This window comes from Cuculus canorus, chromosome 7 (genome assembly GCF_017976375.1).
Source record: "Cuculus canorus isolate bCucCan1 chromosome 7, bCucCan1.pri, whole genome shotgun sequence".
NCBI classification, from domain to species: domain Eukaryota; kingdom Metazoa; phylum Chordata; class Aves; order Cuculiformes; family Cuculidae; genus Cuculus; species Cuculus canorus.
This window is the reverse complement of record NC_071407.1, coordinates 3,529,223-3,673,401: the sequence shown is the minus strand read 5'-3', so window position 1 is coordinate 3,673,401 and position 144,179 is coordinate 3,529,223. Positions and strand designations below refer to the sequence as shown.

General features: G+C 43.1%; 2 protein-coding genes across 6 annotated transcripts; one reads left to right on the top strand and one right to left on the bottom strand.

Annotated features, from left to right (window-relative positions):
- Nucleotides 1-34,350: 34,350 nt before the first annotated feature.
- Nucleotides 34,351-55,047, top strand: ENO4 (enolase 4). The gene is given in 15 exon segments (XM_054071529.1): nucleotides 34,351-34,476; nucleotides 36,128-36,256; nucleotides 37,484-37,674; nucleotides 39,164-39,294; nucleotides 41,324-41,493; nucleotides 41,693-41,824; nucleotides 43,190-43,255; nucleotides 43,989-44,051; nucleotides 45,774-45,941; nucleotides 47,679-47,804; nucleotides 50,083-50,278; nucleotides 51,252-51,319; nucleotides 51,866-51,983; nucleotides 54,475-54,577; nucleotides 54,579-55,047. Coding segments are annotated over 15 exon segments (1,836 nt in total). The 3' UTR covers nucleotides 54,628-55,047.
- A 242-nt stretch (nucleotides 55,048-55,289) lies between these two features.
- SHTN1 (shootin 1) lies at nucleotides 55,290-124,091 on the bottom strand. 5 transcript variants are annotated; one of them, XM_054071672.1, is made up of 17 exons: nucleotides 123,944-124,091; nucleotides 114,941-114,993; nucleotides 106,693-106,753; nucleotides 101,957-102,051; nucleotides 99,258-99,426; nucleotides 96,226-96,323; nucleotides 95,173-95,254; nucleotides 92,146-92,240; nucleotides 80,170-80,316; nucleotides 78,392-78,545; nucleotides 77,613-77,718; nucleotides 75,806-75,888; nucleotides 71,824-71,933; nucleotides 71,132-71,185; nucleotides 67,250-67,370; nucleotides 66,167-66,299; nucleotides 55,290-56,977 (listed from the first exon to the last, which is right to left on the bottom strand). In XM_054071672.1, the coding sequence occupies exons 1-17, from the start codon at nucleotides 124,002-124,004 to the stop codon at nucleotides 56,767-56,769; spliced, it is 1,833 nt and encodes a 610-aa protein (XP_053927647.1). In that variant the 5' UTR covers nucleotides 124,005-124,091; the 3' UTR covers nucleotides 55,290-56,766. The 5 variants fall into 5 exon arrangements, with proteins under 5 accessions (XP_053927647.1, XP_053927646.1, XP_053927648.1 ...); XM_054071671.1 differs by having other exon boundaries at nucleotides 55,298-56,977; nucleotides 66,167-66,350; XM_054071673.1 differs by lacking the exon at nucleotides 123,944-124,091 and adding an exon at nucleotides 117,256-117,368 and having other exon boundaries at nucleotides 55,298-56,977; nucleotides 66,167-66,350.
- Nucleotides 124,092-144,179: the final 20,088 nt, after the last annotated feature.

Here is a 144,179-nt window from a genome sequence, read left to right as displayed (position 1 = left end):
CTCACCTCTCTACAACCTCCTTTGTTGTAGACTGTGATAAGTTTCCCCCCTCAGCCTCCTTTTCTCCAGGATAAACCAACTCGGTTTAGTTTGTTGAAAACTCTTAATGCCATTCTTTTTGCTATGAAACACATTAGCTCTCATGTTTTCTCTGGACGGCTCCTTTAATGGTTTCTCAGCTGCCCTTCTGGTTCATTTTGTTTAAAGTTTACAGCTTATTCAGACTCACGCTGCTTCTTAATCTCTTGCTGGACCTGCTGTTCTCTTCGTGTTCCTATGTTATGTCTCGAGCGACATTAAGATGACTTGGAAATTGAGAAACAGGATTAAATCCTTGTTATTAATCTTTATGACTGTAACAAAGCCTAATGGGAATTTGGAGGGAATTCAGAGAAGAGTGAAAATTATTAAGGTGCTTGAGCAGAACATATTTAATTACTTTCAGAAGGCAGTGCCTAACTAGCCAACCAGTGTTACCCAACCTAAGAGACACGGGGTCCATCTCACAGTAGTGGGAGATAGCTTTTTACCATTGAAAAAAGTGTAATGGGGTGAAAGGATGAAAAAGAACATTATAGTAAATACCAGAAAGGATTTAAAAATTGTAAATCTTAAATTCTGAACAGATCAGATGGGAAAATTTAAGACAGGACAAACCTGTAGAAAATATTCAGTAAAGGTTGCATGATATGGCAGAATGAAGGAAATTTTGTGTGGTTTTCTTAGAATTTTATTAGATTATTCTTTTTTTTCTCTCTGTGTGTGTGTACAGAATTTTCTGTGAAACCACAAAGCTGAGATTTTTCTATGGCTCCTAAAGAAAGCTGATCTCCAAAACCTAACAGGGTATAAATCATAGAATCATAGAATGGTTTGATTTGGAAGGGATGATAAAGTTCCACTCCCCTGGCCATGGGCAGGGACACATCCCACTGGATCAGGAATTTGTTTCTCCCCTAATCTACGAGAACCCAACTGACTATCAAACGGCACTGTGACACTCCTTCCTTACACAGTGGAAGAAAGTTAAATTTCAACAAATGTGAGCTGGGAGGGATGGACTGTTACATTTTTCGCTTACTTTGTCTTGCAGTTATTTTACAACTATGTTGTGGATTATGGACAGGAATAGTTTAGGACAAATAATAGAAGGAACAAAGGAATTTTGCGGTATCATTCTCCCCACTTTCTTGCGCTCTACGGGAAGAGCCAGGACCAATGCAGAAGGTGCCTGACTTAGCAGTTAATGGCCAAGGCAAAAGGTCATGCACAAAACTTAGCTTCCAAGAAACACTCATTTTAGCAGTTATCACCCATTGACACTGAGGAAAGATCAGAATCCGAGCACTCAGACACTCCATTTCTCCTTCTTATCTGTCAGTGAGTTAATTGCTGCTTCTTTCTCCTCCTCAGCAGAGGCACGGGCCACTGATGGAACCAGAGCACCCAACTTCTGAGAGTCACACACACTGACCCAAACTCGTCCAAGTGACCCTTCAAAGGCCATTCTGTGGTGCTTCTTACGAAACACCACAATTGTGATCTTCCTTTGCTGTCCTAGTTATAAAGCTAATCCAATTCTCCCTAAATACAACAACAGTTTTAATGCTGACTTCAGCAAAAGGGGAAACATGGAGTTGTATTTGGCATCCAAAGATGATCTACTGTTCACAAGGTCATGGAGTCTGGAATCAAAAAGAAGCTGTAGCTTGAATCCAAAATACCCTCATGCTCTGGGGTTTATGGGAAAGCATCATAGAATTATAGAACCATAGAATCATAGAATGGTTTGGGTTGGACGGTACCTTAAAGATCACCCAGTTCCAACTCCCCTTCCGTGGCAGAGGCTGCTGCTGTTTTACAAAGAGCTTCTGTGTGGATATATTTAACCAGCTGCTTGGGAAAGTCCTTCCTGTGCTAAAATTAGTATCCGATGACCCTAAAAGACAAAAGTTTCTGGGTAAAAGTATAATCTGGGAATTAGTTTTCAGACTGGTTCAGCAGACTCCTCGTCTTTATCCAGCAGAACACTGCCATCGTGTGGGTCAGTACCTCAACGACAATATTGATTAAGAGACACTTGATGCAAAGACCTTCTATAGCTTTAATTGCTGTCATGCTAATAATGTACCAACTTCATGCTTCCAGGGTATTTATTAAAAGTTTCCTCAAAAAAAGGGAAACAAATAGTGTGATTCCTTCTTCATATTATTAGAGTTAAAAATTGTTTGAAATGAACTGATTTTTTTTGTTTGCTTTGCTTTGACAGAGGACTGTTTCTACTGCAGACCAAAAGGGTTGGGGTCTTGGAATAACTACATTATTCTATATAGAATCATACAATAGAATCATAGAATGGTTTGGGTTGGAAGGGACCTTAAAGATCATCCAGTTCCAACCCCTTCCATGGGCAGGGACACCTTCCACTGGCTCAGGCTGCCCAAGGCCCATCCAACCTGGCCTTGAACACCCGCAGGGACGGGGCAGCCACAGCCTCCCTGGGCAACCTGGGCCAGTGTACGTGTTTATGCACATAATTTTATCAATCTCATGCTCGGTTGTTCCTCTTGACTGGAAAAAGAGCAAACAATTTTCTAGCCATTCTTCCAATCCTTTATCTTCTCACAATAAGTTGCTGTCTTAACCCCAAGTATTCAGCTGTGGATCCTCATGGGCCAACGCACTGAAAGCCTCTCAGGAACGTCTGTTGCTTTGCTCAGGGCTCTGGTCTTAAACAGAGAGACGCTGGGAAAGGTAAGCTCTTCAGAATCTTAAATTTAGGGGAAAGTAGCGCAAAGGTAACACGTTTTAGTGCATCTACTGATTGACCTTCCAACATACAGAACAGAGAGACTATGCCTCATCTTCTCTACTGCAGAAAAAAAGAAAGAATTATGATTACTGTGAGTAGAACATTCACGTGGGGCCAGTCATTTCCTCTGTGAAACACCCATGCAAGGTACTGGCTAATCCAATGATAAGCAGTTGGCAGAAGAAGCTCACTATTTCATTTTCTTCCCTGGAATCTTGTTTTCAGTAGCTAATCCTGCTTTTTAAAAAAATCCACCTGGCTTCATAGTGCTACGATGTCAATGCCATCCAGAAAAGTCAAGAGTTGAAGGTAACTTTATCTAGGATGGCTACAACAGAACAGAACAGATTATTTCACTGGGAAGGAACCTACAATTATCTAGTCCAACTGCCTGACCACTTCAGAGCTGACCAACAGTTAAAGCATGTTGTTAAGGGCATTGTCCAAATGCCTCTTGGACACTGACAGGCACGGGGCATCAATCACCTCTCCAGGAAAGCTGTTCCAGCATTTGACCACCCTCTCCATGAAGAAATGCTTCCTAATAATCAGTGTAAACCCTTCCCCGGCACAGCTTTGAACCTTTCCCACATGTCCCACCACTGAAACCCAGGGAGAAGAGATCAGCACCTCCCTCTCCACTCCCCTGGCTCAGGAGGATGCAGAGAGCAATGAGGTCACCCCTCAGCATCTCCAAATTACATAAGTCCAAGTCTTTAGCTGCTCCACACAGGACATTCCTCCCAGCTTCCCACCAACTTTGTTGCCCTCCTCTGGATGCATTCAAGGACCTTCACATCCTTCTTAAATGGTGGGGCCAGTACTGCACACAGTGTTCAAGGTGAGGCAGCTACAACACCGAATATAGTGGGATAATCCCCTCTTTTGACCAGCTGGATGTACTGTTTGATGCACCCCAGGACTTGGTTTTCCCTCTTGGCTGCTGGGCCACTGCTGACCACCACCCCGAGATTCCATCTGCAGGGCTGCTCTGCACCCACTTTCCTTCCAATTTATGCTAGTGCCTGGTGTTACTCCATCCTAGGTGCAGAATCCAGCATTTGGACTCGTTCAGTTTCATCCCATTAATCATTGCCCAACGCTCCAATCTATCCAGAACCTTCTGCAAGGCCTCCTGTCCCTCAAGAGAGTCAACAGCACTTCCCAGTTTGGTATCAGCAGCAAACTCACTACCGACGTATTCTGCTCCTGCATCCTGACCGCTGAACAGAACCGGCCCAGGGGCTGAGCCCTGAGGAACACCACTGGTGAGCTGTATCACGCTGGTGTGGTACCTTCTAAGGATTTGGCTGTGACACGGGAGGCTGTCCCAGGTACAGACTCATAGTCGTTACTGCAACAGCTTGCTTCGAGAAGCTGCCTCTGCTTTTCTTCACAGCAGCATCTGCAAGGGACGCTCAGTTGCTACTTTCAGACTTGCTCAGAGAAGTTCAAAGCTCCTACCACGCATTTCTTATCACACGTCCAAGGAAAAAGGTCTTCCTGACCCAATCATTAGTGCAGTTACATTATGTCTTGGAACATAATAATAAATACGTTAATAACAAATCAAATCTGCTTTCCTTCTGGCACTTTATATATACATCTCATAGAGTCATAGACTCATAGAATGGTTTGGGTTGGAAGGGACATTAAAGCCCATCCAGTCCCACCCCCTGCCATGGGCAGGAACACCTCCCACTGGATCAGGTTGCTCAAACTCTCATCCAACCTGGCCTGGAACACCTCCAGGGATGGGGCAGCCACGACTTCCCTGGGCAACCGGTGCCAGGGCCTCCCTGCCCTCATTGTGAAGAATTTCTTCCTCATGTCTAGTCTAAATCTTCCCCCTTCCAATTTAAACCCATTCCCCTCCCCCTGTCACTCCATGCCTCTGTAAGAAGTCCCTCCCCAGTTTCCTTGAAGCCCCTTCAGGTACTGGAAGGCTGCTCAAAAGTCTCCATCTACACATAAACTTGCAAAACTGATTTACATGCATAAAGGTACAGATACACAAACATAAATTTAAAGTGCCTTTCTACATTTTTTCTCCTTTTTGTAACGTGTATCCCTTAGCTGTCACACCAGGAGGACAGATACACTGGAATATCCCACAGACTGTTCAAGCCATTATGCCATATAAACTGTATCGCATCACTTTCTATTATGTTCCATAAAATACAGTTTATAAAGAAGCCTTTCAAAGCCCCTCATCCTTCCCTAAAATACAGTTTATAAAGAAGCCTTTCAAAGCCCTTCCCATCTCCCTCAATGTGATGTTTCTGGATTGCTTTTGGCCTGAAGCTCTCCAGTCGGATCCAGCAATCCAGAGGAGGGCGTCCTGTTGCTTTGTGTAGTGACCTCCTGGAGCAGAGACCAGAGAGATGTAGGCAAGGGTTGGGAAAGAACCAGGGCAGGAGAGAGGTGAGCTCTGCAGTGAGTGCCACCTGCACGAGCCAGGTGACAGGGGAGCACACTGAGCTGGGACAGCCTGCAGCCACCACCTCCTGGGGAAGCTGGGAGCTCACTGCACACCTTCCCTCTGGGAGATGGCTGTGCCCCTGAGCTCCTTGGCATCTGGGGGCCCTCTGGCTCTGTCTGCATCCTGCACCTGCACCTTGACTCCCAGCACACTCTGCTCCTGCCTCTCCTTCCCAGCAATCACATCCTGACTCCTACCCCTGAATCCCACCACATCACACCCTGCTCCTACCTCTGAATCCCAGCACATCACACCCTGCTCCTAGCCCTGAATCCCAGCACATCACATCCTGACTCCTACCCCTGAATCCAAGCACATCACATCCTGCCCCTGAATCCCAGCACATCACATCCTGACTCCTACCCCTGAATCCCAGCACATCACATTCTACCTCTGAATCCCAGCACATCACACCCTGCTCCTACCCCTGAATCCCAGTACATCACATCCTGACTCCTACCCCTGAATCCAAGCACATCACATCCTCCCTGAATCGCAACACATCACTTCCTGCTCCTACCCCTGAATCCCAGCACATCATATCCTGCTCCTACTCCTGATTCCCAGGACATGACACCCTGCTCCTAATCCTGAGTTAAACAGTTATGAGTGCAGAGTTAAACAGTTATGAGGTTTTATTCTTGTGATATTTCATTCCAGAAGACCTGCGTTTCCACAGCCAGAGATACTGGTGCTGGATCTTCAACACAGCATAATGCTTTGAGTTCCTTCCAAATGAAATATAGCTTAGATTTAAGATGATCAAGTTGACTGTCGTAACACCCGATAGCACCGGCATCATCAGCGACATTTGACCAATGGAAAATCCTCCTTCTTTCCACAATATTCAGAAGGTTCTGCATTTTTTCTCTCAGCAGGAGACAAAATGTTAGGTTACAGAACTCTTAAAATTCCCTGCTGGATCTCACAGAATCTGCAAGTCCCACCCCGCAGGGAATGCCACTTTCCGGCAGTCTCTACACATTCCCTGAAAGAGTTCAAATTCTTTACACCAATTGAACGCATTTCTCGTCTCGTTTGAATGGCAGATTGAATGGAGACACTTGAGAGTTCTTGGTCACAGACATTCTAATTGATCTCTTGGCTGCAGTATACTGTAATTTGTATGGAAATATGCATTTCTCTGTGTAGGCTGTCCTGCAGTGGACTAAGCATAGTCATGTCACCTAACAAGAGCACTTTATGAACCATAATTTTCTCTGTTCAAATTATATCTCTCAACTTAGGAGGTACATGAAGAACCTTTCCATATACACACACACAGGAGAGAACCTGTCAAAACATGTGACTTTGATAACATTGACTCAAAACCTGAACACTTAACAAGAGCTCTCTATGAAATAAATGGAGAAGAGGCTAAAAATCATGTTTTCTTCGGCTGAAGTGCTTGCCACGCTATCTGTAAGACAAGCTTAGCTGTGGCGTTTGCGGTGCAAATCGCATTAGGTAGGCTGGTAAGTTATGCGGGCAGAAACAGGCTTCTAAGGGTTGTTCTGCAAAGAGGGGGAATTGGCAGCACACAGAGCGCTTCCCTTCCCACTCCCCGTGCTGTGGGATCTGGTGAATCCCCAGCTGTGCTCTAAAGCAGACCTGTCAAGTCTCATGCACCGACTCACTCTTTTGTATCACACCCTGTCACCGCCGACATCGCACGATTTCATATGGCAGCGCCGCGGCTCCTCTCCCACTTTCGGATCCCACACATCAGATGCAGGTGGTCGGTCTGATCCGTGATTATCTGACCAGCTGCATCTGATGTGTGGGTCAAGGAGCAAAAGAAAGGTCACGGCAGCAGCACTGCAGCTGGAGAATGTGCTGTTTCGCAGGACCCAGCGCTGAGAGGAGCCCCGTTAGAAGGCACATCCCCTCTTGAGGCTGTGCTGCAGGATTCAGCTCTTTAATGACTGGACGTAGGCTTATTGCCTAACCTTGCTCAGAAATGCGTGCCCCAGCACATGGAATCTCACGTGTCTGAAGACCAGAGATTTAAGAGCTCTGTATTTATAGGCTTAGTTTTCTCATTCAATTTCTGCAAGAGATGCGATGAGAAGTCAGCAATCTGACCGATATTTCCTCACGAAACCTTTTGTTGACCCTGCCTATTCCCTTAAGCTATTATTGGCCGGCTCTGGAAGACATAGAAACAACACCACAAATTCCGACCTTTTTTTTGTTTCTCCTTGATTTACAGAATATAAAGGCAATAAGGAATTACTTACAGCGAAGATAACACTTGTGAACTGATTTATTCCTATTTACGAGTCTCTCTTTGTGGCAATCAAAAATTACATTTCGTAAATACAGCTTTGTATGCAGTTACTTAAAATGAAAAAGGCAAGTATTTCATTGCTGAGGTTTTAAATGTCATCCACCCCAAAAAAAAAGCACTGTAAACAGTTTAGCCGCTCTCAGTGGAGAAGCCAGTGACTGACATATTAAAAGCCTCAAGGCTGCAGTTATTTACAAACTCTGATTTTCTAGATTCTTCCACACGTTTAATTCCCTTCCTCCTCATCAACCTTCCCACTGCATTTCACTGACAGGCACATTAACAACAATTCTGGTTATTCTTAACATTTGGTCTGTTTTTTCATCACTTTCAGAACTACGCCAAGGAAGACGAAGAATTGAGGAATACCTCTATGTAGAGAGCTTCCACATGGTCTCGTATACCATTTACTCCACACTGATGCACACAATCCTCCGTGGGATTCCCATAAAACCAAAAATAGCATTGCATGAACAGAGGCATAATAAATTAGCAATTTTAGCAATTTTCTTCACAAATAAGGCCTAAACAAATCCTGTAAACACGGCTGAGGGGAAAAAATAGATAGGCAGTGCCTTTACAATAATTAGGATCTTCTGATTTATTTGACAGAAATCCTTTTGGTAGAATCTTCAACAACCACAGTTTGTTTAGAGCATCATGTGTGTTGGAACACAGACATCTGTTCTTTAAGGAGTTAAATCTTCCACTACACATGGAAACCACAGTCCTTACATGTTCGGAGGACGTCTGATCTCAAAGATCCGTCACTCCTATTACATTGCTTGGCTTTCTATTCATGATGTGCAATTGCATTTATTCTTTAGGTACTGAACCCTAAACACCTGCTAGGTTGGAAAATCTTCTTTGTGCGTTTTTTTCTTTTATTTCATTGCATCTAGAGGTGCAAATAAAAATTGTACGAATCAATAACAGTCTACCCTATCCCTATCTTCATGATGAGGGTGGGGAGGCCCTGGAAAAGGTTGTCCAGAGCAGTGGTGGCTGCCCCATCCCTGGAGGGGTCCAGGGCCAGGTTGGATGGGGCTTGGAGCCCCTGATCCGGTGGGAGGTGTCCCTGCCCATGGCAGGGAGGTTGGAACTGGATGGGCTTTGAGGTCCCTTCCAACCCAAACCATTCTATGATTTTATGTTTCTATGATTCTAATCAAATACAATTAAAATAATAGCGTTATTTTGTATGTCACAGTGGATAAATCTCACAAGCAGGCATTCTGTTTAAAACTTGAACTACTAATTCACGCTAAAAAACTTTCAAAATGGAATGTGGAAGCCTTGCTATCCATCATAGAACTGAGTAAGAAGTGGCAACGTGTTGTAGAAAAGACATGAAAATGAAGAGTCAAATACTTTGAAACACATCTTGAATTCTTAAAAGACAAATAGGTGTCAATACCACCCCCCACAGTGTGTGAGAAAACTGTGTGAGCATCCAAACAAACTATGAATTAAGCCCATGCTTCAGCTTCTGTAGCAGCCTATCGGCAATGCCATTCTGCAGAACAGAACACGGATCTGCTTTCTCCAAGTATCTTCCTCTCTAGTTACAGCATTTTCAACTGCTGCTGTTGACTGCTATTTCTGATCAAAGTGAAATAAAAATTATCCCCTGCGGATGCTGTTAACCCTTTCTTTTTTCCTATGTTCTAATGAACCAAGATGTTCATGAGTAATAACAGCTGCCAAAATTCCACACGGGGACTGAATCTCTCGTTATCAGTTTTCACCCAAGAACTTGAGCTTTCCTGCTCCCACAACTCTTTGATTTGTTGCATTCATCCATAATATTCCACTCACTGCCTTCCATTTGGAACAAGGCAAATACTTTCACGCGTGCTACTCAAAGGCGCTTTGGCCCCAGTTATTTCACTAACTCTTAAGGAACGGAACTAGGTCTTCAAGACAATGGAGTCTAAGTCTGGACCTGCCTCCCACAATGTGGCTTCAGCTAAATGGAACAGATGGGAACTAGCCTGGCATTTTAGCTGCCTGGAAATTTGTAGCCTGCTTTCAAGAGGGGCTCAGACAACCTTAGCAAGTTCTCCAGAACAAAATTCTCCTTCTAAAAATATTCCTACCAGTTCACTTCTCCTTTCTTAGGTTTTGCTCACAGCTCTACCAAGAGTTGTACATCTACTTTAACATCAGTGGAAGAAGGAATAGGATCTACATTACCAGTCCACCTTTGAGAAATGCATCTGCATTCTTCCAGTAAGAAGGGAAAACGTTATTGGAAATGTTTGGCAGAGAAGCCCTCTTGTGCAAAAGTCAATGTTTTATGTATCAGGTTGCCTTGGTGTCTCCTGCTCTGCACGCACTCAAACCACATTATGGTCTCAAGTTGCACCAGGGAATATTGGATATTAGGAAAAATTTCTTTACTGAAAGAGTGGTGAAGCCCTGGCAGAGGCTGCCCAGGGAAGTGGTGGAGTCTCCATCCCTGGAGGGGTTCAAAAAATGTATAGTCGTGGCACTTTGGGACTTGATTTAGTAGGCACAGTGGTGTTGGGCTGAGAGTTGGACTGGATGGTCTTAGAGGTCTTTTCCAACCTTAATAAGTCTATGATTCTATAAAAAAAAAAAAAAGAAGCACTCTTACTTCCCAATACTCCAAAATCTTCCCTCCCCTCCCACACCAGTTCAGAAAGCAGCCACAGGAAACTCTCATTACCACACTGGGTGGTACATTATCACAATGGTAATAATAAACTGATAAAATTGTTAATAAGTGTTAAAAGGGGTAACTCTATTTAGCCTTACCTGACTTCTACATCTGCAGTCAGAAAACTGCTTCATTTTAAGGAGCAGATTATAATTCTTATTATCTTCCCATCGTAACAAAGGATTCAGATATTATATTTCTGTCTTTTCTAACTGATAATTTCTGTTATTTTGGATGTCTAGTACTTTCTTTACTTAGTTCCTCCAAGAAAGAATGGAAACAGTCATTCTGAAAGTTTTCTGATCTTTTCCGCTCCCCCAAATCTCTTTGGTTTCATTCTGCTACTGGATGTAAAACAGTTGGAAAAGGGGGGGGGGGGGGGGGGGGGGAGTGGGAAGAGAATGCTCTAATGGCCAGGATTAATTAATCAAAGAAAGAGGATATCCGTGCCTCCTACTGGCAGGTTTGCATCTCTGTGTTTTGCTTCGGTGGATCCTTAGCAAAATCTAGATATGGACACAAGAGAGGAAACTGAAAAACAGGAATGTGGAGGCTGCGCTTTGTTTGGGTTCGATTCTAGCTTCCTCCTATTCTTTTCCCCCACTCTTTCAAAATAAGGGGAAAAAAAAAGATACACACCCAAATTTATACTTATTCCCATTTTAAAAGAAGATTCACTCTGTTATTTTTGTAATACCGTAAAGGCTGAACATTCAACTAACCCACGGCGTCTAGGTTTCCCCGAGTGCTTCGCAGAGATTTGTTAAAGATATAAAATAGCACCCCAAACAATGGGAGAGCTTGTTTCCCCCACCATTTCTGTTGAAAGCTACTTTGTATATGTTCCTATGCAACGAAAATTAAGTTTATGTGTAGGCGTTCCATGTTTTTACAAACTCTACAGTCCTTAGTTGTTATAAGATTAAAACAATTTTCTCCCTCAGTAAATGCTTCCCTTGAAAACCACTGGAAGCACATAATTCATCTGTCCATTTATAGCTTCTATTTTCTTCCAGGCACTGAGAAACTGCTGATTGTGATTGTTGTTTTCCCTTTTAAGAAGCCAATGTTGAACAAGTGACAGATAAGACAATTTAATGTTTCAGTGACCATACAGATCAATTTTTCATTTATTCTGAAGTTTAAAAGAAAAAAAAAAAAAAAAGGAAAGATAGGCAACCAGGGCACGATCACAGGGATTTTGTTTAGCAAATTATTCTTCTATACCCAGAAAATTTAACAGGCACTCTCATTAAACCTGCAGGGAGTTTTAAGGGAGCTTTAGTAGTAATATTTTTCAAAAAAATGCATTCAAAGATTTTTCCCCTGAATCATTTTCTGCTCTATGGAATCTATCAAAAAGGTTTGGAGATACAGCGCAAGTCTTTAACTGCGAATAATAGAAAAAGAAGAAAGAAAAGAAATGTATTACCACAAGCTGCCGAAGATCTCAATAAAAAGAGAGATGAATGAAAAGGGAACGTTGTGCGGTTTCTGTGTTGGAAAGAGAAATGGAAAAAGCACACAGATTTGGGGAATTCTTTGTATGGAAAAGGTACAGGATTGGTATCACCCATTAGCACTTACCCATTCCATACAAGTCATTGTGGGGCGACACGCACCTGATTTCCTCTTTCCACCCATTTCATTTCTTCCTGGTTTTTCTCCCTGTAGACCTCTGCCTTCAGGGACCCTGCAGGACCCAAGTGTGACATCTGATGTGCAACCCTATTAAGCAAGTTAGCGTTATAGCCTCCTACGTGGGCTGGCAAAGCGTGTGCTCAGCCCACTGGCGACCGGGTCCTGGCAACACGATGGTCGCACACTTCAAACAGGGTCAAACATGAAGACACTAAACCCCGGTGTAACCTTGTTCTACAGCAAGAGACCCTCCTAGAGAGAGGAGGGAGCCTTGCGTATCTGACCCAGCTGTCCTCAGGAAGACTAAGGATGGAGCATACCTAAGTCAGAATCTCCCTTTTTCCATTTATTTATAAGGAGACTGAACTTGGATGCCACGACAACACACCTGTACCCAATCCTGCTGTCAATAAGATAGCATTCACGGGAATCATAGAATGGTTTGGGTTGGAAGGGACCTTAAAGATCACCTAGTTCCAATCCCCTTGCGATAAGCAGTGACACCTCCCACTGGATCAGGCTGCCCAAGGTCCATCCAAGCTGGCCTTGAACACCTCCAGGGATGGGGCGGCCACAGCGTCCCTGGGCAACCTGGGCCAGTGTCTCACCACTCTCATGGTGAAGAAATTCTCCCTTATGTCCACTCTAAATCTGCCCCTCTCCAGTTTATACCCATTGCCCCTCGTCCTATCACTACAAGCCCCTGTGAACAGCCCCTCTCCAGCTTTCTTGTGCAGTCTCCAAGCTATCATCCCACAAAAATCCAAACTGAAAGACAGCTGATCAACAGTGGATAAACTCAGTGACGTCTGAATTGTTGTCAGTAATACTCGGCGCTTTCAGCAAGAAATCTAAAACTTGTTTCAAGGATTTTACAGTGATATCCCACGCAATCTTACAAAAGTCCTGGAGATACCACATTGCTTTATATTCACAAGGTTTTTCTTGCCTTTATAACTTAAAACATGAGCGACTCACTTAAAAAAACCCAGAATTTTAGATTCGGAAATGTAAGACGCAATCCTAGAGATAAACCCGTTCACTTCTTTTTATTCTTCTATATAACATGAAAGCTACTAAAAGCAGCAGAAAATCCCCATCTTTGCTCTTCATGAGGCAAATTTTTTGGGAGCCAAATTCTGCTCATTTTGATGAGTAATTTTGATGGGAAGTAGAATTTTAAATCTATTTGTGAGAGTAATCCAGAATGCCGGGCTATAGATAGGAAATTTGCCCAAGTATTCACTACAAGAGTTTTCCACGAGCTTAACTGTTATTCTCACATTTAAAAACATTATAAATCTTAAACCTTATTAATGAATATGTTTCTATGCAAGTTTTGCAGTGTAATGGAATAACATCACTCTCAGTACCCTGTAAATAACCTTTGGCTCTGCTATATGCTATAAGCAGACTATATTGCCTCATATACTACTCTTGACCACTTAATTAACTGCCACAAAAGCTAATTAATTAGACATCACAGTCTCTAATCATTCTGGAATTTGCTCTATTATGTTCAGCTGGAATATCCTCTTTCCTCAACATACCCCCTAAAGTTTAGAATGACACAATAAAGCACTCCGGGGGTTTTCATTCTCATCTTTCCAGATATTCAAGGTTGAGGGAGGGAATCTTTTGACTGATTTCATGACAGATTCTCCCTTTTTCACTCTACAGTGGATGATTTTGTGAGCTTGGAAGTCTTCAGCCCGTTTCAGCATTACAGTTCTAACATTTTAACTTAATGTTGCCAAAAAAATCATTCTGAAGAAGTCAAGAATTCCAGCAGCTTAACTCAATGACTGCTGATGTATCACAACGTATGGTGTCGCATGCATAGGGATTTCATGGAGCAACTTCTCCTCCGAAGATGTACCTCCAAAACTCTGAACTGTTTTGTCAACAAGATGCAGCCAGTCTGTGAAGCCGGCCCGTGTGTTGTGATAGAATGAAAGTACCAATGAGAAACAAGCTGATAAATTGGTTTGACTAATCATTAAAACCCATCTAGTATAATCGTTTTAGCTGATCTCGTTTAAGTCATTCCGCGAAGCTGCCAAGAGAGTTCAGGGACAGGTCGATCTTCTATTCGCATCATGCAAGGATCAGGCAGATAAAATCCGATCAGTTACCTGAGCATTCTTGCATTTATATGTAATTATTCTCTGTTGTTTTAAAGCTTCCATCTGGAGGAAAGAAATCTGTTCTGCTCCTGACCTTTCCAGACCTCATGCCACTGTATTTAGCTTTAACAGATGGATTCTACTGATCTGATACGAAGATAGAAATAAAAGAGTGGAAACATGAAAAGAGTGGAAACACATAGAATCATGAAAGCACTGAATCATTGCTAACTCTGTGTCAGTGGGTGAATCTTCACTGGATTCATGGGTCATTGATCAGGCCTCACAGTTTGTTCCTGCCCTAAACCGCAAAAGAATTAAAAAGACTCTATTAAGAAGGTGACTGGCACTGCCCTCCTCTAACGCCCAAGCCGGTGAGAGCAGGAAGGACCGAGAACACGCACTGTATCTCCAAGGTCATGACTGCTCCTAACAGACAGCAATAGTCTAAAGTACCAATTCTGAGCCACACCGAGATCTGCCTTGTGGAAGATCACTCTGAGCAGCGAGGATTTTGCAGAAGAGCAGAATTCTTCCTATTTATGCATGGTTTTTCTTCCTGTCGTTGGTCAGACTGAGTTTATCAACCATAACTTTCTTATAGATTCGTATACAAAACACTTCAATAAAAGGGTTTCCTTTCCCTCCGTGAAAAATAACCCAAAAACCTGAAAAATACCCAACAAAACACACACTTATTACCACAATCAATAAGAAATAATGAAAAACCTTCTCAGAACAATGCACATATCAAATAGCCAGTCACAGAGAAAGGAACGCAACTTTCGCAGCAGGAATACTGAGGCTGGGCATGCATTTTGAGTAGGGAGCAAAATGCTAAAGAAACATTTCCGAATTGGATAAACGGAGAGAGGAAATTCAGAGCAAAACCTGACTCTCTGCCCTTAGTTCAATTCACTTTGCTTTATGAGGATAAACTACAAGGCAGGATGCTTGGATTGATGTGCACTGCGGGTTAATACAACCCTCCGTACCCAAGAGGAGGCTGAGCCGGAGTTTCTGAGCATATTCCCAGAAGAGAACAGAGCAGAGGAAATGTACTTGTAGAGCAGCCTTGTCCTCCCCACATACCTATCTTAAGATTCATGAATTATACATTTTAGGCTATTTGATGTGCTGCAATATGTGGATACAATAAAACATGGAGACAAAACTGGCTTTCAGTAACTGTCTTTAAAAAAAACAGCATTACAGTCACATCATTCTGCGTTTTATTGCTGTTTTCAGCATTTGAATAAGTTGGCATCACAGCTTCACCCTCCCAGGAACTGCACCTTAAGATGTTAAAAATATGTGTATTTGAGACATGTATTTCTTCAGCAACTGATTTTTATGTTATAACATGAAAAGCAAATAACATTTTTCAGCGTGTGACAGAAACAAATTATCCAGTCTGTCGGACGAGCGTGTGCTTCTGAAACCTGCTGAGGGTCTGCACAGATTAGGACAGCAGACACCAAGTCAAACTACACATAGAGACAGAGGACAAAAATGCAGGAAATTATCATTTGCTATTATCAAATTGGTAATTGGTATTTTTGGTATTACAGCCCACGTGATCATACTGCTCCCATTGGGACTCTGTGTACTGTCAGTGTCACCAACTTCCCAAAACAGTCAACACTGCTAAAAGGCAGCTAAAATTCTTTTAGACTGCAGGAAACTGGTAATACAGGAAGAGCAAGAATTCTGCTTCATGCTCTTCGACTACAAGTATCAATGAAATAGCTACACATTCATAATACAAGGAAAAATACTTTTTTTTTAAGAAGAAATCATAGCAAAAATAATAATTAAAAAAAAACCCTCTGGAAATTACCCTGTGTGCTTCCCACCCAGCCAGCAACCGTCCTGCATGCCAAGTTGGTTTTATAATGACTTAAGGAAAATCAGACGTACACCACAGAGCCAGAAAGAAGATCAGGCTTGATTCCGACTAATGTGATTCATTATAATTTCTGGTTACATTTTCTCCTGAAAGAAATACATGTCCCAACATTACTTTCCTATTTCAATACAAATTTCATTCGAAAGATAGGAATATTGCCTTAATATAAAAAATAAACTATATAACACAACTTCTTAGCCTCCTTATTTGGAATGTCTTGCTGCTGTAATGGTTGTCCTCGCTGAAAATTAGTTTTTACTAAAATATCAGAATGGCATTACACTTCTGTTGTTCTTGCTCTCATAAAGTACAACTGCTTCTCAGCTGTCAGGTCCAATTTTCTGCTCTTTGATAGCTACAATTTTGCTGAATACAACAGAAGAGTATTTGTTTTCTCCAGAGCTGAATTTATTTTGAGTTGTCTTTTGGAGCAGAGAGAAGAAATAAAGAAGTGTTTAAGATTAATAAGAAAGGACACAACTGTTTCCTGTTGTAGTCATCCTGCTTGAAAAAAAAACCAACCCACACCCTATCATTACATTATGATACAGCTATTAAGTGATATAATTTCCTTTATTGTTTCCTGTCCTTAATATTATGGAGCGCTATTAACCAGTTGTCTGTTAGTACCCAACTGCTGCCTTTTACTTCAGCAGTGGTTTCATTCCACAGAGCAACCCCTGCACAGCGACTTTTATGTGAACAGGGAAGAGTTAAATTCATCAGCTTGAACTGAGAAGTCTGAAATCTAGTTTTAAGACCTGAAAACCAGAACTTCTTCTGAAAATTAGATTCATCTCAGATTAAAGAATTTTAATTCACGAGTTCAGTCGTGTCCAGTCTAATGCTTTGTTCCATTTCTTGGTAAAGCATGTTGAAATCCAGAGTCAGTTACACAACGGTCACGAATGTGTTTATGTTTTAAGGGCTATTTTCTCACTTCACTGTAGCATAACTCAGCTGAAGTCAAGGTGCCATTGATTAACCAAGTAAAGAAATCCATTTAAAAAAAGCCAATTCCCCAATATGTTTATGATCCCATTTTGCAGTCATCAGCTGTCGAGGCACCTAAAACTGGCCAACTATCACAAGCATGAACGTCACCAGTGTGCTACTACAAAACGGGTGAGGTCAAAGAAGAACTTAATTTATTCTGGTTATCCTGTTGTTTTTAAGTAAATACTTCTGCTATAGTAATGATTAAATAAAATTTTAAATACGTTTTAGGCTTTATTTGTGATTGTAGGAGTGTTTTTTTGTTTTGAGGGTCACTCAGAGTGTTTTGATGGAGATATTTAACATACATTAATAATAAGGAACAGATTCGCAACATAGAAGTAGCAAAGATTTTATTGATGGAAGGATTTGTATTTATTCCCTCTCCTTTTCATATCTGGACTGCCCAGTGCCTGGTTTCTGGAACCAGTGCTGTTTCTGCACCAGTGCCTAAGGTTTATTTGGGGAGGGGAGGGAGAAGGACTGCTAATGATCTCCCAGAGATAAATGAAATTGCTGATTTAGTCAAGCTCATTCTTGACCTTGACACAAGACGGGACAGGCAAAGCGAAGAGCTCAAAATAGAGCAAGTGAAAGAAAGGAAGATCAAACGAATGCTCAGGTCTGGCCAAGACCCCCCTTACATTCAGCTAACACCTGGCTGAGTTAGAAAACATGACCAGCCCCAACCTTCCTGTTGGAGCCGATTGAAGCTGTCAGCTCCGGGCTTGTCACCCACTGCATCAGGAGGCCCCTGGGCTGCCACAAGAGCCCTAATTAGGCAGAAATGGCACTTCGGCAACTGACCCGCCAGGACCTTTGGCAAAGCATTTAACATCATTAGTTAACATTTTTATTAAAAAAAGTGTGAATGTAAATGAACAGCCAATGCATTTCAATAGGGTTTGTCGGTGGCATCGCACGCCCCCCACCCTCCCAACCACACACACACTTTTCTTTTTTGCATGAATAGTTCACTTGTTTTCTCTAAAGGGGGATGGGGATGTAGAGAATGTTTTTCCAAGGGAACTAGGCATGTTCAAAGCACAAGCAAGATCTTAAACAATCAGACACAAACTCTGGCCTTTTGGGGAGTGCGTCGGTGAGGGAACAAACAAGTAAGTGCAACCGTACCTGCAACACGCCTAAGGGGATGTCTGAAGGGGGAAGGATGCATAACCCACACTGCAACAGCGATACACAACCACAGATCCATCTGATTGTTCTAAGCAGATTCATTAGGTTTTGTGCTTTTCTGTTACATCCCAGAATAGGTATCTATCCCAGACAGCTTGCAACCCTTTGCCAGAGCTCTCAAACACTACAGTGGTGTAGAAGGATGAACGTCTAGGAAAATGCTGTCTTCCTCTTCCTTTATGATTTTTTTTAATCATTGTACATTACCTTTGACAGAAGATAATCAAAAAGTACCACTCAGGCATATTAACAACCTTTTAATTAAGTCTGCACTGGCAGCAATTGATCTGTGAAAAGTTATTTATTGCTACAGAAGAGCATGCAGCCTTGAGACAGTATATTAGTACTCAGTTTTATTCTGCAGGTTCTGTAATCGAAGAGTTTCCATGATTTATCAATACCTGACCAAAATCCTGACACGGGTTTCTGAAGATAAGAGACAAAATAAAATGAATTTTTTTAACAGAAAACTCTGCAGGACTTGGAAGGGTGTCCAGTCCTCAGATATTTTATGTTTACGTCCCATGAATGTGCTCCAGTCCATGCCCCTTTTATTTCTTTTGGACCCATTATCTCTTTTCTCCAACAGAAGCTGCAAAATATAGCACTGAGGCCAGATAAAGACTGTATTAGGTTAGGTTTTGGAGTATCCCTCAATCTCTAACAGCCATTTGTTACCAGCAACACCTATGCTCCACCAAAGAAAAGATGTTTTCATTTGTTAGGAAATCATTCCATCACATTGTAGCTGCACGGACTATCATCGCTGCCTTCTGAACTACAGTGCACAAGTAATATGAGATTAAAATAGATCTTCCCCATAAGGCACTTGGGATGAAGATGTGAAGATGTTGGTTCAAATCCCAACTCATCCGACTTGCTCTGCAGCCAATGGAAGGTCATCCTTTTTCTCAGATCAAGCCACGTATTTGAAGCAGAAATAACAGTATTGTCATTGTCTCACACATTGGGACACCCAGAGGCTCTGGTCCCCGACTGTCTGCAAGCCATGTAAATGCCATAGCAGAGAAAAAATATACTTGGCTATACCTCATCCCTATTTGTTATAGAAGCCAGCCTTCCCCCTCAACCCTGACCTCATTACAAAGGGAGAAGCACCGCACTTCTGGTTTTCCCTATCAGGTGACGTATAGAAGACCATACCTTCAGATGCCTCGCAACTCTCCTGCTCTGGGACTGAGACGCAGCAAAGTTAGTACCCAAAAACCCAGAATAGGGCCAAACCATGACATACCTCTACGCCGCTGTGCAGACGCAGCCACTGTTAACCTGTTTAGTTTCTTTCCAGGGAGCTTCTGCTTTGTGTTCGTGCTATGTCTCGTACAGAAAGGCATGACTGAGACTCCGAGCACTCTGCACTAATAACAACATGCACACATGGGAATAAGGTTTGTACCCACAGAGAAAACAAAAAGGATGTCACACGCACGCATGATACATATAAATATGCTCACGCACACAAGGACTGTCTGTTCACGGGATGAGGAAAACCCTCTCCTTTGTAAATGCTTTGGGATCTATACACTACATCACGTAGGTTCTTTCTTTCTCTTTGTGTCTGTGAGTGCACACAAACAAGTGCTTTCATTCCCTTTTTAAACAAGTATGGGTGGCCTTCAAGGACATTCTGGAAACATTAAAACAATGTGAACTTTCAAATATGAATTTTTAAAGCACAATACCAAGTCTACAAATCCAGGTAGGAAGCTTGGCTTGACCTTTTGACTCCCCTGTGAGAGCAAGTGAGCAGCTGATTTTAGCGGTATTCAAAACAATGTTTACCAGTAAATTAACGAGACCAAAATCCATATTTCTCTTTCTAGAGAAGAAATAGAAAGAGATAAATATTAAAAAACATATTTGCTGATAATAATGATATGGTGACTTGCCTATCCTGAAGAAGCAGGTTTATTGAAGTCATTAGCTTAAAAGCAGCATTAGCCAAAAGAATAAATGCTCCTCAGGAATCGTGCAGAAAGCCGAATCACACAAGGCTCAGAAAGTTGCTAACAGTACAGTGCCTATGTCTGACCCCTTTCCCATTCCATGACTGTTTTCCAGTCTAGTTCTTCAGTATGGCTTCTCGTCTCCCGCTGGGAACCAGAAGGGTGGGTGAAGGGACAGAGAGGTGACAGCTTATTGAAAAGCTCCTGCTCCCTGCCTAGTTCTGGCACATTTTCCGCAGGTGCCTTGCACTCCAGCCACAATAGGCTCTGGAAGCGAGGATACAGACCTGTCAACAGCTACAGGAGGCAAGTCCACAGCTTTGTCTTACAGGCTAACTTCATTGTCTGCCGTTCTGAACCCCGCAGCACAGGCTCCCGTTAATGAGACGAGCCCCTTCTTCCTCTGTTTGCTCCTGCCTCTGTTTCTCTTGCCTTCCTTGTAATGATTTAACTTGATCATATTGGTTTCTTTCTAGTGGGGATTTCTCCAACGATCAGATAAGATAATTGCCTGCGGAATACTGCTCAGCAACAACTATTACCTCCCTGGCTGAAAATGTCAGAGCAATTGAAAGCTCTTAGGGAAGTTCAAGAACAAGGAGGCAAAAAAGAAGCAGCTCCTCTATATGGATGCATCTGTGTATGTATAGCAAGTTTGCAGTGCCCAGCTCTCCTGAATAATCTTGCTTTTAAAGCACCACTTTCAGCATCTTTTATATTCTCATTACTTTTTAAAGCAGCTAAACATCATAAACACACACACACCAATTCACATTCTCTCATTTGCTGTGGATTTGGGTGTCATTTATCTCAGCTTTGGAAGACAGTGTAATATAATCATCTCTTCTGCATTTCCCCTGCTTCCTATTCCACTTCTTAGAAACCAAACTAACACAATTCCTTTTTAATCTTAAAATATGGTCTTGAAGCCTTAAAATAATGGCATGAAGAAGTGGGTGGAGTTACAGCTGGCAAATAAATGCTGTACCAGGAAAAGGGCAGGTAAATACCACATTCAAAATCTAAGTGATATTAAAATAACAGGGAGAGTTCGATACAGCATTTAATTCATTTCTTCACTTGAAACGTGTGCTGTCACTTCTCACAAACATTTGAGGTCACACACTGGTGAACAATTTAAGAGCACACCCAAAGACATCACGCTTTTTGTCTCTGAGGTATGTAGGCTGTAGAGACTTTGTATGGAATTAAGATCCCCATTTATCTGACTGAAAATCCATGCTTGCAAAAATTTACTCAAGAAAAAATAAGAACAACTGCACAAAACCTCATCCTTTGTCATTTTCCAGATCACATTTTTTCTGTACTACATACGCACTGTCACCAATAATAAACCATCACAATGTCTTAACCATCACATCTTTCTCCCATAGTTTCCATAAAGAATAAATAGCTTTTGGAAGCTTCTTAGGGTTTTGTGAAAAGGAGGGAAAGCTGGATCAGCAGATGGATTGCTACAAGCTATTCACGTGCTGAGACACTGCAGAAACACTACAGGGAAATGCCGTATTTTTCAGTAAGGAACTCCATGCTGGCAGCAACATGCTGGCTCTTTTATGTATTATCACAAGATTACTCTGCCTGGAGTCCTGTGTCCAGTTCTGGAATCCCCAACATAAAGAAGGATATGGAAATGCTGGAACAGATCCAGAGGAGGCCACAAAGATGATCCAAGGGCTGGAGCCTCACTGCTATGAGAACAGGCTGAGACAGGAGAGAGTTGGGGTTGTTCAGCCTGGGGAAGAGAAGGCTCTGGGGAGACCTTATAGCACCTTCCAGTACAGAAATGGGCTACAGGAAAGCTGGGGAAGGGCTTTTCACACGGGCCTGGAGTGATAGGATGAGGGGGAATGGGTTTAAATTGGAAGGGAAAAGATTTAGACTAGATATTAGGAAGAAATTCTTCACAATGAGGGCGGTGAAACACTGGCCCAGGTTGCCCAGAAAAGTTGTAGATGCTGCATTCCTGGAGGTGTTCAAGGCCAGGTTGGATGGGGCTTGGAGCAACCTCATCCGGTGAGAGGTGTCCCTGCCCATGGCAAGGGGCTGGAACTGAATGGGCTTTTAGGTCCCTTCCAACCCAAACCATTCTATGGTTACAAGCACCCAAATCAGTGTGGCTAATAAAGACAACTCAGGAGATGCAGGCTCCAATCTTGCATTATAATTGAACCAGACTTACACGAGTTTAACTGCGCAAAGTAGAGAACCAGTGCACAACTTGTTCATACGTTGAATATCTCGGAAACTGCAGTACTATTTTAGAAGTAATTTCACGGTTGTGTTTCGTTATGTAGAGCCACATGCTGTAGGGCTCGCTCCCCAGCAAGCTGAATGAATTACAGTATAGGTGTCCAATTAAACCAAGCAGTGGTTTAGGAAGTCCATTATATAACTTATTCAGAATTACTTTAAAGCTTTTGCTGGGTTATATATTGTTTTACAGCAGTGAAGTAAAAGGACTCGGCAGACATGAAATACCATTTCCTCTTACTCTTTCCACAAGTACAGTTTGCAATAGGCTCTATTTTTTCAAACAGACAGACCCACAACTTGTTCATCAAAAACAGAGTGGAAATTCTATCTAAAACTTCACCAGCAAGAACTGTGACGCAGGAAATTGAGAATAACTGATCTCCCTTTGTGCCTGAAGCTCAGGCTAGCAGCCTGACTCTGGAGCCACTGACAAAAACCTCACACTTCTAGAGAAAAGCTGGAAGTGGTAATTGCTACTGATGCTTGTCCTGAAACAACGTGGCCTTTGAATGAACTCCCATCACAGGGCAGGCTGGTGCAGTAGCTTCACAAACACTTCATGGCAGCCCTGAAAAAATGACCATTTATAAATAGGAAACACAAAAGAAAAGCTCTGCTATCTTCTGAAAGGTAGCCAGGGAATTTAAGATGTTCCTGTGCTCTTTTTCTTGCTCATTGTAGCGGATGCTCACAGAATCTGGGAAGAATTAAACCACAAAATTGCTAATTAAGAGCTACACTGTTTATTAATATATTTTGCTGCAAGCAGGGCAGCAATTAATCGCAAATTAAAACCTAAAAACCTTTCAACTCGTAGATCATGTGCAAAAAAACAATGCAGTGCACGGCATACACAGGAGGTCAAGAGTACATGATCCAATAGTCCTTTGTGGATTTAAGCTTGTAAGTGCTTGGATACCATTTAACTTTAAAAGAGAGCAATAGCAAGCACTTCTCAAAACAATTTTATTGTGTTATTTACTTATCCACAGCTTGCAGTGCCAGAATATTCTAGGTTGTGTGTGGACTGCTTCCCTCCCTGTCAGCGGGGCCGGTAACTGAGTATCAATAAACTGCAGAGTCAAAAAATGTACAGGTTTTACATGATGACAAACCCAGTTCTGTACAGTTGCTACTCCCGGCTTGATTACTAGACATCAGCCGTTGACAAGAAATATATCCTCTCTCTTTGCCGAGGAAAGCGGTGATTTTCATGATGGATGTTTGGACACATTAGGTGTACTGATTGCTTTCTGTCTGAAGCCTGATGAGTTTTACATATCGTCCTCGTTGCCCTAGGTACGCTTCACAGAACATACAACTGGAGATGGTTTTCTGTCAGTTCTTCCTCTCAGTTCCTCCCCTCGTGTTGCTCTCAGCAGCCGTTCGTAAGAAATGAAAGCATCAGTCCTGTATCTCAGTTAAAGGTACATTCCTGCCGGTGCAATATACAGCACTTGGGCAATATTTTCACTGGATTAACATGGACGGTTTTTAATGACTATACAAATCATGACAGAAACACAGACTCTGAAACTGAATTCTGTTCTTAACCACACTTCCAGTTATGCTCCATCAAACCATAATCTTTGTTACGTATAATCAAACACGCCATATAAACGCATTATAACTAAACGTGGTTGTGTGATCTCCACTGTGCAATTCCGGCAAGAAAGAGATGGACTTACTGGAGTGAGGCCCGCGCAGGGCACGAAGATGATGAAGGGACTAGAGCATTTTTTGTAACCATAGAAAGTGAAGCAATGTGCGCTCGCAGCCCCGGCGGCCAACCGTGTCCTGGGCTGCACCCAAAGCACCATGGCCAGCAGGGCGAGAGAAGTGATTCTGCCCCTCTGTTTCTCTCTTGTGAGACCTCATCTGGAGTATTGTGTCCAGTTCTGGAATCCTCAACATAAGAAGGATATGGAGCTGTTGGAAAGGGTCCAGAGGAGGCTACAAAGATGATCGGAGGGCTGGAGCACCTTCCCTATGAGGACAGGCTGAGAGAGTTGGGCTTGTTCAGCCTGGAGAAGAGAAGGCTTTGAGGAGACCTTATAGCGACCTTCCAGTACCTGAAGGGTCTACAGGAAAGCTGGAGAGGGGCTATTCGTGGGGATAGGACCAGGGGCAACGAGTATAAACTGGAGAGGGGCAGATTTAGACTAGATATTAGGAAGAATTTCTTCACCATGAGAGCGGTGAGGCCCTGGCCCAGATTGCCCAGAGAAGTTGTGGCTGCCCCATCCCTGGAGGCATTAAAGGCCAGGTTGGATGGGCCTTGGGCAGCCTGATGGGAGGTCCCTGTCCACGGCCGGGGGTTGGAACTGGATGATCTTTAAGGTCCCTTCCAACCCAAACTGTTCTAAGGTGGGACAGGCGGAAGTCTTGAGCCTGAAGAAGAGAAGGCTCGAGGAGCTCTTATCAATATATACATAAACCTGATGGGAGGGAAAGAAGAGGAGGAAGCCAGAATCCTCTCAGTAGGGCCCACTGGTAAAAGAAGAGGCAACGGGCACAAATTAAAAGGTATCACATTTGGTGTAAGACAAGAATATGCTTTCTGTGAGTGTGGTCAAACCCTCAGGTGGACGGCCCAGAGAGGTTATGGAGACCCCCTCTGGAGAGATATTCCAAACCTTGACTGGACACGGTCCTGGACAACCTGCTCAAGCTGACCCTGCTCGAACAGGGGAGATCAAGAAAGTGATTTCAGGAGGTTCCTTCTAACCTGAATGACAGCGACTCTAATATTTCCATAGCTTCAAGAAAGATCAAGCTTTGTGAAAATTCATTTGAAAGCCATACCCCTGTGCTCTAGGAATCTGAAACGCTGGGTTAATATTAAACAGCTTTTTCTTCTCAACACCATCATGTTCATATCCTTACTTATTCAGTACAGTTCCCAATCATTGCGGAGAACCAAAAATATTTTCCAAAACCAAGTCACACTCAGAAGTCAAATATTCTACACTTGCCCACGTGTATTTGATTCTTGAAACCTGTTTATCAACGTTTAAAGAAGAAAACAAAGGGAGGTTTGCACTAGAAACAGTCACTATATATCTATGTCTGTATCAGTCACTGCTTAAGTTCAGAAAAAAGGGGAATTTGAAATCTGAACGAATCCCCTCTTTGTGACTATTTCTCCAATGGTCACATCTTTTCCAAAACACTGCAAACCCACCAGGCTGACCTCATGTTCACAGATCTCTTTCATTTTAAGCCGTTTCGTTAGACATGCTATGGATTCACAAGCCTCATCAGCTCTCACTGGAAATCAAAGGTGTTTGAGCTCACTCAAAATCTGGTGCTTTCGAGACAAGCCACACAACCAGCTTGGTAGAAAATTCAGTCACAAGTTACAAAAAGATTATTTTGTGGACAAATGAATACACCCCCATGCAGTAATGGCAGTCAGTAGAGGCTTTTTTCCTTCAAAATAAGGTATATTCCCTTGCACCAGTGGATGTTATTCAAACACATGGCTGAGTATCTTAGATGGAACTGTGAGTATTATGTATTCCTCAGAAGTCATACTCTGAAAAGCTGTTTACTCTGAAAAGTTTACGCTCACATCCAGATTAAAAAGTGTGCATTTTTTAAAGAATATATAGGAGCAACAATTCATTTTCCTTTTTTTTTTTTTTTTTTTTTTAACTGAATCTGGAACTGAAGAAAACTATGGAAGGAAACGAGAGAATTTTATCTCCACAATTCATGCAACATTGCCCTCAGTGGAACTGTTTATTTTTTTTTTTTTTTTTTTTTAACAGCAAAAAGTAAGATTAGAATGGTTATAAATGTAATACAACTTTTATACAACATCTGAAAATTTCAGGGCAAAAAATGCCTGCAACAGAAGGCAAGGTGTTTTTTTAACAAAAAATAATATTTTTTAATTAAAGAAATCTGAATTAGTACAAGGGAAAAACCGAAGTCAGTTATAAATTCATATGATCTTATAGGCTTATCCTGAAATGATAGTGAAGCTTTTGCTCCAGATGGTGCAATAGTGTTTGTGACATCCACTTTGAACTGCAATCTAGTTATGTGTCAGGCAAGAGAGTCCATTATTCACAGCATCAGCGCTGGGGAAAGAAGGTTAAAAGTTCAAGGCATGCCCCAAGTGATTAAGGTTGTAAAAATCAGGAGATATACCAGGGGGAAAAAAATGCCATTCTTCCTTTTCTTCTATACTCAGTTCGTCCCCAAAAAACGTGTTTAAGAAAAAAAAAAATAAATCACAGGATGCAGGAAAGCACTAATTCTCAATAGTAATGCAAAAATTACCCTTTTAACTCCTTAAATCCCTCTTTTGCCAGCTTCACATATCCTGGACAACATCAGAAAGCCTTCTCTCAAAATCTTGAGAACTCAGTTAGCATCATTTCCCACTCCCTGCGATATTTACTCCACCTGTTACATACTTGTAAGTAACTTGGATTTCAGACTTTATTTTTCTTGTGTCCACAGATGCCCAGTTCATCTGCACTCGTCAGGTTTCAGTTCCCAGCCATGTAAGCCTTTGATCTACTAACCAGTAACAGATAACCTGCAGATTGTGTCCAACCAGTCCAAAAGTTTCTCTATTTGGAACTGCAAGTGCTGCTTCACAAATAGTTGAGCAAATTCAGGGGGTTCCTAATCCATTATAAAAGGAAAAAGGAAGATGCAAAGCCTGAAGAGTGAAGCTAAAAAAATTTAGATTAAAAAAAAATCTGCACATCTTTTTTAATAGTGAGAGTAATGAATGGAAATATTTACCAAAAAAAAAGTGCTTTGATGATCAGAACCTTTAAAAAAGTATCAAATCATTCTTTTCAGAAAGGCATCTCATTTCTACAAACACATCAGAAAAGAGTAATTCTAATACATTTCTTTTTATGTTTGCTACTTGAACTGCAGGTTCAAACCAGAACATTCTGACTGTACAAAGAGATGGCAAGTAAGTATAAATTCCACTGACTTATGTAAAAGTATGTTCTTCCTTCAGCAGCAACTACCCAGCCTCAGAACTAGAAAACTTAAGTCCGCACTCCTGCTTTTCTAACTCTGTTCCCCTCCAAGTTTGATTGCTGGTTGGTATAAACTGCAATTGTATTATGGCAGCATTGCTACATCATCATTGAAGTTCTATCAATACCTCATCTACAGCAACTGATGTACAAGCATGTATTTTTCTTTTCATGCCACCGAAAAGATTTAATCTGAATTTCACAAAGATTGGTAACATTCCACCTCTGTATATATTTCTAAGCATACTAACATTTCAGAACATGATACCAGCAACAAACTGACAAAAATCCTTATAACCCTTCGTGTCAAGGTGCCTGAACTAGGCAGACTCCAATAATGTCTTAAAGCTCACAACAATTACTTCAAAACGCACGCACAAAGAATCCTGCAGTAAATTTCTGGTGTCCCAGACCAAACCTAGCACTGACCAGTAACCTGTGGATTACGTGAAAAAAATCTACAGGCTAGAAAAAACAGACATGCCACTGAAATTTGAGGGCAATCTTCTGTAAACTCAAAAATCAGCTCAAAACCTTGGCTTCAAATCCCGCGTGTTCCAAATCACCTTTACAGTTAGACTGATAAAGCAAAGCCTATCAGCTCTCACGTTGTGGTTCAGCCTTTGGAGAAGGCTGGGCTCACCCTCACCCTCGCACAGCAGGAGCTGAAGGGACCCACAGGAAGAATCCTCAAACTTTAGAAAGAAATTAGTACTCAAACCCACTCAACTTGAAGTACCCATTGGAGCGAAGAATGATTACTCAAGGCAAATGAACTCTTATATGAGTACTATGGAAATTAAAATAATAACTCTAGAGGGGAAAAGAAAAGCCCTAAATCATTATTAGAAATTTGCGAGTATCCAGTATATATAATAAATATTCTTTCTACGTATATGTATTAAACTTACATACTCAAATCCTTGAATTTTTTTTTTTAATCTAGACTCAAACCCAATCTAAATACTATGATCAGCTATGTCCTAGGACCAAAGCTTATGTTTACTCTTGTACATAAAGTCATATTGAGCTTTGCTACTGAAGTTTATCCTTTATAGAACACAGAATATTAAGAATTAAAAGAAACAACACAGAAGCCTTTTAGGAGTAAAATTAAAAATACTTAAAAAGGCTTTTTTTATTTAAGAAATTAAAATGCCTCAAAAAGAATAATGCACTTGTGCAAGAGCATTTGTAATGCCAAGCTACTAAGGCAATCCTGATTTTATTGGAAACGTCATGCAATTTTTATGTACTCAGACTTGACTTCAAAGAAGCCCCTGTCAGTGGAATGAGCACACGTTACTCTTCTGTGAAATCCTACAAGAGCACAGATGGCAGTGAGACCATGATCTTAATTGATTTAAGGGGCAAGTTTATACCTTTAAAGCAACATTTTAGTACAGCAAAAAGCAAATTCTTTATGTGATACTTAAAAATGCCCTACAATATGTGGTTTAGAGTGCCCCACGTATAAACACTCAAGTGACATACAAACCATCTCGCAAAAAAAGGAATGTATGGAATACGATACCATAAATGAGGAAGAGTTGATCATAATTTACTCCCTGGCACAAGAGTTATAGCAAAGGCAAGATATGGTAAAAAAAACGTATGTACAGCTGCTCTTGAAAGAAACACAAGACCCATGTCTCTGTCTACCCAGAACACTAAGCAACCTAAAGGATTTAGGGAGAAAATATGGTGAGAAGACATCAAAATACAGTGTTGCTGGACACCCCATGGAAAGTGATGATTGCAAGCTTAGACAGCCCGTTCTGTACATTTTAAATGTACACATAGACATAAGTGGAACATGTTCAAAACAAAAAAGAACTTCTACTTCTTTGTACCTGGTCATTTCTCAGAGGCCAGAGTCGCATCAGGTTTTCTTCCTTGGGGCTTGCTACCTCTACTTTGATCAGAGAGTTTTTAATTACACTTTAGCCTGTTAGCACCATGGGGGCAATAAAATTAAGAGAAATAGAACTAAATTCTCTTCATTCAACACGACTGTTAACTAAACACCAATTAATTACACCCACACAAGCCTAATGAAGATAATGGGGTTGCAGAGAGTTCACTGATGGTATGAAGTGGCTTGCAGTATCCTAACCTTAATCAGTTAACTACTTCATAATGGGTGGGATCATAGGATAAGCCATCATCTTTCTACCTGCTTACAATTACTATTACTGTTAATGGAAATTACATGGCCATACAGATAATTCATGCAACGTTCACTTGATGTGAACCAAAATGAGAAATACTTGAGAATCCTTACTGGTATTTCAAATGATTTATTAAAAAAAGAGTGCAAGGTTATTAAACAGTTATCACTCTGCTTCAGCTCACTGCTTTCCTTAAGGGGAAATGGGACAAATTTTCTTTCTGAGATGGCTGATCAATACCCACAGAGCAATAAATGAGCGTGTTTCTCCATGATGCCATTTATTTAGAGCCCTTTAAAACACAGAAGGTGGGAAAGTGATCTTCAAATGCATCAGAAGACTAAGCTCTTGCACTGCATTGTATTATCTTGCTTATTATGATGCTCTCAGAACATCACACCAGCCCCATCACCTCCAGAAACCCATTCTTCCAGGAATATTTAGTTACACCAGAACTTTCTGGGATAAACACGTACATACGACACAGATCTCAGACTACCCTGCTGTTGCCACCTGACCCACTGAGCATGCAAGCCTCTCCTGAGGAGTAGTGGTCCCAAAGCAGCAGCCACCCACCATGCCAACCATTTCGAGGACAACTTCATGAGGTGAAGTCACTTGGTCTGTTCAACCTGGAGAACAGGAGACTGAGGGGGGACCTCATTGAGCTCTACAGCTTCCCCACAAGGAGAGGAGGAGGAGCAGGCACCAATCTCTTTCCTCTGGTGACGAATGATGGGACCCGAGGGAATGGCAGGAAGATGTGCCAGGGGAGGGTTAGGTTGGATATTAGGAAAAGGTTCTTCTCTCAGAGTGGTGGAGCACTGGAACAGCTCCTCAGAGAAGCAGTCACAGCGCCAAGCCTGACAATATTACAGAAGCACTTGGACAACACCCTCAGACACATGGTGTGAATGTCTAGGTTGTCCTATGCAGAGACAGGAATTGGACTCAATGATCCTTGTGGGTCCCTTCCAATGGAGGTGATTCTGTGTGATTCTGTATTCACCTCTCACTCTCCTCAAGGAAGGGGTAGTGTCAGTTTAGACACTTCTTCCAAGGAAACAGCTTAAAAAAAGAGGGTTTAACTCTCTGGAGAGGTGCCATACTATTTCTGAAGGATATGAAAGGGAAAGAAAATAATTCAGTTGGGATTTTCTTCATTATCACCCAACCCAGAGAAGCGAACACACAGTGAGCAAAGGTCCGCATGTATTGATTTTAGAGCTGAGGAAGCGTGGAGCTAACAGCTTCTTAAGTATCTCCATTTTCAGTTACTTCAACAAAATTACCAATGAACAGCGTAAAAAAGTGAAAAGTTGGGTTTTTTTTTTGTAGGAAATTGCAGACTAAAAATGATCATTTAGGTTGTGAAACGTTTCTTTTCATCGAAAGTGAAGGGCTTTTAAACGCAGAAGTGGAGTTACCGGGGCTGCGTTATCCTCGCCAGACGTTTCACACACCATAATCTTCCTCTCTTTCAGGATGATAATCTTCAACACAATTTTGTCCTTCGGGGACTTTCAGAACTAAAGAGCACCTGCTTGAGGCGTTCCAAGCCAGAGACCATAACAAGCCTCTGAGGGAAGCACAAAGAGTACCCAACCTCACACCCAAGGCTCTCCCCTCAAGCCCGGTGGGGCGCGAGCATCACACCCTGCACCGATGGTGTGTGCCCTGAGAGGACGCCTCTCCCGCCCAGCACAGAGACTGAGAAAACCTCTACTGAACCATTTTTTTTTCCCTTTCACATCCTTCAGAAATAGTATCATCCCTCTCCAGAGAGTCAAATCCTCTTTTTTTTTTTTTTTTATTTTATTTTAAATTTGGTGGAAGTGAACCAGAGACAAACTGTGCAAGTGTCTCCTAAGGCAGCCGACATTCATTTCCATTCATTGTGACCAAGGAACTGTGACACCGCCAAGCATACCCTGGGCATCTCTTTGCTGTGAAACACAGCGATTTCTGCCAATGGGCACCCAATGCCTTGCAAGCAACAGTTCAGCCACACGGAAGGTAGTGGATGGCAACACTACAGTCGCACAAAACACTGTTTGGCTACAAAGCATCCTCAAAGGTGTTTGGGTACCTGTGCTGTGCAAAGCACCACCAACACAATGAAACCTTTAGATGTGAAAGTGCTTAAGCAAAAACTGGTGTTGGGGTGCGCAGAAGAAACTGGGCCCCACAGACAAAGCAAAGCATCAAGTGCAGCTTCCAGAGATGCTGACAATGCAGGCTAGAACAGAAGCGGAGGAGAGAGATTCCGGAGCTGAGCGGATGCCTCTCCCGCCCAGTGGTGCTGGCACATGGATCTTATAAGAGCTCCGGTGGGCACCGCCGTCTTGTCTCTCTGGTGCTAACCTTTCTTGTATGTTAACCTTCTCCTCCTGCTACTGAGATACCAGTTCAGCCTTTTGGATTTGACAGCTGAAAACATGTTCTCTCTCCGGATTCACCCATGCCTGCCCAGATAGGATTAGTGTCTGAGACCTTTCCAGAAACCTCAGCAAGGTTGTGTCAAGCCTTGAGGTTTGGATTAATGTCAAGTCTTACAAACTGAGGAAAAGCACATAGGACGTGGGTGAAGCTCCCCTAGCTCAGAGCCTGGAGCGTGCTCGCAGCTGCTGCCTCCCTGACACCCAAGCCACACATGTCCGGCAGGGCGGGATGGTCACTGGTGCTGGGATGCTGCCCACCAACTTTGCCGTGTCCACTGTCACCCAAGCTACAAAACAGCTGCTTGGTTTTCATCTGCTCACACTTGCAGCTCTGACTGATGGGGGCTGTGGTCCAGAGCTAGTCAGGCTATGTGATACTCTTGACTTTTCTTGTGGTGCCTTTGACTTTCTTCTCTCTTGGTGGATGATGGCTAGCATGAGGCTGCTCACTGCCTTCACCGTGGGCGCGTGGTCCTGAAGAGCCGCTTAGGGGATGCCTCTCCTACCCAACACACGGCCCCTGAGATCCCAGCTCTCCCGCCCTGCACCAAGGGTGCAAGGTCCCTTAGGACGTGGCTCTCCCACCCAGCACCAAGGGCACGGGGCTCCCTGAGGTCACAGCTCTGCTGCCCAGCGGGGCTGGAGCGCAGTCCCTAAGGAGCCACCTCTCCTGTCTTGCACCGAGGGTGCAGCTCTCCTGCTCAGCGCCAAGGGCACTTGGCTCTCTAAGGCCGAGGCTCTCCCACCCAGCTCTGCCTGAGCGGTTGCCTCTCCCACCGTGCACTGAGAACACGAGGTCCCTGAGGGGACGCCTTGCGGCGATGAAGGAGGCACAGACCTCGCAGATTTCTCTGACTATATTCTTTTAATCAGCACGGCATACAGAAGTCACATTAAGAAGGTACTACTACTGCTTCTGCTGGCTTCTCTCATTCAGACTGATCTTTATTATACACTTCCTCAGTTTTCTGACTTTCTGACAAACAGAATCTTTTTGGTTTTGTCTATTGCACACTCTTGTGACTGTTTTCAGCCACAGAATCATAGAATAGTTTGGGTTGGAAGGGACCTTAAAGATCATCCAGTTCCATCCCCTGCCATAGGCAGGGACATCTCACTAAATCAAGGCTGCTCAAAGCCCCATCCAAGCTGAACTTGAACACCTCCAGGGTGGGGCAGCCACAGCTTCCCTGGGCAACCTGTTCCAGTGTCTCACCACTCTCATTGTGGAGAAATTCTTCCTAATGTCTAGTCTAAATCTGCCCCTCTCCAGTTTATACTTGTGTGTCTCCAATTCACTTATTCCTAGGCGTTTTTTTCCAGCCTGGCCTTCACACACATTCAAGATATATCATCCTCTGTGTCAAAACACCTGGTCTTTTTAATAATGTTTATTCTAATACGCTTGGTACCAGCTTCATGTTTTATCTTAGTCCCAACTAACCTTCCATATACTTGGCATTGCTCCCACATCGCCTCTCCCGCCCAGCACTGAGGACACATGGGTCCCTCAGGGCATGGCACTCCCACCCTTCACCAAAGGCATTTGGTCCTTTAGGAAGGGTCTCTCTCCCGCCCAGTGCTGAGGGCACAGGGCTCCCTGAAGGGACGCCTCTCCCACCCTGCACCAAGCAACGAAGCTGGGGAAGGGACTGGAGAACAAGTCCTATGAGGAGTGGCTGAGGGAACAGGGGTTGTTTAGCCTTGAAGAAGCTGAGAGGAGACCTTATTGCTCTCTACAACTACCAGAAAGGAGATTGTAGAGAGGTGGGTGCTGGTCTCTTCTCCCAGGTGATAGGACAAGGGGGGATGGCCTGGGGAGAGTCAGGCAGGTCATCAGGAAAAAAAGTTTTCATAGAAAGGGTCGTTGGGCACTGGCAAGAGGCTGCCCAAGAGGTGGTTGAGTCATCATCCCTGGAAGTATTTAAAAGACAGGTAGACGAGGTGCTCAGGGACATGGTTTAGTGACAGATAGGAATGGTTGGACTCGATGATCCAAGAGGTCTTTTCCAACCTCAGGATTCCATGATTCTGTGAGAGCTCGACGCCCCCACCCAGCACTGAGGACACGTGGCTCCTTAGGGGCGGGGAGAGCCAAGAGCACAGCGCTTTCGAGCAGACGCCTCTCCCCGCTGCCTTTCACCGAGAGCGCAGCTCTCCCGTGAGGCCGAAGGTCTCCCTACACCCACCCCGCCCCTGTCTGCTGGACCGCCATTTCCGCCCCGCGCCTCCGGAAGTCCCGCCCCGCGGCTCCCCGGAAGTCCCGCCCCTCTGCGCGGCTCCTCTCGCGAGACCTGCGCCGCGCCGCTGTTGTTGCTCGGCAACGGCGGCGTCCGGGCCGCCATGGCGGGGCGGCAGCGTGGGTGGGAGGCGGCCGAGTTCTACCGGAGGCACCGGGTGCCGCAGCGCCTGGAGGAAGCCCTCAACGCCCTCTTCCCGCGCTGCCCCGACGACCTCTACGGGGAGCTGGTAGCGCGGGGAGGGGAGGCGGAACGGGCCCCCCTCAAGGGCGAGCAGGGGCTACTCTGGCCAAACAGGGTTCCTTCTGGGCGAGCAGCCCCCCCTTTCCTCCTGGGCGAGCAGCCCCCCTTTCCCCCTGGGCGAGCAGGCGCCCCCTCCAGGGCAAGCAGAGGCCACTCTGGCCAAACAAGGCTCCTCCAGGGTCAGCAGGGCCCACCCTGGGCGAGCAGAGGCTGCCCTGGGCGAGCTAGGGCACTCCTGGCCCCATCAAGGGTGAGGGGCAGGTGGTTCCCCAGGCAGCCCTTGGCGCCGCAGCCCCAGCGCTTCCCACAACCTCTTCCTAATACCCGGGCTCCCTGCTTGCTCTCAGGGCAGAGGGTGCTGCCCGCCCGCCCCCAGGTCTTGATAAAGCAGGAGGGTAGGGGGAGGAGTTCAGCATCTTGGTGCCTGAAGTTAAGAAATAATTTCCTACTAACTCGGGTGACATCAGTCATGAGTTTGTGATGCTTTGACAGAATCACAGAATCATAGAAGGTCCTGAGTTGGAAGGGACCCACAAGGAGTCCAACTCCTGTCCCTGCACAGGACATCCCAACATTTACACCGTGTGTCTGAGGGTGTTGGCTAAATGCTTCTGGGATATTGTCAGGCTTAACTGCTTAACAGCAGTGCTGTTAACTGCTTCCCTGGGGAGCTGTTCCAGTGCTCCACCACCCTCTGGGGGAAGAACCTTGTCCTGATATCCAACCTAATCCTCCTGTGGCACATCTTCCTACCATTCCCTCAGGTCCTATGATTGGTCATCAGAAAGAAGAGATCAGCTGCTCCTTCTTCCCTTGTGATGCTTTGCTGAGTTCATTTCCTCATCGGCAGGGCGTTCTTCTGCTGGTCACTTGTTTCGACACAAACCCAAAGTGTGTTGTCTTGGGAGGGCACACATGGAGACCCGTAATAACACTGCTGCTCAGCTTGGTGATGTCTCGGGCGAGCGGCAACAAGAAACTGGGTGCTATTCACGCTGGAACTGTCTGAAAAGCAAATGGGTCTTAGTGGAATTGTCCAGAATCAGACCAGTTTTACTTGTCCCCAGCCAGCAAAATGGTATAGACAGTAGTCCTCGTGAAATATGTTTGTGGGGATATTGGAAATGCCAACACTACAGTAGTGAGCATCTCCTGAAAAAATAATTCCCAATATATTCTTTGTTGTGGAAGTGAAAGATTTCATGGCATATTATGCTCATTGCACAGGGGAGCTGGAAGCTTTGTGAATTCTGGTACAAATTAGTTTCATGAACACCACATATAGAACAAGGACTGGTTTTGGTGTAAGCCAAGTAATCTTTGGACAAATGCCTATTTTTTAAGAGGGTTATGAGCGTCTTGATACTCGTCACTAGCTTTGCAAAATAAAACACATGTTCATCTAACCTGAATGTGGTGGTGGACTTCTGTGCTTGGGTATGAGCTGGATCTGTTCCCTGAAATCCCATTCTTCAGCAGATAATATAGAAGTAGATGTGCAGTGTAGCAGAAGTCTCTTGACTACTGGAATGTATAAATGGATTTGCTTAATGGTGAATTTGTTTTAAATTTAATGGAATAAAGCCCTCTTTGCATAGAAATTGACGCTTAATGAAGTTCTTTCTCTTTCATTTAAGGCTAACTACTTTACGAAATTTTCAAAACCTCCAGTGATATGCAAATTAGTTGGAAGAAAAGTTCTTGATGGAGTTGGTCAGCCAACATTAGAAGTGGAAATATACTGTACAGTTAAAAACTATGAGAAGGTTTGAGCTGCTTGTTGCTGTTTTGTTTCTTTTAGTAAGACAATATAAGGGTATTACTCTACTCTAAGGAGCATTTTATTTTCCATCTTTAATGAAGGGATATTGATCCCTTTGAGTCAATAGTTGGGTAAATAGTGTTGTAACTTAGAAAAAAAACCCTGTCATGTACAGGTAGGCAGCAGTAGCAACTATAAAAACTTCATTTCCTATTAATTAGGCAATATTTAGTTTATTTTTTTCAGTGGGATGTGACAATGCATCTTCGTATATTAATTTTTCGTCTGTCTTAATGCATCGTGAAGTTTTTCCTTACACCATGTATCTGGCCCCACGAGTTCATTTTCCTTTTACATTTTATTTTTTTTATGATATTTTCAAATCCTTCTGTTTTTATGACAATGTTTCAGAAAAATACAGTACAGTTGAAAGACTGTGTAGGCGAAGGCACTTTTTACACTGAGCTATTGGGCTGATGTGGGTGATGGCAAAGTCAAACATCCATCTAGCACCTACAATGCAAAATTGATAGTGCATTACCATCTCTCCCCAACTTGAAATATTCAAGATGCAGTCTTTGCAACCCTAGCTGTTGTGGAGTAATTATTTATGCTTTCCTTCAGTTAAGCTGTGCTTCACTTCATTCTTGAATTAAATAGAATTTCATAGATATTCACAGTATGTAAAGTTTATACTATCGACGCAGGCAGCTCTGTGATATTTATAAACGATATCTTCATTAAGTGAATTTTAAGAGTCATTTACCCTTCGGCAGTGCAGAAAGTCATCTTCAAATCACCTCAGTAAGACAAATGATCATGTGGGATGGCATTAGGCATAGATGTTGATGAATCCTGGTCCAAAAGGCTACCAGCAGCTACAATAAAAGATATTGTGATGACTATACGGTCTTTAAAAGAACTCCATGCTATCCTGATAGCAGAATATATGTGTAAAACATATATGTGTAACAGGTGAAGAAATCTGAATAACATCTGTGATTACCAAAGTATAAGAGACTAGGAAGAAGATGTTGGATGAGGAAGGATACATAAGTGGAGCAAACAGTAGGTTTGGAGATAGGTACTTGTAGAGTTAGTAAGGACGTATACTTGTTAGTCTTTCAAAAGACATTTCCAACTTAGAATTGTTTAATGTATTTAATTAAACACTATTTTAATTAAAGACTATTTCATATAGTGTTTTAAGCCTTTTTACGTTGTTTTGCAGAAGGTTTGTTCCACTGTAATGTCTTCTCATTCTCAAATACCTGAAAATGCTTTACCTGACGCAGCTGAAGCTGCTGAGAAAGAAAGAAATGACTCTGTTAACACTGCTGTGGAATGGGTTAACGAATCACTGAACTTAATGTTAAGAGGCTTGGAGCCTACTGACCAGTGTAAAGTCGATGAGATGCTTGGGTAGGTCCTGCACATTATGCTAATTATTGCATTTTAAATGGACAAATTTAACTTACATTGCAAATGAAAACCATATAGATATTCAATGTTTTCTAGCATTATTTTTTGGTATATTTTTAGGTTGTGATGCCTATCTCAGATACATTGTACTATATTATTTCCTGCTTTTTTCATAATTATGATATGAAAATTGTCCTGGTTTTTACAAGGTTTCATACCTGGGATACAAAACCAAGGGTTTCTAAGAAAAGTATGACTGAACATGTTCATGAATTAACGGTTCTGTTTAAGAAACTCATTTAGTGCCAGTTTCATTCAGTGAGGATGGTTTTTCAGATCGAGGCTCCACTCCTGTTCATTGCACTGCAGAACAAAAGTGGTACAAAAGGCCCCTGTGTGTGTCTTCTGCATTAAACTGATCCACAGGACAAGTGTATACATATGGTTTTCAGGTCCTGGTGGAGTTGTCGTTCTGAGCAAGCTACTCCAAAAGGTTTCTTAATTGGGGCAATTAGTTTCTTTGGAAACAGTTTCTTTACTAAACATCCATGGTTTTTTTTTTCATACAAATATTTCTTCTTGGGACCATCCCAAAGTGAAAAAGAATGGCCATATTTTCCCTTTTTTTCTGACTTCTTTAAGAAAAAAAAGAAAAAATATAAAAGTACTACAGATGTATCTGAATGTATTTTTATGATAACATTAGAGGAGGTCTCTGGGCTTTCTTCACCCTGGGAGCAGGAATATGGCCTGTCATCCTCTTCTGTAGTTGGAAGTGTTTCTTTCAGTTGTATCACTGAGGAGAATGACACTTAGCAGTAGGGGTAGCGGTTGGGCTGCCACACTTAACCGACACTGTAGCAAACGGACCTATTTGCTTTCCACATGGATTAGCTTTGGGGGAACCTTCACGGAGGGAATAAGGACTCAACTGGAAAGCAATTCTTCCAAATGAAGTGTGTCTAAGTAAGATTTTAATGCACTGTTTACACAATATCTGTTACATACACAGTTTTCCTGAACTGGGTGACTGTGACCCATATATGCAGTTTCCACTTCATGCCTGTAACAGTAATTCAGCCACTTAGATAACCAGAGTACAGCTGACCTATTGGATTAGCAACCTAGGCCAAGCTGTTGTATGTCATGAAGTTATGGCAGGATCCGTTATTGCCCGCTCGAAGCAAATGCATCCTTCACGCTAGGATTGTCTGCATACAGCTTACTTTCAAACCAGAGCCATTTGAAAAGCATGTGTTGACACTGATATTACTTGTTTATGGTTCTTTTTCTTTACTCAATGCTGCAGACGACTACCAAAATAATGTCATTTATTGACTTCTCCAGCTTCCCATGGTGAGTCCATAGCAGAAGCTCAAATAGATGCCCTTAATCCATCTCTTAGCATGTTCTTTAGCCTGCATCCTGTGTCTGCTTATCATATGCCTAACAATATTTTGAGCTGCTAATTTTTATGCTTTTTCCTCAGGGAATACTTTACAAAAAAGCTACAAGAAAAAAAAGAAATCCAAAAGCCAGAAGAAGAAGCCACTCCTGCCTTTACTTCATGCTCTCCATCGGCAACAGCACTGCCTAGGAAAAAAAAAGCTGCAAACCCAGGTTTTAGTTGTTTTGGTTTAAATATTTTCTGCAGTATTGATATTTATAAAGGTGCTAAAGCACTTTCTAAAGTATTCTGTGGACACTGAAAAGCAATGTCTCATGTTCAGAGGGTTTGGTTACTCTGTCCTAAATCCTCTTTCTGATCACAGCACTTTCTACTGCAGAAATGAGGGGGAAATACAGAGTCTTCTCATCATTCACATGCATTGTTTCTGCCTTTGTTTTACAGTTGACTTAGACAGGAGGTTATTACTCTTCAGAGTGAGGAATAAGAATGGAGGAGGATGCAAATGAAGAGTAAAAATAAAAATTATAAGGAAAGGAAGGGGAATCACAGAACTGAACAGGAAAATGGAAATAGAATTAAGATAGAAGTTGAAAAGGATGGAAAGAGGGAGGAAGGGAGGTTTCTTGCTAATACTGAGAAAAGAAGGAAGGTGAAAAGGTGAAAAGTAAAAGAGAAAGAAGGGAGGGAGTGGGGAAGATGGGCAGTATAGAGTAAAAAAAGAGTAAACAAAAAATGCCGCTAGATTTAAAAATGACACGAGAGTAGAGAAACAGGATGAGTATACATGTCCAATAAAAAAGGCACTGTATGTTACCTCCACATGTGCATTACCCTCAGGAAAACATGTTTCTTATCATTTTTTTGGAAAGGCAGAAAATTTTGGCAAATTTTTATTTCCTTACAGTTTAGTTTCAACTGTCACATACGATCAGTGGAACCTTCCAATTAATGTTAGATGTATGAACAGTAAATTCACCTTTGGCCTGAAATGTAACATCTGCAGTTGTCAGGTCCACCCAGATCTCATCGTGGTGTATCTTATACTTGTAGTCAAGCTTCTACTGATACATACACTACTTGTTTTCACCAATTGTGTTTTCTTTTTATTTGATTGTGATATTGACTGCGATATTATTGTTAGAATCTATACTTGACTATTAGGAGCCAATGCTTATAGATATTTGTTGTTATGAGAGTCCAGTAACATGTTGACTTCCAGTAGCAGGGACTTTCAGAGGTAGCATCTGTGTTGTAATTTATGCAGGTCACAAAGTAGGAATCTCTGCAAAACACTGCAGTTTATCAGAGTTGCTCAGCAGTGTCTGTGTGTGTATCTCTCCATCCTCAATGTAAGAGGTATAGAGTCTGTGCATAGTATACAAATTATGTATAATTTAATCTGCATATCCAATTAAGGTCCTATTAAGCATATCCATTGTATCCTGTAGTATTTACATTTTATTGAAATGAAAATTTTTAAGGCACTCTTATTACGAACTAAAGTAGCTGCACAGATATATAAAGGAGTCCCCCAGGCACGTGGGTTTTGAAGTCAGAGAGCTTAGTTTGGTTTCATGTAGGTGCTTACTGTAGGTGTTCATGTAAGCACCGTAGGCGATAAATGTCATAGTGAGAACTGCTGGGTTTCAAGCATTTTGACAAAAGTTATTCTACTGTATCTGAAAGGGTAATAAGTTCCTTTGAAAATTTAACAAGACTATGCGTGCAGAATATTTAAAAGACCCGTTTTCTCATTGGAAAATCCAACCATAATAGGCCTACAATTTTTTCACACTCATTATTAAAAGAAATCAAGTGTGTGTACTCCCAATCAGCTTATAATTAATCTTGCAAGTTGTTTATGCAGAAGCTGAGCATATGAAGAGGTCAATAAAGCATATTGAAATCATGCTTATGAAAGGAAGCTGAAAAATGATATGACATTGGTGGATATAAACATAGATAAATGAAAATACAGATTTTAATGGCTGAAAGATCTCTAAGAGAAATGGATTTGAAACACATTTGGCACCAGACGGAGGGTAAATACTTTGCTTACTTTAAACTCATTTCATAAAGAACAAATGAGAAGATTAATTTTAAAAAAAGAAACAATTTTTTTGGTAAGGCATAGAGTACATACTGAAATGACAGTGTTGTGTCTACTTATGTAACTGAGGTATATAAGCAAGTATTTTAAACCAAGAAAATATTTGGCTACTACTTTCTCTCTTGTAGGGAAGAAGGTGGCAGTTGCAGAGAGAGTGATACCACCTGCAGAACCCATTGAATCAGTGCTGTGCGGCAGCTTAGCTATCGGGGGAACATCGCTTGCTGTAGCTAAGGCTGGTGCTGCCATTAGCCATGCCCCGTTGTACTCACATATTGCACTGCTGAAACGTAATCAGGTACCTACATGTGACTTTTGTTGATTTTATCCTAGTTATCACAACTATTCCAGAATTATGAAGCCAGTAATCTATCGTAGAATACACATTTAAGGCTATTGCCTGTAGCAGTCTTTGAATCCTCTGTCGTAATCAACATATATAAGAAATTTTTCTGATTTTTAACATTTTTGGGTTTGAATGGTACTCCCAATTACAGGATTCACCTAAGGAAATGACTCTACCACTCCCAATGGTTACTCTGTTGAACTGTGAAAAAAGTTCACCTGCAAAGCTGAAATTAGTGAAAGAAGTCATGCTTATACCGCCAGTTCAGTTATCACTCAAACAGGTACTGTTCATTTTCATTGTTGTAAATATATTCTACAGACTTCATATAAACTATATATGCACATAAGTACACAGATCTTTACAACAGAATCCTTACAAACTGTATTTTTCTTTTTTTGTTTACTTGCAAGGCCAGTTTTAGCAAATGTTAGTGTGAAATTCTATGAACGTTAAAAAAGGTAAATAAATGAAAATTTAAAAGAAGGCACATGAAGATTTCAAGTTAAAAATGTATGTGTTAGTATAGAGGAAACAATCAGTGCATAGAAGGTGATGTAGGGGAATTGTGTTACAGAACAATAAGAGACTTCAGTTTTGGTTAGAATGTGATTTGATTTATAGAGAATACAAAACAACAACACTCGTAACAAATCCATAGGAAAGCATAAACTCTTTGGGAATAAATTGCTTTAAAAATTAAACTGTGAAGATAGAAGGAAATACAAAGCAGCACAACATCTATTCAAGGGGCAAGAAGAAGGTCCTCTCTTTTTGTTTAGCCATGTGTTGCATTAAAGAATGTTTCTGCACAAGATGCCTACACTAAGGCTGTGATTTCTACTTTGTATGCTGGTGACCTGAACAAATAGCTGAGCTCGATTCTCTTTCTTTTTCCCTTTAACTTTTTAGAGTTGGCACCAAGAGCTTTTAATAAGGTTGCTAATTCTGTACCTTTCAAAGACAAAGTGCCTCCTAGTGCTTAGGGGAGAGCAGCAAGCTGTTTGCTGCAGTGCGATAAACGTAGCCTTTCATCCTGTGTTGATGTGTTGTCAGCTGTGACTGACTTCTGCCCCCTTCAGTATTCCTTTATTGGCACAGTTTAAGAAAATCTGAAATGTAATTTACAAAGTTAACATTAAACTTTTACTAACTCAGCTGAAAAGGAAAAAGTCTTGCTTTAAAAGTGATTGATTAACTTAAGTGGACTGTTCCTCCATTCCCCGATGCTTAAAATGAACACAGCAATTTTTCCTCCACTTCCTGGAAGTGTTCTAAAGGTAAATACATTCAATTTTGTTAGAGTTTCCAGTTAGGAAGCCTTAGATAGAGTCACAATTGTGAACAGTGATTATCGTCTTCCCAGTTCTCAGATACTACACAGCCCCAGATTTTGCTTTCTTGTTGGATTTGGGAAGGGTTCCTTTTGGGAAGAAGAGACCACTCTGCTTGCCATCCCATTCAGCAGCATAATCAAATATTCCGGTGGACACTGGACTGCATTTTGTGGGTGGAGGGATTGTGTTAAGGATGTCAATAATAGTTCTTAAGATCTACATTTCAAATTAAGTGTTCTCTATCTTCTGACTTAAGCTGCTGAGATGAAATAAAGCTCTTTCTTTTGAAGATTACTGTTATTTAATTTCAGGGCATAGAAAGAGTTCTGGATATTCAGAAAGAAGTAATGAGACTGTTGGAGCCTCCAGGCAAAGCGGTACGATAAAACTGTGTAATGATAGTGCGATGGACTTAATTTGGTCTTTCCACTGCTGTTGTCTTCTTAAGCTTGAACCTGGAACATTTAGCCTGTTAACAGGTTTAGTCTTAGGGCACAGAATAAAAGATGCATTTATCTGACAGATGATTAAAACATTGGCCATCAGGTGATACAAAATTAATGAAGATAGAATAAAACTGTTCTAAGTGTAGTAAGACCTTGTATTTACTGAATAAAGGAATAGTATCACAGGGAATACACAATATATGGTTCTGATCTTTCTAAGTCACACACACGCAACATATGTAATTCAAGGTACTATTACTGTAGTACTGTATCAGTCTCAGTATATACCTATGGTTTTTGCAAAGCAAGGTTCTTTCGTTTGTCCAAGTATAGTGTCTCGATTCTCATTCCCGTGGTGCCCTATATTTCTGATAGGCTAGTTAGTTGATGGTTGAGGTGATGCCCACATAGAAATAAGCATTTGGAGAAGAGTTACCACCACAAAATAAAACTGGACAGTAGCTAGTAGTATTCGAGACAAAACAGAAGCTATTTTCTACTTTAAGTATTTACAATCTCTTTAGAACAAAATTTGGTCAACTATTATCATCATCATCAACATTATTATTAGTATGGTTATTATTGTTGTTGTTGTTGTTATGTCTCTCTGTCGTTTTTGGACTTCTCTGTGGCATTGATTTCTTTCTTCCTTCACTCCCGACAGCCCGGTGTTCAACTAGCAGACGGTAAGAAAAGCAAAGCACATAGTACAGAGAAGAAAGCTCCGGTAAGAAAAGCGATTTTCATTTTAAGCCTGCAGCAAGGTATTAACAACAGCAGGGAACCAAAAAGTTCTTAAGAAATGAAACATTAATCTATGTTACCATTTTGGAAAGGTCAAGGAATGTCTCTTAAATACTCCAAATGCTCATGTTTTACATAATAATTTGGATTTTTCTGACTCTACCTTCCCTTCCTGTGGAACAATACGAGAAAGGGAGAATTATTCTGAAATCTAGTCATCTCTTTCGTATAGAAATCCTGGTAAATTATCCAAATGAGCATTTTTCAGGCCTGTAGCACTAGCAGAGAGGATGCCCCTTTTGATCATGTAGGCCATAAAACTATTACCTTAAGACTTGAAGATTGTGCTGTTTCCGCACTCTGGGAGCATAACTCCCCTCTTCATCGCGCTGCATTAAATTCCCATTTGAGGTTATAGATAATGGCAGATACAAATCAATAGCTAAAGGGCAGCACTCACAATAGCTTGCAGGACATTATTTTATACGACTCAAATGATCTTTTTTTATCGCTTCAAAACCTGTAGTTTATGAATGAATTTTCCAGTCATGGGATGGAAATGCCATCCCAGTTTCACTCTCCATTCTGAGAGGATTTAAATGTTTTTAGTTGAGAATTGTTGCTGCTGTGAAGTATATAGAAGTTAGGATGAGTGGAAATTTTCCTAGTTTTGTGTTGCTTAAACAACACAAATTAATCATCATTAATCAACTGGCCAGTCTTTTTCTGGTGGGTAATTTCCATGTTCTTATCACAACATGTACTGCAGTTGCAAGATAAAATAATTCCTTAATATATGCAATATTTCATGCTGTCTGTAGCTCCAAAATCAACAAGTCAGATAATCTTTCCTTGCAGACTGCTACAAAATAATCTCATAACCATTTAGCTTGCTTTTTCTTCCTAATTTTTATGTGAAGGAACGTTCATGCATCCTCCATAGCTGGGTCTCTCTGGTTGCTGTAGTTAGTTCTCTTGACTCTTGTCAAAACCAATGCCTTCCAGCTGCTTTCTCCAGTCTAACCCAGGATTATATCCTGCTGCTTTCTGGGCAACTTAGTATTATTCTTTATAACCCAAAGTTCACAGACTTTAACTTTAAAAATCAGCATCTGAAAAACCTACAAAAAACCTGTCAACAGGTCACATGGAATATTAGCTCCATAGAACTCTGCTTGTGGCTCATGTCCAGTAACGCTCCATGTAGCTGTGCCAGAAGTATTGTCAATCTGTGAAATTTGTTCCTTCCAGAAGTCTTGGAAGATTCTAGTGTTTCTTGAACACTCCATTGGAGCGATTATCAAAGTTGTAGTTGAGGACAAGTAAGCAAAATCTGTTTGAAAGTGGAGACTCTCTTTTGTGGCAAAGGGATGCTCCACAGTACCAGGAACTTTTACATAGCAACTATTAAAGCTCTGTGGTTTCAAGGGTGCCTTTAAAATCCTTTTGTAAACCAATACTGGCCGTGCAAGGGTGCAAACTGCACGACTAAACATATTACCAAGGACTATTAGCTTTCTACTCATTAGCACCTGATTACGTCTCATTCATAGACAATTGGCCTTAAAGTTGCCAATGCAATTTCTGAGAACAGATTTATATTTTGATAACTTGAAAGCAAAATGAAATAACAGTGAAAAAAAAGGGTAAGTATTATATATTGATGAGTGTGTAAATAAAGTGATTATTTTTGTTTTACTTTCAGCCACAAGCCTTAAAAGGAATATCACACTTAGGTTGCCCAATAATGGAATGGGATAATCTAGAACAACTGCTACTCCTTATCCGAACAGCTTGCAACAATGTAGGTCTGAATCTAGGAGGAGACGTGTACTTAGCAATCAATTGTGCTGCTCATGAATTAATGGATTATGTAAGTTATTTTCAGTATCTATTTTGTTGGGGTTTTTAAAGGAATGTAGGCATTTGTTAACATTGTTCATTATTATGCTGCAAACTCACCTCAAAGCTTCTAACTCCATTTTTTAAGGTAGCAATCAAGCAAACTGAAAGCATTGTCTCTGTATTTATAAATGCTTGCTGAATCAGTCCTGTGAGAGTAGCAAATATATTATTGGATTGTGAGTGCCAGGGGATGAGACGTGCAGACATCTTTTGGTAGCTCGGTGCAGCGGGAGCAGGAAAAATGCCCGTGTCCTCTTTCCCCTGCTGTGCTAGCACCTTTCCTGGAATAACGCTCCTGGGACCATGGCAGACCCCCATAACAGCTTGGGTTCTCCCTACAGGAATCTCCATTACTGTCATGATTTAACTTTAACAATTCAAATGGTATAAACCACGTTTATTCCTTGTCTCAGTTTAGTTCTTTAATAAGATTTTTCAGATCAGTCTGTGCCAGATACAGCAAACTGTTTTAACGGGCAAACACCTGCTAAATGCTCTGTTTAACAAACGCATCTTCGTTTCACATTACATCTCGGATGATTCTGAATTAAAGTATTAAACAGCAAATCCTGGGAGTTATTAATTTTAATTTTATTATTTCACCACAAAGTATAAATGAAATAATTATCTTGCATCCACCTTGCTTTCAAGGATGAAGAACAAGAAATTATTTACACAAGAGTGCTTCGGTAATTCCTTCACACTACTAGATGATTATTTCTTTATTTTATACACATCTGTTGTTTTCTTCAAACTGCCTTGGCCTTTCTGTGTATTTTTACTCTGGTATATTTGTATTAATTTCTTAATTGTTATTTCACAATATTTTTATTTGACGAAGTTTATTTATCTCCAGCTGAAATCTTAAAGTTCTTGCTCCTCGTCCCAAGACTGATCAAGTTTCTTTCAAAGCAGGAAAAGAAACTTCCTATTCCGTTTAATATGCCCTGAAATTCTGTGGATTTGAGTGTACTAAAGTGACAAACCTTCCATTATTAATATCTTTTGTGAAAGCAGTTGCTTTCCTGCCAATTTGTGACATCTGTATCCTACACCAGAATGAGCAAAATCTTAACCAATGAATGATCTGTGATTCTGTAAATTTCTGTTATTGAACTGTTAAAGTCACTAAAGCAGTGGTTATTCTGGCACAGTTTGACAGTGTGCCTTTAATAACCCTCGTGCGCTGCACTTTGTGCTTCCTATAATGATAATAGTTTTAAACCAGTCTTCTTTTTGAAAGGGGAAAGACACAAGGAGAAGCAGTATCTTGGTTTTGAGCACTGAGGGTGCATTCCTTCCCCATGGCAGTGTTTTCTTGATGAAAATGAGGCGAAAAAAAATAATTTTTGGAAGTGAAAAGTGAGATTTTTCATGCAAGATTTAATAAAAATGTCAAATATTGCTAGTTTTATGATAAAGTCATGTAAAACTGGCCTAGAAAATGCTGCAAGAGCTCTGCCTCATTTTTGGAGTGGCATCTTTCAGAGACTTTGGCATGAACACAGGGGAACGTGAGGCAAAGTTCCCTGTAACAACGTACATAAACATAGAGCAGGCAAGTGAATGTGCGCTCATCGACGAACGCACAATGCGGTGCCTTAGTAGAGATCCTCGTGCCACAGATCTGTGTGCTTGCATCAGTACTCTGGGGTTGAAAGTATTACCTTCCTTATCTTTTTTTGCTTTCTACTTTATTTTCTAGGCTAAAGGAAAATATGAAATACTCACTGGAACGTTCAAAAGTCCTGATGAAATGGTTGACATGTATGTGGAACTGATTAATAAATTTCCTTTCATTATTGCATTAATAGATCCCTTAAGAAAAGAGGTAAGATACCACAATGCCTTCCATGAAAAACTGACAGTACTGTTAAATTTCATTTAATTATCTGTAATTGATAATGACTCTTAACATTTTTCTATACTTTTGACATAATTCCTGAAAGAAAATAATGAACAGGGTATGGTCAGAACAAATAGTTTAAAGAATTATAATAAAATGCTTTTTTTTCTGATTCTGCTTGCTAAACTGTCATTTTTATCATATTTCCTTCTTATAGAAACAAATAATTAAAATTCTAAAACTATAAAATCACACCATAAAATTCAAATGAATATTATATTATATTATATTATATTATATTATATTATATTATATTATATTATATCATATATCATATCATCTAAAATTGAGACATAGTTGTATATTTCTCAAATTATTTACTAACTGCTTACTAATTCATTACTAGTAAGTAATTAATTACTAAAAAAATTATTGCTGTTATGCTTTATGAGTAAGATTTATAGCTAAAGCCAGAACAAACCTGGCACTGGCAGCATTGCTTGGCAGATTTAAAGTGGTAGGACGACACCATGTATTTACCACTGTGATCAAAGTTAGAGGAGTTAATTTAGTGTGGGTGATAGAAAACAACAATAAAGGAGAATACTCTTAAACGTGTTATCAAGTTATAGATAGATGAAAGAAACAGATTGCATAAGCTTAAGTATTAGCATTTATACATAAAATAATGTTTCCGTATATCACAAAGAAAGCTAAAAACTGAATTGCAGCAGAACCTACAATTGTAAACGTAGATTCTGCAGGTGCACAACTTATTATAAATTTGCTCTTGCTGTCGAATCGCACACTTTATCTTCTTTAAAATAAAGGGATGGGGTTTGTTTTCATGAACAAAACACGAAGACTGTGATGGAAGGGGGAAAGCGAAGTGATGTTGTCTCTGTGAATTGCCCCAGTGCCTGAATCAATCATTCTAAAACAGATGAACTGCAAAATCCGTCTGATTTGTTCTTAACCACAACTTTAAAAGTTCCTTTTTGGAGTGTCTGTGTTTCCTGTTCCCTCGCTCTAGTCAGCCATGCCTCCCTGCACTGTTTCACTCTGACTCTCGGAATTGCCTATAATAATAATCAGAAACACCAGATTATTCCCCACTCCTGCTAGGGCTGAAAACTTCCTTGAGAATCCTCGTGAAGAAACATATTTGCAATATGAAAATCTGCAGGAGAATTAGGACAGGTCGTAAAGTACAGTTAGAAATAAAATAGCCTTGTAGGAAATGCCTCTTCTCCTCCTCCCCCCCCTCACAAATGTACAAAGTTTACCCATGCCACGTCTTTGCCACAGATAATTTGCTCCTTGAAGATTAGCTCCGGTACCAATTCAACAATTCATTGCCAGACAGCAGACCAAATTAGTGCTCAAGTTTAAACATTTCTTCATGTGTCAAAAACTTCATTTTCACCTACAGGTGGGCTTGAAATCCTTATAAGAATGGACCCTTATCCAGATTGCAGCTATATAAGTACAAAACACTATCTAATCCACCAAGCAAGAACTATTACTGAACTAGAAATGTAGTGTTTTTAATGTAAGAACTCTGTATTCTTTGGACACAAGAAAGCAAACTAACTCATAAATTTCTTCTTTCAAATTATTAAAATATATCCTTGTCCTTTTCTTTATCCTTCAATCTCAACACTGTGTTGACAGTGCATTAAAATCAAAAAACAAACCCCCTAAAAACCAGAGCTTTGCTGGAAAGAGCGCATTGGTTTCTGCTGTTCCCTACTGGTCGATATTACAGCTCTGACCGTCCTGTCTTGATGTGTGTCATTGAGCCTATGGCTGCCTCCTGTTTCATTATTTTATGTTCAAACAAATATTTTGACACTTAAAATATTGACACAAGAATGACTCCTCTGAACAAAACCATGGGAAAATATTTCATATTCCATTAAAATGAAATAAATGTCAGGAAGGAAATCGAAGTAGCAAACTCCTACAGTTAATTTAATTTGAAGTATTTGAATCTGTATTTGCATGCAGCTGGCTTTGATTAGCTCCGGATTAGAATGTATGTTTTGTAGCAAAATCTTAAAATCCGAGTAAAATTCCAGCGGTATGTTTTTCTTAGGTAGACAGATATAGAATAGAGTATAAAATATAATATGTTTGTATGGAGGGGATCTTTAGGATGAAATCCACGTTTATTTATTTATTTTTAACTTCTTCCTCCTCAATTAGGGTTTTCATTCAGTTTAGTATTTTAAACAAGTTATTTACTTGATTGTTTATGCAGGACAGACAACAATGGAATAAAATATGTTGTGCTCTTGGTTCCAAATGTTACCTGATTGCTGAAGATGCTGCCACGTATATTTCCAAACTTAAAATCAACCAAAACGTAAACTTACCAATGTGCAGTGGTGTTGTCCTAAAATATATTAACCAAACCAAGGTATCAGACCTCATAGAACTTACTCAACTTGTAGACGGTGAGTAGAAAGGGGGCAAAGGCTGAATTTCAAACCCCGCAAGCCAATAAATAGTGTTGCTACACCTGTGAATATTACATGTTTTTATTTAATTATTGCCATTTCCAATTTAGAAAGTGCTTGTCAGAAGAAACTAAAATTCATCTTTTGAATCACAAATCTGTTCAGAAGCTTAAAACAGCATTCGAGGCTTCAACTGCTGTAAATTAATACACTGTGGATGCTGTGAATGTGGGTGCCATTTGACACCGCTGCTCAGCACCATGCAGTTAGATATCAGAGTTAAACACAATAAAAGAAGACGTGGTTGAGTAATCTGAATTTTGACTCATGCTAGTATTAACAGTTAAGAAATCCAAACAAGTCCGAAATGTTTAAAATTGCTATTTGCATAGATTATTAACTACATCTTATTGAGCTTTTGTGGTGATAGTACTAAGAACTTGTGCAGTTTCGTGTGCAAGATTTCTCTTTGTATCAATTTTTCTTTAGTCATTTTTATACCCAAAGGGTAGATGGATGAATGTAATATCTCTAAGGTCCTTCCTTATTGCTTCAAAAAGCCCAGAAGCACTATATTAAAGCAAGTAAATAGCAGCTAAAGATTTCATTTGGTCACGACGGTAAACTCTTTTATAGTAAAGAAAAATCATTACTGTAGTAAGGAGCACATTTAAAATAAACAGAACAGTTTCACAGCCTGTGAAATACATTACAAGGCAGATCGGCAAGAGACAGAAATGAGGATAGGGTGTTAGATAGTCACTTAACTATGCTGAAAATAAAACGTCACGTTAAGGTAGCAAATTAATGTAGTATACATCTTTTTGAGATGGGTTTTATTGGGTTTGCTCCTGTTTATATTTAAGCTTAGATAGCCCGAAGGAAAAGAAGAATGAGAAGTCTGAACAGTTCCTGTGTCAAATATGTAAAATCTGCACTAACGAAGGTTTTACACTCCCGTTATGTATAGGTCAAAGACGTATTACCATATTAGGAAGCCCAGATGGAGAATCTTCTGATGATAGCCTTGTGGATCTGGTAAGTATTGAAAGCTGTTCAATTGCAGAATTGCCACAGCACTGCTTTTAACATGAACTATTTTTTAAGGAGAAAGCCTGTTTCTGCTGGAGAAAGAAACGGCGTTTTACAAAATGGGCTTTTTTCTAGAGGGTTGCTTTTTTTTTTTTCCCCACAAAGCATTAATCTTTGAGTTTAAAGAGAACACAGAGGAAATTTGCCAAAGCAGGGAGTATACTCAAAATACCATTAGTTTATAAAAAGATACGTTACTGAAAACATTTCTAAGTAGTAATAATATTTTAGGGAAAAAGTTCTTCTCGCTGATATATTTAGCCTTTTTGTATTAAAGCTACATTTGCAAATAAAATTTCATACACCGGTGAAAATTACTGTTTGCATCTAACAACTCTTTCACCGAGAGATTTTATTTCTGTTTAAAGGAGAGGGTTTTATCTGTAGAAAGAGAAAATTGTTAAATTAGAAGTAGGATACCATGTTTAATTATTAAGAATGACTTCACTTCCCGAACCATGTAGTTTTAAAATATGCATTTTCTCGTTTAAGGCTGTTGGACTGGGTGCCAGGTTTATCAAGTTGGGAGGTCTTTGCCGCGGAGAAAGGGTGACCAAATACAACCACCTTCTTGCTATAGAGGAAGAACTGGCCAAGAATAGAACACTACGTATGAGCTTCTTTCTTACTTTGTTTTCAGCTCGCAATGAATACGAGAACAAAGATTGGAGGGAGAATGATTGAAACTGCACCACAGGAGGGAAGCGAAATCAAAAGACTATAAATAAGGGCTGACAAAAAAAAACCTAGGATAGCACTTGCCACAATGTATATTGTTGTCCTAATGGATTATCTGTTTACTGAATGTTAAAATAGACCCCTTCTTGAGGAGTAGCCTACATTAAGCTTTTTTTCCAGATTTAATTGGCTGGAGTCTTGAAGCCGACAGTGCAAAAGGAACAAAACAAAACCTACGCCTGTATCACACCGAAAAGCTGCCAAAATGGAATTTTAGGCCAAGCAGCCCATCGCCCTCAAGCCCCTAAACATATATTGCGAACAAAACTTCGTTTCAGAACCCCCTTGTATGTGTTATGTTTCCAGCAAAATGTGTTTAGAAAGCAGCAATTTCATAGCTAAGCGCTAAATAAAACCTCAAAACCCCACGAAGTTGAAGATGCACATTCAGCCTCAGCCACTTGTCTGCATCTGCCTGCATTTCAGGGGCTGCATCTTCTTTTTATACTGTACTCTGCACCGTTAAATGCTTAACAGTTCATTAGAGCCACTTCTCACTTGCTCAGGTATCAATCAAGGCAGAATAAAGGCATAACATTCTGAAGGAGAGGCAGAGAGAAAAGGAGAGGAAGAAAGGAAGGAAGGGGTTTGCAAGAATTTATTATACCTAAGAAAAATTAAAATGAAGAATTAAGTCATTTTACCCTCTTGTTACTAATCATTTTCAGTCTTCCATACATAGGGAAGCAGCACTTGACATGTGCTATAGAACAGAGCTTTTAGTTTAATAAAGAAAATTATTGAAAATATTCAGAGTTTTCGAAATCTCCCCCTTGCTCATACATAATCATTGTAAAAAATAGGAACAGGCACTTTTTTTTTTTGCTCAGACAGCAGTTTCACAGAATACATTTTTCAAAAGCAAGACAGATAATTACAAAGAGCTCCGAACTTTAACTGCCTCAGCGATATTAATGTTCCCTATTCAGATGGTATGGTCTGAACAAAGACCTCCAGCGTGACAAATATTTAAACCTCTATCTCATAAAATGAAATAGCAACAATTCCCGAAGCCGTTAATCATTTGGCAGAAATAAAATCCAATAACTCAATCAACAGCAGGGAAATATTGAGATAGCACGTCTGAGCTGCATACCAAACTCCTCATTTGGCCCAGCTGCCAGCTATGGAATACACTGGAGAGCTGGGAAGTAGAGGATGTGTGGCTCGTGGGTGGGAGGTGACAGCGACCCATCAGGAGTGCCCCCAGGATCAACCGAGCGGGGCACGCAGCTGGCCCTGGAGCACCTTAAACACCCTCTCCCTTCCAGTAGTCTGGGTTGCCCAGAAGGTTTTGCCTTCCTGCAGCCCCGATGCTGTGTTTCAGCCACCTGGAAAGCGCGTGTGAACTGTGCGCAAGCTCGGTCAGACTGGCCATCTCTTTACCGAACAGTAATATTCCGTGATGGGGTGGGCATTGTGCATGTGGAAAGAAGAGAACTGGACGGTGAGATTAGGGAAAGTGTGTCAGAGTTAGGAAAAGCATCAGTGAGGAGAGAGGTGGAGCGTTAATTAGAGGAGCAACATGGAATCATAGAATCATAGAATAGTTTGGGTTGGAAGGGACCTTAAAGCCCATCCAGTTCCAACCCCCTGCCATGGGCAGGGACACCTCCCACTGGATCAGGGGCTCCAAGCCTCATCCAAACTGGCCTGGAACACCTCCAGGGATGGGGCAGCCACGACTTCTCTGGGAAACTTGTGCCAGTGTCTCACCACCCTAATGGTGAAGAAATTCTTCCTAATGTCCAGTCTAAATCTGCCCCTCTCCAGTTTAGCCCCATTCCCCCTGGTCCTATCACCGCAAGCCTTTGTGAACAGCCGCACTCCAGCTTTCCTGTAGCCCTTTCAGGTACTGGAAGGTCACTATAAGGTCTCCTCTAAGCCTTTTCTTCTCCAGACTGAACAACCCCAACTCTCAGCCTGTCTTTGTATGGAAGGTGCTTCAGCCCTCTGGTCATCTTTGTAACCTCCTCTGGACCTGTTCCAGCTCCATCTCCTTCTTCTATTGAGGATTCCAGAACATGTGAACAGGGCTGTTATGGGCATGGGTGGAGGAGAGGCAGGTCAGCAGATGGCAACTCCTGCAAGAGCACAGTGCAGGGGAGGATGGGTGGTCAAAAAAAGGGCAGCGAGGCAAGATGATTAGTGAGGAAGGGAGTGCAGTAAATATCTCAGCACAGGCTGCTGTGCCCATGCCCTGATCCTGTTAACCAACGTGCAGTGCTGTCACTTCTTTGTTTCAAAGGTGTTTAGGGACTCGCATAAGCATCACATGGCATTTAAAAAAAAAAACTGAGCTCACCAGAGAACATGACAAGAGAGCGGATTAATGAGTTTCTTTTTTTTCTCTTCTATTTCAGGGGAAGCAAATATTGAATTTATTGCTTTTGCTGAAGAACCACAGCCAGAAAAACAACTTTCTGGTGTACTTCCTCCCCTAAAGCAGGACTCGTTGCCTCCACAGTGCTCCCAGCCCGCCTGCTGAGCTCCCAGAGAACATCATGCTGACCTAGGTCGTCAACATTAACTTTTGGATAGATAAAAAAGAATATTCTAGTACGAAACCCATGTATTATATATTCCTTAATCCATTTCTTTTCAAACACTTCAGCTAAATGTTTTTAAAAGCATTCAAACAGTAGCTTCTCTTTTCCCAGGAGACCATTGCCTTCAGCTGAAACCAAGTTAACTTAGCAGTAGCTACGGTTTGAAAACACCACAAAATTCTTCGCCGTATTTCCATACTGACAAAACAAATACCTCTGTGTTAAGTCCAAAACTAAGTGTTTGTTTTGGGCGGGCTGAAATCTCTCTCCGTACAAAGAAGAAGCTATTGACAAACAGTAAAAAAAAACCAAACCATTTTACAAAACACAAAGGCCTTGACTGTTACGCTGCTCCATCCCCCCACCCCCCCTCAATGCTGCTCTTAGATCTGCCCTACAAGGGAAGTGTTGCTCCAGTTCTAGCTCGCTATCAATACAGCGCAGCCCCCAAATGTAGGGCACAAAGCTGTAATTGGCATCACTAGGAAGCTTGCTTCACTCCGAGGCAGGGAATAACAAGTCAATCTCACAAGGTCTGGGAAACTTGTCAGGAGTCTTTTTAATAAGCAACAGTGAAAAGATAAATAAATAGTTTATGTCCTAGGTAACAAACAGTTTAAGTAAAAGAAATACTTCTTAAAAAAACCAAACTTCTGGGCCTTGTGTCATTTGAAAATTTGAACATGTAAGACAGCAGCAATAATTGGAGGAAAAAATACACATATAAAATGTTGCATTTTAAACTCAGTGTAACAGATACCTAAGTGAAAAATTAACTACCAGAACCAACCACCCCCGAGAAGCGAAGAGATCAACTGGAGACAAATTTCCCCGAGCTTAGGAATTATACGTAGTTCAGGATTGAGATTGAGTTCAAGACTTTCTTAGCAAACATGCAAAAAACACCAAAAAAGATGTGAAATTACCACACTCATTACTATCATTTTATTTGTAGGAAAAGCACCAGACAGTTGCATGCAGAGCCAAACCGAGAAACTCAGAACATTCATCCTTCAAAACGATCACTGTTTCTGATCATTAAATAAAACCGAACCCGGTGCATTCAAGTACTTGACCACCCCAATTTCAGCTACAGCCACCTTTACGTAAATCCCTGATTATATTTGTTCGTTCATTATAAGGTAACGAGATACTGTGCTGAATTTAAAAAGGAACTACAATGGAATGTGAGTTGGCAGTGAAGAAAATCAGTTCTGTACTTATCTCACTGTCTTCACTGGAAAGAAGGGCTGAGGGAAACTGGGATTTGTCTCATCGGATATACACACACATAAAGTGTTACCTAATACAGAAATCAACGTCACCAGTGTACCAGGTTGAAAGCAAAGGCATATTTGTTAGTTCTGCGAGGCTTCAGCTGGGAGTGCTCCTGCCTTGAGGAGCTTATATCCAAATGAGAGCACCAGCCGCACTCCACAGCCTTCTGACTTTGGCTGCTGTTACCAAAAGTCTCTGTACCCAAACGCCACGCTGCACTGCCTCTGCTTTTCTGTCTCTGGGCTCGCTGTCCACTGGGGAATCCAAACCAGAAGTGTTGTGCTTGTGCTTTTCATTTCCTCAAAAGAGCGTGTGCGGAGACAGCGGTAAGGAAACCTACTAGGTCTTGGTTTAAGTAGATAGCAAAATATTTTTAAAGCAATGTGTCTAAACCCTGATTTTTTAAGTATTAGTAATACCCCTGATACTAAAGCCGTAATCGCCTCCATAGGCTCCAACCCAAACCTGTGCAAATCAAGAGGGATGCAAGGGGCTTCTGACAAGCTTTAGAGTGGACCTTTAACAAGGTATCTTTCCAACAAAAGAATAATTTAAAAAGCCCTTTCAATTACAATTTTAAAGAAAAGGTAACTGACGATATTTAAGAAAATATTAACCGTGTTTGCCAGATTAAAATGGGAAAGGGATTCTGAGTAATCCATAGTCATTTAACACTTTAATGCATGTAACAAAACCGCATACAAAAGACCATTTCCATCTGTTATTGAAAAGGGTTTGAAGTACAGACCATGGCCCCTAGTAACACACCTAAGCAATTTACATGTCCAGATAACGACTCCCAAAAGTTCCAGCATTTCAGAACAACAATTAACAGTTAGAACTGTCTGTTTCTTTTATTTTCTCAGAATTAGTTTCTTTATGCAGCAGCTTGCTGTTTTCTTCTTTCATCCTGTTCTGATTCAGGGTGTTTGCAGACGTCTGATCCCCACCGGTGGAAACAGGATCTAAAACTACAACGGATTCTGTCTCTTTTTCACTTCTAGAAGCTTTCCTTGTAAGTTCTCTATGACTAGATGATCTAAAGGAAAAAGAATAAATATATGAATACAGATAACAGTTTGCATTTAGGAGAAGGAATATAAATGCAGCATTTCTATTATGAGCAGCGTGTACAGCCAGGAGAGATCTATCAAACTAGCAAATAGATTTATAGATTTAACTGCTGTTACTGTGCACAAAATGCAACGGCCCCGTTCCCCCTCCTGAGTCAGTTGTTCAGCTGGCCATGGAAGATAGCTAAAGGGAAAAACAAACGTGAAAAGCGCTGACGAAAAACTTAACACTATGAAAGAAGCAGTTTAAAGTCTTAAGAATTTCTCTCTGCTGGATTTAAGTTCCCCCATATCCAATGGGGAGCGGTTGCACCCATAGAAAACACAACCGGTTGCCGTGTGCTGAGCGCCCTTCAGCCTGGAAGGGGAGCGTGGCCGCTCCTCCACAGACATCTCTACCCCAGAGCCACCATGGAGGATAGTTAAGGGGAAAAACAAACGTGAAAAGCGCCGACGAAAAACTTAACACTATGAAAGAAGCACTTTAAAGTCTTAAGAATTTCTCTCTGCTGGATTTAAGTTCCCCCCTATCTCATGGAGCGGTTGCACCCAGAGAAAACACAACCGGTTGCCGTGTGCTGAGCGCCCTTCAGCCTGGAAGGGGAGCGTGGCCGCTCCTCCGCACACACCTCCACCCCAGGCCGCGGGGGCAGAGGCAGCGCAAGCGGATTTTCTGCAGCTGCTGGGCACCAACGGGCTGCTCACGGCCTCCCTGGGAGCAAGCGCAAATGATTCCTGAAAATTCACCTCCTGCATTTGCTGCAAGTGCAGAGGTGTTGGCCCTGTTGGGTTACGTCGTGATTGCTGGCAGCGAAGGACTCTGGCAGAGCCCTCGGAGCAGCGAGAGAGGAAGGAAAGGCCAGAGACACCAGCGTTATTTATTGAGGCTGGCATCATGCTACAAGCACTCAAAGCACTTGTCTACATCCGAAAGCTTTGTACTAGCCCTGAAAATGTGTCCCCAAGTCCTTCGATTAGCTGGAATGCCCCAGCAGTGAAGAAGGCAAGCACTGGGAAAGCACGGCTGGAACAAGTCACGGATCAGGACCTACACCACCTCAACGCTGCTCCATGGGCAGACGGGTTTCTTAGAAGCATTGGCTTGTACATCATCCAACCGTGCTTTCCAGAGCCTGAGGCGATGTGCCCAGGCACACCTGGCGAGCGGAGCCACCAGTGCCCGCGGGGGCTTACGCAACGCTGTGAGCACAGCGTAGGCGTTTGCATCCACACAGCTCCAACCCCCAAAGCGGGGCAGGAACCCCGAGTCAGGAAGGCTCCACAGGCACCAGCAGGCGTGTGGTTCTGCTCGCCCGGGAAGCCTGACTGCACGGCTCCTCAATAGAACCACATCGGCTGAACCCAGTGCCGCCTTCCTTCTCCTTTTTTCTTTCTTTTGTTTTTTTTTCTTTTCAATTTCCCCGCTTCCTCCCTTCCATACTGCTAAGGTAACACCCTCGAAAGGAAAAAGGAGAATCAACTGGAGGCTAGAGAAAGAAATTCAGCTACTGGATCCATCTGCTATGAGCTGCCCTTTATTGTGACAGTCTTTGTCCCGGGGAAAATGACAAAGAAAAAAGAGGTCACCCCACTCCACAATTAGAGCGAGGGGCGGGGAGTGCGCCGGCTCCCACCTGACGGGGAGAGAGCAAATGGACAGGTTAAAAACAAATAAATAACCCCAGCCACAACAATCATCGCACTTTCCATTTCAGAAAGAATTGACTCAGCTCGCTGCTGAAGCCCTGGATATAGCAAACAAAATTTTCCCGATCAAGCTTTAATTGTCTCCAACATTAGAACTTTGGTATAAGTTAATTAACGCAGAAATTGGCGCTAAATAGATACGGTTTCAGATTCATTTGCTTATCATCAGAAGCTAGTGATTTCATAAGGCAAATAATGCTTATTTTACGCAAAAGTTGCCAATCATTCCAGAAAATACAAGGTGGAGTATTTTGAACGTTACAGCAAATTAAACTTTTTAAAGCAGTGTAACCAGAAGAGGGTTGTTTTTAAAAGTGCTACCTCTGAAAAGCTGATTGCCCAACACTATCAAAATGGTCAGAGCCATAAATGCCAAGTTCATTTTTATTTCACTTTGGAGGTAACTATCTTTCAAATCCCAACAGCTGGACTATTTAATACAATCTGGTGAATCAAAGTATAATTCTTCACTGGGCTCACAGTGGGGAGTCTGCATTAGTGTATGGCAGCATTCCAACAACTGATGCACAGCCAAACGCTCTGAAGTCTCTTTCATTTATAACAGAAATGGATAAAACGGCAATCATATTTACCACCTTCAACGGACGGAAAAATGAAAGATGCCGATATAAAGTAGTTTAATGGAGAAAACCAGTGATTAAATCAGCGTTTCGAGCATAAAAATAAGAATTACTATTCAGACTTGGTTGTACGAACACTCCCTTCTCCAAACCTTTCGCTGTGCCGCAGCCCCAGCCCAGCAGCGCTGCCGTTAGAGCTGAGGTACTGTGAAAAAAATATTAACCCCATTTAGCAGGTATTCAGAGCTCCTTTTCAAGAGTTTGCCAGGAGCAGAAGGCAGGCGCAATAAAGTTGCAGTGCAAGAATGAACACAATTTTGTCGTTCCCTTTCAAAAAGCACGTTTTGCTACTACAAATAAAGCTGGGAAAGCAATCAGCGCAGCCACAGTTTCGAACGATTACAAACGTGCCCAGCCAAGGTATTTGCATTTAGCTCTGTGTAAAGCTCTCTTCCCTCATTAAGATTGTTAATGTCGTTATCAGTATTCTTGTTATTTGTCTGATGATATATTTAAGCCAGAAATTGAAACCTTGTTCTACGATGCTGATTCACACATAATTGTTTGTAAGTCTGCATATATTTTTATGAATAAACGCATACAAATCCGTGCTGTAAAATCCAGATTTAGATTATAAATGCATTTTAGATTAATTGTATGGGATAAGCAAAGTTCCATGCAGTCCTGAGAAGGACTGCTTGTGATTTAAGAGTCTCAGAAGCGATGTATTCCATTTATATTGTTACAGAAGGTGAAAAAATAAAGGGTTACACCTTACTCGTACCGCCGTGCCCTTTGTAAATAACTTACAGTAGGGGTACAAAAGGGCAAACTAAGGATTGGAATGTCAACTGAGACTTGGATTTTCTTTGTTTCGTCTGGTTAATATTATAACCTGGCTCTTATTTAACCCTGCTCAGTCCTCTATTCCATGCAATCATTGTAATATGTTTCCTTTAGAAATCAGAATTTCATGTAAATATCACAAAAAGAGATTTTTGGATGAAGTCTCACCCAACATTCTAAAAACGTGTAAAAGCAAGAGGCTAAAGAAAACCATTAGAGGAAAACATCGCGGGAAAATCCATGCTTTTTACACCTGACTTAGAGAATATTGGCAAAAAAATATTCCAGCAAAGCCTGGTTTTGCAAGTACATATTATAAGCACAGGCGATTGCATGTGGATACTCTTGACTGGAATTTGAGCTGCTATGAATGAAGTTATTTCTGCTACAAAAGCCAATGTTTACACGGCATCAGACGAGCAGACTTTGTCTTCAGTGAGCTCCCTAGTCTGGGATGCTGGAACAGCTGTCATCTCTCTTCAAAGCAAAACGGCTTTCAAAACCGATATAAAACTGAACCAGTGCTATTCCTCACTCCTCAAAAGATGAAATTTGAAGCATTAAGCTTACTTGACAGTTGCTCACCACCAGTTGCTTCTTTGCAATGCTTAAAACCCACACCTGCGTATCTGTTACAGCTCACTCTTTGCCAGACAACCACCCACCCTGACCCCAGCCTTCTCGTTGTCCTACAAGATCCCTGAAGCTGAGGACCAATATCACTTGTGCAACAACACCTGTACTCCAGCCATGACGTCCTTTCCAAACTACCACGCTAGGAGGGTTTGCCAAGTCACGGCGTCTCATCTGTCCTGCCTTGGACCTGGACTAACCGGCACGAGGTGTCAGCCTGTACGGGAGCGCGGCTCCCAGCTCAGCAGCATCACCGCAGTCCGTGTTGCGTGACAGACCACAAGAGGAAAGTGCATTTTATTTAAACCTTTACTGAGAATAAAAGCAACAGATGGGTTTATTAGCTATTTCAGGTTTTATAACAAGGCAGCAGAACACAACAAACAGGACCAAAAGCTGAACAATAGTAAAAACCATACCCGTTCCAAGCCTTGAAAGTCTTCAATGAACAAAAAATTCCAAAACACTCCAAAGGAAATGACAGGGAATACAAAAGCAACGAAGCTGGTGAGGGGCTGGAGAACAAGTCTTACGAGGAACGGCTGAGAGAGCTGGGGTTGTTTAGCCTGGAGAAGAGGAGGCTGAGGGGAGACCTCACTGCTCTCTACAACTACCTGAAAGGAGAGTGTGGAGAGGAGGGAGCTGGGCTCTTCTCCCAAGTGACATGGGACAGGACTAGAGGGAATGGCCTGAAGCTCCATCAGGGGAGGTTCAGGTTGGATATCAGAAAAAAATTCTTCACAGAAAGAGTCATCGGGCACTGGCAGAGGCTGCCCAGGGAGGGGGTCGAGTCACCTTCCCTGGAGGTGTTTAAGGAACGCGTGGATGAAGTGCTGAGGGACATGGTTTAGGGAGTGTTAGGAATGGTTGGACTCGATGATCCAGTGGGTCCTTTCCAACCTGGTGATTCTATGATTCTATGAAAAAGTGACACTAGCGAACTAGCCTGTTGGTTCCTTCCTCTGACAGTATGGGGACTATCTGTAACACCAGATATCCGCAAAGAAAGTGCAAGACACCTCCATTTCAGGAATACTTCTGCTCAGTCTGGCTGAGTAGCAAGGTGGCCAACACAGGAGCAAGCAGGATGGAACTGCAGACAATCCTTAGTATGGAAATCCTTCCCAATTTTAAGTGGCTTATTTTGAAAATGCTCAAGATGGGCAAATTCATTTAAATTAAGAGTCTTGGAGAGCTCCTACCTGCACTGAGAGAACACACAAAATGTGCGTCCAGACAAGAATGTAAAAAAACCAAGAAAAATGTGTGGCAGTAGCTTTTAAAACAGCTAAAACTGAGGAAACCTCAACCTTCCAGAACATCCCATTGTTTTCTTCAATTGTTGTTCAAACAAAATTGCCCACGTTCAGGCTGCACTGGAAAAACCTTTGCAGTTCTGCCTCGCTGAGGCTGAGCTGCTTCCCGCAGAGCTGGTGGATGATTCAGGGTTACCAAGATTACAGCCAGGAGAAGGAGGACAAATCCTTTAATTGTACAAAATCATCAGATTAAGACTAACCCACTCAGCGGTTTGCTCTGTTAGCAGAGAACGCGGCTGCCCAGAAACACAATGTTTACAATGTGCTGGGGGAAAAAAAATGCCCCAAACGCAGGGGCAGAGCCAGACACACCTTTCCCTTCTGTGTCTGCACACCCCAGGGAGTCACGGGAACTCTCTCTGCTCCCAAGGGAACCAAATTGTCACCTATTCTCTTCTAATCAATTGTCACAGAATTGCACTCATGCTGGGCTTAATATTTGGGAACAGAATTGCAGAGGGAATTACCTGAAGGCTGAGGTGAGGCCTCAGTTTGCCTGCAGGACACATTATTGACGTCTTCTCCCTCAGCACAACTTCACACATCCCAAACCATCTGCTTCATGGCTTCAGATCCTTCTTCTAACAACCTCCTGCACTGAAACAACACCTTGCCTGGCAGTTCCGCAGCTCCCTAAAAGGAGGCTGTAGTGAGGTGGGTGCTGGTCTCTTCTCCATGGTAGCCGGTGACAGGACAAGGGGAAATGGCCTCAAGATGCACCAGGGGAGATTTAGCTTGGATATTAGGAGGAATTTCTTTACTGAAAGGGTTGTCAAGCATTCAAAGAGGCTGTCCAGGAGGTGGTTGAGTCCCCATCTTTGGAGGGGTTTAAAAGACGAGTAGATGTCAACCTGAGGACATGGTCTGGTGCTAGACTTAACAGGGCTGGATTGATGGTTGGACTCGATGATCTTAAAGGTCTTTTCCAACCAAAAGCATTCTGTGATTCTGTTCAAAACCCAAATTTTCCTTCCTAATTAATTCCTATGAGCTATCATCACTTAGTTTGACTACAGGAAAATATCAGAAGCAGCCTGCACTCGTCGATGTCACAGCCCTTCCCCACAACCCCTGCTTTGGCAACTCACGCGAGCGGCCCAGCTGATTTGGCTGGAGGCCAGCGCTTTGGTAGCACTTCACCACAGGATTAACAATATTACGAGTCCTCCTTCAATCAAAGGCTGGAATTCCTTACCCCATGGGTATTGAAGTCAGATTGTCACCGACTCCAGGATCCAGGATTTTACTGAACGAGCTGACTTCTGTCTATGTATTCTCCACAGGTACATTTTCAAGACTGGGTCTTTTCCAAAGGCTCTTTCTCCATGAAAACAGGTGTGCTCAGCTGTTAGTCAATGTGAGTAAAGAATGGCAAATAAGGCTGTTCGTGTTTAGATGTCTGCAACCACCATCTCCTCCTTCAGACTGCAAACCTTAGTAAATGGATGGTGCAGCAGAAAGAAATACTTCAGGCACAACAATCCCTAAGGTTTTCCATAGGAAGCTGTATGTTAAAATCTAGGTGAAGAATAAAAGAATAAACACCACGCTGCAAGAGACACCTGGTAATGATGAGACACGCAATCCTCCCCGTGCTATAAAAGGTTTGCTTGGCTGCTGCAAAGAGCTGAAGCAAGTCTCACCTTTGTCAGATCTCAAGGAATTGCCCGTGATGAGACGGCTGCATCCTTTTCCCCCAGGTATGAATAAGGAGAAGAGGAGCCACAATGAAGCTTTTGTGTGCCTTTGTCATTTCAGGTACCTGGTCAAAGCGGCGCGCTGCTTGTTTAGTTAACACGATCTGCTTTATGGAATACTGTGGAGCAACGGGAGCAGACGTGGCGAGGGAAACAGCCTGTGCTTCAGATCGATGTGCTCACAATGCATGTTTTTGGGGGGTTACGGACCGCGCTAGCTCTCCTGTGGACCCCCAGCCAGCCATTAAAGGCTGGATCACGTCTTCTGGTTTAGTTCCACTCATCCAGTGAATGCAGGGACCCTGTTCATGCACTAAGACCGCTTCAGGATCAAAATCAAAGGACAGCAAATGGGGACAATAGGGAGATTTGTTTAATAAGTGTCCCGCGGATCCAAACTAAACTGCTCGCATAGATGTACTCGGGGAAGCCCAGGAAACTGCTTAACTATAGAGCTAAGTTGTCAGATACATTAGACAAACAAATTTCCTTCTGATGTCTGTCTCAAAGCAGCCCCGTTTCAAAACCGAGCTCGTACACCTTGGAGTCTGGAGGCTGCTTCTCCCAACCTCTGCTGCTAACAGCACCCAGGAGGAAAAAGAAAAGCAACTGCACTTCAACCTGGTAGGAAGCATGCAGGTTATTTCTGCTCTCCCAGGAGAGCATGAGAGCTCCAGTACCTTCTCTCTCACAGGAAACCCAGCCCCAACACTGAGCCTTTTCGATGGAGCAGGCTTACACCAGGGACTCAGTGCAAAGAAGCCCTGCAGCACTAAGGAATCCGGCCCACCGCATTTGTTTTAATGCTTTAAACAGATAAATTAAAGTGAAATGTGTCTTTTAGGATGCCATTCAATAGGCATCTCAATAAGCTGAGAAATACATTGAGCTTCACATACGTTTTTATAACACATAACAACTGTGACTGTCAACACGCGATCCTTTTCGCTGTCGATTCGCCACGCATTCTGCGAGACCTTGGGGCCTGCAATTGTTTCATTTCCTTTCTCGTAAATACAATTTCTACTTAGTTTGGTGGAATAAAAGGTAGACAAAAGGTGGTCGGAGTTGCTGTATTTTCTGATTAAGGTTATCTGTTCAAAATAGTAGAAATCCACAAACTACGAACACAGTATTTTTAAGGAATACCCCACCCTTCTGACAGGGTAGCAGTTCAAGAAAATGCAATGGCACTATTCCTGTCAAATTAACTGTTGAACAAACCTTCATCTTTCTAATTAAATTAAAATGAAGATCATCTTTCTTCTAAGGATGCTTAAATTAAATAAAAGGGGAAAATACGTGTGACTGGAATAGGTGAAATAAATAAAACTGTAAGGCACAAAAGGAAATCGGGCTCTTGATCCATTCAAAAACAAATTCATGCACCCGCAGGAGAGTGAAGTACATCTCAGTTCATAAAAATAGATGCAAACTGAATATGCAGCTCATTTGTCGTGACTTACTCCTCTGAACCGAGCAATGGGAGTTTGCTACGATTGGTACTGGCAGCGTTTTTTAACCAACAGAACGGGAAATCAGAGGTTTAATTAGCCATGATTACAATATTCTGCCAATCTCATTTGTCTCATCTATTTCCTTTCCTTGAAGTGACACACTAACAAACAACCTGGCAAGGGAACAGAAGCAAGCGTGCAGCCTAATTTCAAGAGGAGCTTGATATTGTTGTAAAACAAACCAATCCTCCATGGGATCGGTCTGAAAGAAATAATTTGGTAGGAGGTTTAACTCTTTGATGCTAAACTGGCACCTTGGGTCTTCCATCTGTTGAGACCAAAGACTCCTCAGCTCATCTGTGCAAACTCAGCACTAACTGGGGTTTCAAGGTGGGTTCTTTGATGAATCTTAATATTGAGTTTTCAAGGTAATTCATAGTTTTTACCGACAAACACTTCAGAGTAATGGTTAGCAGCTGGTTTGGCCCAAGAGCAACTGCCCTGCGTACAAACTACGACAACTTTTTTGACACTAATTTTTTAGAATATTGCTAGAAGTACCATTTTTAAAAATCAAGAGTTCAGTACATAACTATCTCCCCTCTTCTCTTCAGACACAGAAAAGTTTCACCCTCACTATTCCTCGAAACCTCTTTGACTTCTTTGGTTTTTTAGCAGTGAAGATGAACTTTTTTTTGAAGAACGTTCAGAGATTCTACAGGAAAGGGGCTTTAATCCACAGAATTCTACTTCTACATCCACACGAGACTGCAAATTATTTGAGGAGTCACTGGTAAACAGTTGCAGACTGTACAGTTATCCTGTTAACCAAAACTGATGTTGAATCACTTCTGAAATGCAGCAGCTAAACACTTCTGGTACTCAAACATATCTAGAAATTCACATTCTACTTACTGTAGCGTAGCCTTGGAGCCCTCAACACCTGTATGCTCGTTAGAGACAGGGCGTGAGTCGGGTACTTTGGAACTGAATTCTGTCTCCAGGTCTTTCTTGTTCAGCGCTGTTTGTGCGGCACTGGCTCCCGAACCTAGCACAGGCAGAGATTTTGATTCTGATGTAGCCAAGACTCCAGTGGGACCTAAAACCCAAAGAAAGATTAATGCTTCTGGTATCCACATCGAGAAACAACATGTAAGCACAGCAGAATTCAAGCTAACTGCAGAAATGAAAATGGAATTTTAAAGAACAGTGCCCGATGCAGAGGATCAAAATACTACACGTGCAGCTTTTGCTCTCTCTCCAAGATTAACCCCTCTTGTACTGCAAGCAGGACCCGCTGCGTTGTGCTCTTGACCCCTTCGCCCTCTGGGATGGCTGGTCCTGCTGCCCACACAGCAATGCCGACTCCCACTGCTCTCCCAGCCTGCAGTGCAGCTGGAGCAAAAGCCAGATGAGCAACAAAACAGCCGGTTCTCACACTGAGGAGCAGCCAGTCTACTACAAAGTCCAAGCTAAAACCATGCAGTGACATTAAAATCAGTGACATTAATATCTGCATCAACTACAACATGGACTTTACAGTTGTCCAGACTCTGTTTCTAACCAGGCAGAACATCAACAGTTCCTTACAGATGATGACAGCAAAACACAGCTTAAAAATTGCAGACCTTTGCTCTGCAGAAGAAGTTAATTCAAACCATTAGTCCTAAATCCTCATTTCTCTGGTTACCATTCCTTTCCAGGGTATTTTCACAGTAGGCTCAGACTATTAAGTCCAGTAACAATGTCTGAGCTCCAGGCAGCACAGAGGAACCTGTGTATACGTGGCTGCGTGCGCAGAAAACCCTGACAGAGGCACCTCCTGGAGAAAATTGGGATGAAAAGCAACGGGTGCGATGGAGAAGTGAGCCACGGTAGAAGTAGGCAGAGTTCTCTGTAATGGCTGAAATGGCAATGGTCTGGAAGAGAAAGTAAAGCTTCAAGAGTCACTTAATGTAGGGGGGAGGAAGAGAACTACAAATGAGTCCAGTCACTTACTGCCACTGTCCTGGTCAGTGGTCACTTTCCGGCGCCTCAGGACTCGTTCCAGCTCTGTTTCACTGCTGTCCGTTTCAAGGGACTTTAAGCTTCGGGAACTAGTGGATTTGTTCAATGTTTCCTACAGCAAGAAATGGGCATGAAAAGCTCTCTGAGGATACACGATACCCTGCCAAACTTCCCACGTGCACAGTATGAGAAACTTTTAAATGGCAGAAAAGCAACTACAGTTCTGCACCAGTCTGCAGAGCTTCTCTTTAGTACAACAGAGATCCCCTGGGGCTTGGCTCTCCACTCCTCCCCTTACGTGGATTTCCTGATGGAGGGACTAACCGTACTTACTTACTCCTTAGAGGGCTGATATCAGTCTTAAGAAAGATAGAATCACAGAATCACTGAGGATGGAAAAGATCTCTAAGCTCATCCAGTCCAACCATCAGCCCAACACCACCGTGCCTACCGAACCACGACACAAAGCGCCACATCTACAAGTTTTTTGAGCCCCTCCAGGGAAGGAGACTCCACCACTTCCCTGGGCAGCCTCTGCCAGGGCTTCACCACTCTTTCAGTAAAGAAATTTTTCCTAATATCCGATCTAAACCTCCCCCGGTGCAACTTCAGGCCATTTCTTTTTGTTCTATCACTTGTTGCTTGTGAGGAGAGATCAGTACCCACCTCGCTACAACTTCTTTTCTTAGGAAGATGCAGAGAGTGATAAAGTCTCCCCTCAGCCTCTTCTTCTCCAGACTAAACAATCCCAATTCCCTCAGCCACTCCTCACAACCCCTGACCCTTCCCCAGCTCTATTGCCCTCCTCTGCATCACTACTGAGCAAACCGATGCTCGCAGGGAACTGCCAATTTCCTCCATCTTAATATTTAAAGGATTTAAAAAAAAAAAAACCTCCTAGAGCATTATCATGTCCATAATCCACCTCTATTAGGAAAAAGCCAAAGATCCATATTTTATTGCTCCATCTTGTATTTTAGCAAGGTCCTGTGCTGCTGCATCCTGGTGCGTACATGCATCTCCACAAGTCAGTACGTACGAGCTGCTACTGCAGCATGTTGTTCTATCCTATCATCTAGCTGAGCTGGCATGAACATGAGCTTATGCCCACATACTTCGTAACTTCTCTTATGCACACAATTGGGCCTCAAATTGAAATGTTTTTTTTTAATACATAGAAATAAATGCTATTTCTGCCTTATGACAAGGCTAGAAATTTGCATTAGCAAAGCTGCAAATCATAGAATCATGTAATGGTTTGGACTGGAAGGGACCTTAAAGCCTATCCAGTTCCACCCCCTGCCATGGGCAGGGACACCTCCCACTGGATCAGGCTGCTCAGAGCCCCGTCCAACCTGGCCTGGAACCCCTCCAGGGACGGGGCAGCCACAGCTTCCCTGGGTAACCTGGGCCACCGTCATAGTGAAGAATTTCTTCCTAATGTCCAATCTAAATCTTTCCCCTTCCAATTTAAAACTGTTCCCCCTCATCCTATCACTCCATGTCCTCGTAAGCCCCCTCCCCGGCTTTCCTGGAGCCCCTTTCTGTACTGGAAGCTGCTCTAAGGTCTCCCTGGAGCCTTCTCTTCTCCAGGCTGAACAACCTCAAACGCAACAACACTTTTCTTAAAGAAATTTTTAAAAAGGCTTTGCTCAAAGCCTGAAACCTCCACAAATTGCCCACATTTTAACATGCATGCAGTGCATCCCACATGCGCTTCCCAACTGAACAGAGTCAGCTACTGCATCAGCACTGACTCTAAAATTTCCCCAAAATGTTTATAACGCAACTGAAAATTTGGGAATCGTGTGCCATTCCATTCTCCTTCGGAGTCCTGCCATCTTTAGGAATCCCCAGGAGCCCCATTTATTCAGCCTTCCAAAATGTGCTGCGTAGCATCTATCCAAAGCATAAGTTACATCTTTGTTGACAAGTTCATCGCTTCTGAGCAGAAAGAGCAAATGACAAAAAGAAACGGCACTGCCAGTTACAAAACCTGTATGACTCTCAGCTACTCAATCTCCACCCATGCCCCAAAGTTAAAATATTTCCTTTGGCAACTGTCTGAAATGTAACTGCGCAGGGACATTATAAGCAAGTCGTGTACTCTAGATCTGTGCAAACCTACACGTACAAAAGCAACTTGCGCAACGGAGTCACTCAAACTCTGCAATTTAAAGAATGGAAATGTTTTGTTTGTAACGATTATACGGATGTCTACATGAAATGCATAATTAGCAGAGTAACAACAAATGTTCACCCCACCACATCCCACCCCCATGTTTGTTGTCTGACTGTGCGTAATGATTGGTCTCAAGAACAGACTGGAATTGGATTTTATATAGTTTGTCTTATAGTGCAGATATCCTGAAGGGCTCAAAAGCCACAAGCTAGATACAGAAGCACGGTGCATAATCAAGTCTCCCCTGATGGCAGTGACACAGTGGCGAAGAAATAAAACAGCTATTAGAAAACGAAAGGACCTTCAGCAGGATCGTTGAGTCCAACCCTCACTGGTCCAAACAGCACAACACAGCAAACTATTCATGTACTTATGTGGTTCCATTTAAAACGTAATCTCTGTGTTGCATTTTATTCCTTTTGTATTTACCTCCACATTTAATTATGTGTCTCTCTAATTAAAGCTCAGCATCAAAGTCTAGAGGCTCTCTAGACCATTTCTCCCTTCCTCCCCTGCTTTCACGTGAGGGGTGAACGTGAAACATGTCTTTGGTGCCACACTCATGATTTTGAGGGTAGTGAAACACCGGCACAGGTTGCCCAGAAAGGGAGTGGAGGCCTCATCCCTGGAAACCTTCAAGGTCAGGTTGGATGGGGTTCTGAGCGACCTGATCTGGTTAAAGGTGTCTCTTCTCCTGCAGGGGGGCTGGGCTGTAAAGCCCCCTTTCCACCCAAAGCATTCTATCATTCTCTGATTTCCAATCACCCTACGCTCCTTGCTGTCTTGTGTCACCCAACACAATCCTGAAGTTAAGTTTCCCAGGGCTGTTTAGGGACTATAACAGACAATTAGATTTATAAGCTAAACCTTCCACGGAGTGGATGTGTTTTGCTTTGAAAAGGGCAGAATTTCACCAGTTTTCAGCTCACAAAGGCAAAATTTCACCTGATGTCCCAAAGTTGCCCTTCAGCTTTAGAAGCTTCAGAGTCACGGAAGTCAGGGAGCAAGAACTACAGCTCCTTCTGACTGTTCTGCTACAGTTTCAGCGCTTGTGCAAAAGAAACAACCAGTTAAGCAAGCAACGCAATATACTAGTAAAGGACAGACGCACAGTGAACGGCATATTGCTCCAAGCAGGACCAACCACAAGCCTAATCTTTTTATTTATTCAACTATTCAGAATGAATTTTTCTACATACAAATGCAGACAGACCAGAGATCTCTGGCTCTATCTAGGAGACGATGATGCCAACAAGATAGTTGGGGCCTCAGGAGAGAACAGGAGTTCAGAGTAGTTAATGATGAGAACTCTATGCGCAGTTCAGGGGCTTTACTTTGATCTGGGTTTATGCAGCGCCTCTCCCTCCCTAAACACTCCCACCGTGAGCACTTGGAAAGTTCCCAAAGGATCTAGGGCAGGTGCAGACCACCACATCCCCTCTAGAGGCAGGAACACACAAACCCAGAGCAGAGTTAACAGGCTAGTTTTCTCCAAAATAAATCCTGTTAGCAAGACCGAAAGCGAACTTTCAGTTTGACTAAAGTCAGAAGTGGAATCGGGGGATTCACTCCAAAACTGCTCTACAGCTTCAACCCCAAACACGAATGCAGAGCTTTCCAATACTCAGCTATTCTGCACAGAAGGCCCGTCGAGAAGAAAAACATGCAAAATAAACTACAAGTTTTCTTACCAGAATCCCTTTTAATTCTTTCATTGCACTTTCAGAAGGCTTTGGTGTTTCTGGCTGTAAATAAACACAACGCACGTATGTTAGAAAACATGTGAAATGGATCACGACAGACTTTGTTCTTGAGGTCAGACATCGCTTGTGGTTGTATCACAATCCTCTGCTCTCTCCCCTCATGGGCACATGATAACATCCCATTTATTTTCTTATACAGATGAAGAGAAAAGTCTTGGTTCCTAACCTGGTGAATCATGGCCCATACATAAAGATAGATTATGAGTTAGTGAAGATGGTAAGCAGTATTTTATAGTAGCCACCTTCATGTATCAGTGCTAAGCGTTGCCGAAAGGGAAGAAGCACCACTAAACACAGTCTACTTTTCACTCACCCCTTCATAAAATTCAGTCATTCCCTCAGTGCTTTCAGTTTCTCAGTATGTGTTTGTTTACAAGATGTTTGCTTTCAGTTCCTTTCTGCATCAATGAAACCAGACTTGTATTTTCTTACTGTTGGCTTAATTTCTTTTTCTGGTGTTGGATATATGCTGCTCTAATTTATTTTATTCAAAATCAAGCAAAGCAAATGAAGTGAGTGAGGCAAATGCATCCTTTTGCATGTTTTACATCAAGCCTGATTTCCTTTCAGTGTAAATGACTGTATTTAATTCATGTTATTGCTCTGCTTTTATTCCAAACCTTTGTTTTAGGTCTGCTTGACTGGTTGACTGGTCTCAGATGAACTCCCTTTTTAATTCTGTCCATCATTTCTTCAACAGCTTGTCTCTTCAGATCCGTAACTTCCTCACCTGTTCCAAAAATCAAAGAGCATGTCACATTCCAGACGGGAACTACAGAGAAACAGTCCAAAGAGAAGAACAGGTAGAACAGCCTCCTAAACAGCTTGCCTGCCATCTGTAGCCATTTACCCTAAACATCAATTAGTTTTAAAGATGAAATGACATTTTCAGATACAATATACTTGGTTATACCCCCTGCGGTAATTCGTCTGCCTGTACGTGTGATGCAAATTGATCATGACCTGTCCACATCCATGCCTTTTCTTAGTTTTACTAAAAATTTAAGTGGTAAACATAAATATGATAAATAGGCCTATTTTTCGCCTTGTAAGTGGGCTGTTCATGGGGTCTTTCTGACAGGACCACTCTCCTAGAATCATAGTACACTTTGGGTTGGCAGGGACCTTAAAGATCATCCAGTCCCACCCCCTGCCATGGGCAGGAACACCTCCCACTGGATCAGGAGCTCCAAGCCCCATCCAACCTGGCCTGGAACCCCTCCAGGGATGGGGCATTCATGACTTCTCTGAGCAACCCGCACCAATGCTTCACCACCCTCACAGGAAAACATTTCTTCCTAAAATCTCATCTCAATCTCCCCTCTTTCAGCTTAAAACCATTCCCCCTCGTCCTATCCCTGCACTCCCTGATAAAGCGCCTCTCCCCATAGCTCCTGTAGGCAGGAAAGGCAAACTTTAAGTCTCATACTTCTCTTGGGTTTAAGAACCTTGCTGGAATGACACCCCAACATCCCAGATCCAACTAAAACCACACCACTAAAGAATACTGTACTGTGTTAAAGGGCAAAACATAAATACCATGAAAGGAACCTGCTCCATAAACCATGTCTCACTTTGGGACACGGTTTCGCAAGCACGGTGGTGTTGGGCTGGCGGGTGGACTGGATGAGCTTAGAGGTATTATCCAACCCTAATGATTCTATGATTTCCAAGAGGTTTAGTATCAGGACAGCAAAATATTCAGAAGAAACAGGAAGCCGTGTGATGAACCTAAACGACACCTGTTAACTAATCAGTGTTGTGGATAATGTCACAAAAGCCACTTAACATGCCATACCAAAAAGGGAGAAAAAAATGACTACTTAAAGCACAGACAGGGAGAAAGATGGCTGATGCTATTCAAAGCGGCAATGTTGTACCTTATGTAACAGGAATTTTAAACAGACTTGTGCTCTCTCACTTGTCAGGGTCCCACTGATGATTCATAGAAACGCAGTTTCTGTATTGTAAGCCGATTTAATGTCAGGCTTTAAATTCACAAACAGGCTGTTTCAAATACAAAAGCTTGATTAGTGGTATGGGATAGAAACCACTCATTCGAAGTCCTTAAGGGTCAAAACAAGCCTCAAGTTGGATATAATAACTACAGAAAGGCAGAACCTTCCCCCTTTTTTTCATTTTTATTTTAAGAACAGCTCAACTGTTAAGAGAAGAAGCAGTTTACATGTGATTGAAGAAAGGTCAGAACTGCTAAAGTTTGCTAATAAATAAGGAAAGAATGGGGTGTAGAGAACTTAGAGCAAATATCACAGCATTTCCTGTAATCACTGTTTATAACGGTCTCAACAAAAAAAGTGTAACCAAAACAACTAGGGCGCTCACTTGATAAATGAAGGCAACATAATTGAACTTCTACTGAAAGATAAGTTGGACTTTTCATCAGAGATCTCCGCACAAGGTGACTTCTCTAATTTTTTTACCCAAACCAACAACCTTCTTCCTCTCAGACTGGGAACCAGTTCCCAAAGAGTCCCCTAGGGACCTGCTCAAGTCATCCCATTGCTCAGTTCCTCACCAAAACATGGGAGGGGTAACACTTTCTTTCTCTTCCTTTCTGCCCCTTGGTCTCACCCAACAATACAGCCACGCTTATACACCGTTACACACTGCTAACAGCCATTTTTTCTTTAACAGTTATATCTTGTACCTATAATTTCAGCCAAGTTCCCTTCTACAGACCCCTTCTTGGTTTAAATGGCAGCAAATGAGTTAAGCAATTCACTGCAAACAAACTCCTGCTGTTTCAGAAGGAAGAGAGAAACAGCAAGAAAAAAACTCGGTTATTTAACTGGCAATGCTTGCCTAACTAGCTCCGACTCTTCGGGCACTCCTGATCATTTGTAAATCTGTATTTAGCTCCTGTTCTCAACCTACTAAGTTTCCAGCTTCCATTAACAACAAGAAAATGCAATTTCAGCTGTTACTCTGCATGCAGAGCCACCTTAGTGCGTGAGTCTGTTTTGTTTTAGGTTTGCCATATTATTAAAGGATTAGCATTACAGTCCACTCCAAGTGGTAATTTCGTAAGATAGGAATTGAGGGACAAAAACTGAGGCATTTAACAAACTAGCTCTGCAGAGAGGCTATGGACAGAAGAAACCACAACCAAGAAGTCATTTGGAAGTTGAAAATTCCCTGTATTATGCTGTATATGACCTGCTTAATGATTGTTGGGTCTGTTCTGCCGCTTCCAGACAACCTGTGGAAGTGCAAAGCTCTGGATGTACTGTAGCTGCAGCTACACGCTGTAGTGTCTTTGGTTTTAGAGGCACTGGCTGAGCCTTTCAACACTGCTATAGCACAACTACAACAGTCAGAAACAAATTGCCAGGGCGCAACTCAACCAGCTGCACAGAGTCAGCGTAACAGCACGGAGTCTGAACCCAACCATCCTTTTCTCCCCATCCATCTCAACCAGCGTGTCACCATACCCAGCTGAGCGCTTACCTTGTCAGCAACTTTTGTGACTCAACCACCCTCTTCTCAAGGGGAAAAAAAAATGACTTCTGCCACATCAGTGAATGAAGTCAGCTCAGCGACACACCTGACAAGCTTGAGAGCCATAGGTAGAAAGATCAAGACTTTTGTATAGCTACAGCAAACGCCAGGTCTTCCCTCAATGTTTTTGATCTGCAGTCTCAAAGACTGTTCATATTAAAATCCAGTTTGAGAAATTAAATTGGCTCAGTTGTGGAGGCACGAGGTTACGAGAGCTATGAAAAATTGCCTGTGATCTTGGTAAAGCTTGCAGTACCAAAGCTATAACACAATGCCAAAGACACCAATTTCTATCTCAGAGCACGTGTGTCTGGGACACAATCACACGTCTGGACTGCAAGGTAGACAGATAGGCTAGGATCATAGAATCACAGAATCACAGAATTGTTCAGGTCAGAAGGGACCTTAAAGCGTATCCAGTTCCACCCCCTGCCATGGGCAGGGACACCAGGATCAGGTTGCTCAAAGCCTCATCCAGCCTGGCCTTGAACACCTCCAGGATATCCACAACTTCTTTGGTCAACCTGTGCCAGTGCCTTACCATCCTTAGAGGAAAACACTTCTTCCTGATGTCTCATTTAAATCTCCCTTCTTTCGGCTTAAAGCCATTCCTCCTCATCCTATCCCTGCACTCTCTGATCAAGAGTCCCTCCCCAGCTTTCCTGGAGCCCCTTTCTACACTGGGAGGCTGCTCTAAGGTCTCCTCGCAGCCTTCTCTTGATCAGGCTGAACAACCCCAACTCTCTTAGCTGGCCTTCGTATGGGAGGTGCTCCAGCCATCGGCTCATCATCATCGTGGCTCCTCCAAACTCCATTCAACAGATCCATGTCCTTCCTGTGCTGAAGACTCCAGAACCGAACGCAGTACTACAAGTGAGGTCTCATGAGAGCAGAGTAGAGGATCAGAATCCCCTCGCTTGACCTCCTGCTCACCCTCCTTTGGCTTCAGCCCAGGACAGCAGTAGTTAACGTTGCCAATTATAAGAATTTGCATCACTCACTGTACCCACAGTTCATTTCCACCAACTTTATCTGCAGTACCTCGTGAATAATCCACACGACTTGAGAAAGGATGAGCCATACCTGACTCCTGCTGAGGAGGTTTCTCCTTCTTGCTCACGTTGGTGTTGGAGTGCGATCTCTTGCGAATCATTGACATGAGAGACCTTTGGGGGAAAAAACAAAACTGCGGATTGTCATTCTGTCCTGTGTTACGCACCGCTAGAAAGAACTTGAACACGACACACAAACAGCTCGCTTGTACCTGATTATACAGCTCCTTACAAAAGGCTCATTTAACAGTTCCTGAATGCAGATGTATGGCCTGAATTACCCCCCACAATGCCTCCCATCAAAATGCACCAGAGAAATTTATTTCTTTTTTAACAGACATTAGGCACAAATCAAAACACTCCAGATTTGAATATTAAAAGACAGTGTCTCATTGTGACACATGACAAATTGAAGCTGCTCCAGCATAATAAAAGGACAGAAGAGCTGCAGACATTGAAGTGATGTATTATTCTCCAAAGGACACTTAAATATGGCGATCAGTATCTCCTCACCAACTTCGAGTTTGTAATCTGCTTAGAGTATCAAATAATTATACCTCCATTACCGTCAAAACGTAAAAGTCCAGGCAAGGAAACGCTTCGTCTTACAGCCCAGGCATAAGCTCCTGTGCACATCTGATGTGCCAGTGGGGCGCATCACTCCCTACTAAACATTGCTTCTTACGGCATGGAGTGACCTCCCTGACATAAAGGGTCAAAATTCCATCCCAGAAAAAAGCAGCACCCAGTGTCCGAGCTCTGAACGCACCTCTGTGCACCTAAAGCTCACAGTGCCTGAAGGAAATACCCTGACGTAGCTACTACAGATCTTAAAATGAATAGTTTTATCTATGTCAAATAACAAAAGGCACAAACTCAAACAAAACAAACCAAATAAACGCCACGACATCCCCACGCTATAATGGGTTTGGAAGAAGCAAGCGACCCAAAGGAGTAAACGGATGTAAAAGGAGCAAAGAGCAAACACAATCGTTCAGAAAATGTTTAGCTTGGATTTCTGAAAACAAAGCAGGAGGCACAAAGGGTGAATCCTCCCTAGGAATCATTTCTGCTCATATATTTAACACAGTAGCTTACAAGACTCCTGTATGTCATTTCCATTAGAGAAGGTTAGAAAGTGTCACTGAAATCCATTCACTTCTAAAACCAAGCAGCAACCATGAAGATTAGCCAAGCTGCTAAAATTAACCGAGCACACTTTAGGGCTTAATTAATTGGGGTCTAATGCCTGATACATCCTATGCCGGTCAGCCTCTTCTACAGTCCTTTGCAAAAATTTGGGTAATTTTACCCCAAATGGCTTGATGATACGGTGGCATTTTTCTGTTTGGAGCTTTTTTTCCTTCCTTTTTAACTTATGAAAGCAATTGTGGGGAATCAATGGAGTCTGCATTTTCATCACCACTATCCAACAGGAAGGGGGACACAGTAATCCAACATATCCTCTGGTTCAAAGGGGTTTTCTTCACGGTAAATGCAGACAAGCATTTAGTAAGTCTATAATTACAGCTATCAGGTGAATAGAAAAAAATAATCTCCCAACTTGAGAGGAGACAGGTATCCCTCCTCCTCCAAAGTCCTGGTCTAGACAATTTGTTGGGCTTGGCAAGGTAGACACAGCTCAAAAGTGGTCAAGGTGTTAGACTGTTGGCAGGTGGGGTAGAGAGCGCGTCCCGCTGCTAAAGGGCCCAAGACAGGCAGAAAAAGCCTTTTTTTTTTGTTTATTAAAGACACTCTTCCAGCTCGAATGTGAGCTCGTGTAATGTATTCTGCCTCGGCAAAGCATTAAGGCTGTGCCTCTTGACTTCAGCACTTACCGTATGGGGTTTGGAGGAGGAGGAGGAGGAAGAGGAGGAGGGGGCGGCGGCGGCGGTGGGGGCACAGGATTTTCAGACTGCTGTATTCTTTTCTGGAGTTCATCAACTGCACGAGAGCAATAAACAAACCTAAGTGAGTTCTTGGTTTCTCACATCTGCTTTAAAAACCAACTCTGATGGTTTAAGCAAACAAGTTAACTAAAACCAAACAAGACTAAACCATGCAATTGCTACCAAGTCCTATTTGGGGCAATATTTTCTATGAAGAACTGTGTCTGCGAAGCACAGGATTCCCATTAAACAAGTTATCTCCCACCTGAGTTACATTTGAAACTAAAATGGCACTCTCCCTCCTACAGAATGCTTCACATAAAAAGAGAGCAGGGAAAAGTTTATCACATTCCTGCTATGGTCTGTTTGAGGGCATATTTGAGAATGAATTAACACGATATGAGAAAAATGAACAATTTCAGCTTCCAGTCTTATCTCTGTGTCTCACTGGTGGACTTTGGTGTGGTTTTTTACCCAGAAAAAGAGCCAAAACTGGGCAGTGGACAGAATGGATTCTTTCCTGATTTCGTCAGACCTAATATGTGGAAACGAGGCTTTGAGCAACCTGATCCAGTGGGAGGTGACCCTGCCCATGGCATGGCATTGGAACTGGATGGGCCTTAAGGCCTCTTCCGACCAAAACCATTCTATGAACTTATTTGTCAATAAAAGAATCTGCTATGTCAGGAGCAAAGGATGCTATTTCATCATCCTCTGTAGGGTTTTACCTGAATGCTTTAGGTCTCTAGCTTTTTCTTCCGAGTTCTGACATTTCAGCTCTAGTTCCTTTTTATCTTCTTCCAAAAGTTCCAGCTGCTGTTTAAGACGGTTGATCTCCTTATGCAGTGCTTGATTCTCTAGCTGTTCTTCCAATTCCTTGATCTGCCATAGCAAACAGTAACACTCGTTACAATAAAAAGCATTTTCTGCCCTACCTTTTGGCAAATAACCCGTCAGGCACAGCTATTCTTGAAAGAATGATGTTACAGTACAGGAGTGAACTACAGCTCCCAGCAAAAGGACAATTTTTGAATGAGAGCAGGACAGATTTTTCTGCAAGATGTCAGAATTTTCTATTCCAACCCTCACTTCTTTTATCTCTTTTTAAGAATAAGTCTTTAGCTCTAAAGTACTTAAATTATAAGTTGCTCCCTTTTTCTTTTTATAGGGCTTTCATCACATAATTAGAATTTAATTTCATAACATTTCTTCATTTGAAGTGCAAGAACATGGACATTTTTGTTCCCTTACTGACTGCTTCTACTGACAGGCTGGTTATTTCAACTCCCTGTATTTCAACTCATGCAGATGCCAGTGCCTTTCCAGTGAAGCAGTGGTGATTTCTCCCAGTTAGAGACTGATCCAGTCCAGTCTGAATAAATAGATTTGCTGAGATCCTAGCACTTTAGATCCTATCCCAGGTGGCCAAGAAGGCCAATGGCATCTTGGCTTGGATCAGAAATGGGGTCACCAGCAGGTCCAGGGAGGGGATTCTCCCTCTGTACTCAGCACTGGTGAGACCGCACCTTGAGTACTGTGTTCAGTTCTGGGCCCCTCACCACAAGAAGGATGTTGAGGCTCTGGAGAGTGTCCAGAGAAGAGCAACGAAGCTGGTGAGGGGGCTGGAGAACGTCTGACGAGGAGCGGCTGAGAGAGCTGGGGGTGTTTAGTCTGGAGAAGAGGAGGTTGAGGGGTGACCTTATTACTCTCTACAACTACCTGAAAGGAGGTTGTGGAGAGGAGGGAGCTGGGCTCTTCTCCCAAGTGACAGAGGACAGGACAAGGGGGAATGGCCTCAAGCTCCGCCAGGGGAGGTTCAGGTTGGATATCAGAAAAAAATTCTTCCTGGAAAGAGTCATCGGGCACTGGAACAGCTGCCCAGGGAGGGGTTTGACTCGCCTTCCCTGGAGGTGTTTAAGGAACGGGTGGATGAAGTGCTGAGGGACATGGTTTAAGGGAGTGTTAGGAATGGTTGGACTCGATGATCCAGTGGGTCCTTTCCAACCTGGTGATTCTATGACTCTATCACACCACTTTGCAGCACCCACCTACCCACCTAACATTTTCCTGTTCTAACACATCTCGCTCTTCCTCATGCTTTTTTTTAGCAAGTGACCAGCCTAGTAAATGCGAACTGCCTCTCATCTTTTGGTTTTCTTAGCTCCCAAAACACCTTTTCTATCACTCAATGTGCGTCACCTCTTCTTCACTTAATGGAAATTCACATCATGGTTGGAGTTAAGCTTGCACTTTACTGGCATCCAGAATAAAATACTTAACTAAATCAGAACCTTTGGGCTGAAAAACCTTCAGGTTTTGTACTCACGCCTTACCAGTGAACCAGAAGAAGAGAATCACAGTCTTCTCTGAAGTTTAATTTTTAGATTGTAAACCATTCTGGAGAACAAGACCTCAAATAATCTGAACATAACAAATACACGACACTCCTTAAATTCAGAAGGCTTTCAAAGACCTCCGTATGAGCTTAAAAGTAATCCATGCTTACCTTTTGTTGGTGCTGAAGCCTCTCTTCTTCTAAGGTATGGGTTAGCTTAGCATTGTCATCCAAAGCCTTCAAAAGCTGTTGGTCAGGAGCAGAATTTTGCAGAAGCAACTGACTTTGCCTTTTCATCTTGTTCTGTTCAATAAACATCTGCCAAAACAAAAATAATGGATCAGTCTATTGGAAAAAAGTCAGTTGGAAGCAAAATTATGACAAACATCATGTTAACATTGCAGAGGTAGAGGGGAAGAAGTTCAGAAGAGAAAGATTTGAGACCTAAGCTCTGGCCAAGAGGAACCAAGGGTTTGATGAGAGAACCACGCACCGCTACACCTCAATCACCCACATGTTGGCAGCATTCAGAATTTAAACGCATCTCTGAATTTTGTTGCCTGGAAATGGGAACAATCCAATCCCTATTCTGGGAGCCCTGGAGAGATTAAAAGAACTCTAGGTGGAGGAAGAATGCCTATGAATTCCCAGGCTACCTGCTCAAACATACCTGCGCAAGCCTTGGTGTAAAGGCACTTATTTGAGGGCTACCTGGCTATGTGAATGATGGAGAGTCTTCAGGAAATGAACTTCAGCCCCTGTATGCGTAACCAGTGCATGCACTTGCCCCGGGAGAGGCACTTCAGGGCAATTTCAGCCTTTTAGTTCTGATCCCCGTGTTTTTTCCTTTTACTCAGTTATATTTTTGATGTCGAGAATGGATACATTAGGGGGGAGAAAAAAAATAAACACACAGTCTAGAGACTTGACACCGATAAAAATATCACACATTGCTTTAGGCTTCCCCTCAGAGGCACAGCAGCTGCCAGCACATGCAGTTTGCATAAGAGATCTGCTCCTTCCAGGCTCTTTAAGGACTCAGAAAGCAAAAAAGGCTGCTTCCTGCCAAAAAACCCACATTCCTAGTGTATTTATCCTGCATCTTGACACCTCTTTCAGGTGGAGGGCTGCCCCTCAAGCAAACGGGGGGCTTCCACTCTTGAGTAAGTCGGCTGTGCCCATTCCTACAGCAGAAACAGGGATTGGGTCATGCATGGGGATTTCAGGTGAGTGAGCACAGGCCAAAGCGTGCCACTCAGAGCAGGAAAGCAGAGAACAGCCACTCCCACACTCCCTCAGACTGCAAAAAACACTGCTGTATAGCACAGCAAAAGCAAGAAGATACTTTAAACTATTAGAAATCCAAAAGATCTATGAGATCTTTTCAGGTTCCCACAGTCGTTATGCACAACCACAACAGATACAACATGTGGTTTCTTCCCATCTGGTCCTATGGCAGGGCTATGCAATTTACTTATTTTTTAGTACAATTGGATTTTAAAGAAACATTGGCCGATTCAGGCTCATGGCAAGCATTCCATCCAGTGCTTTGCACGGATACTTCAACCGAGTCTTCCTAGCACGGCACTGTCTTCCGGCTGCACATACAGACCAAGAAGCGTGTTGAACTTCTAACTCACAACACAGCCCGCTTGACCCTGTGTGCCAAGAAGAGTCAATCGATGCAGCCTTAATACCAATGAAACCTACAACGAACATTTCATCGGGCAAAGCTGCGCCATGGATGGAGGCAACAAAGGACTGGAAGTATTTGATGAAGAGGAAAGGATGATTACAGGCTTTAGTACTGCACTTCATTAGAAACCAAACTGATCGCAACACACGCTGCTGTGGTACAGATGGGCACTGGACATCAGCTCCCTATGCCAGAATTCTGCCGGTCAAACCATGCTTGCGCTACGTTACTCTGGTAGGGCTGTGGCGAAAACAATTCAAAGGCAAGAGAAGGTCTGGATCAAAGCTGCCCACCTCAGCCCATCAAGACTGGCCTTCGTACCACAACTCATCTATTTAAATGTTTTATCTTCTTAAAAGAAACAGCATCTTTGAAACATCACTGAAGCTGAAAGAGGGGAGATTGAGATTAGATTTCAGGAAGAAATGTTTTCCTGTGAGGGTGGGGAGGCCCTGGGCCAGGGTGCCCAGAGCAGTGGTGGCTGCCCCATCCCTGGAGGGGTTCCAGGTCAGGTTGGATGGGGCTTGGAGCCCCTGATCCAGTGGGAGGTGTCCCTGCCTATGGGAACTGGATGGGCTTCAGGGTCCCTTCCAACCCAAACCTTCTATGATCATACTTTGGAAAGGCCTCTAAATCACTACTAAAGAACTCAACATGATCTCAAAGCCTCCTGCTTTCCTGTTAAGTCACTCAAAAGTTATTTCACCCTGAGAGAAACAGCACCTCTTCTGAAGCCACCTACTGTGAACCTCCAAAGCCAAGTGAAAACTTGAGTTTCATTTTTTTTAATCTGAAAAATAGTTTGAGGTTATCATTTCAGACTTTTTTTTTCCCCTGTGTTTCTGCCACTAAATTCAACAGAGCAGAGTTGTTCCAGGCTGAGGGAGGAGAAAGCTGCCAAAACAAGAAGAAATCAAGTACAGCAACTTGATTTCTTCAACTTGAGCAGATACTTCACCAAATGTAGAAAATCCAGATTCACTTTGTTTCATCCTCTTCTGCAACAGAATAAAAAAAGTCCTTTTGAAGACCTGGGTGAAAACCTTTTCGTTCATAGTTTTCACGTCAAGTCCTGCATTTTCAATTAGCTTTATAAATTCCTTTCATGCACATATTGCATCTACTTACTGCAAATACGTTCCTGCTTACAATATACGTGAAAGTTTCTTCACCACCACAAGAAACTCTGTTGCTTGTAATGAAATGCTGCAATCAGACACATGGGGAGTCCCATCCATGCCAGAAATTACTTACACACACGTTCCTGAAGCACCAGCACATTCTAAATGGAAGGGACAAAGCTAGACAAGACAGTCATGGCAGATAAAGCATAAAGAGAGCTGGTGATGAACCAATACAAAGTTTTTGGAGGCTGTTGTGTGTGCTGGATGTGGGATAAAAAAGACCCTGAGAAATTAATTCTAAATTAAAACAATCACTCACTGCACCAGTAGGGCAGAAACCTGACTGCCTGCACAACCCTGAATATTAATTAAAGTGACTGCTGAAAGGGCAAAACAGCCACTAACAGGATTATTTGGACTAGGTGGAATTTAACCAATTGATGGATTAGTTCCGACTCTGCCACCTGCTAGACAATTATCTGCAGAGTACCCCAATCAATGCTAGAAACGTAAGTTGACGCCCGAGGAATCTACACAGACCAGGACTGCAACTAAAAGGCAGCTCACAAAGGACAACAGTTTGCTTACATCCATCATTTTCACTTACAAAACCTCCAAGCATTGTGCAAAGCAGCTACCTCTATTTCCCTCCTGAATTTACAAACAGAAGCTCCAAAGAGCAGGAAATCTGGGACGTGGCCACTTTCCATCAGCGGAGTTTGCACGAGAACCGGGGAGAGGGAAAGGGAAGGGGGTGAAATCCTGAAAATAATAGAACTTTTTCCCTTGACCTTAATGGGGCCACACCTCATTCTCAGCCCCCTGCGCTAACCATTACCCTACCGAGCGTTCGCTGCAGCTGTTTTTTGTTTACACCAGAGCTGAAAAAGGAATTCTTCCTCATTAAAAAAGTTAGAAAGCAACTCTGTTAGTGTCAAGTCCCTGGGAACTTCGATCCTCGTTCAAGTAGCGTTCAGCGGATAACTGGATGCTTTCCAACTAACTCCTCTCCCAGGAGCGAAATGAGGCCAAAGGAAATGCTTTAATATCCATATGTTGCTACATTTCCATGTATATATACATTGGGTACTCACTCTGTGGAATAACTCTTTTGTCTTAGCTACACTTTGAAGGGAGAAGAATGTCTCTGTACAGCAGCACTGTGAAAATAAGGTAATCATCGGCTGCATATAGTGAAATAAAAATCAGCAGCAAACACTACCCGCTATAAACAGTATAACGAGAGGTACATAGTAAGGCAGAGTCAAACTTTGGAAGGCTCAAACAGAAAAAATATCAGTCAACTGAGCACTTGGACCTGATTTCAATCCTTGGCAGCATTGTTCCATCCCCTTCACACCAGTAACTCATCCTCAGGGAGTGGTAACCCAATCATCTACATTTGTCATAGTTACAGCAGCCGATGGCTTTTGCATTATATGCAGCCTGAAGCCTGATAGTTCTGTGCTCAGAGCTGGAATAACTCCCAAGACAGGTAGGATCAAGGTACTTCTACCTCTCCAAAAGAACAAGCTGTTTGAAGGATTTTATGTGATGGGAGGGACAGGGGGATCTTGTCTGATCATGGCTTGATAGGGCACCGAGTGGCTCCAAATCCAGGAGGCACTCGGTCTAAATTACAACTCCCAATGTGGATTTTAGTTTAATGGCTAAGAAGGAAAAAAATAATCATACCCACTTTCTTTGTAGCTGCCTACCAGCACTGTATTACCAAGGACACCTCAGCTTGTGAGCTTCACTGCATGCGAATTTTACAGCAGGAAACAATGGCTTAGCAGGGTTTTTTTGTTATAAGAGTTGAGAATCTGACATATCTTATTAAAACACATTAAGAAACACACCCATAGTTTGGACACTGACTTAGAAATGCTCTCTCCACACTCAGGCTCAACGCTGCCCATCAAGCAATGTTATCAGCCTCGTGTAGTTCTAACCCCTTGTTAGCGGGTTCGGAGGGGTCTGAAGTGCTGCTCAGGAAAAAAGCCACAACAAAAAAATGAGATCTGCAGACAGGACACAGTCCAGAAAACTTACTTCAGCACATGTTTAATTTTAAGCGCATGTGGCATTACTCTGATCTGAAAATGTTATATCTGGTGCTTACATTCTTCTCTGCCTGGGAACTGCTTTCCTGGGAAGGATCTGTTGCACGATGTCAGTCAGAAAATGACTCAAACGGTTGATATCAAGGGCACAGGGCTCTCTTTAACAAAAAACCAAAATCACCAAAACAACATGAAATACAAAAAAACAGAGTGATGCATTTGTGGCAATGTGCCATGATCTTCACAGATCTCCTTCGGAGGAGCCAAACGCTATCCTTAACTGGACTTCCAACCAGAGAAACCAGAAACATGATCATATAGAGACTGTTTGTCTCTTTGTATGATTCATAATATTTTATGATTAGTAGTTTTTGTTAAGATCTGCATCCATTTCAGACTAATAAAACCACAATAGCATTGCTTTAGCTATTTGGCTACTTGCCAGACTACTTCAGAAGGGGCTACTTCTAAAGAAATAGCATTCAGAAGGGGCTGTTTCTAAGGATGTAGCATTAGCACGTGTTGTGGCTCAAAAGAATAGGTCTAATTTACACAGAATGAGGGAACTGGAGTAGATGAATTTACCATATTTCTTGTCCATCATTTGCTTCTCACCGCAGAAGTGCTTGGAATGTGTATTTTGAATGTGAGAAAAGCGAATCCCCATCAGCACCACGACTTCCTTAAAAACATAGTAGTATTTATTTCAACAGCCTGTTCTGTATAAAAGGGTTTGTCAACCTACAGCACTCAGTCTTCATGTAGGAGGCATAACTGCCCAGGGCCCAAACTAAAGGGAAAAAGAAATCATCTCTATTGTTATTCTTCCTTTCCTGCAGCTGATAGTTTTCTTTTTGCCATGGTAGAAGCAGAATGATACATTCGATAATGCTCACAGCTTTAGATACCATCTAATACATTCAGAAACAGATCATATACCACATGAAATAGGAGAAAAACCTCTTCACTTTCTTCCCACTAGATTAATTGCCTGAACAAAAAAAGAGCCAGGAAAAAAAAGAAAAAAGGGAGAGAGAGAGACCATAGAGTTTCCTAGAGTATCCATCTGTTACCATTTCAGAAGCCTGTTCTTGGGAAAAAGCCTGATGAAACATATTAGCATTGCATCATGCTTCAAAAGTGGCAACATTCAAGCTCAGGAGAATTCAAGTACTACCCACTTCTCATATCTCTAATTATTATTTCCAGTTCAACCAGCTGGACTGCAAATTAATTACCTTCAGATACCAGTTGCCGCTGAACTATCCCTGGTAAGGCACACAATGCAATGCCTGTAAGCTCGGAGTTGCTCCATGAGCGCTCGGCTTGCAGTATCCACTCACACAGGTAGCACATTAATGCAGAAGTCCTCACAAATTAACCCAAAAAGTCACAAATGCTTCTGAGGAAGAGTTCTTTTGGAGCTCATGTCACCGAGATAATCAAATGCATTGCAAGTAAGCTCTTGAGTAGTGCATTCTGCTAGGAATGACAATTCTTCCTAATTCTTACAAAATGATAGCCGTGTTTTGTCTTTCAATAAGGGAAGATTCAGCCCCAGATTGAGTAATGTCATCTGTGCATGGTCCAGGTATGGGATGCAGGCATTTTCATAGAATCACAGAATGGTTTGGGTTGAAGAGACCTCAAAGCCCATCCGGTCCCACCCCCTGCCATGGGCAGGGACACCTCCCACTGGCTCAGGGGCTCCAAGCCCCATCCAACCTGGCCTGGAACACCTCCAGGGATGGGGCAGCCACCACTGCTCTGGGCACCCTGGGCCAGGGCCTCCCCACCCTCACAGCAAAACATTTCTTCCCAAGATCTCATCTCAATCTCCTCTCTTTCAGCTTAAAAAGATAAATAAGTTAAATGCAAACGTGTTATTGTGGAACAGTTATTTAGGAAAACAGACATAGGTACAGTTTGCTTTTTAATGCATCAGTAAGTACTGAGAATTGTAGGAAACGGCAAGGAAGAGATGAATGATGCACATTACAGTTTTACTTTATTTATTAATCCACCTGCATTCCAGTTCATTTGAACGCAGCCTTTCCAGCTTTCAAACCACAAACCGTTTTCACCATAAACACGTGGGAAAACCTTCATCTCTTCCAAGCTGGGTGTTTTGAAAAAAGGCTACGCTAGTGTCAAAAGCGAGAGGAACCCCAAACAAACCTGCTCAGCATTTTGACAGTTCATTTCTATTTATCCAAGACACAGAGGACACAAAACAACAGCTCGATGCTATCTCTGAGAGCACGTTGCCTCTTCTCAGGGACGTTTCCAGAGTAACTTTAGGTGCAAGGGATTGTCTCCACGCCAGCACACGTGACAGTAATAAACTGTTCACTTTACAAAATATTGTTGCAGGGCAGGATGTATGCTTTAATAAACCATTTATGCCAGATTATTTTGTTAAACTGGGATTTTTACATTGCTAAGACTTTCCATTTACTTCCCTCACCGCGTTCCTCCCCTTTTGGCTTGCTTTGCCTCTATGTATTGTATTTTGCTCATCTTTGTGGAAGAGAGCTTTCCAGGGTTAGCCTCTATATTATTGCAATAGCCTTCAAGATACTCTCTGCCTTTCTTTGTTTTCTTATAAGCTGTTCTAGAAAGAGCTGAGAGATCTTAAAGTGTCTCTTAAAACATTGCACTAGATTCTGGTTAAGCTTGCCAAGATTCCTGCGTTAACAACGCTGTTTTATTCAGGTAGATACAGATTTTTCCATGCCTCCGCCCCTTACATACTCTATTTATTTAGCTCTTTTATGCAGATTCCTGTACCTTTCACAATGGATTGTGACTTACTTCAAACCCTCTTTCTTTCTCCTTCCCTCTCTCCACACCACGGCTGACAATATTTACTCAGTTTCTAAAGAACTTCTAAGGAGCGTGAATTCTAATGTTTGAAGTTGGATCATTTTTGATTAATTAAATATATATTATGGCAGTGCCAGGAGCATGACTATAATTAAAGCCATATTGGATTATTTTTTTTTTTTATCAAAAGCTCTGATTTTCAAGTGTTCACTCACTCCCATATGCGCTCTCTCCCTCCCTCCCTCTCTCGCTCGTTGTCTCTCCCCTCCCATCTGTGTTCGCTTCCGCACACACGCTCACCCGTCCATTATCCCTCACACCTGCACTCCCAAATGCTCACATTCTGTGGCAAATCCTTCTCACTGGTCAGAAGGGCAGGACACAAAGAGCATCCCTTCGAAAAGCTGCCCGCACCAGCCGCTCATCCGGTCCCTTCCCATCACAGCCTCAATGCAACCCCAGGACGGCAAAGCTAAAAGATGAAGCCACCGTACAGAGAAAGGGGTTGATCAGAATACACAGGTCAACTGCCTGCATGGAGGCAAGCTTCAGATACCTCCACTCTTGGAAAGACAACAAACAAGCTCTTCCACAGCAAGACCATATTTAAGTGACCTAAAAGGTCATTTAGGCTGTCTGAAATGTCACAAACAGTAACACAAAACACTAGCAAATGCTGTTTGGATGTCTACACTCTGGTGCCGTGGTGATGCCCATGTTACTTGGAGCCTATTTCCTTTTCTAAAGAGAATGACAGAATCATAGAATGTTCTGAGTTGGAAGGAACCCATGAGGATCATCGAGTCCGACTCCTGTCCCTGCACCGGACAACCCCAACACTCACACCATGCGTCTGAGGGTGTTGTCCAAGTGTTTCTTGAACACTGTCAGGCTTGCCACTGTGACTGCTTCCCTGGGGAGCTGTTGCAGTGCTCCACCACCCTCCAACCTGTTGCAGTGCTCCACCAACCTTTCCCTAATATCCAGCCTAAAACCTTCCCCGGCACAGCTTCCTGCCATTCCCTTGGGTCCCATCGTTGGTCACCAGGCAGAAGAGATCAGCTCCTCCTCCTTCCCTTCTAAGGAATGAGGTCTCCCCTCAGTCTCCTTTTCACCAGGAAGGACCAAGTCACTTTAGCTGCTTCTCATATGCTTCCCCTCTAAACTCTTAAACAAGGGTTGCTTCAAAAGAAGTTGAGGACAAAGCACTGCATACACCGTTTTGCCCTTCATCCAAAGCTTTTCCTTCTCTCCACACTGCACGGCTGATCACAACCAACCCTTACAGCTTCTGCAAAACCCCAGCAGAAATCCAGCACGATTTTTTTAGTTTTGCCAAGAAACATTTTACCGGGACAGCGAAAACACGTGGCTGCTGAAAGCAAACAGAAAATCCCTGCACATCCTTAGCGCAATCCAAACCGCTCCTGTAAGCACAGCCGAGAAACCTCAGCTCTCAAAACACAGCTGTGACCTTCGGCACGATCCGTGCGAGAGGATGCTCGTACAATCTCAGTCGAGCATAAAGCTCTGCTGTTGTGGGCCAGAGTCTGTCTGTCTGATGTCTCAGGTCACTAAAGGGACACCATCCGTGTGAAACCAGGCCAATGACAACGGAATTTTAAAGCTATTTGAAATGCTGCGAAGTCCCACAAACGCAAACGAGTGGTGCCTTTGCTGTCACAACGCTCCTGTATTTTAAAACAACCTCCTAAATATCCTCCTGTGCAGCACAATCCCAAAGGAAGAAAAGGTTCTACACAAAGGGAAAAGTAACACAGGCCTGAAGCTCGCTGGTTAACAACTCCGTTTTCGACTGAAGAACATCTCGGAATGAAAAGCCTCAACTAAAGAGCTACGTTGTCAATTTGCAACACCAGGAGCCCATTTTTTTTTCAGGAGAGACAATAATTAAACAATGACAAAACCCAAGGACTACTTGTTTGCAAACAACCAGCGTTTCTTTGGCATCGTACTTAACAGCTTGGCTGTCACTCTGTTATTCAAATACAAAAAGTACTTTAAATATCATCTTTCGAAATGTATAAGTGGCTGAATATCACAGTTATGAATCTAAACAGCAGCAACATTCCGGGCCCAGAGTATCAGCCTATATTCTTTCACGAGCTGAAAACCAGCTTACCTACTCGTTTATAGATTACTCATTCCTGAGAGACAGAAGACCTTTATGTACAATCTTCTGCTGTCAGTTAACGAACAGAGGCATGTAATTGTTCTGTGCTCCAGAAGAGAAAGCAAAGCAGCAGTAGATGTGAGACGGATTCAGATATTAATGCATGCGAAACGAGCGCATTTCATGTTCTTCGAAATTTCTCTTCTGAAAATAACCGTCCTGCAGACGGCAGTCAGCAAACGCTGCGAATAAAACAATAACGCCCGCACAACCTCTGGAGGCTTAAAACAAACTGAGTTATTATATCATAAAATCACAGGAAATGAACCAATCCAGGTTTCCTAAATATGAAAAAATGCTGAAAGAAGGCAATATTTTATAACACAGACTGGTAGCAATACTGAAAAAATCCAAGTTAAATTTAATAAACATAGGTTATATTTTGTTTATCAATTTTTGGTCACTAATAAATGCCTGTATCTTTAATAAAAATGTAAATTCCATTCAAATTTATTTCTGAAAAACTCCAGTGAGCCTTTGATCAAAAGGTAAATGTTTCAATAGCACCAAAACCATGGCAAAGGGCAGTTCATAGAGGAATTTGGGCTCCATCCCACACAGTAGAAGTGGGGTTTGGAGGAGGCTGCATCTCTTTGATTTTAGAAATCCCTCGAGTGATTTGCCTCCCACATCTCTTGAGAAGTCCATTTCTATACTTAAAATCTGGGAGTTAACAGCACACCTTAGTAACTAGTAAATAATTTTCATTTCTCTCTTTTCTCATTCCCTTGGGAGGAAAATGTGTCAGCTGCTGTAGCTTTGCCTGAAGTACAGCTACATTCTCAACGCGAGGAAGAGACACTAACAACAACGGGTAGGAAACTGAGGTACGTGCATATACACAAGTTACATACATTTACATTTACTTCAAGTACAAGTTGTCTCATCAAACGATGGAAGCTTCAGCAGTGGAACTAATTAGCAGTAGTTTATCTAAAAGTAGGTTATACCATATACCTGTGCGCATGAAAGAGAATCTGCCAAAGCTTAATACGCTTGAATTGGCAAATAACTTCCTCCTTTAGGGTGAGCACCCAACCCTGTTACCCAAAGGCAAAGCTTCCTATTAACAGAAGGAGAAATTGGTCTATGCCTAGAATGGTTTCTACCAAGTTGGCTCCTCCAGTGGGCTCGACAAAGGGTCAACGGGGTGACCCTGATAAAGGAAAGAAAAGGAAAGAGTGGCAAAAGGTGGAATGAGGAGAGAGAAAATCAGTACCCTTGACCCAGGTGCCCTGAAGTTCTCCAACATTTGTACACAGCCCTGAGGGAGAGAGCTCTCGGGCACGAGAGAGCGAGCGTAAGCCACGTCAGGGTTGTCTGCCTCACCCCTAGCTTCCAGATGTTCAGATATGTTCACCGTTTATCAGATGTTTCCCTTATTTACAATACTTCAGTACTGATGAATCATGTAATTCTGATCAATAATGGCTTTCTTTCAACCTGAGCTCCCTGAAAATAATACTGATATGTGGCTTGGCATGGAAAAGCTTGGAAATATGACTGAAGAGCCAAGCCCTCCAAATCCAAAGCACAAAAGGAAAAAGCACATGAACAAAAAAAAAACCAAAACAAAAACAAACTCAAGATTTTATAGGGCTTCAGTCTATCAACAGGATGAAAGGGTTTGTCAGCATTTTCTAAGGCAAACATGCCAGTCGCAAGCCATCAGAGTAACCACCAGCCGTTCCCTAATGCCACCCAGGAACTTGTTTTCCTTTCTGGGAATTTATACCTTTTCTAGAACACGAAAACAAATTTTTTTCAGCTTGAATGCTCCCTGCACTGGGTTATTCAAAAGGCATATGTCAAATAGTAGCCAAACTCGCTCAAACCTCAACTAATATTGTATTCTGCAACTTTTTCGGTGAGTTCACATACAGTTTCAGGAAAAACACAATTATATCAGTAGAAAGGCAGCTAATCCTTCCCAGAGCCAACCACTACATACACCACGTAGAAATGTTGTGGCTGACTAAGTCCATTATAAATTTAAAGCCTTGCTTTAAAAGAGAAAAGAGGTAAGACTGCATGGATAATTCTGAAGTGCTTTATAAATGATGTTGAAACAACAAACCCATTTTACGGATGAAATACAGATGTTAGCTAAGTGGTACGCGGACATTCAAAGACAGCTTTTGTACGAGAGCTGGGAATTGAAATCAAGTCACGAAAGCTGCTAGGTTTTTGCCCAGATGCAATGTCTTCATTTTACAAGATCCTTTCTTCCCGACTACTCACCTCTTGTGCAAACGACTCTGCTTTCTTACGCAGGTTCTTTTCCAGTTCAAAGTTTACATGAAGCTCTTCATATTCCTCCACTGCCAGCACAGACACTGTTTAGAAGAATAAAACAAGATCAGAAGTAAAAGCGGAATGGATCAAAATAAGAAACCAGTGCTTGATTTACCCAGACAAGCTGTTATCCCCCAGTACCACGAAACGTTGAATGAAGGTGTAACCTAATTTCACATTATCACATACATTTTTCTTTGCAATATTTGCCCTGTTTGCTCTAATCCTCACTATATAAATGCACAATTACTCATCTTCTAAATAGGGTAATGCTCCTCCCACCTAGACTCAAAATTTCCAGTAACGGGCATTGTAGCACAGATCGTGTTTTGCCTCTTTGCATCATAAATGACCAAAGCCTTGAGAGAGCCCTGCTGAATCCGTCAAAGATTACTACCCTATTTTGGAGGTGCCTGTATTCGCCTGCCTGGTTTGAGGGAGGTTTGATGTGTCCCTTTACAACAAAGATTTAAAGCAGCCTCAGGAAGAAAGCAGAGCAATTTTGTCTTGCCTGTATTTAAACCGTGCTCACGAAAGCAAGGCTCGTATGGGCGGCTAAAGCTAACCATGGTGTTTGCTTCCCCACACCACCGTGACCGGGCCTCGGCCCAGGACAGCAAGGATCATTTATAAATACCTAGATGTCATTGATTCTTAACACATCTCAGTGATCTCTTAGAACAGAATCATAGAATAATTAAGGTTCGAAAAGACCTCTAAGCTCATCCAGTCCAACCCTACCGTGCCTGATAAACCATGACACAAAGTGCCACATCTACACGTTTTGAACACCTCCAAGGATGGGGACTCCACCACTGCCCTGGGCAGCCTCTGCCAGTGCTTGACCACTCTTTCAGTAAAGATATTTTTCCTAATATCCAGTGTAAACCTCCCCTGGCACAACCTGAGGCCATTTCATCTCATCCTATCCCTTGTTATTTGGGAGGAGAGCCCAGTACCCACTTCGCTACAAACTCCTTTCTGGGAGCTGTAGAGGAGAATAAGGTCCCACCTCAGCCTCCTCTTATCCAAGCTAAACAGCCCCAGTTCCCTCAGCCCATTTGTATTTTCTTGATAAGCTTTAGCTCTTACTGGCTGAAAACCAGTTTGCAGGATGAGGACTTGGATTTCTAACATTGTCCAGTGCATTTTCCTTGCTTCTCTAAAGATGAGCATCACAGTTTTCAAAGCTACATGCAGTAAGCAGTACTTTAGACAGTGGGATACACATCCCAACCCACCTGAATCTCAAAATGACATTAACTTCAGACAAAAACAATCCACACAGAGAAAGGTTTAAGATAAATTCATCAACTCTGACCAAAATGTATTGATTATGCAGTTCCAGGACAGTGCCGCATAACTGCAGAATACAACAGGTATTAAATAAACATTTTGGTAGCTCATTTCAAGTGTTAAAAAAAAAAATATATCTTCCTTTATGTTGTCAGTGCATTAGGACCTAAAATGGTTTCACTCCTTCCTCCTGGAAAACAGGCAAACCTGAAACAAGGGGTTGTACTTTTGTTCATGCTGAGAAAAAAGGAAACATTTCGGGAACATTTAATCTACCACACTGTCCCACCAAAAGCTTCTTCAAGGTGATCGTTCTAATCAATCTATCTGAAGCTTTGAGAGACTTCAAGTACTGCCTGTCATAGGCTCAAGCAATGCAGACACATGAAAGAGGTAAAAGATGAACACTCGGTGGAAGAATCTGCCCTCCTATCCAAACCTCCTCTCCCTCAGCTGAGAGAGTCGCAGCATTCACAGAGGAAAAGGCACTGTCGCGCTGGACAGCAAAGGGAAAAGAGAGAAAATTTCCCGCTAATACTTCCTCTGTAATTCAAAACTCGGGCTTTTCCTTGAAAATATGAAAAAGAGTACATTCCTGGCAGAAGGCCATGGTATGATTGGAGTCTTCACTACTTCAAAGATTGTGCTTTTCTTCTGCATTTTCACATCTAGTGGTGGCTATTTCCACCTGTGCAAAAGCGGGAGCCCTGCCCTTTCACTTCCTTCAGAATTCCTGGGAGATTCCTTAAGAGCTTTTTCTTCCCCCGCCCAGGTAAGCAAGTAAAACACAACTGCAGAGGAACAAGTTGAAGATAAATCAGAATAACTTCAGGCACTATGAATGTGGTTAAAAACTTCCATGAGGTATTGTTGAACAAATAACTGAGTGCCTGTTGAAGGCCGAATGAATAATGCATCAAGACAAGCAGGTATTAGAGGCCAGGTCCACTGTATTCCACTTCAGGAAAATGTGAAAGAGCCAAGGAGACTTACCCAATTTTTAATTTTATAAGCTTAAACAAGCAACAGGAGAAAAGGGCACAGCAATCGAAGGCACTAAAGTCTTTCCCATCCTCTCTAAGCTTCTTTTGGGTCAACAATTTCTCATGTGGAAGCAACTGCCTTCGTTAAGGAAAAGCTTTCCTTTTCTGAGCCTTTTTTAGGCTTTCCCTGTCCTAATTTTACCCCTCAGCTCTTTCCAGGAGAGGAGAGTCCCTGCTTTCCTTCCATAACTTGGAAATCCTACTGACCTCATTCCCACCACTCTTGCCTTTTCCTCACCACCCTCTGAAGAAATAACGAGTTTCCGCCAAGTCTCTAGTTATTCAAAATTACCAATTGTGTCCCAACTAAAAGGAAGGCTGATATAATGATCTAGGAAAACAGAAGATCCAGGTTGAAACTCCACCTCTGCGAAGGACCCTTTGCTGTCCTAGTTTGCCGCTTGTGCCACACAGCGAAAATTTTTCCTATTCTCACATCCAACCTGCTATTGACACTGTCACATCTTCCCGGAGTAGAGACAGTCGAGAACGGCCCATGTGTTTCTGCAGCGCCTGCAGCAACGAGGCCGAGTGTCAGACCACAGTCTCAGTTCCGTAACCCACTCTTTGTACTACAGCAAAGCTGCTGCAAAGGACGTAGCAAACTGATAGAGAACCTGCTGAGACCACACACCTCTGTTACATTTCTCCAACAGTTTTTGCTGCTTATTAACTTCGGCTGTCAAAGCAGCCTTTTCTTCTTTCACTTTATTCACCTAGAAAAGTGTAAGGGATAAATAAAAAAAAAAAAGATTATTTCAGTTTGAGGCATAAAGCATACACAAGACATAACGCAATCAACCTTTTGCTTTCAGTAATCCTGTTTCTTAGGTTTGGCTTGATCTTAGGGTTTCCAGCGGTACGGAAAGCATTTTTAAGCCAACTTACAGAGCCAGTGACAGATGGAATTAAAGGGTTATGAACTAATCATATGGGGCCCCCACAGCCCATCCTTGTGGCACGTACCAGTCACAGCTGCAAATACAACATCTTTGGGACCTTTCAGGACGAGGCGCCATAGCACCTGGTTGAAAAGTTACCAGCTTGTCCTCGACTGTCTGTGTTTCAATATAGTCAGGCTGCTGTTTTGGTTTCTTTCCTGAGCTCTGTTTATTGTCCAAGAGCTGTCAGCTGTGTCTTTCTGAATGCAAGTGTTGCACAGACAGGAAGAGCCACTAAGTCCTGATTTGCATCAGTACATGGCTTATCCAGTTTTCAAGCAGGAATGAAACTCTGCTGGCTCAAAAAGCCAATTTGCTGGTCTAATTACCATGACAGGGCACTGCCAATGGCTAAACTCAAAGATACGCTCAACGGAGTAGCACCAGTGATTAAACTGGACATTCTGCCAATGTATTTCTTGCACATCCACAGGTTTAAGGAAAAGAAAAAAAAGCCCCGTGGGCTGGGTGAGGGGCTGTCAGGAAAGGGAGATGAGAGTAATAATACAGGCATTAGAACAGATCATGGAAAGTCATGTGCTGGCGACAACAGCAGGCTGGACTCTGACGCAGAAGACCCTTTCTAGGTGTACACCCTAAGTGCTCCATCATATGGGCAAGCTGGCAGGACTTGCGATTAGATAGTATTCAATTAACTTCACAACTGAGCGTTTTCAACAAAATTAGATACCAAAAGTACCGACTACACGCTATCGTGGTCTCGCCTTCCATGGTACAATACATACTTCTTCAATTACTTCTACAAGTTTGCACCTCAGGTTTTCCAGTTCAATGGCCAAGGTCTTCTTTTCCTCATGAACAGATATGATTTGATCTCTCAGCTCTACAGTCGGAGGAAGGAAATGAAAAATATATTTCACTCTTGGAAGAAAACAACAAAGGGAATATAGTAATGCAAGTACAATCGAGTACGAAACACCTCAGCCACATACAAAGCATCACTTGAATTCAAGATACGTCCTCAATAATTTAGGAGCCTCACGTAAGTGTCAAGTAACAGCTCTATAACTGGGCCACAGTTTCAGATCTACTCTATTGAGGTAAGTTGCCTTGTTCAGCACCGCCGTCTTCATTTGCATTCTGAATGATTCATTTTCTGCTATAAGGAGGCCAATCCTGCCACCACAGAGCATCCTCAGCCCTGCTCGGAAGACTGCCACATCACAGAGCCTCTGCTACAGACGGAGCAGAAAGCAATTTCTAATAGGCGTCCTTTAAAACAAATTAATGCACTTCAGTTCTTTTTGGATCATGAGTTCTTGTCACAAGGGAAATAAACAAAACAACAGGCAGTTAATACCTGGGAGGTTTTCACTGAAGAAATTGTCCTGAACAGCAGCCAATTTATGGCCTTTGTAACATTACGCGAACAGAGTCAGAATAGAACCTTTACTGATGGAAGACCTAATGCTTGTAATTTTCCCCTCAGAATTTTTGTTTCTTAATTATCAAAATATGAAATAAATTAAATTCACAATGAAATAAAACATTTGATTATAATCACTTCTTAACAGGAGATCGGTTTGCATATATAATACATCAAGATTTAGGTTAACATAAAACCACCACAAAAATATAAGTGTATTGATACATATTAGCTTGCAGTAAGTACTCTCATTCCCCACCTGCTTCCAGGATTTCATAGCACTACTGTTCACTGAATACCAGCCACAAGTCGAAAAAATTGTTGCTAATCAATAGCAGATGATGATGACAGGGTGGATGTCCCCCTGTTCGGTCTCACATCTCGAAAATGTTGATTCTACCCTCCTCCCGCCCCTCAACACCACCAATTCAGGCGCCTCAATTTTATTTTCCTCCAAATTAAACAAAAAACCTGACTTTGTCAGGTAAATAAAAAGATCTGTTTTCCCAGAAGATTCCTGAACCAAATAGTCTTCTAAGGATTTGTGCTTTCCAGTCAAATTAATGGGAGGAAAAGTCAGACTGAAATTTATGGTAACTGGATTAAGTCAGGTCTTACAACACACATATCAACCTCATTATCCAGACAAGAAAGCACATCCGCATTCCTAAATCTTTATAAATGTGTAAAAGAAATGTTTCTTATCAGACACAGGGGTGTTCACTAAACTGTTCAACCAACACAGTTGAGTTTTCAGTTTGAAAGGACAGCTAAACAAAAAAAGAAAACCCAAAACCCGTAAATGAAGTTCAGGTCCTGCTCTGAGACCACTCTGCACTTCCACGAAGGACTACAGCTTTACTATCACCTTCTCCTAACGTATGAGAGAGCAAAAAAGGGGAAGGTATTCGCAAGACAGTTTTATCCCTTTAATAAATGAGAAGGTGTTAATCAAAGAGCCTCAGATAGCACTACCTAATATATACATCCTTATGGAAAAGGGGTGGGAGGGGAAGAATCATTCCAGGAAATAATATTTTGTTGAACGGTGAGAAGGCTCAAAGACTTTCAATATCTCCAACACAAATATTTGGAACCATAAACACCCATAGAAGAACAGATTTCACCTTGGGCAACACCATAAAGCACTAAGGGATGTTTTGAAAACACTTTGCCATTGCATATGGTCTTCACTTAGCACATAATCCAAGATGTGGCTTCATGGTTTTCCCTGAGGACAACCACCACACGGTTTGGCTCAGGTTAGGCACACAGCTCTAGCACTGCCTTTGGGTAAGTGTCAGATCGCTCTGGTACCACACACACATATGCTTCTCCCTAGGCACAGGGATGGAACGTCTTTTCCTACAGCAAATGGGATGCCAATGCTTCTGAAAATATTCAACACTTGTAAAAGTAAGGTCATTAACACTTGATAAGAAGGGCAGAGAGAAGACCAGAAGCCAGGAGTTCCAAATCCTTTACAACATGTCATATTTGGTTTTTTAATGAACTCTTCATCAAGAAACAAAGCATATTCATCAGAGCCTTCCTAAAATATGCTTTTAATTTGACCTTCCTAACCTCTTAACCGTGTTCTCCTCTGATCTGCAGACAGAGCTTTTGCTCTCCTTAAACATACCCTTAACATCTTTCTCCAATAAAAGACAGGAGGAACTGGGTCTTTTTTCCAATTCAGATGGTGTTGATCACACCATTCTCTGCCTCTTTTCCTACATTCATAGGATGCAAACCTGCTCGTTGTAGAAAAATACTATGCAGAATGTGAGCATTCCCCTTTTTTAGATAGGATGATACAACACACAGAATAATGATGACTTCATCACAAAGTTAGATGAGAAAAAAAGGCAGATTTTGGATTACAGAAATACGAACTGCCTTTCAAAAAAGAACTGAAAATGTCTTAGTAAAGCACAGATTTCTCTTATTAAGGAATTTCCATGTTCCAAAGCTTTGCTGTTTCACCCGTGTACTGGTTACCCTTTTCAAGGTGCATGTTTGGCAACAGCTGTGGAAGATGAATGACGTTTATGCACACAATGGTACATAACGGAAAAAAGAAACGGAGAGTCCTGTCTTTTGGCTCTGAAATAGCGACACTGCAGTTGAAGCAAAACCAAGGTGACCTTGCTCTTCTGCTTAACTTTTACTTTGTCAGGGATCTAAGGAATAATTTATTTTACCGACTCAGTAACATTGAACTTTCTTACCTGTGTACATCTCATTTTTCTATTGCATTGTAACTTCGCAAGCTGTACGCATCACACAGCATCACTACAAGCCTACCAGGTTCTTACAGACTTTTCTGGACATCCTTTGATGACCACTCTTTGCCTCACATGGTGGTGTAGGCTCAGCAGCAACGCTCACCTTTTATTTGCTGCTGGCAATGCACAGAACTGCATGATCCAGAGTTAGCTTCCGTATCTGTGGATGAGTCGTCTTCATCAATGTTGATCTCTTCAGTGATAATTTCTGGGCCCAGTTTTGCCATGTAAAGCATACTAATTCTTTTCAAGGTCTTGTTTTCTTTGTTCAGCTGAAAGTTGAACAGAACAAACAGTGAGAAGTCAGTTACTCTGTCTTTAAACTGCTGTGCAAGGAAAAAAAAAATAAAGTTAACTGTATTTTTTTCTCCTTCGTCATTAAAAGCTCCAACAAACAAAGGCACATTGAGAGAGTTGGGTTTGTTCAGCCTGGAGAAGAGAAGGCTGCAGGGACACCTTAGAGAAGCTTCCAGTACTGGAAGAGGCTCCAGGAAAGCTGGGGAGGGACTCTAGATCAAGAAGTGCAGTGATAGGACAAGGGAGAATGAATTTAAGCCGAAAGAGAGGAGATCGAGATGAGAACTTAGGAAGAAATGTTTTCCTGTGAGGGTGAGGAGGCCCTGGCTCAGGATGCCCAGAGCAGTGGTGGCTGCCTCATTGCTGGAGGTGTTCCAGGCCAGGTTGGATGGGGCTTGGAGCCCCTGATCCAGTGGGAGGTGTCCCTGCCATGTTGGAACTGGATGGGCTTTGAGGTCCCTTCCAAACCAAATTGTTTGATGATTCTATAGGGTAACATTCAATATTAAAATGGTTTGAAGATGGGCAGCTTGTCCTCTTTCTCCTCTGAGGAACCCTGAACTCAATGTGATGCTTCATCCACGTCCTTCTTTCTTCTCTGGTACTTCTGACTAATAAATCCCCTGTGTAGGCTCAAATCAAATCAAATCAAATCAAATCAACTATCAAGCTTACTTAATGCTATGCATTCTTTGTGACAGCTGTTTCAGCTCCTTACCCTTAAGCATGTACCAGCATCAACAGGAGCCCGAACTGAACGACCTGGAGAAGGACTTGTGCTCCTGAAAGCTTGTCTGGTTTTGCCAGCTGTATCAATTGGTCAAATAGAACATCTTACCTCCTCCTAAACCCTTATTTTGCTTAAAAACTACAAACGCCACAACTACTACAATCCCAGTCATGGCAGAATAATCTCAAAATCCTTTTCAATTACTTTCAGTTCTCATTCATTATTACTGTAGAGTCAACATACGTAAGATGTACCATAAACCAATTCTTTATGGGTCAAACCACAAGTCAGAAACCACCGTGGGCTGGATGCCTGAACATGCCTGGTCGGTGGACAATAGCAAAGAGGTTCTGCAAGGCATCTCCATCTTGATCAAAGTGCCAGGAAAAACTGAGTAACATATAGCTCTCACCTTTTGTTTCACGGTTGCACCTCTAGACACCCCATGGCAGCAGCTCTCAGCAAGCTCAGCATGGAATCGGGACGTTCAGGCTATGTTGGGGGTGAGCGCTCCCCCACCAACCCAGTGTTTCCTGCATTCAGGTCTGAGAACGAGGCTCAATTTTCTACTAATGACGCAAAACTCATTGATGTCAACATGCACTTCCAATATTTACCTTGAAATAAACCGGTTAGGCTGACCCTGAATTTTTAGCGAAGCAATCATCTTTGATCCCTCGTTTTCTCAGCTGCCCAGCTACAGGAGATTTACTTAAGAACTTCTTCGTCTCACTCCCAAAGAATGAAAACGAGCAAGTGAGATGGAAACCTTATTTAATAATATTTAATAAGAAACCTTATATAGTTAGCTCGCAGCACCAAACAAATCAGCTTAGGCAAAGCAGCCCCATGGGGTGAAGCCAGTCTTTGAGCTGCCCCTGTACGTGCATTACAGGAAAAGTGTGGAAAAGAAGAAAAGTTGCATAAATACGTTCATTTTCTTACTTATGCTGATTGTCTATCTTATGAATTCTAATATAGTGTCATTATGCAAACAATTAAGTAAATACCTCCAGAAAGTACATTGCTAATGCATCTAAATTAAAGTGATTTCTTGCTGGTGTGATTTTTACCGTATCTAAGGATGTACTCTGGGCAGAGGATGGGGAGGAAAAAAAAAAAAATAAAGGAAAAAAAAAAAAGGCAGTCAGCATTGCTAATGAAATTTGGTTCAAAATTGCTGTAATCCATTTTCTGATGAAGTGGCTCAGATGCATTTTACACAACCAAAAATATATAACAGGGAGATAAAAACATTCTTTAATAATAATGCACTTCTGATGAGATGGAATATAGAAAATTACACACTTGCTAAATTCATCAGACTAGACGCAATCAACAGAGCAGCAGAGGTCACCTTTCCCCTGCCCTCGCTTTGCTTTCATAAACAATCACCTGAAATGTAATGCAGTGGTTGACTTTTTCCATTTGATTTAGACACTGAAGTGCTCATTATTGTTTTATATCTCACACAGGACAGTTCTAAAACTTGTTTTCCATTTAACCTGAACGCATATACAAACTAGATATCAAGATGCTGGTCCATGACTTACTGTTCCGAAGAGAAACTAAATTAAAATAGTTATTTTCTTTTTTTCTTTAAAGCAATTGGACTTTGTATCTCACATGTGGCTTATAGTTTTCACCTCTTCAGAACAATTTCACAGATCCACAAGATGATATGAAAACATATATGGGACATGTATGCAATCTCAAGTTAAAACTAAAAATAGAAAAGAAATCAGACTAAGCAGAATCACCATAATTCTTCTCACCTTAGAAGCCAAAGCCTCAGCACTTTCACGGCACGTCTTCTCAATTTCAAGATGGTTCTGAATACAGTTCACTTCCTCAATAACCATGTGAGATACTAGGGGAAGAGTTTAACAATTAGTCAGTATTTTCCTGCATTTGAAACACGCATCCCATGATCAGACACATTACATCTTTTTCTGTTAACTTTCTGAGTAAGCATTTCAAATACAGGGAAGTATTAGATAATCCCCAGGGATGGGAACTGGTTTGAACATTGAGTATCTGGTTCATTGCTTTAAGCAACTCTCTCAAGCCATGTTTGCAGCACTGGAGAGGGAATTGGAGAACTGAACATAAGCTTATGGAAGTAGAAGGCCAGCAAGAGCCTCTCTGACCACTTTCACTCATCACCTTCATTTCATAGAATCATTAAATCATAGAATTGCTTGGCTGGAAAAGATCTTTGAGATCACGGAGTCCAATCATACGTCAACACTTGAGGACTCAGAGTGAGACCATTAGGTCTGTCCCTTAAGACTGCCATCAGAATCCTCTTGAAAATGCCTCACCTTGTGGACTCCCCATCCCTGGAGTTGTTCAAGGCCAGGTTGGATGGGGCTTTGAGCAACCTGATCCAGCGGGAGGTCTCTCTGCCCAGGGCAGGTCGTTGGAACCGGATGAGCTTTGGGATCCCTTCTAACCCAAACCATTCTATGATTCTAGGAAAACTGGTACGGATGCCGGTTTCAGAAGACTGGAACCTTGACAGATTAACTCAGGTATCTTAGAAAGAGTATTTTCACCTTCTTTTTTCCAGCTGTTAATAGTATTTTAAGTATTATCACAGACACTAAACACACTGTGCAAGAAGAGCCGATGGTTGGACATATAGTGCAGCCCTGGGGCAAGTTCCCTAGGAAGTGGAGAAAGGAATTAAGTGACCACAGCCTCCATATCTGCAGTGTCTCCTACAGCGCATGCTCCACCACAGTCCAACCACCAGCACAGCACAGTTCCTTCTTCAGGTTCTGCCCCATCAACTTCAAAGCCGCCTGCAGCAGCTGGGATATACCCCGACGGATACAATCCTTACGGAAACTGCTTGATTTTTGACAGCATCAGCCAAACAACCCAAGTTCTGTATTACTATTTGGCTCTAATGTCTGAATTGTTTCTTATTTGAAGTCTCTCTACCCTCGAGCGTGCTTCTAATATAAGCACTGTGGTCTCACACCCTGCCTTCGGGGTCCTACGCAGTCAGACACCCCACAACCTTCCATGAGACCAGGGCTGAGAGCAAGCTATCTGATGGCATCTAAAATACACGGCCGTGCTGCTGTATTTGACATCACAGCTGGAAAAGCAAGAGATGCATCTGTCTTTAGCACTTACAGGATCTCTACTACCACGGTGAGCACACGTCGCTAGGTCAAGGATAAGGAATATTCTTAAAGTGACCAAAATCAAGCTTATTTTGTAACAGAGGACACCAACACAAGTTAGAGGACATTTGAAAGCACAGATGTGTTTTGGCTTGTGGTTCCCCTGGACTTCAAGCTGTACATTGAAATTCATCTTCTAAGGGACAAGCTTCAAGTCGCACAAGCGGACTGGAGCAAAGCAGGAAACCCAGCAACAGTTTCCCATTTCTCAGGCTAGCACCTTGCTCACTGGCACAACTCATCCCCGGCTTCTGGCACCCTGATCCATCAGGACAGGCTGAGACAGTTGGGGTTGTTCAGCCTGGAGAAGAGAAGGCTCTGGGGAGACCTTATAGCAGCTTCCAGCGCTGAAAGGGTCTCCACGAAAGCTGGGGAGGGGCTCTGCATCAGGGACTGCTGGGATAGGATGAGGGGAACTGTTTTAAGCCAAAAGAGGGGAGATGGAGATTAGATATTAGGAAGAAATGCCTTCCTGTGAGGCCCTGACCCAGGTTGCCCAGAGCAGTGGTGGCTGCCCCATCCCTGGAGGTGTTCAAGGCCAGGTTGGATGGGGCTTGGAGCAATCGGATCCAGTGGGAGGTGTCCCTGCCCATGGTAGGGGGTGGAACTGGAGACTCTTTATGGTCCCTTCCAACCCAAACCATTCTATGATTCTACAATAACGCTAATATTTTCGTTACTACCACAGGGAACCAGCAGCTGCATGCAAGGTGAGTTCTACAAAACACAAGCAGCCAAAGAAAAAAAGAGCAGGGCTGAGTACTGGAAATTGCTGTTCAAAAAACTATATTCACATGAAGTCTTCTAACAGCAGAGCAACCACATCTCTTTCTTTAGCTGTTTTCTTTATTTCCCTTTTTTCTGGCGTTGAAGAAATTATCTGCTCCGAGCATGCTGTACCAACTGCTACAATTAATTTGAGAGAGGAAAAGCTTCAGGTACTACATGTCCATCTCTCTTCTGTTTTATTCTACCTAGCTCTGGGGATTTGGAGCGAGGAAATGCTTTGGGCAGGATGAGGAAACGGCGAAGATGCAGAGCTGCTCCCATTTTACGTTAGACGTAAATCTAATGCCCTCCAGCATGGCTAAAGTCGGGAAACAAGGATTGGGCTCACATGGCAGAACTAGGGATTACTCTTGGTTCATTTAAACTTAATTAACCTGCAATTATGATTAACTCGGGGGAAAAAAAGTCTTTCCAAATTAAATACAAAAATACATTATTTCCTAAGTCCGTCCAAAGTTCTTATTATGTCAATATTAAAATTCATAAAGCAGCACTAAGTGGCCTGAAACATCTCTAACCTTGACAGTTTTTTCAGGGGTAATAATAATCCGCAGCAAATGCAGGCCAACCAAAAACCACTTAACTAATTAGTAGTTGCAGTCACCGAGAAAACATGAATCAACACTGTTATTACAAGTGGCACATTTGAGTGGCATCTAATTATGACTTGATGAGCACGATACTTGCATTATCAACATTACTACTGCATCCCATCAGGGACTAAAAGCCGCTGATGGCATTGACTGCGAGAAACTCCCACTCAATGGTACTGCAGCACCCAACAATCTCCTTGGCAGGGGCACCCTCACTAAATGACATGTTAAGCATAATTACTGGTAGACATTGTAAATAAACAGGATTGGAAGTGAAAATTGTACCAAGTGCATAAGACACAATCTGACACATTGGAAGTGGCAGCCTTAATTGAGAGTTTCTTTGACTGCTCAAGATCATTTCAACTGCATTTCTCAGAGGACAGTGATTATAACTGTGGAGACAGACGGCATAATGGTATCAGCACTGCTGACAGAGCAGTGAATTAAATTGTATCTGCTGTTGTGTGAAAGCCTTGATGAGAGGTACAGATCCTTAGTGGTCTTATCATTATAACACAATGGTCATGTTGTCATCAACCTTGCTGGCTCCAATTGAAAAGAAATGATTGTGTGTTGAAGCTTTCCCCCCCACCACCACCTTCTATCTCTTGTGCTCAATAGAACCAATTTTCAGAGAGCTATGAAATCACGCAATAGGGCCTAAAATGCAGCTGCTTGGCATACAAACGGGGCCCCATTAAACTGGAATCACACACAATATGTGTTTATGCCAGGAGAACAAATAGAAGCTGAGTACAGGCCAAGTTTATTCACAGACACAAAGCCGATGTAGCTCTTCATCAATATAATTGCCTTTTATATTGTCATTTAAATAATGGGCTCTATTATTGCCTTAAAATCCTAATATTCCTGGCATTTTATCACTATGTTTACAAGGTATGTCCTTTAAAAACGTGAAAGGAAGATAAAAGAAACCTATAAAATTTTACAACATCAAATATTACTTCAAATTTTAAGTCTTAACTACTTGACATTTTCTGCCACGCTCTGGTACTCCTCGTATCATAACAAAAACAAAACAGGCTACAATTTTTTCTAGAGGAATTAGACTTCTCAGAGAACATTCTTGCCTCACAGAACAGTTATCTAAGACCATTTGAGACAGTAGATGATTCCTGTTGATTTTAGATTCTGTTCCATAATTGTATCATACGAAGAACTATAAAACAGAAGTGAACAAACTCCTCTGTTAAGGCAGTCACACAAAAGTACAGAGCATGTGATTTCCTTCTCCTGCATTAACTCCATCCACATTTCCGATGCTTTGCTGCGCAGCTCACCGTGCTGGCACAAACCAGACATAACAGACCACAATCTTATTGTAATTGTCTCTTCCAAGGAGCTATTCCAGTAGGATACTTCCACTCCCATTAGATGGGCTTTGTTGCTTCCAGACACCATAGAGCTTCAATAGAACCATTACCATAAAAGTGTAAAACTGAATATTGACATTCTCGCAGCCCAGACAAGACAGAACTTGCTCCAGAAATTATCAAGAGGCAGCAGTTCATCCTAGAAACCTCAATGGGTGTGTCTAGGCTTGAAGTAATTTTACTTCTTTGTGAAAAAATTGCCATTATTATTAGCAATCTCAGCAAAAGGGCCAAATCCCACTCAATCCAACCATATATCATTCTAAAAGTGACTTGCAGAATCCAGGTGAGAAAGGTACCACTGTATTTACATCACTTCCCATCTTAAGAACAGCTACCTGTGGCAGAGGTGTAAACGCTGTGACAGCAATTAGTCTGACAACGGTCAAAATCCCACTGGATTAACTCTTTAAAACAAGGCTTCGAAGGAGAAACGGCACATGGACCTGAATCTCAGCATTCTTTCCGCTGCTGTGGAGTAGAAAGAGTCATGTTCGTAACTCCCTATACCCAAAAATTCCCACTACCAACTTACTTTTCTGAAACTCCTCCAGTTTTTTGACAGCCTCATCTCGTTCTTGCTTGATTTTGTCACACTGTAGGAGAAGCAAAAATTGAAATGAAGTTCTTTAATTAGCAGTCAGTCACAACGTGCAAAATCAACAAAGATCAACTGCCAGCACAATAAAGTACAGAAACCTATCAAAGCATCGTTCCTTTTTACTCTCACACATATGAGATCAATGGAAATCATGCATAAAAAATTCATTACTCTGAGCATTTTCCAACCAAACCAGTGAGTTGCGCTTGATTTTAGGTTCCAATTCAGAGCTACTCTGAAAATATTTCAGAAGAGCTGCATTATCCAAAACTGAGATAAAAGATCCTCCACACAGCAGTGAAAGCAACACTTTGCACGCCAAGATGCTTTAGGTCTTTAGCACAAATAGACTTGGAAGAGAGGCTTATATTTCTATAGCGTGTGCAAAAACCTCAAAGCCAATAAAGAGGGACATGCTGTACAGTTTTATAATACCATGAGCAAAGCTTGAAGGGGGAGGACACCCATTTTCTTGCTTTAAGGATTTTCCATCACCCCAGATTTATTAATTTGGGGGTTAATGGTAACTCTACGCAGGGCTGCAACCACCGATCCTACGAAGGAGGGGTTTCTTCAAAGAGAAAGAATAACACGACGTTTAACAGCCTTTTCTAAGACAATGTCTTCTCTAAGTAAATCTCTTCTACAGGCAAAGGAAAGTATTCACAGGAATGAGTAAACTTCACAAGAGGCACCACCGTCAGTGATTAACCACACGGTGACAAACACATGACCCGAGGGGAAGTATGACTGGCACAGAGCCCGTCTGACACACACGGCGAACCAGACATCCTTCCTCACAGGCGGTTGTGTACGCTCAGAGCAATAAATCAGCCTAAAGACCAGGAGTTAACTTCTGGAAGAGATCTATGTGCCTGAGCTCCTTACGCTGTAAGTGCAGTCACGAGGACACCGGAGGACACCGGTCATTGGAACAGAACTGGGAAAAAAAACCACTGACATGATTTTACTCGATTTTCAGTTTTTCCACATGGAGACCCACTGAGGTAGGTGGGAAAGGAGCTGCTGTTCAGTAACAAGAAGGGAGAGAGCCTGAATCAAAGGCAGCCAAATTCAAGAGAGCCCTTCTATCAGCTCCGGAGGAGCTTGGATGAGGCCCCGCTCTTGGGCAAGGAGAGAAGGCCATTGCTGTCGTCGCAGGGTCAGCCTCCCGCAGGCTTTGGAAGCCGCTGCTGCTGGTTCTGTGGGAGCAAAAGGAGCTGCGCTCAACAAGCAACTCTCTTCTTATGGCAGTGGGGTGACAAGGCAAGCGACAGCGACCGAGTCGGAAGGACAGGTCACTCACTACCTGCTGTAAAGGTCTGTGGAACAAGTGAGAGCTGCAGAAGGAGTGAGATGTATTAAGCGAGCAGCACCGGATCAGGACTCACCGCTTCATCTGGACCTGTTAACAAAGGAGCTCTTTAAAGAGAATCTTGCACAGGAGAGGTGTGGAAGGGAAATCTGTGCATGAACCTTGCTGCTCACTGCCCTCCCTCTCAGCTTCTCAGTGCCTTACCTTAACGGCAGAAGCGCAGTCTAAGAACAGAAGGCAGTAAAAGATGCAGAAAGAGTATTTCGGATTGTTCCTGCAGAGCACAGCTCCGCTGCAAAAGGAGGATCAGCGTGAGCTGCTGCCCCTCCTTATTTTACAAGAGAGAGTCTGTAACCACACTGGTATGCTTCACCCACGGATTTTTCTGCACGCTACAAGCTTTCAGCCCACTGCCCATTAAGTGAGCAAGGGCTTTTAATGCTCAGTTTAAAAAATGGGAAGATTAGCATAGTAAGGATCTGATCCGCTGCCTGTAGGAGTCAATGACACACTTTCCTATTGATGGAAACCTTGATGCAGAGGATGCAGAGCACTCCTTGTCCCAACCACAGGGAAAAAACTCCTTTTAAAATGCTCCAGGAACACACTGTAAAGTGTAACCGCTTTCCCCATGCGGCAAAAGGGAAGTTAAATGACCTGTTCCACTTCACCGTGAGTGCTATTTGCACAGAGAGCTCCATTTGGCCCACAGCGAGCTGACTGTTCTCCTGACAGCTACGCATGTTTCTCTGCACAATCACGGGCTGTACCTTCAAGTCTCTGCAGAGCAATTCCTGCTCCCAGTCGCTGCTTTCCGAACCTTTTCCTTTCGCTGCTACTGTGCTTCAGAATGAAAGAGCAGGAAGAAAAAGAGAGCGGGAGATTGTTGCACTTGCTGAAACGATCAATGGAAAGCACTTTGCTTTTTTGTCTCGCAATCAAACCCATCCAAGCAGAGCTGTTACAAGTCCTACCAAAAAAAACCCTCACTTTATCTCCAATCTAGCAAAGAATTAGAAAAGTTGAGGTTGTCTTTAACTGCTGAAGTGTGATTCTGCCCCTCTGCTCTGCTCTGATGAGACATCACCTGCAGTCCTGCATTCAGTTCTGGAGTCCTCAGCACAGGAAGGACATGGAGCTGTTGGAGCAAGTCCAGAGGAGGGGCACATGAGATGAGGAGAAGGCTAGAGCACCTCCCGTATGCAGAAAGGCTGAGAGAGCTGGTAGTGTTCAGCCTGGAGAAGACAAGGCTTTGGGGAGACCTTAGAGCAGCTTCCAGTTCTCAAAGAGTACTGCAGGAAAGCTGAGGAGGGGCTCTTTACCAGGGAGTGCAGGGACAGGATGAGAGGGGATGGGTTTAAGCAGAAAGAGGGGCGATTCGGAGATTTAGATGAGAAATCAGGAAGAAATGTTTTCCTGTGTGGGTGGGGAGGCCCCAACCATAGGCAGAGATACCATGTCTTCCAGTCAAGGTGTGGCTGCCCCATCCCTGGAGGGGTTCCAGGCCAGGTTGGATGGGGTTTGGAGCCCCTGATCCAGAGGGAGGTGTCCCTGTCCATGGCAGGGGGGTGGAACTGGATGGGCTTTTAGTTCCCTTCCAACCCAAACCATGCCATGATTTTGTGATTCTGGGAAGGCCTGGGTTTCTTGTCTGATCACTTCTAACAGGCAGCTCCTTCTTTGCCAACTATTTTGCACATAAGCTCCTACTGACTTCAGTAAAAGGCCTTCAAAGGGCAAACACAAGGAGGAGATTGTTCAGTTCAGATATTAAGATGCAAGAAGTTCACATAATAGCCATATAGTCAATTAAGCCATTGCTAAGCAACACAAGATACATTCTTTTTCATTTATACAGATTGTGAAATTTATGCAGATTTACTGCCTGTTCTAAAATAATGTGTTTGGTACACTGCTCAAAAGTCTCCCATGGCATTTGTTATACTCTACAGAAAGAATGAGCATATCATCAGGGCAGACGCCCTCCTCCATTCCCGTTTGGTGACAAAACATATAATCCACTCTATAGACGTGCTTTACGAGAGTAAACACCATGAATGATGTATCAGAGATACAGTATTACACCTACTGTTTTGGAAAGCTGTCTTGCCTTTTTTCCCCGACTGGCAGCATGACAAAACACTGTCAAAACCAGCGTTCAGAGTCGTTTCTGTCTGATTAGCACACAGTCAAATATTTATTCATGATCTGACTCTGAATACGTCATAACTGCATATTAAGTTCTCTACATTAGTGAGCAACTGAACGTTGGTTATCTATTTATTGGGTGCTAGTATTCTTGTTTAGTCAGCTGCGTCATTTAAAAGGATGGCCCAAGAGAAGTGATTTCCCAGTGTAATTTTTGCTCCCATTTTTCAAAGTACCTTAAAAACGTTAACAAAAAAATAAGCCTGCACCAATTCTGTCAAAGACCTCACCAGTGATCTCCAAACTGGCAGCTTAGCAAAGCAATGAGGAAGAGACGCTGCGGGTTAAAGATCTCATATTCTCCTCCTGAATTTTCAAGGTTATTAGCATCCATTTAAGCAGCAGCACTTTGAACAAAGTAACCTACGTAAATTTTGCCAATTTGCCTTCTAATCCTAAGAAAGAAATATGGAACAAAGCATAAATTTTCTAAAATTAAAATTACACCTTACTTTTAATTAGCTGCACATTATGGACCAAATTCCATGTTTCTACCATGAACTAGGATCATTTCTCCTTGACGCAGCTCATCCTTCAGAGCCGTACAAGTTTGCTGGTGACATAGGAAAAAAAGGGATCAAAAGCACATCCATACGGAATGCTATCTCACTCTGGCGGGGTACTTTCCATAAATAATTTGCAAAGATTAACTCTCTCTTCTCTTTTCCTGTCAACGCAGCTCTGTGACCGCAGTTGATGCAGAGGAAACCACTTGCTTACACTCATAGTGAAACAAGTGGCAGAGCTGGAGCAGAAGTTACCCCTTACTTCCTAATCCATAGGCAGATCTACCCTGTGCCAGACTTCCTCCAACATCAGGTTTGATCCTGCAAAGCATAAACTAAGATACAAAGTCAGAGAGATGCTAACAAGCTTGCAGCATTGCCCAGTCTTGCAAGAACACAAGGAATAGATTCTTCCAGTAGTGGCACTGTAAGCAAATATAACCATGAACTCTGCATCAGGAGATTCTTTTTTTCTGTAGAAGAAATGCACTTAAGGCCTCACATGTAACCACTTGAGCCCAAGCACCTTAAACAATTAAGTAGGACTGCTTACACAAGCACACCGATTTGCAGGATGGAGGTTCTTAGATGGAGAATACTTGCATAATAACGGAAAATCTTCCAACCCTGAGCACGTGCTTAACTAATTTGCCCGGCTGGGGATGAAATCCCCATGTGTTCAGAGTTGGAAGATTTTCAGCTCTTATACAAGCATTCAGAAAAAAAAAAACCATCATACCAGCCCCCAGGAGGAATACAAAAGAGTGGCTAAAGATACCCAGTTATGGGAAAGGAGTCTTGTGAGAGAAACGAGTGAGGAAGAAAGAAGAGTAGAATGCAAGAAACAACCTCAGATCATCTCACTTCACCTTCATTTTGTCGACAAAAAATTTGATTGGAATGGCCTTTGAAGAAAAAAATCATAGAATCGTGGAATGGGTCAGAGGGGACTTTAAAGCCCATCCAGTTCCAACGCCCTGCCATGAAAATGGATGAGCCCCATCCAACCTGGCCTGGAACCCCTCCAGGGATGGGGCAGCCACCGCTGCTCTGGGCTACCTGGGCCAGGGCCTCCCCACCCTCACAGGAAAACATTTCTTCCTAAGATCTCATCTCAGTCTCCCCTCTTTCAGCTTAAAATCATTGCTCCTTGTCCTATCCCTGCACTCCCTGACCAAGAGCCCCTCCCCAGCTTTCCTGGAGCCCCTTTCAGTACCAGAAGGTCTGCCTGGAGCCTTCTCTTCTCCACACTGAACAACCCCAACTCTCAGCCCGTCTTCGTGTGGGAGACACTCCAGTCCTCGGATCATCTCTGTGGCCTCCCCTGGACTCGCTCTACAGATCCATGTCCTTCCTGCACTGAGGCAGCTCAAGAAAAGCCTCCTCAACCTCCCTCTCCTCCAATCTAAACAAAACTTTGTTGAAGAAACACCAGAGCTAGTAGGACGTGGTTTCCAGACAAAGCTGGGGAGCTCATTTTTCATGCAGTGGACAGCCCTGGTGTGCAGCTCCTCACACACGATGGAAGCCAACAACCAGCATGGGCTGGCAGAGAAGACAAATCCAAGGAAGAGAGCTGTGAAGGGCAGAACACCCTCAAACCACGCAGCTGAGGAAGTCTCCAGGCTGCAAGTGGTTTGGAGACCTGTGGAATGCTCTGCAGAGGCGTTATATGCGCTCCTACTCTCCCCCCTCCCTGTTGGTGGTGGAGACATGATATGGGACTAACGGGACTAATTCAGTTTCATCATCATTTTCTTCGAAGCATTGAGATGAACTGCTACAGTCTTCTGAACAGCAAAACCAGAGGACAGATTTCTTGGGGTATCTGAGGCTCTGGAGTGGGACAGGAGAACGGGAATGCAGTGGCAAGCACAGTAAAAGAGACAAGAAGGTCAGTGGGTAGGAGGGAAAATGGGTGGGAGAGGGTGAAGCACAGTATGCTGTGCTCAGTAGATATACGCATAATCATGGCTGAAGCGTAACGATAAGATAAGATTCAAGTTTTCTTTAATAATGAGAAAGTAGTTAAGGACAAGGTCTTCCCAATACAGCCTTGAATTGCAACATTTATACCAGCTGGACTAAAACTTACCCTTCAGAAAGCACTTGACAAAAAGCTAAATTTAACCTACATGCCTTGGCAGCTAACAGGGATTTGAAAACTAACCTGTTCTTCGCACCTGCAGCTCACTAACGCTGGAGAAAGGAGAATTTTCTGCTTACAATACAGCGTAGCACTGATTCCTCTGCCTTCTTCGCTATCCAGAACTGATAAGAGGCTTCTCTTGGCCACGGTTTCTTTTGGCAGATATCTGCTAAAAACCTTTTGCACATTGATATGGATTTACGCAACACAACGCTGCCATCAAATCCATCCCAGAGTTCCCTGTTCCTGTCAGCTTCCTCGCAGAAAGCAGGCGTGTGGAATGACTAAGAGTCCTGGCTGGGAAGAGATACCTCCCCAAATGTATTCAATTTTACTACAAGGAAGACAGTTTATCACAATTACAATGAACAACCCAGAAAGCAATTATTATTTCTTACTCCAGTATCTCTGAACGTTAAAAACCAAAGCCCACAGTAATGTATGAAGTTCAGCCCATACGTTCAAAGCCTCTTTTCAAGTTGGACAGGCACACAGATCTCACACGTGGATGGGTGATAGACAGCAAATCCATTTTATTCTGCAAGCCGAGATAAGACATCTTGCTCTCTCATTAAAAACTGGGTTGGAGGTTTTTTGAGGGAGAAGAGGAATAATTGAAATACCTTGACAAATCACATCCCTACATTCTGGATTTTCAGGAGGGCTTGGTAAGGAGAAGTGGTGGTCTATTTTGTTTTCAGTAACATCCACAGTGCAAATCAGGTTTAAAACAAGGTTTAGATCCAAAAGAAACAAGCTTTCCTAAAAATACCTAAACACTTGATTTGGTTTAAGCTCACCTTGTAACCATATGCAAACTGGCTACTGAGGCAAACATTTCAAAAAAATATAGGCATATAGTTATAGCGATTTCCTGGACTGGAACTGCTAGAATAGCTGCTAGGACATGGATTCATCACTCCTTAATACATGTAGAAATAGAACTATAGAATGGTTTGGGTTGGAAGGGACCTCAAAGCCCATCTAGTTCCAACCCCTGCCATGGGCAGGGACACCTCCCACTGGATCAGGGGCTCCAAGCCCCATCCAACCTGGCCTGGAACAGGGATGGAGCTGCCACGACTGCTCTGGGCAACCTGTGCCAGGGCCTCACCACCCTCACAGGAAATAATTTCATTCTAATATCTCACCTAAATCTCCCCTCTTTCAGCTTAAAACCATTCCCCCTCATCCTATCCCTGCACTCACTGATAGAGCCCCTCCCCAGCTTTCCTGTAAGCCCCCGTTAAGTACTGGAAAGCTCCTATAAGGTCTCCGCAGAGCCTTCTCCTCTCCAAGCTGAACCACTCCAACTATCTCAGTGTTTACTCGTATGGGAGGTGCTCCAGTGCTTGCATCATCCCCATGGCCTCCTCTGGCCTCACTCCAACAGATTCATGTCCTTCCTGTGCTGAGAATTCCAGAACTGAATGCAGGACTCCAGGTGAGATCTCACCAGACCAGAGGGGCAGAATCGCCTCCCTCGTCCTGCTGGTCCCACTGCTTTGGATGCAGTTCAGGACATGGATGGCTTTCTGGGCTGCAAACACGCATTGCTGGTTCACGTTGAGCATTTCATTCCCTAGCACCTCGGAGTCTTTCTCTTCAGGGCTGTTCTCAATCCATTCTCTACCCAGACTGTATTGGTGGTTGGGCTAGCCCCAGACCAGGAGCAGGTCCCTGCACTTGGCCTTGTTGAACTTCATGAAGTTCTCATGGGCTCTCCTCTGAAGCCTGTCCAGGTCCCTCTGGATGGCATCCCCCTCCCTCCAGTGTGTCGACTGCAACACAGAGCTTGGTGTCACTGGCAAACTTCATGATGGTGCCCTCAACTGCACTGTCCATGTCTCCAACAAAGATGTTAAACACCTATACAAGTGGTAGTTATGAATGACACTAAGTAATCAGAGGAACTCACAAAAGCAGAAAACAACCTCCCACATCTAATCACGTAGCCTGATATTTAGCACCCTAGTATTAAAGAAATAATCAATAGATACAAACCTCTTCTTTCGCTTTCTTATTTTCTGCTTTAAGCTCTTCATATTCGCCAATAGCTATACAAGAAGAAAAGAAAAAAGAAGTTAATATTGCACACCTCCTTTATGCAAATCAGCTCCTCATTTCATTTATCTTAAAGCTATTGTGGTTATCTACACAGACCTCTTAAATAACCTCGGTCATAAACTTCATTAATAGCCTACGGATGAATTGGATATCCTTTGAGAACTGAAGTAACTGTGAAGTGTCTAAAAAACATGGTGGCTCCCCAAACAATCGATCTTTGATCAATGGAGAGTTAAACAATCTTACGAATTGAGTTCAAAAATTACAAGGTGGATGTACTGGCTTGCAGCCACGATTTTAAACCCACACTAGCTCAGGTTACAGATCAATGCCAGGAAGCATGGTTAATACAATACCGTTAAACACACGTCCCGTACCACCAGAGTAGCTGAGTGCCTTTCTTTATTATTTATTCGCATTTTCTTCCAAAAAGAGTACTACGAGACTTTTTTTTCTTTCAAATCCACAGTGGAGACAAGAAAAGATTGTACGATTTACCCAAGATCACATAAGAACTCAGTTGCAGGCATCAGTAGGGAAGGGATCAGCCTTCAGGATGCTGAAGGTCCATTGTTTCAAGCCAGTAAATAATATGCAGAAATAATCAATCAGCTACCAATTAAGCTTCCAGTTTCCTGTTCATTTTTTCATGTGCCCTTCTTAAAACTTCTTTTTTTTTTTGGACTAACTTAGGGAAATGCGATCGTTGCCACAACTTCCCGATTCTTTGTTCTTTCAGTGTGTCCCAATATGGGCTGTTTGACCTTTACAAGCTCAGAAATTAGAATCATAGAACGGCTCGAGTTGGAAAGGACGTTGAAGATCATCTGGTAATTCCAAGCCCCCTGCCATGGGCAGGGACACCTCCCACTGGATCCAGCTCCTCAAAGCCCCATCCAACCTGGCCATGAACACCTCCAGACACAACTGGCAACCTGGGCCAGTGCCTCACCACCTTTTCAGGAGAACTTTTCTTCCCAAGATCTCATCTCAATCTCCCCTCTTTCAGCTGAAAACCATTCCCTCTCATCCTGTCCCTGCACTCCCTGATAAGAGCCCCTCCCCAGCTTTCCTGTATGCAAGAAAGACAAATTTTAGGGCAAACTCATACTTGCAATTTAATATTTTGCAGCTGACTGAAAAATTTAAACACAGATTTGCCCCACCCTTGACAGCTCTCCCCACACACTCCCTGAACCAAGAATTCTGAATCATCAGCCCTTAAGGCACCAATACAAGAACTGGTTATCTAAAAACAAGGATACCAACTTACACAGTGCTCCAGCAGGTCCCAGTAAGGGTTCACCTGTGTGAGACTGGGAATTAAGCTGCCTGTTCAGGTAGCCCTTCCTTAGTCTACTGCGGAGGGTAATTCACTGCATGTTCATCATGGAATGAAAACACAAAATCATCGGCTATTCCATGCCGTACTCACATGGCACCTTCCTTCAGTATCTTTTCAGCGTGCCCCCCCTTTACTGTTGTCGCACAGCTCTTAGTTCTTCCTTTAGTGCCAATACACAGTAAGGATTTTAAAACAAGATTGTTCTTCATGGACGGCATAGTGAACAACAGAAAAGACACCTTCATTTACGCCGAGTGAGGTGGTGAGACTCTTCCCACCCTTTCTGTTAAAAAATTCATCAACTTCTTTTCTAAAGCTGTGTATTAAAAACAAAATACAAACTAAAATCCCAACCTTAAAAATGCTACATGCATATCCCTGAGCATTTACTAACGTATTGTAAACCAGGATGGCCTTTAAGAAGATCAAGAGCCCTTCCATGCCAAATCAATGGATAATGCCATTTCAGTATTCCAATCCTACTTATTTAATCAAAAAGTAAGTAGAGCTGTCAAGGAAAGCAAGCGTCATTCCACTGTTTATTCCTCTGGGCTATGGACCAGGCATGTCTTTACTGGCACATGGAAGAGAAAGAGCTTGCAGTGCAAGAAGTCTTTTGCTCCGCATGAAGTAAGCTTACTTAATGAAGTCAAATTTTGGTGGTAGAAGTAAGTTAACACCTGGCTTTTTGAGATTCGGTTGTGTCATGAAAGAGAATCACCCCCAACAGCAGCACTGCATCAGAAGCTTTAACGGGATGCTACCACCCTCCTCATCACAGGGGACCTGGAAGAGGAAGAATCAGGTCAAGCCATAGTCTTCCTACAAGCAAAGACCTGTGAATCGCTGTCAAGAGTATAAACCAAAGTCCATTATCACCATGTACCAGTACATAAAGGGTACCTACCAAGAGGATGGAGACTCCCTTTGTACTAGGAGTCACATCGAAACGACAAGGAGAAATGGACATAAGTTGCTCCTGGGGAGATTCTGATTGGATTCCAGAAGAAAATGTTTTCCCATGAGAACCGTGAAACATTGGACTGATCTCCCCAGGGAAGCAGTGGACTCCTCTACTCTGGACACTTTTCAGGCTCAGCTTGACAGGGTGCTGGGCTGTCTCTCTGAAACCATAGATCACCTAAAAGATTGGACCAGACGATTCCTGAGGTCTCTTCCAAACCTGGCTTTCAGTGATTCTACAATTAAGTCAAAAGGGTGTGATTCTTCTCTTGTTCCCCCATGAGGTGCAAAGATCCTTTTCCCTAAACCCAGGCTACCTCTATTTCAACAGGACTTGATGCGGCAGCAGCACCACCAGCCATGTACAAACCACCCCAAACTGAAGCCCGGGCAGCATCTTTAACGTTCCTGGACCTTCATGGAAGAGAGATAGAGCTGAGAAATAAGTCCTTATGGGTTGTGCAAAGGTGAATGTGTGTGATGGTTTTACACCCGCTACTTTCACAGCGGCTCCAAATCTAGAAACAGCCAGACTGCATAAACTTATTATGAAGCCTGAAGCTTATATGGCCAAACCAAGCTTTTGGTCACATCTCAGCTGGACCAGCTGGTACCTACAAGATTCAATTACCAAACAGTTCTTCAAAATAGATAAAAAACCAAAAATCATGTGTGTGAGTACATAAAAGGTAAGCATTAAGAACAAATACTCTAAGTCAGATCCTGTGCCTGTGTTCCCACATACTCTGATTTGACTCAAAACTGTCGAAGTGTGTACAAAGAATTCTTTTACTGAGACCCCAAATTTGCATCCTGCAGTCTTACAGCTGCCTAGAAACTGGATGGGGAAATTAAACACCCCCCAGCCTGATAAAGTCAAACCACTAGGCTCACACCAACAGATTTGTTTTCACAAGTTTCTGAAAAACGGAAGTGGTTCAACACAAGAAACTGAAGTGGGAAACGCTTTTAAATTCTAATAAATGACAAAAGCACTCAAGCAGGATGGGTTCTGCTGGGGAATGACGATTGCAGTGTATGAACACCAACAACACAGGTATGTCGGAAAAAAACCAACCCTCTAGAGAACAGAGACTACAGCTGCCAAGAGGATATCCCACCATCAGCAAAGAAATTCCTTTCACCATAAAAATTACCTCTGCCACAGGGAGGAATAAATTTAGCAAATGACATTAAGAGCTTGTCAAGAGTGTATACCTTCAAAGTAGTGAGATATCGCTGTCAGATTAATAGCCAGGTCCTCAGAAGATACGTGGAATGCCCCTATTCAAAGTTTCTGGCATTTTTTGGCTTGGTTTTTTTTTTAAAGAGATCAAATAAATCATAAAAGAAAAAACCCTACAGAGCCCCAGTGCTCGGGAACAGAGACTGAGAATGATCACACTTCATCAAATCCAGAAAACAAACACAGGGCAAGAGAGGACCTTTAAAACTGGTGAAGAAAACCCCAGCAATATAAATATTTTCAATGTATGTGGAGTCAGCAGTAGTTGCTAAGCACAGTAATTCACCAAAACGACCAGAAATGTGACTATGATGGTGGCTGCTGAAGGGTAAACCGGGTAAAATTACAACTCCAAATGTTTTTGCTGCTGACTCCTGTTTTCAACTGAACAAAAGAACAACCACAGCGGAAGATGACTCTGCCTTTAAGGGCAAAGTACCAGCAGTGCCGATAAAACCCAAGACAAACAAGGCAACCTTCCAGGTAACCAACTGCAGTTACAACACAGCTGTTAGTCAGTTTGCTACAGTTCCTCCGGTTCTACAACCAACCGTTCATAACACAAGATTTTTGCCCACTTGACTTGGGTTTGTTTCAATTTGAAGTCTTATCTACAGGAAATATAAGGGCCAGTTGACCAGAAATGTGCATTGCTGGAAATATCACAGTTAGGTAATATTAATATTCATAATCTAAGCAAGCCATCTTGGAAAGCTATCACAGATTAAAACTCAAGCCACACTTTTAAGTCCTAAATATCATCAATACAGAGATCGTGTTTCTTCATGATGCTCTCGTTAAACTTGGTAATGGAGCAAGCCTTAGAGCATTCAGTATCAAGTATCTAACACAGGGCTTGGAAAATTCAGCCTGGGTGAAAGATAAGCGTATCTTGCACAGAGGCAGCTTCAGTGTCCTTGTCGCCGTTCCAAAGAGCCAAGTGAATTTGCCCAGACACCAGTCAGCATCACAACTGCCACTGAGAATCGAGCGGGCAGCTACGGAACACCTGCCTCAGGTTCAGTCTGCTGACCTTGTTCAGGAAAAGCATAAGCGTTAGGCGAAACACGACAGCAATCAGCCACGCACGCTGCCGTCTGCCTTCCCCTCTACCTTTCGCATCGCTTCTCAGACAGTTTAGTGACCTGGTGCCAGGCAAGTTTCTCAAGACTAGAAAAACACATCCCAAGAAAGAAACCGAACAAGGGCTCCTGAATGGATGTTCTTTGAAAGTGAACAGATGTTCTCTGAACTCCTTCAAATCAATAGGTGTTTTACAGAAACCTGATTACAGGCTACAAAGTCTGGGCTACAAAGATGAAAAGAGGAATGGAGCACCTCTGCTGTGAGGACAGGCTGAGAGAGTTGGGGTTGTTCAGCCTGGAGAAAAGAAGACTCCAGGGAGACCTTAGAGCAGCCTTCCAGTAACTAAAGAGGGCCTACAGGAAAGCTGGGGATGGACTTTTTACAAGGGCGTGGAGTGACAGCATGAGGGGGAATGGCTTTAAATTATGGGGGGGAAACATTTAGATTAGACATTAGGAAGAAATTCTTCACTATGAGGATGGGGAGGCCCTGGTACAGGCAATTCATGGATGAACCTTCCCTAGAAGTGCTGAAGGCCGGGTTGGATGGGGTCTTGAGCAACCTGATCCAGTGGGAGGTGTCCCTGCCCATGGCAGTGGGGTTGGAACTGGATGATCTTTAACGTCCCTTCCAGCCCAAACTATTCCATGATTCCATGTCACAGTGATCTGAAGCCATACACCACTTCGAAAGCAATACTGAAAAGTACGTACACCCAATACCCCAAATACTCGGAGACAGCAGATCCTTCCATCAACTACGTTCACTTCCAAAACAATATTGTTGCCTACACCTGTAAGCAGTAAAGAAGAAAAAGAAGAGCACCTTTTTTGTCCTTCTTTCCATGCTGCTTCTGTTTAAAAGAACACTCTGAAATGACTTTCCTCAAGTAATTTCAAAATAAGTGTTGGGTTGTAATCACTAAGAATGGAGGACATAGGAATACATTCAAACACAGAGAGAAAATTTACCTCCCTGCAGTAACAAATATAGGTCATTTCTGTTAGGATAACTAACACACATCTCATTACACTTTGGTAATGCATCTCATTACCTTTTCATCACGTGGACTCTAACTGACTTTGGGCACCTCAGACTTGTCACTTAAGATAATTTAACTACTTTAACTACGTTGTGCTACCATACTTTTGCATTAGTTTAAATGCAAAACAGCATAAAGAAGAGTATTTTCAGAAGTTTTCCACCGGGTAGCTTTTCACCTTTAAAAAACAACTGCCTCATCAGTTAAAATAAATATTTGTTAGCCTTGTAACAACAACACATTTGGGGACAAACACCCACCAAGAACGGTGCCTTACAGGACAGAACCTGCCAAGTACAGTTTCTATTTCAACAGCTTAAGTGGATCTGGGACGGCTGTGCCTCAAGTTACACTATCTTTCCCTTTAATTAATTCCTGCCATCCCGTAAACTTTCATTAGATATTAAAGGACTCAGCCCATGGCAGCAGAAGACTTTCAGACATCAGCCCCAGCAGAACCAATGTCAAGAGGCTCAGACTTCTCTAAAGAATAAACCAAATTTGCCTTTTTCGGAACTCATTGTCATTTCAGCAACAGTCCTTTTGGCACTGACAGCTCCTCTGGAGCCAACAGTACTCGATGGAAGCAGTTAGTCAGCAAAATGCAGCTTTTTAGCCTTATTTTTTTGGTCCTGTAATAACAAAGCACACAGCTATAAGTCTATCATGAATTTCATAAATCAGAATCTGCCTACAACAGCCTGTAATCGTGAATTTACAATGCTGACTGCACAGGAACAACTGAAAAAAAAAAAGAAGTGCCAAAGCAGGTCACGAATAGTTATAAATATACAGCTGAAATTTGGTTAAGAAAAGCTGCTGCTTTGCAGCAAAGGTGACTGAGCACATTTCTGGTGAGAGGGAGTCACAGAAAAAGAAGCACTGATCACACCCTTGTAATTTCGTTCTTTTACACAACTTTGTCCTTTCCAAACAGTTCCTCTCAGGCTCCCGGAAGACCAGGGGAAGGCAGCTGTAGGAATTCCCAGCTGAGAACTACAGCACTGGCACTTTGCACCCACTGCACGTGAAGCTGTGAGGCAGGAGGGCATGCTGATCACTCCACGCATGCTCACAAGCACATGCCCACAATTCAAACAGCTGGTGACATTGGTTCTTCAAACGGTGCCTTCCTACGTAACCAAGGACCAACTTGGTTTGGCGACAGACTGGCCAGTGATGCTAAACAATGGGCTGCCTTTTAAGCTTCCAAGCTCTTTTCCATGCACCTTCTTGTAGAATGAGAGGATGGTTTGGGTTGGAAGGGTCCTTAAAGATCATCCAGTTCCAACTCCCTGCCATGGGTAGGGACACCTCCCACTGGATCGGGTTGCTCCAAACCCCATCCAACCTGGCCTGGAACACCTCCAGGGATGGAACATTCACAGCTTTCCTGGGCAACATGTGCCAGGGCCCCACCACCCTCACAAGAGAAAAACATTACAATGTTTTTGTTTCCTAGCCAAGGTAGGCACTCATGAAGCTAAGATCTACAAAGCTGAAGTGCTGGACATTTTTACTGAAGCCACAAAGGGAACTACACCAGCCCAGGGAAAGTGCTTCCTTTCATTTACACTGGAACTACAACGGCTCAACAGAAACTTAGGGCATATCAAGTTGAGCCCCACGCTATCAGCAGGAAGTTTGCACACTGATGGAGAGTAGGAGAGAGTGATTGAAGGTTGGGTCCGCATCGGATCCTGTAACGCAGAGTGAGAGACGGGATATGACACCAGGTTAGGTGCAACCACGGACTCCACATGAAGCTCAGCTCCACAGAGACACAGCGAGGCAGTTGGACTTTCACGCCCTGGAGCCATTCCAGGCTCACTGCCAGCCAGCAGATCAATACATGCCCATTCTTTGTGTGCAGAGGATGGCAAGAGGGCTGTTGAAGGGTCTCAAGCACAAGTCCTGTGAGGAGCAGCTGAGGAAACCGGGACAGTTTAGTCTGGAGAAATGAAGGCTGTGGGGAGACCTTATTGCTCTCTACAACTACTTCAAAGGAAGCTGTAGAGAGGTGGGTGCTGGCCTCTCCTCCCAAATAACAAGGGATAGGATGAGATGAAATGGCCTCAGGTTGCACCAGGAGAGGTTTAGATTGGATATTAGGAAAAGTTTCTTTACCGAAAGAGTGGTGAAGCCCTGGCATAGGCTGCCCAGGGCAGTGGTGGAGTCTCTTTCCCTGAAGGTGTTCAAAAAGCATGTAGATGTGGCACTTTGGGATGTGGTTCGTTAGACACGGTAGTGCTTGGCTTATGGGTGGACTGGATGATCTCAGAGGAGTTTTCCAACCTTAATGATTCTATGACTCTAATGCTCCTGTTACCAGCACACGGACTCAACTGACCACCAGGCAGGAATGTCAGGAGAGACCATGACAGCCCATGTGCTGTGGTGCCTCAGCCTCCTGCCCGCACCCCAACCCACCATCACCCATCATGATGCCCATGCCCGCCCAGCTTCATAAAATCACAGCACGGTTTGGGTTGGAAGGGATCTTACAGCCCATCCAGTCCCACCCCCTGCCATGGGCAGGGACACCTCCCACTGGATCAGGGGCTCCAAGCCCCATCCAACCTGGCCTGGAACCCCTCCAGGGATGGGGCAGCCACCACTGCTCTGGGCAACCTGGGCAGAGCCTCCCCACCCTCATAGGAAAACATTTCTTCCTAAGACCTCATCTCAACCTCCTCTCTTTCAGCTGAAAACCATTCTCCCTCGTCCCACCCCTGCACTCCCTGATCCAGAGCCCCTCCCCAGCTTTCCTGGAACCCCTTTCAGCACTGGAAGCTGCTCTAAGGTCTCCCCAGAGCCTTCTCTTCTCCAGGCTGAACAACCCCAACTCTGACAGCCTGTCCTGACGGGGGGTCAAAGCCCATCCAGTTCCACCCCCCGCCATGGGCAGGGACACCTCCCACTGGACCAAGTCCCTCAAACCCCATCCAATCCTGCCTCCAACACCTCCAGGGATGGAGCATCCATGGCACCACCAGGTGCGACCCCAGCGGGGATGCGCGGCAGCTGGGATGGACACAACTTTTCAATCCCCTGATTCATTTTTAAGTTGTTGTTGTTGTTGTTGTTTCCCCCGCCTGGACAGAGCAGGGAAGGATCTCCCGGGGGATTCCCAGCCCCCATCATCCCGCCCCGCCCGCTCCCACCGCCTCCTGCATCCTTCTTCGCATCATCCCTCGCCTCCCAGCGCACCCCCCGGCGCCGCGGCAGCCGCTCCGCCGGCACCGCCCAGCCCCTCACCTCTCTCTTTCAAGCCGGCGAGGCGCTCCAGCTGCTTTTTCTCCTCCTCGGAGCCTTCCATCGCGCCCCGAGCGGCGGCTTTACCTGCCGGCAGCGGAGCGGCGGGGCGCGGCGGGCGGCACCGCTCGCTCTGCACATGCCCAGAGTCCCGCCGAGCCCCAGTGAGCATGTGCGGGGTGCGGGACCGGGGCTGCCCCCCCCCGGGCGTGGCGGGCTGGGAGGGGGGGGGACACACCGGGTACCCGGCGGGGGGGACGCATCCCGGTGCCCCCTCGGGCTGGCATCGCCCGCACGGCGTGGAACCGGGGCTCTTGTGTCCCTCCGGGGTGTCAACGAGGGGATGGGAGGGGGAAAAGCCGTCCCGGTAACCCCCAAGGGCAGACAGCGCCCGCACAGTGTGGAATTGGAGCTCTGGTGTCGCCCCACGGGTGTCTGTTGAGTGTCAGCGAAGGACTGAGAGGGGGAATAGACAAAGTACCCGGCGGGGGGACGCATCCCGGTGCCCCCTCGGGCTGGCATCGCCCGCACGGCGTGGAATCGGGGCTCTTGTGTCCCTGCGGGGTGTCAACGAGAGGAGGGGAGGGGGAAAAGCCGCCGAGAGATCGGAGGGGACTCGTCCTGGTAACCCCCAAGGGCAGGCATCGCCCGCACGGCGTGGAACCGGGGCTCTCGTGTCCCTGCGGGGTGGCTCTGGGTGTCAGCGAGGGGTGGGAGGAGGAGAAGGCACCGACAGGTCAGGGGAGGCTCATCCTGGTCGTCCCCCAGGGCAGGCGCTGCCAGCACGAGGTGGAAACGGGGCTCTTCTGTCCCCTCGTGTGGATCCGGGTGGCAGCGAGGGGGAGAAGGCACCAAGAGGTCAGAGAGGGTTCGTCCTGGTAGCCCGTAAGGGCAGACACTGCCCGCACAGCATAAAGGGGGCTCTTGTGTCCCCCCGGGCGGCTCTGGGTGTCAACGAGGGGATGGGAGGGAGAAAAAGCACCAAAAGGTCCGAAAGGATGGATCCCATAGCCCCCCCAGATACACACTGCCAGCACAGCGTGGGATGGGGGCTCTTGTGTCCCCCTGGACGGCTCTGGGTGTCAACGAGGGGATGGGAAGGGGAAAATCCACCAAGAGGTCAGAGGAGACTCATCCCAGTAGCCCCCAAGGGCAGACATGGCCCCACAAGGTAGAATCAGGACTCTCGTGTCCCTCCCAGGTGTCTCTGGGTGTCAACGAGGAGTGGGAAGGAGAAAAGGTACCAGGAGGACAGAGGGGATGTGTGCTGTAGCCCCCCCTCGGGCAGGCACTGCCAGCACGAGGTGGAGTCGGGGCTCCCGTGTCCCCTCTGGGTGTCAGCGAGGAAGCGGGAGGGGGAACACGCAGGGTACAGGGCGGAGGAGATGCATCCCGGTACCCCCCAAGGGTAAGCATCGCCTGCACAACATGGAACCAGGGCTCTTGTGTCCCCTCTGGGTGTCAACGAGAGGTGGGAGCAGGAAAAGCCACCAACAGGTCAAGGGAGACTTGTCTTGATAGCCCACCCGCACAAGGTGGGATTGGAGCTCTTGTGTCCCCCCACCTTGGGTGGCTCTGGGTGTCAGTGAGGGGGTGGAAGGGAGAAGAGGCACCAAGAGGTCAGTGGGGATGCATCCCAGTAGCCCCCATGGGCAGGCATCGTCTGCACAATGTGGAATCGGGGGTCTTGTGTGTGTGTCACCCCCCGGGTGTATCTGGGTGTTAACGGGGCGTGGGAGGGGGAAAAGCCACCAAGAGGTCAGAGGCTCTGTAGAGGCGGTGGGAAGCAAGGTGTAATTCCATACGTGCTGGCGGTCAGGTACTGCAGCAAACGAGTGAGATGTGCACTGCCAGCAGGGAAAGAGCTTCTTCTATGACATGAGGACAGGCTGAGAGTTGGGGTTGTTCAGCCTTCAGAAGAGAAGGCTCCAGGGAGACCTTATAGTGACCTTCCAGTACCTGAAGGGGCTACAGGTAGCTGGAGAGGGACATTTTACAAGGACATGGAGTGACAGGATGAAGGGGAATGGCTTTAAATAGGAAGGGGGAAGATTTAGATTAGATTTAAAGTAGGGAGAAATTCTTCACGCTGGGGGTGGTGAGACAGTGGCACAGGCTGCCCGGGGAAGATGTGGTTCTGCCTTCCTGGAGGTGTTGGAGGGCAGGTTGTATGGGTCTCTGAGCAACCTGATCCAGTGGGAGGGGTCCCTGCCCATGGCAGGGGGATTGGGGCTGGATGAGCTTTAAGGTCCCTTCCAACCCAAAATGTTCTATGATTCTATAAATTCACTGTATCCAGTTCTTCAAAAGATGGTACAGAGACATTTACCGAGAACACATAAGAGAAAAGAAGTGACCTACAGTTTGAGAGGAGTGCTTTGCAATGAGAGACCTAAACCCCTTGATCTTTTTATGTGAGCAAAAAGGAAAAAAACTATTTGTTTATGTTAATGTCACTGGAGAAAAATCCTCAATCCTTCAGGTCTTTTCAGCCTAGTGGAAAAGAGTCAACCAGAATCTGTGTCTGTAACCAGAAGCTGAATATAAAAAACTACAAATAAGGTCACACATCAATAAATGCCTCCATGTGAACACAGAGGTCCTGTTTAGGTCCTTAGGGTTCAGGGCTGACCTTGGTTTCCAGTCGCCACCACTTTAAGTCAGAGCAGTTTTGCCAGTGTTTTTTGGGTTTTTTTTAGCATCTTTTCTTGGGCTGCCGGTTGGCTTCAGCCAACAGGTCTCATTCCCAGCCTCTCTTCCCACTGCCGCTATCACTCCCTTCCGTTTCCAAACCAATTCCTTTTATGTGGTGCAACAGCCGAATTTGCAAAAGAGCCATTGTAGGGTTGCTGGTCCCTGAGCTGTGCCAAGACACCGGACATCTTCGTCTTGCAACAATGTTCTGTCTGTTGTACGCAGCCAAAACAGGGTATAAAATCTCTTTGATATCTGTAGAGACAGTGAGCCGATTCTTCCATTATTTTATTTATTTATCCAAATTAAAGTAGTATGGCTCTGTCAAAAGAATTGCCTTCCATAATTTCTGTACTGCGGCTTCCTTGTTGTTCTTACTGTTATTATCCACTTAGACCCATGTCAAGTTACACCGCCTTGAAGAGTCAGTGTTTTCCACAAGGATGTCCAACCTGGCCTTGAACACCTCCAGGGATGGGGCAGCCACAACTTCCCTGGGCAACCCCTTCCAGTGCCTCACCGTTCTCCTAGTGAAGAAATTCCTCCTTAAATGACTCCATTACTATTTGGTAGTGGATCCCCCTCTGCTCTAAGGATTTAACATCCCCAGCGATGTTTCCCTGGACCATGAAATTCATTCATTCCGTCAGGGTTATTTTAAATAACAGTCAGTCCATAATGCCTATTTGTATATAATATAATGTCTAAATCGTGATTTCCTAACCGATGCTGTAAACCACTAAGATCATAAAGGCCTGAGCAAGAAGTTTGAGCATCCAACCTGGGATTTCACAATGCTTAAATAGGGACTGGGTAAGAGTTGCTTCGTCTGTTAAAGAAAAGCAATATTATACTTTGAACATACGTAAGCAGTTTCTAGTGACAGTGTTTCAACAATACCATTTCTTTTTTTGATAAATGGCAAAGGTATCTGAAGGTTGATAAATGGCAAAGGTTTCAGATACTAAAGGTATCTGAAAACTTGTCCAGTGCGCAGTAAGTACTGGTGTTGGGGAAAAAAACCCAAAGATTGAGTCTTTCTACTGGACGTGACACATCATAGATAATCCATGTCCTTTCAAAGATGACAATTCAGATGGATTCACTGTATCTTTAGGATCCATGCATATATGCCCGTTCTTTCAAGGTCAGGAATGGCTTTCTCACAAACTGTGCGAAGTTTTGAGCATCACGAATTACGCTTGGTAAGAAAATGGAAGAAGGGCGTGATGGGAAAGGCTAGAACCACTGTAGAAATTGGAATTGGAATCCAGCTCTTGCCCAAATGCAGCAGTGATTTAAGCTGGGTATCATTCTACACAACGCTCTGTAGTGCTGCGTAGAGACAGTGATAATCAAAAGCAGCGGTAAAATAAATGTGTAATTTCTGGAAGTTTGAGCAAATTAAGGAAATATGTGGCTGTGAAAAAAGACAAATTTTGGAATATAAGTAAGTGGGTGAGACGTGCTGTGGTATCTTCCTGCTGTGCTTGACTCTGGCGAGACATCGGGCAGAAGAGCACGCCAGCTCCCGCTACCAAATAGAAACACAGACCTGTTGGGGAGAGTCTGGAGAGAGTCTGCGACAAGGGCAATCCATTCTAAATGTAACCTGGGCTGTCGGGAGGATAAAAGGCTGTGTTTTGAGGGGGTTGTTTCCTGTAAAGAAAACACAGGTCTTGATATCAGTTAAGAACTATCACAAAGTTTTTCATAAGGTGTCCTCAGTAATTGTTGTGTGGGAGAATTAGTGCAGGGTTTAAATTGATTCTGATAATCCATGTAGGTGACAGGAGTGACAACAGTCCTCTCTGCATCCAGGTAGGATGAGGCTTTGAGCACCGCGATCCAGAGGGAGGTGTCCCTGCCCATGGCAGGGGGTTGGAACTAGGTGGGCTTTGAGGTCCATTCCAACCCAAGCTATTTTATGATTCTATGAATGAGTGATTTGGGGCTGGAGTCATCTACAGGCAGTAGATTGAGAACCTTATGTACTTATCCTTATAGCATATAATATTTTGTTTCTCATAAATTGACTATTTAACAGAACACTGCATATAACTGTGCATGCAGAAGTGAAGAGTCCGGTACCTTGTCAAACAGTTACTACAATCAGAAATTTGATAGAGTTGTTATCCGTGCTGGAATGTGCATATTCCTATTCCTTATTTATGCTAAAAGTTACTCAGACCTTCTAATGGACACAAAGACGATCTTACCTTTCATGTAAATAAAGCCCCTACCCCAAGAGGCAAAGAAAGAAGCAATGGACCTCCTCTGTCTGAGAGAGAAGAATGTTCTCTACTGAAGCACTGGCAGCCCCAAGTGCCTGCAAAGCCTAAATTAACTCTTGAGAATTCATCATCATCCTGTTGAGGAGAGCTACCGTGTGGAAACAGCTGTGACTACAGGCTGGAGGTACCCCCAGGACAAAGAATCAGAATGGTTTGGGTTGGAAGACACCTTAAAGATCATCCAGTTCCACTCCCCTGCCACGGCATGGCTACAGATAGATGTTTAACACTTTTGGAGCTGACAAGTTTTGAGGGAGGAGAAGGGAGGGACAAGTAAGAGTAAACTGCATAATCACTGTATAGGTAAACAGCTATTAATAAACTCAAAAACATGAAACGGCAATAGCTATTTGGGTATATAATTAACATGATGAATAAGGCTAAGCAACTCATCTGCTGAGGTAACGTATATTTTTCCATCAAACCAATCAGTGCTGAATAATGACTACCATAATATAGCTGGGTAAATATAAGCAGTTCTTGTTTCCCTTAGAATATAACTAACTAATCAACACACATTCAAACTGGAGTATAAGCATGATTAAATATATAAAAAAAACCAGATAATATGGATTCATTTGAAAAACTTAACCATTTGATTAGAGATGCTGGCATGATCTTTGCTAGTTGTCCCCATCTAGGATGGAAAACGTGTCTATCTGCACAAAATAAGGCGTAAACTGATTGGAGGATGAATCAGAAGAAGATTAAGTATTTAGCGTGGCATTTTAAAATGCTCTAATTGTACCATAATTAACAACCCTGCATATTAAATTTGCAGCTATAAAATATAACTAGGTAGATTCATAGCAGTACGTCGTACTTTATGGATGCTCACCTCGTGTAGTTTGGTTGGAATAGGTGCTTCCTCTGTCTTCAAGCACAGACAGGTGGTGGGTTTCACTCGCTGAAATGTGAACACCTGCCAGCACATGCAAGGACTCATATTTAGAGATAGCAAACAGCTCAGAAGTGATTCAGTATGTTCCTAGCAGCAAAATACGAGATCTCATTTGCTTCCAGCCTGGCAGAGACAAGTGTCACAGTCTTGGAAAACTAGAAACTTATTTGCTCTCCAGACCGCATTCATTCCTAAAGTGGAGGACCCCATGTCACCAGTACCACACTGGGGAGACTGTGCTTCACCCGTTGTTGCAGTGTCTCCTATGTGTTCCTCTGGGGTCCTGCGCTGGTTCATTCTGTAGCGCTTTGGATTAAATGGGCTGTCAGAACAGAGGAGAAGGGGGTTTGTACAGGAATGTCCTTGCAAGAAACAATTTTTACGTGTCCTCTTTCATCTTAGAAACCACATCACTGTGGGTTTTTTTGTTGTAGATGTCACGCCAGTGACCTGATTCATTAAAAACACCAACTCTACGGTAGCTCTGACAGTAAGAGCTCTGCAAGCCCGCTTACAGTTGCCAAATTAATTCCCTTGGGTTCAGGTGGAACATTATGCATAAATTGACAATCAGTTATTGATTCTTGAGTGTTAAAGTAATTTTTTTACTTATAAAAGAGAGAGTTTGGCAAAGGGCCTCTGAGGCAATCAAGGGACTGGAGCACCTCACACATGAGGGAGGGCTGGGAGAGCTGGAACTGTTCAGCCTGGAGAAGAGAAGGCTCAGAGGGTGATGTTGTCAATGTGTGTGAATACCGGAAGGGAGGATGCAAAAGGAATGGAGCCAGGCTCCTTCCAGTGATGTCTGGTGACAGAAGAAGCAGCAACAGGCACAAACGAGAACACGTTCCCTATGAACATTGGGAAACACTTTTCACTGTGACCATGATCAAGCGCTGGTAGAAGTTGTTTAGAGAGGTTGTGGAGTCTCCATCATTGGAGACACTCAAAGCTATCTGGACATTGTCATGGATAACTGCCTCCTGGTGGCCCTGCTTGAGCAGGGAGGTTGGACAAAATAACCCACAGATGTTCTTTCCAACCTCAACCAGTCTGTGAAAGATGCTCTCCCTCCATTGATACCTCTGATGGGATGCTGTCCTGTGTTGTTCTGCAAAGAGGAGAGATGAGCTGGTAGGGCTGCGTCTGAACATATCTGATTGAAAGAGAATCTGGTGTTCCCCACTATAAAAGAAGTTACTCCACACAGTCTTATGACTGGAAATTTCACGAGTCACCTGTTAGCAGGTATCTGGTCTGTGTATTGCTCATCTGCAGATACTTTGATAGCATTTATTCCCAGGAGTCCCTACTCTGATATCTTTAAACAATTAACATGTGTTACGCGATGATAAATGACAGTAATAAAGAAGTCTTGGGTTTTTCCCCCTGAGAAAGAAGGGATGATCTACCAGATTGGGTGAAAAAAATATGAATCTTAGCCATGAAGGATGGAGTATCGCTTAGACATGTAGAATGGAGTATCTTTGTGCTCATGACTTCATTATGAAACACAGACATGATCAGGTTTTGGTGTGGGCAGATGTTTATCATGGGAGAAATCTTAGGGAAAGACCACACTGAAATCTGATGAAGTGTCACCACATACAAAAAGTTGTTCCTTCTCAAGTTTTTCCTGTAGTTCACAGTGCTATTTTAGACCTTGTTCTTTGATAAACAACTCACATCATGTCAAACTAAATAATAAAATCAGTGAGTTAGAAACTTAAGTAAGTTACTACACAACAGTCAAGGTCTCTAGGTACTGATCATACGCACGCTGATAGACCATTCATTATGCAGAGCTTTTGAATTCAATCCTGCGGTTATTTTCCCTACATTTTTATTATGCTGTGAAGTTGCCTTCATAATTAATTTCCACAGGAATTCATTTCACTTGTATTAAGCAATTTTGCAGCTCATGAGAAATAACCTATGGCCCTGCTTCCTCAACACACTTTCCATCAAGTATTCATGTGACTGGAGCCACTTTGTCTGCCTGTTTCTCTCTCTCTCTCTCAGCTGAACTTTGCAAAGCTCAACAGCAGTTGATGCTTTTGTTCTTGCTGCAGACTTGTCCATTTTCTGGTGCTTGCACCACCTCCGTTTTCACTACATAATTAGGGTCAGATGGTAGTTCCTTGAATTAAAGGGCATTTGGGCTCCCCTTCCAACAAGCTCTTCTACTCCCTTCTTGCAAAACAAAGCTGTCACATGAATTCTTCAGGTGGTGTTGGATTACATTTCACCACTTGACCACACTTATTGCACTAAGATAATTATGCCAGGTATTTTGCTGATAAAAATCACCATGGCAATATTGCATGCAGTTTAGCTCTATCACTTCATGCCAGTTGAGAACTGGGCTCTTTGTAAGAATTCAGGGACAGAGACAAAGCTCAGAGTTGCTGTAAGCATTCTCACCAAGTTAACCATCATTTCTGGAAGTCCTTCAGCAAGGCGGGAGTAAAGGAATGAAGGAGTAAGCAAGTTTATTTCCATAAAATTATCAGCAGATCTTTCTCCCACTTATCCAACTGTTGGTCATCAATTACCGGAGAAATACAACCTTTGCAACACTCTTCAGATCTGCTGTACCACAGGGCAGCTCCTACAACTCACTCAAACTCTGTTACTGGCAACACTATAAACAGAGATAAAGAAATTAGGTAATGAACCTCACGCTAGAAATCAGAACAGGCCATGAAAGAACTCCTTAGAGTGAACATTATCATAGAATCATAGAATGGTTTGGGTTGGAAGGGACCTCAAACATCATCCAGTTCCAACCCCCTGCCGTGGGCAGGGACACCACCCACTGGCTCAGGGGCTCCAAGCCCCATCCAACCTGGCCTGGAACCCCTCCAGGGATGGGGCAGCCACCACTGCTCTGGGCAACCTGGGCCAGGGCCTCCCCACCCTCACAGGAAAACATTTCTTGTTAAGATCTTGACTTTAAAATTATTCTTGGTTCACCTTATTTGAACAAAATGAAGTTTGCTCTGCTCCTTGGAAGAGGATACATACTGTTTCTATCACCAAAAGTAGTGTGCATCTTATGCTCACTCTGCCGGTGCTTTTTATTTGTATACTAGATCTATGTTAAGGCTTGTTAGTTAAAGTAGATGGCAAATCATGCATTTCACACATCTCTGGGTCTGATCAGAAGGTTATTTTGGAGATTTTAGAGGTGATTCTGCCCCTCTGTTCCTCTCTTGTGACACCACATCTAGAGGTTTGTGTCCAGTTCTGGAATCCTCAACATAACAAGGACAGGGAACTGTTGGAATGGGTCCAGAGGAGGCTACAAAGATGATCAGAGGGCTGGAGCACCTTCCCTACAAGAACAGGCTGAGAGAGTTGGGCTTCTTCAGCCTGGAGAAGAGAAGGCTCCGAGGAGACCTTTTAGTGACCTTCCAATACTTGAAGGAGGCCTGCCCGAAAGCTGGGGAGGGGCCGTTCACAAAGGCTTCTAGTGACAGGACGAGGCGCAATGGGTATAAACTGGAGAGGGGCAGATTTAGATTAGACATAAGGAAGAACTTCTTCACCATGAGAATGGTGAGGCCCTGGCCCAGGTTGCCCAGGGAAGCTGTGGCTGCCCCATCCCTGGAGGGCTTCCAGGCCAGGTTGGATGGGACTTGGGCAGCCTGAGCCAGTGGGAGGTGCCCCTGTCCACGGCAGGGGGTTGGAACTGGATGATCTTTAAGGTCTTTTCCAACCCAAACTATTCTATGATTCTATTATTCTATTATACTATGATTCTATGATTAATTGAATTCTTTTTAATTTCCTTCATATTCTGATATCAAGAATATCTTCACTCGTATTTAATAAAATACCATAAAACTATGTGAAAATACTTCTTTAATGCGAAAAATTGATGAAGTCTCAGAGAAAAAAATTATTCCTTCTATTGTACGGAACTAGTACAGTGCCACAATTGAATAAATCAGAATGGTCTCACAAGGTGAGTTGTTTTGTCAGTTGAGTGCTTGAAATGCTATCTAATGTCTCTGTGGAAATGGCTGAAAGAAACAACAGATGTCTCAGATTTTTGCCTTTCACTTCTTATTAAAATCAAGAGAAGATGGAAAGGCAAACAAAGGGTTAATTATCCTTTTTCTCTCCTGGGAAGAAGTTCCTATGAACGCCACCTACAAGAAGAGGCAGCAATAACTGAAAGACAAAACACAGTTTAGGTAATGATGAGCATTAATGAACCAAATGTTCATCAAGAACACCATTTTCCAAGGATGAAACGTAGAAAGGAGCCAAGGAATTCTGCAAGCATCTCATCTAAATAACATAGCAATGCCACTGCCACCTTCAGCATCTTGTGTTGCTCCCCCCAAATACATTCAGCTGAGGAACTCCAAATGAGATACTTGTGATCTGATTTGATCCCTGCCTCATTCCAGCTTGCAGCTGTGGCCTCTGAGCCGCATCCCTGCTCTGCAGGGACTGAGAAGCTGTTACCTAAGTAAGGCTTAAGCTACTCTGAGCGTCTAGCTGGGTGTTTACAGCAGAGCTTTCTACTGCCTTCGTCGAAGACGTCTTCATCTGCTACTTTTATCAGCTCCCCGTTCTGCCTCGTACGTGAAACAGCAGCATTTGCCATTGTCGATTATCTGCTAAACACTAGGAAATATTAAAATCTGCTTCACATTGCTATGGTAGCCACTTACACTTTGTGCTCGAAGCCAAAGCAAACGCCCAATCCCTTGTTCTATTATTTTGTCCTCCTGTTCCTGGAGGAAGATGGATATGTCATTTGCATCAGCGATACAAAGCTTCTCTTCATAAGACAAAACACTTAGAGAAAATGCATATGCAAAGTGTGACCCAAGCAGTATTTCTGAGCCCGTGTTTCAGCTCTGGGAAGAGTGAGTGAAGCATATGCTGAGGATCAGACATTCAACCGATGCCCCTTGTGCGTGTCACTGTGCAGCCCGTGGGAACGCCCCGCATTGCTGCCTGCGCTGCCCACTGCACCGCTTGCACCGTGGCTCCCTGAGGATGCCTTTTCCCCTGGTCCTGCACCTCTGTAGGCAAAGAGCCAAGTATTAAACTCTTAATCATCCCAGGCTGCGTACAGCCATGCTCAAACGTTAGAGAAAAGGTGCAGGAGAAGAAGATCAGACTGTTCAGCAGTATAGGTCATGAATGACCATCCCTGGTGGTGTTCAAGACCAGGCTGGATGAAGATATGAGCAACCTGATCTGGTGGAAGGTGTCTCTGCCCATAGCAGGGGCGGTTGGAACTGGATGATCTTTAAGGTCACTTCTAACCAAAACCATTCTATGATTGTATGGTTATAAGGTCTGGCTTGGTTTTGTTCATAGCACTGGCAAAAATATAATGATATAGACTAAAGAATCCAGTGGAAAGCTTCTGGCTAAATCCAGATTTGGGGATTGTTCAGCAATGACAATGCTGCTGATTCTGTGTGCCTTAAGGAAAAAAAACCTGAAAGCACATCATCAGCTAAGCAAGTGACTCCCTTGGGGTACGGTTGGAAACATATAAATATTCTGCTGCTGGGTACCCTGCAAGAGTACTCTCTTGAAAAATTATCAAAACTCTTCTGTGCATCTTGATCCACTGCTTCAGGACATCTTCATTCTCCATTTAGGTTTGCCAGTTCCTATGTGAGATGCCCTCAAAGTTAATACTCAGGTAGGATGCCTTCCTAAAGTATTTGACTCTGAACCATACAGGAATGGTAGCCAGAGCAGCGTGACAGCCACGTTCCTGCTTATTTTTGAAGTAACTCACATCTGGACTGAAACATTTGCACAGTTTCCACTGCAGAAAAAGCGATCCCCGAAGAAAATGTAATTCCTGTTCTGAGAAGTTTGCATAGCTGAGTAATACTGGTGAGAAGGAAAACACCACAGCTCCTGTGTGACTCCTCTTCCTGGGGCTTTCATTTCTGGAGCATCCAGTTAAAGAAAAGCCTTAAAGACTGTAATTTTAAGAAAAAAGCTGAGCATTTATCGATCCAAAGTCAGCAAAGGCCTCTAGGTGGTATTGTAAGACAAACACAAAATAACTGCCCTTTTGAGGATGGTGACTTAGACTCTCAGCTTTGCGAAGAAAAGATTTGGGACTGAGTGCTCTAAACAAAAGCTCTAATCTTGACAATTCTTCAGTGGAACAGGAATTTGCAGCAGCAGGTGCAGGAGGAAGGAAGGGAAAAGGGAATGCAGGGAAGGGGGCATTAACCCCGCTATTAGTCCAGACTGCTGTAACACGCATTCCTGTCTCTCAACAGGATTACAGCTACAAGTCTGAGCAGCTCCATCCCCTCCAGAGAGGGGAAGATGCGGAGCTGCTTCATTCTCTGCTGCTGCTGAAATCAGGTTGCCTGTGCCTATGGAGATCATCCCTGTGCAATGCCACTAGCTCCAAGGTGTTTATGGATTAGCTGTTGGAATAGGTACGGGATGGCTGTGTGGCAAGGATGTCAGACCATCGCGGCTCTGGGTCCCCACACCAAAGGAAGTGACCCACACCAGCGTTTGAAGAAACCCCTCTCCCCTCCACCAAACACATACACACCCCTCTAAGCTGGTCTGGAGGCAGCAGAAGACCCAAGAACAGGCAGTCTGTGTTGAACAGCAGATTTCTTTGGAACAAATGCTTGGCAAAAATATACTTTTACATTTTTGCTTCCTACAGTGCCTCCAGAATGATGTCTGCTTAACTAGCGTGTGCTTATTAAACTGCTAAAGAAGGCATTCTGGTGTGGTTCCTAAAAAACAGAGGCAATTGTACATTGCGTGGGACATGGTCCAGCTTGTCTAGCTCATGTGAACAGCCTGTTCTGCCCTGTCATAAACGGCATTCGACTTTTATACAGGAACCAGCTGTATCTTATAGAAAGTAAGGGCAGATCAACCAAATCCATTGACAGGAAGAGTCTGGAAATACAGGTGGCTTGCAGAGATGAGGACCACTACCTACCTGGGGAGAGCTTGAACCACAGGTCTATGAGATCTTCTCCAGTTCTGGTTCTGGCATAAGCATAAGAGTTAGTAATGAATCTCAAGCCCATCTGTGTCTGATAAAGTCCTTGGCATGCACTGATAGTGATTTAGTCTCTATTCTTACGCTTTCTGCTGAAGAACAACATATTGCAGTCAAAACCCACTATAATTTTTTCTACCCACAGCTCATTTATATACAATCTACCAGTGCTGACAGATGATAATACCTTTCTGTCTCTTTCTAGAAGTCATTTCCATCAGCAAATATATCTTGACCCAGTCTAAGCTGGCAATCTAAAGATGACCAGTTTGAATTTCAGTCTCCTTTCTTATGCTGTCTCCTCAGAATCCATTCCTGCGCATCCAGAGCTACTAAAAGTGAGCCACACTTTCAGTAAATATAAATTTTCTAGCTCTGCTGCTCCTAATGCTCTACTGTCTTTGTCTCTGGTCTGAACAGTTGGCAACTAAGTAATGCTTTTGAAATGTGTCTTAGCCTTGAGTTGCAGGTTAAGTACCAGTGGGCTTGTGTCAAATCATCCTCCTGTCAAGAACACAGGCAGAAAATAGCTTCAAAATACCCAGCGTTTTCCAGTTCCCTGATGTCTAGGATGAAGCCAACTGCTTCAGTGGGACCACATCAAGTTCGAAGTATCTACAAATGGCCGAGTAGTACAAGTTGGACAGAAATGTATGAAGAAGGGAAGGGCGGGGAGAGAATATTAGACAAACAAAAGACTGAATCAGGTGACAGTAGCAATGAGAGCTCAACTAGATGGGCAATATTAAATTGGAAGAATCAGCCTACTAGTGTGTACTTTGTCTCCCCCTGCCTTTCTGCCCTCTTCATTTCCTTCACCTGCACAGAGGAAAGTGTTGCACTGGTCAGGTATTTTCCAGGTGCTTCCAGGTTCAGTCCACTCAAGATGCCCACCCCCTATCCTTTGAAGCTGGGACAGAGATTTCCCATCTGGAATCACTCAGGGCTGTATTCAGTAATCGATGGTTTGCATTGCGTGGCACCTGCCCAACTCTAGCTGAATGCTGGGTTCATCATCCCAGCTGCCCTAAAAGCTCCTGGAGACAGTATGTGGGTTAAGCCTCTCCGTTCCTACCTACTCCCTCCCCCTAAAAAAGAATCAGCTTCGATAGATAATGCAAACAGAGACTGGTAGGAAGGAAGTGCTACCAGTGCTGTCATTAGACAGCCTCTGTTGCTGGTTTTCCTTCTCATTTTGCCTGCCAGCAGCCCTTGGGCTCAAGGCTCTGGGCCTTTTGTTCTTGCTTTGGCACATTCAACATGTGGGATTCATCACTCAGATAAGGGTAGCATCTGCTTTTAACTCCGCAGGAATTCTATAAAGCATTGTTATTGCTCCAAGAGGGGAGAGCTATCAGCACAAATCATACAGATGAACTGAAAGAAGATTTTCAGGATTAATAGGTCTGAAATGTTTCTGACAGATCAGTTAAAAGATGCATTAAGGCAGAGGATAACGCTCAAGAATTGCTTTTCTTTCCTTGACTTCTACCCGTTGGAGCAAATCCTGAGCCACTAAGGCAGCTTGTTGACACACGAGGGCAGGAATAGCTGAAAAACCGTAGTAAAAATGCATCACAAAAGCTCTTATCATTACTGATATTTACAACAGTCGTTCTTCATGGGGTTGCTCAGTATTCTGGGCAGCCAGGAACCACATTCATTTTAGATTATTCTTACTTAAGGTACAAGTGCATCGCTATTGACATCAACTTGGAGAACTATATCCAGGGAACAAGAGTCAGCTCTGCCTTCCACAAAATTAAATCAAGAAAGATGACTGCAATAGAGGACAGTGACGGACAGCCTGCTGTTGAAGTAATGGTGATACATACAGAACAATTGCCTTCCCACTTTGTCTTGGTATAGATCAGGAGAAAATGCAGTGTTAGATTCTCAAATGAAAAGAAGGGTAGTGGACAGCTTGGAGGAGCCACCAAGAAGCCATCAAACATCTCCTTGCCAAGTCACCAGCAGTGGTGGAGGATTTGTTCTTGCCTCCTAATCGTTGCATGGATCAGGAAGGTTTGGATGCTCAGGTCCCATCCCAGGGCTGCCTGAAAAGGCTGGAGCAAAGCAGCCTCAGGAAAGGCTTTTTGCCTGGCAGACTTCTGCCTGACTGGAGTGATTCATTAAATAAAAGGCAGTTTTTGCACCTCCAGACTGGCAGGAACATCTGAATGTGAGACCTTCCCACCTGGTGACAGGGAGTGACCCGAAAACTGCTTAAACTCAGACAGCTGTGTCTTAGCAGCTGCTCAGCCATCAACAGCTGCTCCAAACAGGAGCGACCTCTTAGCAGGCATCTCTGCACGGGCAGTGACACTGCAGTATTTCATCCTCCCTTTGCTCACGGCCAGACTACGCGGTCATGCCTGAGGTGGTCAAGCTGTCGATATTTTGTCTCCCCTAAATAACACCACTTATCCTATGCAGCCTAGTTTATTTTTATGGCATTAAGGAATCCCTGGACACTTGCAAATATAAAGACTGCATCGACTAATGCTTCAGCCAGTATTACACGTATAACAAAGTTAACTGTGTGACTGATTCATACTGAAGGGGTGGCTTATTATCCATCCTGGGAATAAATGTAGGTGCTGCATATACGCACTTAGCTGCCAAATACAAACTGGATTATGGCTTTATTCTTATGTAAATAAAACACCAACTCTCTTCCGTAATGGTAAACAGGAACAATATTTAAAGGACCTAAAGTACATGATGAGCAGTCTCAACCATTTTACAAAAGCAAAGGTAATAATAGAGGAAGAGAGGGGTCTTATAAAAATATTATAATGAAAATGGCATTCAGAAATCCATTAGCAAGTGACTGTGCTTCATCAGAGCCCTGGGAAAGTATTTTAAATGTAAGCAAAGATCTTCGCTTTTAAAATCCTTAATGAAGATGTAAAGTACTAAAAGCCAGCAGGAAGTCTTAAAAAATGAAAACAAGACCATGCAACAAAGCTAACACCTTGGTTCATAATGGATTACAAGTCGATACTGTTGTTCTTACCTACATTACTGCAGACTACCATTATCTGAGTGAATGATACTACAAAACTCACCTACATTTTTTTTCCTTGGCCTCCTTGTTTCTAGTAAGATTTGCTTCATTTATTGATCTCCCTGATGGGAACCATAGCAATGGATGAAACAGGACCATTTATTTAAACTGCCTTTTATTAAGATAAACAAAATGCATTCAGGCGAAAACTCTGAACACGAAATAAAAATAAAATCGGCACTGAAAAAAAAAATGAGAATACTCGCAGAGGATTGCCTTTTGAAATCTAGCTTCAAGTCTGCATTTTTGGCAGGAAATGGAGTGTAATCTGTGCATTGCAAAACTCCCAACTGCTCTTAAGTGGGGAATTACTGGATGCTGAAGCTCCTAGTTAGGTAAAGGGATCCTGTAACAACATCTGGAGCTCAGAGCCTCTCGATGCAGGTTGTGAAGACACCACTACTTAAAAGACTTCTTCAAAATCTCTTGCAGCAAAAGGGAGCTTTTTTCCACAGTTGTATACTTGTGACTGCTCTGGTTCGAGCAAAAGTAGAATCAGTTTTCTAACTAAGAAAGCCTCGTCTAAGGAACTTCATTTTCTGAAAGTTAACAGCATGTATTTGGACAGTGTCTGTCTCTAGAAGTGATAACATGTAAAATTGATGATGATCAGCAAGTAATGGGACATTGGGATGCAGAAAGTTCATTGCTGACCTCTATTCCTATGGAGGTGAAGGCCACCCTCAGATTGGTGGAATGATGTAAGTGAAAGGGGCAAAACCAGGGGTGCAGCTGCAGGAGGAGCAGACAGGACAGGTGACCCCAAACTGACCAACAAAGGATTCCATCCCAAATACATCATACTCAGCATAAAACTGAGGGATCACAAAGGTCAAGCCTTCTTCTTAGATGGCTGGTGGCCAATATGGACCTTGTCTGTCTTTTTGCCCCGTATCCCAGATCTGTGCGTTCCTTAACCCAGTTCCTGAGTCCAGTTCCCATCTGCCACTGAGTCCAGCCCAGGACCTTTCCCCGAGCCCACTCTGCAGCATCAGTGGTGACGTAGTCATCAAGGGGTGTGTGATTTCATATATTTTTATATTTATTATTATTTTCTTATTAATGGTATTCTCGTTATTATTAATCTTTGTTTCATTAAACCTGTTTTAGTTTTAGTTTCCAACCCGCCAGTCTCTTTCTCCCATTTCCCTTTCCCCGGGGCAGAGGTGGGGGGAATTGGGACACAACCCCTCACGTTTAAGTGCTGATCAAGACAGATGGGTCAAAATCTTGACACAGACAAAACCTCTGATTTTTTATATGAAAAAAATGTTAAGGGGAAAGTGTTCACCCTCTGTCATTTTGTTGTCAGGTATGGCTGTAACGGTGCGTTTGTGCAGCTACTGAATGTCTTTGGGGAATGCAGAGTAGTTTCTAAGGGCAGAACTTCACTTCAAACAACTCCTTCAGTAGCACGTAGCTTACTCTGCCACATCAAGGAAGAGAAAATGCCCTGGAAGAGGCGAAGCCTTGTAGTTTACCCTTTGCCAAGAAATGAGGTGAGGAAAACCAAGCTGACATCTCATGTTTGTTAATGCAAACCTCGATTAAAGCAAGAATGACTTTGGAGATAGGTGGTATTTGAGAAAATGACATTTTGAAGACTGTAAGCTTTGCTTTGGTATTTGGAGTGTCTTCTGCACCAAGAAGAGATGTAGTGCTAGTAATGCTGTGCAGCTCTTCTCAGCAAGCCAGCTCCCTCTGCTGTGCTTGAACCAGTGCATTTGTGCTGCAGGTCCTGCTTAATCCACGTTTCATATGCAGGGAGGTGTGCTGAAAAGCACCAGGGAGGAGAGGGATGTCCCATGGCCTGACAGCAAGGCACATCCTTCCACAGGGGTAGGCATTTCTGGCATATGACAGGTTCCATCTCTCATCGCTGGTACAAAAAACCATATCTATTTAGTGGGAGTCTTGTACTGTCCTGTCTCCTTCCTTGCAGGTGTCATCTCCTTCCTTGGAGGGGTTCATAAAGCTTGTAGACGTGGTGCTTCAGTTTATGGTTTAGTAGGCACGGTGGACTGGATGATCTTAGAGGTCTTTTCCAACCTTAGCGATTCTGTGATTCTGGACTGGATGATCTTAGAGGTCTTTTCCAACCTTAACGATTCTATGATTCTATGATGATTTACTTACTGATATCTCAGCTCCTGTGGATATTGTGTTTTTCTTTGTGAGCGTGCTCAGCCCGCAATGCATTACAGTGCAGGACATGTTGACAAAAGCAGTTGTACAACAAATAACTGAAAATTAACTTGGCTAGGACTGAACACTAGCACTTTTATAGTGGGAAATACAGTCCCTGAAAATAACCAGTTGTAAACCACTTCCCAAGGTCTCACCTTTGGCCATCATTCCATCAGAAGTCTGACCTCTCCTGGGCTCCTGGGTCACTTTCTGCTGCAGGGAGCATCTGCTCGTGGTTTGTACTTTCTGAGTAGGGATGTGAGTAGCACAACGTCTTTGCTCCTGCTTTGCCATGCAGAAAAGGTTAGTGTTCAACTCTAGTTCGAAGCAACCTGGCTTTGAGCTCTCAGTTATTTTAGACACAGCCAAGTACACTTTTATAAGGTGAGAGAAGGTGATGCAAGAACTGGCAGCTGCCTAAGGGATGAGTGATTCACTTCCTTATGCCTGATGGAAAAGTCAATGTCTTGAGTGTAACAAAATTGATGAATTATGGGATTAAAGAGAAGGAACTTGCATTTGAATAAAAGGGAATGCAGCAGGCATTCAGGGTAAAATAATGTTTATGCACTCCAGAGCTTAACGAAGAGCATAATAGTATGTAGGCACTGATTTTATAAGTTAACATAATGATTTCATACATAGTAGCTATTATGAAGTGATGTATTGTTAGCTTTTTTTCTGTCAAGGCCCAGCAGTAACCGAGTATTTGCTGTCTCCCTGTGCAAGAGGGAATTAGCAGGAGTTTTACCTTGAAGTCAGCTGAAAGACTCGCTTTTAAATGGTTGGTAAGAGGCCCTCAAATGTGTTACTTTACTTGTGAATGCTAGTACATATTTCTTCAGAGATCTGAATTAGTCCGGTTAGTTTTTATCTCTCCAAGCCTCAACTTGCCTTTACAATCCAGATTCTGAAGTAAGGATGGGAAGAAGACTCCTTTTTCCTTGCATCTCAAAGCTCTTTGTACACAGCATGATCTTTAGCTGCTCAGGGAACTTGAGCCAACAGCGAACATCCAGGACATGCTGTTCAGCCTCACGCACCATCTCACACAATACCTCTCATGCACTTGTCAAGCTCCCTTTTAGGACCAGATGGAGACTACTCACTCTGATTTCGAGCTACTCAGATGCTAAACTAGAGGTTAGACGATATCTAACTACGTATTCATAGCATCAACCTTACTTTATAGCTTTTCTCCCTCTGGGCTCCTTTCCCAGCATCCTTGTGAAGAGTAGTAATTTCCCCTTTACATGCTCATTTTGATAGGATGAGGAAGCAAAGCTCTGTTTGTCTCTCTGAATTAAAGGCTCTCCATTTCTCAAACTTCTAGCCTTTGGCTCACTTGCCCCACTCTGCTCTGGCTGTCGCAGTTAGTTGCTTTCTTAGCAGTCAAACCTAACTTAAGTGCAGCTTGTTCCGTTAACTCCGCAGAGATGCTGAGTGCTACGGCTAAAAGGTGCTCAAAGCTTGACTTAAATGCTTAAGCTTAAGCACCAGTGTTTCATTCGGATCACTATGACATATTCCTTGTTACAGATAGGAGGGAAAGAGCTGCATAATCCCTATCGCTCTTTGTTTTCAATCGGTATTTTAGGCAACATCTCCGTTCAGGGAAGTCCCACGATGAGCCGTACAATGGAGTAGATGAAGCAACTTTGAATATGTAGAGAAGAAAGAGTTTATGACACTGGGGTGATGTGAAGGAGTGTGCTTTCCAGGGACCTCTTCCCCCAGCTATCACCCAGCCCCCCTGGCTCTCTCCTCCACCAAGAATTTAGGCACATGGGGTCACTTTGCTGACGACCATAGGTTTTGCAAGGGGCTGTGTCTGACGGTTTAAGGCCAAGAGTGAGAAAGAAGCATTGCCCAGCAAAGCCAAGAAGGACACTGGAGGGATGAAGGGTTGGGAAAAGCAAAAGTCATCCTGAATGTCTAAGTCTGGTCATGCACATTTTGAACCCTGACTTCATGGGAACTTCCCAAATTGCCCTGTGTTCAGGCTCAATGGTATAGTTGGTTATTTTTACCACGAGGTTGGTGAAACACAGGTTGCCCAG

Bases quoted from the DNA above. Each gene is read 5' to 3' on its own strand.
- SHTN1 (XM_054071671.1), bottom strand. From the start codon at position 124,004: ATGGAAGGCTCCGAGGAGGAGAAAAAGCAGCTGGAGCGCCTCGCCGGC. The intron at 71,934-75,805 runs GTATGGCTCATC...TTTTTGGAACAG, and splicing joins ACCTCCTCAGCAGGAGTCAG to GTGAGGAAGTTACGGATCTG. The intron at 56,978-66,166 runs GTAAGTAGAATG...TTTTTCCTTTAG, and splicing joins GGCTCCAAGGCTACGCTACA to ATCATCTAGTCATAGAGAAC.